We start from the raw sequence: 132,560 nt of genomic DNA, 5'->3' as shown, positions 1-132,560 counted from the left end.
ATAATTATCAAAGTAGAGAGCGCAATCAGTCTTAGGAGTCCCCATTAAATTTACTAGCAAAATATTGGAAGTCTTAATAGCTTAAAATATAGTAAATGTGCCTGTGAAGTGTCTTAAATTGTATTAATTAAAATAGTGAAGTATCCTTCCTTAATAATCAAAATTATTCTAGAAGGAATTTTATTCATTTAGTTTTATACTATTAATACTGTTTAGCTTTCACCAGAAAAAAAGCTAATAATAGAAAAATCTTTATTGCGCTGTAATTTTTAACCACATTTTCTTCAGATTTAGTAGCAGCTCACTTTGTGATTTAATAAGAGGGGGATTTTCTTAATATTTATATATTCATAATCACATATCAACCTATTGTATATTTCCAGTAAAAAGTGGATCTTTAAAATCCACACTTATTATTATTTTTGATTTATATGGTCACACAAGGAGCATGGGACAAAACAGAACACTATACAGGGCACTACAAAAACAGAAACAATGTGCAATAAAATCATTACAGCTGAGAACTGGTGCGTAGGGCAAAGATGTAAAAGTGATTTTGAGAGCACGGAGAGGAGGGGCGTGAACTAAAGTAGGCCGAACCTGTACCCAGCATTTTGGGTGTAACTAACAGGATCAGAGCAGTAAAGGAGATAGGAGGGCAGGGGAGAGGAGGAGAACCAAGGGCAGGGGGCTAGTGTGGAAGTGCAAAATGAGGCTGGGGAGCTGAAGGTAAACAAGAGAAGGAGGACATAAGTGTAAAAGGACTCTGCTCATGGGAGCTTACTACCTAAAGGGAGGAGCAGACTTGCAGGAAACACAAAGTGGGGAATCGGGAGGAGAGAACTCTTGAGGGGTGAGATGAACAAGATGGAAAAAAGAGGGAGTGTGGAACCATGATTGGAGAAGAAGAATCATGAAGAGGAGGGGCCAGAGAAGGTTATACAGAGGAAGGGCAGGCTTTTCTGAACAGGTGGGTTTTGAGGGATCTCTTGAAGATCTCCAGGCTAGGGGCTAGCCTGACAAGGAGGGAAATCGATCCAGAGAAGGGGGGCAGCACATGAGAAATCTTGAATGCGAGTGAGATTTGATAAATGGGAGTTTAGGCGGCGTTCGTTTTCTGCCCATATTGATTTTAAGTAAGTGTTGGGACATCCAGGCGCAGAGCAGGACACCTTAGGAAAGGGAGGGATCAGGAGATAAGCGGTAGATTTGGGTGCCATCGGCATAGAGGTGGTACTGGATGCCAAAGGAACTAATAAGTTCACCCAGTGAAGAGGTGTACAAAGAAAAGTGTAGAGGGCCAAGGGTGGAGCCCTGAGGTACTCCTATGGGGAGGAGAAGCCAGAGATAGAAACATACAGAGTGGTTAGAGAGGTAGGAGGTGATGTTACGAGCCGCAGCGGGGCGCAGCCGCCGCGACTCTCCTACCTGTGTCCCGGCCGTCGCTATGACCACCGGGACGTCACTTCTGGGGGCCAGCTGACTGTTGCCGTAGCAACGGTCGGACGCTTTTCTGATCAGCGCCGCGTCCCGGCACTATGGGGCAGCCGGGCGCGTGCGCAATCCTGAGGCAAGCCTGCAGGCTAATTTATTTAATTATGGGGCCAGCCTGAGGGTGATTAGAGAGCTAGGCTCTCATTGGTCCATTTCTGTATTTAAGGCAGGGAGGGCTTAGCCTCCCTGCCGGTTATAGCTTCCAGACCTCTGTGTTGCTGCCTGCTGTGTGCTGTTGGTGCTAAACCTTTGGACCTCTGTTTGCTGTGTATGACCCCTGCCTGTACTCTGGATTTGTCTTTTTGCCTGTGCCCTTGACCTTTTGGCTTGTACCATCGTTTCTGCTGATTTGCTCGTGATCCCGACCCCTGGCATGTTTTCTGACGATTCTATCTAGCAAGTGACCTCTGACCTCGGCCTGTTCTCTGGATTCGCTGTCTGCCATAACCCTCTGCTCCTGGGTTCTCCACAGCTGGTAGACTGCAGCCAAATCTGTCTCCACCACTAGGGGCTCCAGTGAACACCAGACTGTCAAAGCAGACTCCGGGTGTTGTTGTGCTGGCTGGAGGGAATCCTGACAGGTGAGCCATGAGCGGACATTATTCGTAAGTCCAATGCAGTGAAGGGTGTGCTGCAATAGCGGGTGATCAACTTTTTCAGAGTCAGCAGATAGGTCCAAGATGATGAGAGTAGTGGTCTTTAGATTTGGCAGATAGAAGGTCATTAGTGACTTTGGTCAGGGTGGTTTCTGTGGAATGGAGGGATCGGAAACCAGATTGGAGAGGATGGAGTTGTCGGAAAGGTAGTGAGTGAGACAGCTGTAGACCAGCCATTCGAGCAATTTAGAAGCAAAAGGGAGGAGGGAGATGGGTTGGTTATTGGGCAGGGTGGTGGGGGTCAAGATTTGTTTTTTTAGGAATGGGGGAGGCAATAACATTTTCGAAGGATGAGGGGAAGATACCGATATGTCCCTTTATTAGCCCTTGAAAAAGCAAGATATATGAAATGTACATAAGGTATAGTGAGGAAACCTGCAAGATTAGTTTGAATCAGTGATGTGTTTTAGTACCAGAGGACCTGTTGTATTAATCTTTGAATGCAATATAATGGTTAGTAAAGCTGGGTACACACTACAGAAATTTCAACCAACTTTTTATGCCGAGCGATTTTACATGCGATCGATGGTCCGATCGCTCGGTCCATGGACTGCATACACACTAGCCTTGTTTAGGAAGATAAAGGGAAGAGCATACGCCCCTTTAGCAACTTTTTACAGCCATGTTGTCGTAAGCAATGATTTTAATTTCGTACACACTGCAGCGACATTTGCGGGAAATGTAACGAGATACCAAAGACATTAGCATAAAGCATTACAAATATTAGTTAATAAAGGTTAATATGACTTTATAAAGTTTAAAAACTATTAAAGTTATAAAGGTTAAATGAGAAATGATTGCCAACATAGACGCAAAGGGTATTAACACACGTGCTTTATACACGTGTAATGGTCTGCAGCAGCCAGATAGGTGCAATACACATCTATACAAAACACAAGCCTGTGATGTGCGGATACCACACCATGTGGGACTGGGACAGACATTAAAAATTTACATACACGCTCCCCAGGTCGAGGAAGTATCGGAGGATTGTCGTGGATCGGTCGGAAGTTTATACACACTACACAGTGGAAACGAGATTGGAACGAAAATATTAAACGGTACGACCAACCAAATGAGGCAACAATCGTCCATTTGGGCAGACTTTCGACCATCGTGTCACTACACACACTGACCCGACTTTTGAACGAGCGGTCGTATGTCGGCTGTTTGAGCCGATTATTGGCCGAAAACAGTGTAGTGTGTACCCAGCTTAAGCCAGATAGGAGAATATAGACAGTAAATCAAATCAATGGAATTAAAAATGAGCAGTAAATAACTAGCAAACAGTGGACTAATTAGCAACCAATCGTGAGCAAGGTAAGAGAATATAGACAAAGTAAATCTCAGGTGTGGTCCATGGATGCTTAAACAATTCCATGAATTGAGGAAATGAGGGAAAAAAACATGTTTTCTTCTTAAAGAAATGTCCAGAACCTGTGGTTCCTCCGTATCCTGTAAGTTAAGTGTCACGTGGCTAAAATTAATTCACAACTCCCTGCCTTCTAGACTGGTCCTCCTCAAAGTCTGAATCTGTCAACAATCCACTTCCTACTGAGAGGACCACTCAGACCCAGAATCCTCATAGGGTTGAATCTGGGCAATATTTAAGCACTTGCAAGACTTCTGAGTAGAAATAGACTAAACTGATCCAATGAGGAAGAAATGTGACATCCTCTTGCCCAAATTTCACCAGAGTAGGAGCACAAGTTGGCTCCAACTGTGCCCCCGTTTTGGTGCTCAAACCCCCTGATTAACAGCCTCCTGAGGGAAAGAGTTATTCCCTAACGTGTCAGAGGAGGGACCTCACTTACATCCCTAGGACGATGTTGAAGTCGTATAATTGGATGAACGAAAGTATATTGGTTTGCCGTGCGTATTGCGAAGCGTACGCCACGTGTTACGTGACGTGGTGCGTTCGCACGGTAAAATACGCACGCACACACTCGCATTACAACAGTTAGTTATTTATATAATTTCATATTGGTTCTGTTACACTGTAATTCAGGAGCAGATAGTATTCGGTTTATTATTAGTCTATATATATATATATATATATATATATATATATATATATATATATTTATATATATATGTTGATTATATGTACATTGTAGTGTTATTAAAGGTTTAGGTAATAGGAAAGGTGTCATGCCTGATATCATATTGAAGCCCTAGTCATCAGCAGCTGTCCGGTGCAGTCGGCGAAGAGATCGCACATTGCATACTTTAGTTATTGATATTAGAGAGTAAAACCTTTGTATGATACTGGCTATGAAAAGGAGCAGACCCCCTGGAGAGAAGACCCCCACCTTTGGATTCCTTAGATTGAATCAACCTATTACCTGGCTGGCCTGGACCCACCCAACGTCTGGACCTATAGAAACAATCTACGTCATCTCTTTTGTTCACAATGAAACACTGACTGTATATATATTAGCTGCATCTCACTGGGGCCTCAGTCAACTCTGACACAATATTCTATACAGAATATTGTCCATCGGGTCCGGTGGGTGCGCAGCGTGCGCAAGCTATTACATTTGGTATGTACTTATTTTTGGTATTGGCTGTGCTGTACTGTACTTTATCATGATATAATAATGTATTGAATTGTTGACTATTTACATCTGTTAAAAATAAATCACTTTGTGCTTTGGACACACATTCAATTGATTGGGCAATGCTTATTTTAAAACGATAGAATTACTTTAATAACGAGCAGTGAGTTGTGTAAGGCCTGCAACCAGACTGCTTACCAGACTTTGCTCTGGAACTGCTCCTCTTAGCTGACGTGACAGAAGGGTAACAAGACAGAGGGACAGCTCTAGTCCTCAATCATAAAACAGTGTGTGGATTTACATAGAATAAATGGCGTAAAAGACCACTAAAGCACAATCTAATCGGAGAGTACAAATACAGTAATAAGACATCTATAATTAACCCCCTTAGATTGTACGCTCCTTTGAGCAGGGTCATCTCTCCTCCTGTCTTCACCACTTTTAACTCTGCTCTCCAGCTACCTTGCCCTCCTCCTCCCCGTTCCCTCTTGCTCCCTCCTCTCCACTCTGGGGGTTTCCCTGCCTTCCGTGCCCTCTTGGGCTCCGCCGTATGCGGGACCTTCCCCTCTCCCCTCCCCCCTCTAGCTGGGCTTTGAGATCACGGAGTTACTGTGCGTTTTGTTTACTGTATCGTGCTGTCTCACCTTTGTATTATAACTTTGTTTGTCCCTGTACGGCTCTATGGATACCTAGTGGTGCCCTATAAATAAAAATTAATAATAATATAATATGATTGTAGTAAACAATACAACAGTGATCTATTCAGTAAACTGAAGAATATCATTCAAAACAGACGTTTTTTCTCAGAAGTACTTCCTGTGAGGGAATACAACATAGGAGATCTGGCATAGGTAATGCCTGCCATGGAGGAGCTGCCAATTGGTGAGTAAAAACACTCCCCCCTAGGTCCAGTCCAGAAAATGGCTACTGTCCAACAGATCCACCTATGCCATTCTGTCACTAGTGGGGACTGCTGCACTCAATCATACAAAGAATTGATTAAAGCAATTTTGAATTCCACAAACATTTCCATCCAACCTCAAGAACTCAATCAATTTTGGAAAGGGTGAACAACAGTGCCAACATCTGGAAGAGACTTGGCAAAATAGGCTCACAGCTGTAATTGCACCTAAAGGTGTTTTTACCAAGTTTTAAAACAAGGTGGGTGAATACTTATGTAATCATATGGTCTGTTTTTATTTGCAAGTAAGAAAAACTACTTTATTTTGAAGTATTCCAAGTCAGGTATCCAGAAATGAATTCATGATTTTTTTAAGTAAAACTTCTCTAGTGGCATCTAATAAAAATCATTATTGGAAAAGAAAATGTGTAAAGGAAGTGATATCATGCACTTCCCACACGCACGCTGTTTGAATTCTCAGAGACATCTTAACTACCGCACTGTCCCTTTAGTGTAAAGATGCTGGCCTAGGATGGAACCCTCCCTACTCTGTCTCTGATGCTCAGTGGGCGTCACCAAGTGACATACTACTCAGTTGGATAACAGATTTGGACAAAGTTTCTGCCCATCTCTGCTCTCCAATATATGAGACCCCTGACAGTGACGAGAGTGATCAGAGATATGTGGACAGGAAAACAGTTAATGTTGATTGAAAACTTCAGCCAATAAGGGGCATCTCCTGGGCTGTGTGGGAATGTTGATTGGTCAAGGTGAGTGGAGTCTGATAGAAACTGAGTGGCTCTCTGAGGCTCAGATTTCCTGGCCAGGATGATCTATGGAGCTCTAGAATATTGTGGCCAACATTGTGCTGTTGAAAGCCAGGGAAGGTGTATATGCATAGGGTTGAGATACAGGGGGACTCAGCCCTCCCCCAGAAAAAGTTGCATTTGCCTTGAAAGGCTAGTCTAGGTATAGTTATGTGCATACAGACATTTATATGCATGATGATTGCATATATTAATTTAAATTTGTGTTTTAGTGTGCTCAGTCTGACTTGTGCACCCACACGCCTGTGCCCTCATATGCATTAGTGACATCTCTCAAAAAGATTTTTTAATTCTGTAAAAGACCATAATATTCTAGCAGTAAATGATTAAATACCTCTAACCAGAATAAGACTTTAATTTTATTAACTCATCGGTGCTATTTCTAGAAATATGCAATATTATTTATTATGCCATTTCATACAAAAGGAATTTCACACACATTTATTGGATTTCCTTTCATAACCTCGTTTTAAAGTTTTTACACATAAAAGTCCTATTAACTATTTTCTCACAAAGGGAATCTTACATGTTTTAAAACACTAGCTGATACTTCTGTAACCTCATCAGCTGCTATTATATTTAATACAATTAAAGAGGAAGTTCAGCATTCAATTCTCATGTTTGGCTCAGATACCAAAAATTCTCTTTGTTAATCAATGGGTTGGGTGACTGGGCTGTTCCCTTTTTCTGGTATCTGTCAAAAAACAGTTTTGAAATAAATCACTGGTATTACTTTATTGAATACACATGTTGTTGTAAATAGCATCAGAAACTGAACCATAAAATACTACCTATGAGGTGATGTCTACCTGCAGCTTAACAGTGAATACCTTTCAACTACCGTATCTCACATTTTTTTTTTATATCTCCCTATTTTTGGTTGGGTTTATCAATTTGTATAAGACATGTCTATGTGCAAGTATCTATGAACACAATGAATTATTTTAAGATTATCTTCTTGGTCAGAAGATAAATCTAAGTATAAGCCTAACTACTGTGTTGGAATCAGCGGCTATTGGGACTTACAGGTGAGGAGGTCGTTAGTTTGCTGGTCCTTGTGTAGCTGCCACTTGTGCTGCTCCCATCTGGCATCTCTTCTAAGTGCTGCAATTGCGGTTAGCAAGGAGCTTATGGTTGCGCCCTAAACATTGAAACACTGTATATATATTTTTTTTATGTGCTTGTTAAAGGTAAGAACTTTTGTATTCCGTAGTCTACACAAGCCAATTGTATGTTTTGGGATATATACAGCTTTCTTTTAAAAGTATTAGCACAAACATATTTATTTGAAGTGCTTACACAGGGACAAGAGGCAAATATACAGTTACTTTTTACACAAAGTTTGATACAGTTATAGTGACTAGAAACAAAAGAGAGCAGGAATCAATAAGGGTCATTTACCAGCTGCAAACAAATACAGACTTGTACTGCTGCTTTATATACACAATTACATCTACTTCTCTGTCTAGCATGTTTCAAGGTGAAGGCTTGGAACTGCCCCCCGGAAAATGAACATACCTCTAGCTTTGCAGATCCAGCTAAAAATACACATGGGGGGGAAGAATTTAAAACATCAGTTTAAACCTGCTGTCTCTTAATGTACCACATCATGCATTCATTTAAACTATTACAAAAAATCCTAAAATACTGTTTTGCTTTATTAAACTATTCATGAGTGAATACTGAACTGGCTTTATTGCTTGTCACATTTGTTTACTTGGTGCAACTAGAACATGCATCCTGTTGGAAGGTCGGTCCCATAGTGGGCTACCTGGGGCTGGGTCATCTGCATTTTTTTTTTCTTTTAATATGTTCCTAATAGGCTGCTGAGACAAGTCTTGCTCCCTGGGCTAAAATTTGCCAGCCCTCCCCTGATGCCCGCCGACAGAGACAACATTCCTCTCTCATTTAAGTAATCTTGTCTAGCCTAACAAAAAGAGGATTTTTACATTAAATCCATTTCTCTGATTCCATATGGGGGCGCAGTGTTACCTTGGGATATTAAGGGTACATGCTAGAATAAGAACTTAGTTTGCACTCTTGTAAACTTTAAAATCAAAGCTCCTCACTTTCTACACCTTCAACCAACAGCTTTTCATTTTTATTTTACTAACAAAGTGTTATGGCCACCAGTGCGGTTCGGGTCACTGTTGTCCATGGCAGAATTACCTCCAATCTTCACTGGCCGGTTATAATGTTATGGCCACCAGTGCGGCATAAACTCATAGAACAGGTAGAAGAGGTCTTCACCTTTAGCAGCCGCCTTTCCTGTAGAGACTGGTTATGCTCACAGGTACTCGGATGCCCCCAGGTCTTATGCTCAGAGTAGTATGAATTTATGCGAACACGGCAGCGCACAGGTACAGGAGGTAGCACACAGAGTAGCGGCAGGCCAGAGACCAGCGGACTGGACAGAGCACCAGAGAGAATGTCAGGTACAGGCAGAAGGGTCAAGGTCAGGATCCAGGGACAGGCGATAGGTCAGGGTCACAAGCAGAGGTTCAGAATCCAGGTACAGGCAATAGATCAGGGTCAGAAGCACAGGTTCAGAATCCAGGAACAGGCAAAGGTCATACACGGGTAATCAATCACAGGTTTCAACACCAAAGACAGAAACAGGAACAGGCAGCAGTACTGGAACAGAATGCTATAACGGGCGGTGAGGCTCAGACCTCACTGCCTTAAATAGTATTAAGAGCCAATCAGGACAGAGGAGGACAGGGCTGACAATCAGCCTCAGGGGGCAGCTAATTAATTACTAGCTAGAACTAGCATAGGTAATAACATAACCAGGAAGCATGTATAAAAATATAAATGAACCAGTTTAAATCATATGAGAGCTCCCCCTGGAGTTGGAGGATGTCCCTACACCCTCCTACATCTATGCCACAAGAATAATCCCAAAGAATAATAACAGAGCATAGAAACTAGAGCACGCGCCCGGCCGCTAAATCACGCCAGGATGCGGCGTACCGCCGCGGCTCATGACACAAAGCCCATTGGATAAACAGAACGAACCAAACGACTGAGTATGTCCCTTTGGAGAAAGTTTACTCTAATCTTATAACAGAATGTAAAATGGGTGGGAACGCAGTGTCCCCAAATGGAATCATAGAAATGGATTAAAGTATAATAATCCTCTATTTTCTTTCTTCCACTTTTGAGGACACTGCTATCTTTGGGACAGTCTAAAACTTCTCCTAGATGAGGGTATGTTGCCCAAATGTGTGTACCTTTGGACAACAATACTTGTTGTCCAAAGCTAGCTTGTTTGGATACAAATACATTAAACCAAGGTATGGACGGAGAACCAGGTTGCAGTCCTACACAACTGCAGGGCACTGTGCCACATGTCCAAGAAAGCACTTACCGATCTTGTAGAACAGCGGTCTCTCTTTTGTGCATCTTAAACAACCAGAAGGCTATCTGTCCCACACAATGTTGAAGTTCTATCGACATTAATCCTCAAACTTATGACCAGGGGCGAGTCTGGCCCCACGGGCTAAAATTTTCCAGCCCTCCCCTGGCTATGACATCTAATAATTGGAGAGACTTCACCCCCAAATCTTGTGCTAGGGCAGGAATAACAATGTCCTGATTCAGGCAAAATTTTGACACCACTTAGGGCTGGAAAGTTGGCTTGGTATGCTAGACAGCTCTGTCATTATTAAAGATAGGGCAGTCAATTCAGATACTCTTCTTGCTGAAGCAATAGCCAGTAAAAAATGTCACTATCCAAGTAAGGTGTTTGAAATCCACAGATTCTAAGGGCTCAAATGGCAGTTACTGTAGTGCCCAGAGGACCAACTCAAGGTCCCACGGAGCTATGATAATAAACATAAGGCAACTGTATGTATAGAACACCTTGGAAGAAGATCTGAATTTCAGGAATAAGGTATGGTTTCTTTTGAAAAAAGACTGACACTATCCGGACTATCTTGGAAGAAGGACAAGAGGTGTGCCAAATTAAAGATGATGTTTGTACTCCGTTTCCTTCACACCAGTTTATCGTCGAAACTGGCTTTTATAGCTTGAATTATTGTTTGAATGACCTCTCAGATAGATCCTTAACAGCCACGCTGTTAAACCCAAATGAGCTAAATCTTAGAGAAAAAGGGGCCCTGGCTTAGAAGGACTTTTTTGAGAGGAAGTATCATTGATGGTTCTGCCATGCTTAAGATGTCGGTGTACCCTGATCTTCTTGGGCAATCTGGTGCTACTGGAATTACTGGAACACCCTCTCTCTTCTTCTCTAGTACCCAAGGTAGCAAAGCTATGTGAGTGAAAATGATAAATTAGCTGATAGTTCCAGAAAACTATCATGGCATCCACCAACTTCGGATCCCTGATTCTCGCACAGTACTGGTACACCTTGTGGTTCAGCTGAAAGGCCATACTGACCTCTTGCTAACCCCACTTCAGCACAATCTGATGGAAGACCTCAGAGTGTACATATCAGTCCCCAGGATGAATGGCCTGTCTACTCTTGAACTCTGCCTCCCAATTATCCACTCTCGGGATGAATACAGAATAATACTGGTGGTCTCCATCACTAAGGGGGCTCTTGGTGCCTCCCTGATTATTTATATATGCCACATTTATGGCATTGTCCAACTGGATGTCAACAGTCCTGCCTCTTAGGAGAGATTGAGCTCAGAACAGTGAGTTTAACACTGCTCTGATCTTGAAAATATTTATGGGGAGATTTGCCTCTTCCAGGGACCAAATAAGATTCAGGGGTACATTTACTAAACTGTGGGATTGAAACTGTGGAGATGTTGCCTATAGCAACCAATCAGGTTCTAGGTATCATTTATTTAGTACATTCTACAAAATGACAGCTAGACTTTGATTGGTTGTTATCGGCAACATCTCCACCTTTTGAGACCTGCAGTTTAGTAAATATATCCCTCAGAGTCAATGCTCTCCACCCCACAATGCAGCCATTATGCTCACTATGGTCCAGTCCCAAATGGAAAAGTGACGACCCTTGTTGAAGTGTTCTTTCCTCTGCCACCAATAGAGGGACTGACAGGTCTGGGGAGACAGTCTGAGAAATTGTGTCACTAAATGAAGATTGGACCTGGATTACCTTGCTAGAATTTCCCTCAGCAAAGTCTTTGAATGAAAGCATGTGAACTATACCTCTTTAAAAGAGGATGCCATTTTCTCCATGATCATATGTGTCAAAAGAGATTTCACCTGTTTTTGAATGGCTAGGATCTTGTCTTGTCAAACACACTATGACTCCTGGCACCGAAGAGGAGACCCAGAAAAATTATATGCTGGGCTGAATGGGGTTCCAGCATCCCTGCTGTCCCTGCTGTTTTCTGCAATTGGGCCAGAAGAAGAGAAGTGAATCCTGTTTTTATCAGCAAGCCATTCAAGTATGGCCGAAAATTATCTTATTAATAATAATAATAATAACCGCCATAATTTAGTGAATACTCAGAGGTGCTGGGGCCAGATTGAAGGGCATAGCTCTGAAATGAAAGTAGAGATCTGCTGCTGCAAACCTGAGGAGACTGTGAGGCCCCTTCCAGATTGCAGACATATGCATCATTTACGTCCAGGGAAGTGAGAAATTTACCTTGACCTATGCCATTGATGACAGATCTTAAACCTGTTCAACCAGAGATGAGTGTTTATGGATTTCAGGTGCAAGATGGGCCAATAAGACAACTCTGGTTTTAGTACCAGAAATAGGTTCAATTAAAATCCCAAACCTTCTTGCTCCTTTGGGACTGTGGCAATCACTCCCAAATAAATAATGTACTGAATGGCCTCCTATTGCGCTAACCTTCTGGTCTCAGGGCTGTGGAGAGGTCTCAATATATCCAACATATAACCACTTTCTATTACGATGCACTGGTCCCTAAAAAGCAAAGGATGTGCTCCCACCAAAGATTTTGCTGATGAGGAAGAAACCCGTTGTGGTATGTTTTAAAGCAAACTTGGGGGCTAGACATTTGCCTAACATCTGCATCAAGCGGTGCTTGATTTTTTGGTGACCACGTGGAGCAGAAAACTAGCTCTTTGTGGACAATCCTCTTATTTTCTCTGAGAACCAAATAGACTGAAATCTTTGGCTCTCAGGTTTTGGAGCATTCACTGGGAGAAAGGAGCTCTTTTCCCCCTGTGGCTTGAGAGACAAACTTTCTCAATTCCAGACCAAAGCTAACACTCCCCTTAAAGGATAAAGATTCCAGAGTCCTCTTGGACTCCACATCTGCCTCCTAGAATCTTAGCCAGATTGTAAACAAGGCTGCAACAACCAAGGCCAAGACACTGAAAAGAATAATACCACCATAACTGCATTACACATATATTATGACATTTCTCATTGTCGACTGGGGAAACAATCCTGATTTTGACATACCAGATTGTAAGCCCTCACTAATCTGTGCAACCCACTTCTCTATCACCTTATTTACTCAATCAGCAGCAAAATGGGCATAAGTGTCGCAAAACAGATTTTAAAACCACTTCACATTTACTATCTGTACTAACTTTCAAAGAAGCAGCATTTGGAATTGGAACTGTAGTGGATTTGGTTTGGGGGCATCCATTTTGGTCAGAGAAGGGGTATTTAACTCAAATTCTTCAAAGTGACCTGAAATCTGCTATTAGGCTTCACTCAAAATCGCCGCCAATTGTGGAAAATAGAAAATAAATTTTCTCTATTTTTCATTTGAATAAGAAGATATCCAGAACCTCTGGTTCCTCAGTATTGAATATTGAGGGCATATCAACTAACACCAACTCATCGTCTCGCTGCCTATTAGAAGGGTTATCTTCCTAACCTGTTAGGTTCTCAAAATCTGACTACACTGGAATCTTAACCTCTTCCTGAGAGGTAAAATTGATCCTGGATGGACCGATGACACCTGTGAAGCTTCTGAGCTGAGGAAAAGTCCAGTAATCTCCACACGAGGTACACACTTGCACCAACCACTAAACATAAGTTTCTAAACTACTGGTCCAAGGGGTTCTTGGGCCACTGCTATGGCCTCTGGTAACCTCTGGAAAAACATTTCATGATAAGATTAATCAATTGCTGGAGTCTCTACGGGGGTTAGGAGGGTTTTTTTTGTCACTTACCTCATGAGGACATGCCACGAGCCGCTTTAGCTCCATGATGGATTGAGCTAGTGACCTAATTTAGACCGGTTCCATCATAATGGCCCCATATGTACATAGACTGTGATACTTAGCTTTGCAAGTCTCACATTGGACATCTGGTCCTGAACATCCATTTGGCAAGTTAGCTTGGCTTTTTTAGCGGTGAAATACATAACATATTTTTCCCCAGCATACTTAGATCTTGAACCAGTCCCCATATTTAAATACATATACTTCAATATGCAGCGAAAACAGCTTTCACTCTTCTTGGTAGGCTTTCCACAAGATGTTGGAGTGTTTCTGTGGGAATTTGTGCCCATTCACTCTGTAGAGCACTTATGAGGTAGGTCAGACACTGATGTTGGACGAGAAGGCCTGGCTCGCAATCTCTGTTCCAGTTCATCCCATAGGTGTTTGATGGGGTGGAGGTCAAGGCTCTGTGCGGCTCAGTCATGTTCTTCCACCACACTGAACTCATCAAATCATGTCTTTGTTGTCCTTGCTTTGTGCACTGGGGCACAGTAATTTTGTAATAGAAAAGGGCCTTCCCCAAACTGTTATTGCAAAGATGGCATCCTATCACAGTACCACGCTTGAAGTCACTGAGCTTTTCAGAATGACCCATTTTGTATAACAAATGTTTGCAAATGGAAACTGCGTGGCTAGGTGCTTGACTTTATACACCTCTAGCAACCGGTGGTAGTCAGTTTTCCGGCCGTGGAAAACTCGACAGTGCTTACCACGGCTGGAGGAAACCGAAGATCTGCTTGCCGACTGACTGAAATGAATGACAGCTTACAAGGATGACTTTTCTCAGCTGTGGCCCTTGAAGAAGCCGGCAGCGGTGGCTGACGTCACATTGAAGAGACTCAGTGTGATCCGACTTGTTCAGGTAATAATTTAAGAAGGCAACGCCTGTACAAGGTACATGCTATAGTAATGAACCTTGTATAGTAAATACCACGGGCACGTGTATAACTACCTGTGAGTATATACATTGCTATCAGCAAGATTATATACAATATAATATGTAATATAGAGCCATGTTATGGGTTCATATATAACATAGTGGTTATAGAGATGCAAACAGGCATTCTGCCCTCGTTGCCCCTTCTCTTGCTGATGGGCAACGTGATAGTGCAGAGACTTTTTGGATAATTTTGAAACTATGTTTTACACATGAACATACAAAGCCACTCACAAGAAATGTGCTCTACAAGACATTCAACTCTACTGAAATGGATTTACATTAGGTACACCCTTGTATATCCTATCAGAGACCAGCTCACCCATTAAAAATATATAGGCGAAAGAATAAAAACAATATGTAGTTCAGATTTTTATTATGGGATAACTAGCAGTCATGTAGGAGAGTATTAATCATCTAAACCATAGCTGGAAGTTGGTAACGCAACTCCTTATTGCCTGGATCTTTCTTACACTAGAAGCTGCAGGAGCTGCGATAAGAAGGACGATTAACCAAGTCTGCAGTCAGTTGTTGCACCATCCTCTCGGAAGTTCTCTGCATGTTCTTGGCTGTTCTTAAAGCTTGATCCAAAACAGAATTCAGGGTCTGTGCACAAAGTGTCAGAATACATTAATTACACAATTATTAAGCAATGCTATAGACTGAAGTCCTTTTTTCAATTTTAGAATGGTATAGCTTCAGTTTAACTACATTTAATGATCTGACCACCCCAAGACTCAATTATGGCATAACAGAAGAAGTAACTGATACAGGCATATAGGACAGGACACCACCCATTATTTGGGGGCTTATGTGATTCATAAAGGGGACTGCTGATGATTGTTTATTGGATGATTTTGGATACAAGATAGAACTGCTCTGTTGATACAACTGCTCAAACATACTACTTTATCTGTACTAAATATATATGGCTGGAAATTACAGGAAAAAGACAGAAACATAAAGCATTGTATTTATTATAAGCTGCAGAAGCACATACACCAACTAATACATTGACGTTGTCTGCAGCTAGAAACTCCTTTAATGTAAATAAAAGTAATCTTAATTTTTCTTTAGTCAGTTACAGCTGAAGGTGTACAAGACCTCCAAAATGGCAAATATCTAAATTTAAACCAACTAATTATTACCCAAACAACAAGGATGTATCTCAATTCCTCCAATCATTGACTCATAAATTTGATCCTGTCCTGGCCGTAACCACAACTCCAGAATCTACCTGACATTTTCAGTGACCCCCAATAGCATATTGTGTACGTAAAATCAAACTTCTAAACTCTAGTACAAACATTTTTGCGTTCGATCAATTCATCGATAATCTAACTAACTGTCCCTGATTTAAATTCAAATTCATACCAGACCTTGACCTTGAGTCTGCATAATTTCCTAAAACTCTGCAATACTCATGTAACCCTGTGCAAAAGCCACAGAGCCAGTGTGAGTGAGACTCAACTTCCCTGGATACTTCTGATCCTATTGAATTATACCATAATGCCTTGTGGAAGAGATGAAATCATTGCAGTTCTGAGAAAGATCTCCATGACTACAGGCACATATATTTTCACTAGACAAACAAGCAGCAAACGCAAAATTTTACTCATGACAATTTTTTTTTATCAAAACACTTCCAATCCTCTAAAATTCTGGAAGGTCATTAATACTTTATTTGAGCCCTCTTGCTACCAGGAATCTATGACACAATGCTGTCTGTCAACACTGCTATGCCAGCACTTTCAATGATGTGCCATTTCTTTATCGGTGATGCACAACTGTAACCAGTATTCAGATGCACTGTTTGAGCACAATTATACCATACCTTCCCCATCAAAATATAATTATAAATTCACGTTTACTCCAATATATGAAGAGGCTATTATTGATATATAAGTAACCAACCAACTGTCTCTAACTCAGCTTATATTGACATGTGTGCAATCTGATTTCTCTCGGATAACTCTAAGCAAACCATGCTAAGAGTTAAGGGATATGGTATCTAATCTAGGCTGGCTTTGTCTGGAGACTAGACAAAGTTGCCTGTTGTTCCTTCAAATACTTAAAAGTTGCTAGATTACTGAACAAACGCCTTACCAAAACCAACAGCACTTACCACCTAACGTCTGACTCCAGTGGGTAAATGTATCAAACTGTGAGTTTCCTGTGGGTTTGAAAAGTGGAAATGTTGCCTAATGCAACCAGTCAGATTCTAGCTATCAGTTTGTAGGATGTACTAAATAAATGGTAACTAAAATCTAATTGGTTGCTATAAGTTCTCTAACCCACCAGAAACTCGCAGCTTAATACATTTAACCCCAGGAGCCTGTTTTTGGTCCTCAATTCACTAGATTTCTGCAGCCTTCTCCTACCATGCTCACTTAACATTATTTAAATCTGCCACCTGTCTGTTTCAAAACTTACGACTGTATAAACAGCTAAGTAATTGTAATTAAATGGCATTTGTTTATATTAGGTCACAACTGCATGATGTATATAGGACATATTTAAAAATAAATTAATTTGGCACTAATATGTCCTTGAGAAAGGTCTAATAGAAAACAGATATATTGCAATATAAAGACTCTGGTTTAAACTTTTTGCCGAAGAGTGTCATTCAACATATTTGTATATTGCTATTCCCATCCTGAGGAACTTATTGTGCACTCCATTTGTAGACTATGAAATGGTGTACACTGCTGTGTACATGTATATATACACGTACACAGCAGTGATTCTCAAATATGTCATCATATAGCGCTAACAGAGCATGTTTTTCAGCTATTTTAGTAAAAGCCTATGGAGTATAGTTACTAAACTGCTGGTTTGAAAAAGTGGAGATGTTGCCTATAACAACCAATCAGATTCTAGCTATCATTTTGTAGAATGTACTAAATAAATGAGAACTAGAATCTGATTGGTTGCTATAGGCAACATCTCCACTTTTTCAAACCCACAGTTTAGTAAATATACCCCCAAATATATTCATCTGTGACTGACTCATTGTAAAAGAGCCACATTAGATTAGAGATGTTCACTGACCCCTGTGTTTTGGTTTTGAATCTGGATTAACTTCATGTTTTGGTTTTGGCAAAACCGCCCTCGCGTGTTTTGGTTTCGAATCGCTATTTTTTTCTAAAATCCCAATTTTTTGGCCTAAAATCACATAATTTGGTTCTTTTTTGTTCCTACATTATCAATAACATTAATTTAAAGTAATTTCCAGTCAATTTTTGTCAAGTGACAAGAACACTGCTACCCCTCCTGTTTCTGTATGAGCAATGGCACTGGAGACTTGAGAGTGATAAGAACACTGCTACCCCTGTTTCTGTGTGAGCAATAGCGCTGGATCTCCTGGTGACGGAGGTACTTATGGAATTCAAAATCCGCGAGATCCGACAATGCAACAATAACGTTTTTGCCTTGATTTAGATCCGAGGACGTACAAAAGTACCGAGCCGGCGTGCGAGTCTACTCGGATCCCAGAGTAGGGTGGGTTCAGTTTTCAGACAATTTACACTAGATGAATCAGTTACTATGGGTTACTGCATTTTATTAGTAAATAACACTGCGTGTACATATACAATGTATAGAGAGTAGCATTACTGTATCCAAGAGGGAAGAAAGGGTTGTGCTGCACTAACAAAGGGTATCCCTCCTTTAAAGTTTAACAATGGAAAAATAAATTAGGCGCTCATTGACTAATAGGGTTAAGCTTAAATCGGGCGTCAAATTGTAGTTAAGGACCTCAATGCAAGTGTGGTTTGCCAATAATACTGATTCATCTATAAATAAAAAAGGTTTTATTGCACATACTTATACCACTAAAACAGATCTTGTTGATTCTTGAAAAAGACCAATGGTCACTAACCTCAATCTCTAGTGGTATTATCAAATTGTCCAGTGAAACAATTAATACTCTATTGATCACAGATGGTATATGAATTAACTGCACATCAGATATAACATACCATATTTAACAAAAGTTAAAATAAAAAAAAATAAAAAAATGAATTCATTAATACATAATATATGGAGGGATCAAATATAGTGAAGAACAAAAAAATCTAGAAATATATATATATATATATATATATATATATATATATATATATATATATAATATCTCTCTCACACACACACACACACACACATACATATATGGAATAAAATATGTAAAAAAAACAGCAAAGTAACCAGCCAATCAGCAATTGAATATATTGTCCACTGTAAATCCTCCAGTAGAAAGCAATCCACTCAAGATAATCCCACACAGTAATAGTTATAAAAGTTGTGAATAAAAACCATAATGACATATGTAGTTATAACTCAGCACCAATTGCATAGGATACTTGATGTTATACAACATTGCAATTAACGTATAATAATGCCTCATATTGGTATATCAACTATGGAGATTCTTAAATTGATGAGGTTGTATTTTGTAATAGTACCAACCTAATTAATGCTTGCAAAAAGGGACCAGACTGATATTAATTTTACCTCATCTTGCTAGATATAAATCAATCTCAATAGTATATGCTTAGCCATGTTGACCTATATAAGGTCCAAATGAGTATGGGGGTGGGGTAATTGATAGTCTTACATTGACCCAATCCACACAATTAGTGTATTGGAATTAGAATATAATTATAACTCATGTTACATATTAATTAAAAGCACTAATGTTGCTCATTAAATGGTGTCATTAGTCTAGTAGATAAATTAGGCTCGTGACTCCCACTACTTTACATATATAGATATGTAGAGACCATGAATTAGAGGTGGAATAAATAAATTGGAAGCAGATTACCAGATGTTTTCTGGGTCACCGCCACCAATCAGTCCACCACAAGAGGTCTTCCTAGTGCACATAGGGGGGCGATGTCCCTACTGTACCAGGTGTTCTCAGGTAGTCCCCGATCCTGTTAATTACCTGGTTCACCCTGGTTGGCTTCCAAGATCAACTGCGTTTGGGCATAGTCAGGGGGATAAGACTGTAGATAGTATGTCCCACATGTGCATCCCTATGGAATTAGCGACCAGATGGGCGGAAAGTGGGTGCACGCGCCCAAGAAATGACAGCGGAATCTAAAAAGAGATATGTACAATAATTCCACCATATTCAGTAGATAGAGAGGTCAAATTCGACATTAAATCCTTTTGGTATCAATTTTTTACGGTTGTATATCGCTTTAGTCTCTTCCCTATTTAATTTTTGTACCAGGTTCCCTCCTCTCCAATTATTGGTGATCTTTTTAATTCCAATAAAAGAAACACCCGTATAATTGCAATTATGGGCTTATTTGAAATGTCTGGATAAATGATGGTTTTCACATCCTATCCTAATGTTCCTTAAATGTTCTCTAACTCACACCTTTAGTTTCCTGATAGTCCTACCAATGTATTGTTTCCCACAAGTACACTGAAGTAAATGTACCACGTTAGTGCTACTGCAGGTGATAAAATCCTGAATCTTAAATATCTGACCACTTGATGTTGATTGGTACCCCTAACAGGTCTTGTACTTCTGCACCCCAGTGCTAGACAATTGGCGCACAGACCACAATAGAAAAAAACACTCTTGGGAATTTTATCTTCAGCCAACTATGTTTATACATGGTTGTCTCACTGGGAATATGATTAGATGTCATTGCTCTTTTAAGATCAGGAGCTTTCCTGAATACCATTTTTAGATAGGATGGTAATTGGGGTCCTAGCAAATTGTCCCGTTTTAAAACATGCCAATGCTTGCGAATAATCCTTCTGATGAGGTTGGCTCCATGTGAGTAATCGGTCACAAAATAAATGGGTTCTGCTTGTGTTTTGGCTAATGGATGGGATATATCAATCTCTGATGTTTTGTCCTTGTATTACAAGAGACTATTCCTATCAGTATTCTTGAGCTTGGAGAACGCTTTGTTAACTTTCTAACTTTAAATCTTTGTCATATTTTTTCTACAGAAATTGTTGCTTCATACTCTCCCCTTGTGTGATATAATTTTGAATCTCAGTGCAGTTGCGTCTAACCAGTGTAAATTGGCTGAAGGGAATACTGTGCAGCCAATTGGGGCGATGATTACTCTCTGATAGAATGAAGCTATTGACATCCACAGTTTTTCTAAATATTCTGGTTGCTAATTTGTCCTCCCTGATGAATATTTCTAGATCCAAAAAATCAATGGAATTTTGGCTATATTGTGCTGTAAATTTAAGCCCATATTCATTGTTATTAATATGTTCCAGGAAATCTAACTAAGTTCTCTCAGGACTCTCCCAAATAATCAGCACATATACCAACTGTGATCAATAGGGTATGATTTGAATTAATTGTTTCACTTTACAATGTAAGAATACCGCTAGAGATACAAGTTAGTGACCATTGGTCTTTTTCAGAAATTAACAAGGTCTGTTTTAGTGGTATAAGTATGTGCAATAAAACCTTTTTTATTAATAGATGAATCAGTATTATTGGTGAGCCACTCCGGCATTAAGGCCCTTAACTACAATTTGACTCCCCGATTTAGGGTTAACTCTTTAAGTCAATGAGCGCCTAATTAATTTTTCTATTATTACTGTATCCAAGAAAGCCATTAATATGATGCTGAATTAAGGAGAAAGTAAAATACCACACAGGGCAGGAGGAAAAATAGCAATTAGGCCAGACCCTTACGGATTATATCAGCAGTGATTCCCACCCATGGTGATATAGGTGGTTTAGTCACACATTGAAAAGACGTACAGTGCTTCCATACATGATTACATAAGCAGTGTCCCGAAAAAAAATAACAGAAATGTAACGCAATACATATAAAACCTTTATATTAAGTCGGACAACAGCCTCATCTAGAATTTGTTCAATACCAGTATCCCGCCATCTCAAATCCTCCAGTAGCCATCTGCCTCTTTCTGCATCCATTATGGCTAATGAGGTGGAAACATATACAGGTGGCTGTGCTCAGTGTATGTCACAGATTTACATAGCGTTTTCCAAGTACTATAGGTTGGCGTGTTGTCTTGTCAGGGCTATTGTCCTGTTTGCTCTACAATCTGGAACGGAGTGGGGAGAAGAATGGAAAACAATCCACTTTTGTATAATAAATTCACTCTGAACCATGAAGGAAACAAAATGTGCTATGTGCTGCCCACACCTCTACTATCATTGTGCATCTTCTGTGCATACCCTTCATGCATGCACAGTAGATGCACAAACAGAAAAACATGCACAATTGTCCTTGGTATTTGCACTCACATGTTGACAATATAGGTATACATTTTAGGCATCATGTAATGAAGTGGTTACCTTGGTATCTATGTAATCTAGGCTGTTCCGCTTTGCACGTGGCCAAGATTTTCTTTGCATGGTTGATATAACTGGGACAGCAAACTGTGGATGATGTGAAACCAAACCTTTCATCTTAGATCTGAAAGACAAACAATACTATTGTCATACATACATTTTCGTGATCTAGCTTTGTTTCCACAGTATTAGTGAACTGGTGAACTATGAAAATAGATACATATATGGAAATGCAGCTAAGTATGTGGAATTGCTTCTTAACTTTACAAGTCTAGAAATATATATTTGTATTTCAGAAATATTGAAGTAGTATTGTTCTACAGCAAACAAGTCTGAAATATAGTTTGTTCCATTATGAAAAGTTACTCTGTCCCTTTTCACAGTTCTGTATGTAAAATGAGCATACAATATCTTGACAAAAGAGAGCTTAATAATTAAATAGCAAATTTTGAATTGAGTGCTCTGCCCTATTTTACCTGTCACGCGCTGGACCCTCAGGCTTGACTGCCGTGGTCTGATACACTTACCTCTGTGCCCACATCGCTCCCTCAGGCGCAGCATCTTGACCGTTGGTGTTTGCCTTCTTTTATCTATCTTTCAGCCATAGTCTGATTAATTATCCTTCCTACTCACCTCTCCCAGATATTTAAGGCACCCCCAATAGATATCCTTGTCCATCAGCCTGCAAAGTTGTGGATTACTTGGCTCTGTGTAGTTATCCTATTGTATCTGGTTACCTAGCATCTCCAGCTTCCCAGCTAAAACTGGTTAACCTGACAAGCTGTACCTGTAATTATCCTAATGTGTCTGGTACCCAGCCTCTCCAGCTTCCCAGGTAAACCTGGCTATCTTGACAACCTGTACCTGCAGTTACTCTACTTTGCCTGATATTCAGCAGCTCCAGCTCCCAGCTAAACCTGGTTATCTTGACAACCTGTACCTGCAATTATCCTATTGTGCTTGGTATCAAGCATCTCCATCTTCCAGCTGTACGTGGTTATCTTGACAACCTGTACCTGCAGTTGCCTTACTGTGCCTGGTATCCAGTACTCCTGCTCCTCAGCTAACCTGAAAATCCTGGTATCCTGTACCTGCAGTCTCTAACCGTATCTGATATCCATTATTTCTCCAACCAGTCTCACCTGGTGCCCGCCCTGGAAAACTGCAAACTGTGGGATGAAGCAGCTAAGGCCAAATCTCCTTGTGGGGCACCCTAATGAATACCTTCACCTTGTTAGACTCCACAACTTCGTGGTGGGCAGAGTCAAACCATGCAGACAGCGAAGGATCCAAAAGACCTGCTTTGTATCGTGATAATACCAATATAGGCTCTCAGTGGCTCTTTTCTTTAGTAGTCTTGCACACAAAAATGCTTCTGCACAATATCTTCAGGAAAATTGTGCATTTATTTGTGAATGTTTCTTGTAGCTTCTTTGTATAAAATACATTTAGTGGTCCCTAAAACAGACCAATGTATGCATCACAGTAAGGGGTTGTTTAAGCAATAGATAGTAGATTAGTTCTGTTCTCACAGCAGAAACCTCTTCATATTCTTGGTATGCTCTGTCGTTAGACCTTAAAATTGTGGGTTGCAGCAGGAAATTATGTTTTTTGACAAAATTTTATTTATTTTTGCTATTTTATATGCATGTGGTTTTATTCAAAGTACATGGAATTTGTACATAATGAATAACAGTGTCTATGGGGGTGCAAAATTTTGCATGTTCTGATGGGAAGATCTAGGCAGATCAGAGGCATTCCTAACTAGATGTGGGCTAGGTGCATTTATGTACCTCGCTTTAAGATCACATACAGAGCTTGATTAAGGCTTTGGGGGGCCCGGGACACATAGGACTGGAGACCAGTTGCCAGCAGGGAGAAAGTGTAGTAGGGGGAAGGTGGCTGGTCCCTCCTCCAGAACCAGCCACCTTCCTTTATGTTGCAGTGGATCTTATGATCCATCCCTCCTACCCCCTATGTGAGGCCTTCTCCAGTCCTGATAAGAGAAGGTGTCGTGAACATAGAGAGCTTGCAGTAATTTAAAAGGGATAATTCATAACTGCAGTGTAAATAGGTGATATCAAATGAATCCATTGATAAGTTAGTGTAACAGTTAAAGACGCAGAGTCTGATTGTGTTTGATGGCTTCACACACCCCAGTGTGAACAGATAGAAGTGTCACCTGGGGGCAGTTCAAAGGACTCCCGGGGTGAGATCTAGACTATTTGTGACAATTGAATAGAATTTTAGGTACCGCTCAGCATGTGGTCTGGCTCAATGAGGCCATGTGCTAACATAGCCTATATGTAATACTGTATGGACAAAAAAAATTCAGTTTTAAAATATGCCACTTAAAATCAATAAAAGTAGTGATCAACCACATATTCCTCAATAGCATGATGAAGGGCAGCTCATATGTTAAATTAAGAATTCTGCCCCACAGAGAAATGAAGAAAAGGAGTGTAAGCTCTGCGAATGCACTGTACTTAGGCATGTTTGATATGAAAAGATGGACAAAGTCATGGGGGACTTGTTAATGATAAAATTGGATTGATATAACGCTGTCCAGGAAAAATATATCACATAGTAGAATTGGTTAGTAAATCAGGCAACATGTAAATTTGTATGTATTATTAGATATAATAAATACTGGCGCTCATGTAAATTTGGTTTGAAAAAGTGTCCCAGGACACAACCCCCGATTAGCATGAACACTGCCCCTGTGAATGCCGTCCCATTTGAGTTTGCTTAAGAATCTGTGTTCTGAGGGGAAAAGCTGTCAGACTTCTGAGGAAATCAAGTTACATTGATAAGCTGTCCATCTTTTTAGCCAAATTCCTCTTGGCCAGATGCAATTCATGTAAGTGCAAATCTGAATGTAATCCTTTTTATTTTAAACTGTTTTTGCTTGTTATGTCAAATTTATTAATTGTTATTAATTATTTTTCTTTATATCTCTATGCCCTGTACTTTTTTTATATTAAATCCATAATTTAATAAGTTGCGTCCTTGATACTCTAAAGAATCCATTAGCCTTTTAGAAGAGAGATTGCTCGTCCAGGTTACCCTGTGTGTGATTTGTTGATACATTTGATTAACAAGCTGTGTGTGCTTGTATTTACATTTGTGTAACAGTCTGGAGGTGTGAAGAGTTAACCCTGTGTGTGCTGGTGTGAGTCTTGCTAGTTTGTGGAACTAGAAGCCTGTGTGCTAGTGTGGGACAGTATATTGGGGTCCTATTGCCCGTACCCAATAGGTGGTGGCTGAATCTTGAAGTGTCTGGGGGGTGTGCGAGCGCTGTGTTTGGGGGCGATTCTGTAGGTCTAGAACCTGTGTGAAAGGTGAGAGAGACTGCGGGCTGAAATCGTGTGTGTGACCTCATACAGCAAACACCCCAAAGTCACGGCAGCTGGGAGCGTGTTCGTGACAGAAGGTTTCACATGGGATGCACATTCCATGATTGGTGCCATCCCATATGTGCAAAGCTGCAAGAGAGGCAGACAGAGGAGTCTGCCTCTCCAAAACAGTTGAATGGAGTAAGGTAAGCGTGAAGAAAGGGAGGGGGGAATGTTAATATAATGTGTGAAGAAAGGGAGGGGGTATGTTAACATTATGTGTGAGAGAAGGGAGGGAGGTCTTAATATAATGTTTGAGGGAGGCCTTAATATAATATGTGAGAGAAGGAAGGGATGGTCTTCATATAATGTGTGATGGAAATGCATGGGGGGTATAATGTGGGTGAGAGGTAGACTATTAATTTAATGGTGAAGTGTAGATGGGGTTAATTATTTGTTGACAGCTATTTTATTTGTGAGGCGATGGTAGGGCAATATTCATTTATTGGTGGGGCTATTTTATTTAATAGAGGGGCCAATCAATTTAAGTTGAGGTGATGGGACCTTTAATTTAACTCTGGGATGGTTTGTGAGCTATTAATTGAATGTAGGACTGTTTGGGGAGAATTAAGGATATTTATTAAATGTGCATATTAATTATTTAATGCCGGGGATGGTTGTGGGAAATGGTTATATTTATTAAAACTAAATGATATTAAGTTATTGCTGGGGTTGTTTGGAGGGAGGGTTATAGGTTTATTTATTAAATGGGAATACTATTAAATTAATTTTGGGGCTGGTTGGAGGGAAATGCTATTAATTTAATGCCAGGGCTGGTTGGAGGGAAATAGATCTATTTATCTGTTTATCAAATGTGAATACTATTATTTTATTGAGCTGGTGGGGCCTAATTATTAAGCTTGGGTGCTATTGATTTAACCGTGGGGCTGGTTGGAGTTTTATAAATTTCATGTGCCCATTTTTTTGTTTTTTTGGTCCATATATGGCCTCCAACATTTTAGAACCCAGGCAAGCAGCAACTGAGCTAAAGATACCAGCAGTCACAGGTAGTAAAACTGACAAGAACAGGTAGGAGAGAGGAGGACAGTCTGCCAATTGTCCTGAATCTGGTGGAGCAGTCCCAAGTTTGGGTGATTGTCTCACTTCATTAGGATTTGGTCCGACTGCAAGGACAGTTGAGAGGTATATCCCACTTCACACTGAACTACTCGTGAAGGTAGAGCTGCGTTCACCTAACATTGCCTATATATTTGTCTAAAATTTGTCTAACAATGTTACATCATAGCCCCCCCATCTTACGTGTCTCAGGCCCCCCAGGGCCTGAGTTCTGGGGCCCCTATTGTCTAAAATTGAGGGCATATTGTTATCAGGTACACTATAGAAAAACTATGACCCTCTCATTGCTGTCCCCTTCATGCCTCGCTCATTACAGCTCCCTCCTTATAACTGGTGCAAATTCTCACCCTTTAGCTGTATTTCCTCTTAACTATAAATGAGGCTCATTGTGCAAAGCAAGACTTTGTGTGCAAGTATCTAAATATAATGACAGAATTAATGTTTGTGTCTATAGCAGGGTGAGCAACAAGTGGACTTCAAATGGAACAAATGACCATAATAATCTCTGTTCTCTGCACCTCTTCCTTGTGATTTTGTTGTCACTGGATAGTTCAGGATTAAACACTGAGGTCTTCTCACCAGTTTGATTAGCCACTCATAGGTTAATACACTATTTAATGATCTGTTTAGTTCATGTGGGTGCTCTGTTCTCAATGTGAATTGGAGCCTTTCACAAAGGTAAAGGTTATTATTATTATTATTATTATTATTATTATTATTAATTTTTATTTATAGGGCGCCACAAGGTGTCCGTGGTGCCGTACAGGGACAAAAACGAATTACAATACAAGGTGAGACAGCACAGTACAGTAAACATAAAGCACAGTAACTTAGTAAGCTCAATGCACAGCTAGTGAGGGCGGGGGGAGTATCCGCAAATTGCGGGGCCCAAAAGGAGGGTGCGGAAGACAGGGAGACCCCCAGAGGGGGGAGGAGGGCCCTCGAGGAGCAGGGCAAAGTAGCTGGAGAGCAGAGTTAGAAGTGGTGGAAACAGGAGGCGAGATGGCCCTGCTCAGAGGAGCGTACAATCTAAGGGGAGGGGTGGACAGACGGAGAAACACAGGGGAGAGAGGGAGAGTAGAGGGACGGAGGCAGGGAAGGGGAAAGAAGGGGGAGAGGCAGAGGATAAGGTAGGTAGTTAAGTGGGAGACTGGAAGGCTTTAAGAAAAAGGTGGGTTTTTAAAGCCTGTTTGAAACTGGACAGGTTAGGGGAAGTCCTGATGGAGGGAGGGGGCTTGTTCCAGTGGAGGGGAGCAGCGCGGGCAAAGTCTTGGATACGCGCGTGGGAGGAGGTGATGAGGGGGGAAGATAGGCGACGGTCATTGGCAGATCGGTGAGGACGGGATGGAGCATGAATAGATAGGAGTGTGGAGATGTAGGGTGCAGTGGCGTTGGCGAGGACCTTGTATGTAAGAGTGAGGAGCTTGAATAGAGTTCTGTAGGGGAAGGGGAGCCAGTGGAGGGATTGGTAGAGGGGGGAGACAGAAGAGGAGCGGCGAGAATGGAAGATAACAGCTGCGTTAAGTACAGATCGAAGGGGAGCGAGATGAGAGAGGGGAAGGCCAGTAAGGAGGAGGTTGCAGTAGTCCAAGCGGGAGATGATCAGAGAGTGAATAAGGCATTTAGTGGCATCTTGGGAGTGGAAGGGCCATATGCGAGCGATGTTACGCAGCTGAAAGCGGCAGGATTTAGCAAGAGAGAGGATATGGGGGCCAAAGGAGAGAGAGGAGTCGAGGGTGACACCAAGGCAGCAAAGTTGGGGGACAGAGGAGATAGAGGAGTTGTCGACAGTGATGGAGAGGTCGACAGGGGATGAGGTATGGGGGGGGAGGAAAAACTATCAGCAGCATATTCTGGTTAAAATTTCCAACAATTACTCCAACAGCTGCACACTCCAATAATGTTCTTATACACATTTCAATTTTATTTTCCCCAGCACAATATAAATAAATAGTATTTTCTTGTGCAGGGAAGTTACATTATTTACACAATGCATATTTTACTGCCTTTTTGTGCTACCAAACTTACTGTGATGGAGTTAGAAAAGCCATTAAGTATTAATTAGGACAGATCAGAGGGTTTCTTGACAATCTTGTGTTAGATAAAAATAATTTTTAAAATCTGTCCTAAAGAGCAAAAAATAATATAAACATAAAGTGCTTTAAAAAAGATCTATATTTATACAGTTGAAGCAATCATGCAGTGCAAATTTCTGTTTGAACAATATTGTGTTTCTAATGCAATCATTGCAGGCCCCCCTCCATAGGTCTCATTGCAGCCCCACCCACCTTATAGTTCTCATTATAACCCCCCCCCCCCTCTTGGTCTTATTGCAGCTCTAACCTTATTGGTCTCCTTGCAACCCCCCTTATAGGTCTCATTGCAGTCCCCCATGTATAGGTCTCATTGCAGGACCCCCTCTATAGCTCTCATTGCTGCCCCCCCATATAGATCTCATTGCAGACCTCCCATATAGGTCTCATTGTAGTCCCCCATATAGGTCACTGTAGCCCCATCATAGATCTCATTGTAGCCTCGCCTCCCATTGGTCTCACTGTAGCCTTCCCCCATAGGTCACATTGTAGCCCCCCCCCGCCCCATAGGTCTCATTGTAGCCTCATTCACATAGTTTGCCATTGCGTTTCACTTACATTTTATTGTAAGCACTGGCGCCTTCCTGCAGCTCTGCTGTGAGCACCTTCTGCTCAGACAGGAAGAGGCTACATTTCCTCACCGAGCACTGCATTGTGTGGCTGCTGGAGACAGTCATTGGTCTCATGCATTTTTAAATGCATGAGGCTAATCTTTTTGTACTGATTGGCTGGAGCCCTGTACAGAAAGATTAGCCTCATGCATTTAAAACTGCATGAGACTAATAACTTTCTCCAGCAGCGAGACTTAGGTGCCAGGAGGCCTCCTAAGAGAGGGGGGGTCCTGGGCACATTTCACCCTGTCCCACCCTTAATCTAGCTCTACTCACACGTAAACCATTTATATATATATATAACTCCTTTTCGCCACTTAGGCTTTTATTGCCCCTGTGCTGAGCCTATAATGGCACTTTTTGGGCTGGTAACATTCCAACATTAATATCACTAATTTGTTTATACAGTGCCCATACAAGTTACACCTTGTTACTTCAAATGAAGGTACCCCTGTGTTTATTGAAGCCAAAATTGAGGAGATCTGGGTATTAAAATCTCCCACTACTCCCATCTCTGGACTTCTTAGCACTTTCTGCAGTATAGGTGGCACATCATTTGAAAGAGGGGACAATCCTCTTTCAAATAAGGGGTCCCCATAGTTTGTAGTAGCCCGATGGGGGAAATCTGGGCATTTCAACACCCTTTCTTCATCCCTGGGCTTCTTAATGTTTCCTGTAGAGTAAGGTCCAGGGGCGGGCTGGCCTTGGGGGCAGGTGGGTAGCAGCCCGGGCCGCTCGGTCAGGCCGCTATTAGGGCCGGGGGGGTAGGCCGGCCAGCCCCTGGATGCAAAATACAAAACTTTCCCCCGCGGCCGCATCAGCGCACAGGCGGCCGCATCACATGACAGGGGACGCGGCCGGCTGTGTGCTCCCCGGCCATGCCTCTCCCAGCCCGCGCCTGGTAAGGTCACATGTGATCACCAAACAATAACTACTAAAAGGCCACAGTATTTGAAAGAGGGGACTCCTCTCTACAAGCACTAGTACTCGTAGGCTAGGCTGGTAGCATAAATTTCAAGAAGACACACAGCATGTGGCCAGTAAATGTTCCACTTGCTTCGACTGTCTTATCAGTATCTACAAGTCACTTCATACAAACTACCCTACAACAGGCGTAAAATTGTGCAATCTCATCATGCTCTATGTGCCAATGCCCCAACTATGACAGGTGCTATAACTCACATTTGTTACATAGTGTTGACTCCTAAGGGCAACTGGGAGGATATAAAAAAGAAAAAAAGAGAAAAAGGACAGCCCCCAATGGGTGTAGCTGTGGAAAGAGCCGGGTGCCGGGCAAAACTGAAATGAAGTTTAAGCATCCCCTCACGCCAGCCACTGCTAAATAGGTTTTTTGTTTTAAATATATATCCTTTATGTTACAATTACACTGATCTTAAATGTGGCCAGATGGGTTCTATAGGTATATATGTACCCCTACCATTGGTATGTACAAGAGAGTATTGATTTCTAATGTAGTATGTTAACATTAGGGGTGTGTAGAACTTAAATAGGGAAGCAAATGTTAATAAGCATCTGGTATGTGATTCAGAACGAGGGAAAAGATAGCAGCTTGAAAACTGCATTCCCTGAGTGTCCGTTTCTGTGTGTGTCAGAAGTCTCCCATAGAAATATGAGTGGCAATTCTCATAAATGAGGCTCCATCTAGCTACCAGATTGACTGTCCTGCTCAAACATCCCCTAGAATAGGCATAGTATTTCAAGAACTTGAGTATATGGCAGGGGTGAAGTCTTGTTTTGGTTCGATATAAAGAACACATGTTACTGCATTGGGGGGGTACCTTCTTTTACTTCAAGAAAGCACTGACTAGGACAGTGTTGGCTAACCTCAGTATATAGTGGCAATATTTGCCTAGTGTATTCCCCACATATAGAAATTCTATATGTGGGGAATACACTAGGCAAATATTGCCATCTGTAGCTTATACTATACACAACACTATATACTGAGGATTATATAAGTGACACGCTGTTACTAGGCAGGATATGCTCAATCCCTGCCATCCTATTCCGATACTTATGGACTAATTTGTGTTGTACATTCCCACAAGAGATTGTATATCAGTGATTTTCCTTTTGGAAATAGTACAAACTCTTATCGGCTCCACCACAGGGTCAACTTATTTTTAAATTCTATTCAACACTACAATCTTTTTTATATTTCGCTTTTTTATCTGTATGGTATATCTATACGTACCATTTTTAATGCATACCAATAAAAATACTATGTATTAATCTTCTACTCATATGTACCTGGAGTGCTTGTTTAGGTCACTATTCTTACTTTTCCTTCTCTGGATTGTATTGTATATAGATATAGCATATACACTGAATGATTTAAACTGTTATTATAAAATGTTTGGGAGCGCATAGGTAACTAATGTTGTGTTTTTCTATAAGAACTGTTAAATGCTCTTTTTGCTTGGTGATCTCAGATAATGCTTATAAGATTTACAGCAGATGGTATCTGGTGCTTTTAAAACTTCACCACATGTTCCCATCAACTTCTAATTTATGTTGGAAACAATTTGGTCAAGTGGTTAATTTTGAACACATCGGGTGATCATATATGAAAAAAATACAGTGCTTTTGCCATAATTATAAACCTAATTGTGAATACTTGAATGATTAGTTTTACTGGGATTGCTTACTTTTGTTTACTATATTGCCCTGGAAGGAAACCTTTATAATTTGTCCTTATACTGTACTTTCTCAAAATATACCTCATAAATTCACCCTGTTCTCATTCAATGTACTCTGAATACATATATCTGTATCTTTATGACATGTGCATATAATATAGAGATTTGAAAATGCTCTGACATTCAAATAGTCAGTTCAAAAATGCTCTACTGTGGGCTAACAGCACAAATGCTGTTTTACCTGAATGCACCTGTTTATACAAGGCAAAACATTTTTCCTCTTGTTTACATGTCATTGGATGTGATGTAACCTAAGCCATTGACTATAGTTTCATAGGAACACCTTTTCCAGGTGCATTTTACGGGTAAGCGCATTTCTACGCATACTTGCAAACACACAAATGTGACATAAGAAAAATAGTTTTTATGCCCCCTCACTCTCATGTGTTCCAAACCCCTGAAAGGGTGTGCTCTTTTATATGTGATAGGCAGACTTTTGGGTGTATTTGTATAAATAAAAATGTATTGTATATATTTTGCAGTTAGTAAATGACTTTACTGTGCTTAAATATATGCAATGCGTGTATGCCTTTACAATGGTTTAGTAAACATTCATTGAGGAAAAAATAATGAATAAGAAATGAGTGACTTATATAAAACAGTAATATTAAAACTTGATTAATAGATATATTCTTAGTTGGTAGTACACAAAAGGTTTGCAGAATATCATCATGCAGACCCATGCATGGTAACTTATGTTTTTCGTCTCGATCAATAGGTTACTGTTTATAATAAAATATATTTAGAGCTGCTTTAGTGCCTGTGATACAGTAAGATTCAGCTGCATTCAACCTTTTGCTGTCTACAGATTAAATATTATAGGGGGGATCTACTAAAGGTCCCGATTTTTCCAACGTTTCTTAAATCTAGTTGTTAGAAATTCCCCCCCCCAAAAAAACTGGGAATTCATTCAATTCATCAATAGAGACTTGAAAGTCTTTAGTTTCTACTAATGTGGGATCGAGTTTGAGAGTCCTCAAGACTAACCTTCACTGCCAATCAAAAGTGTGGCAAAATGCTTGTGATTGGCTGCCAGAGAAGGGATGTCACGGGGAGCCTTTGCAATGGTAATTTATTGGAGTGAGCAGGTGGATCAATTTTTTGGGGGGTTGATTTTTTTCCCCACATTGGACTACAATAGATCAAGAAAAGGTGGATGAAATTATTTTATTTCCCATTTGTAGTATTATGGATAAAGATAAAAAAATATATTTTATATCTAAGAAAATGGTGATTGAGGGTCTGTGGAGTTCTCCCATAAAGGCAGTAGCCCTGCTCTTACCAGACTGGGCTGGTCTTCAGTAGCGCAGGGGACCTTGCATATGGCTTTCGTTGTTACCATGAAAAACAGCACTTGCTGCAACCATCGCTTGGGCTGGTTGAGGATTTGGAGGGGGGAGAGACATTCATCCCTCTGAATAAGACTGAACTTTTACCATTCATTTTTATGGGCCAATTTATTTTAATACTTAAATAACATATATGTATTTTAAAAAAATCAAATTCACTGGTTTTGAAGCAATTTTGAGTGTCTAAAACCAGTAAAAACATTATTGGTGGTGATTTCCACAGCAATTTGCTTAATTGATCTTTCATAAATTACCCATGTCTTTTATTTGACACTGACTTAACAGCAGACCTGTGTTACACAGCCTTAGAATCCCTTGTTTCCTAAAATAACATTACAAATATATACATGAAGGGGTTGTTACCTATATTGTCACAAGTTTAAAGAAGATGTGTCACTTCTATAAATGTTTCTTTCTAATTGCGTATAAGTGTTGTGCCCAGTAATTCAACAATTTCAAAAGTAGACATTTATGTTTTGCTCTTTGTGTACTTAAATCAGTAGTATTTATCATTTACAAGTGAGCAAATTATATTCAGTACATGTGTTTTTTTTTATAAACATACCTGTCCTGAAATCTTAGAATAAGAAGACAATTCATGCTATTCTGCAACATATTAAAATATATCTCCCTGCAATCACAGATATGGAACTAATTGACAGCCATGTTTGCTATGATATAATTTGCTATCACCAAATGTTCTCAAGAAGTGCATGTAATATCAGTATATAGAGGAAATATGAGGTTTGAAAATTAAAAGTAAAGGTTTCCCACCCTATGCAGCCGGGTATTAAAATGACTGCTGGGTTCATATAAAGGCCAGTAGAGAAGATGAGAACTCACCTGCTTGATGGTATGTGTTGGCCGACCTTGGGGTGCTTGTTGGGACGCAGTTTGTTTGAAAGGCTACCATGGTTTTCTGCATAAACTGGAATTTTAGTTGCCCAAAATGACTTCTGTTTATGCAACTCTGTAGAAATATAAGCATATTCATTATAATTTCTGCAAGAAACTTCAATTATAGAGATTAGACACAGTGTACCAAATTACATGAAATAGATGTTTAAGCATAAAATGAATCTATGTTCCATTCATCACGTTATTTGGACTTGTGTATGAAAAACATAGTTTGTAATTCAATAGTAATAAAAAAAATGTAGAGAGAGTTTAGGAGGATAAAAGATCACTGCAAGAGTTAGACAAGGGAAAGGTGAAATGGAAGGTGAATAGGAATAGGAAAATTAAAGGAGTTTTTTTTTATGGTAAAACCAGTGGTTGAAGTAGGGTTGTATATGGTGGTATATCATACTGCCACTTTTCCTACTGCCATAATTGTAAATTATCATATTCCAGTCACTTGCATTTCAATTTCATTTTACATACCACCACTTCTAAATTTCCACTTCGACCACTGGCAGGGCCATCTTAACAACATTATGGGCCCCTGGGCAAAGCAGTGCACCGGGGCCCCTATATAGATATAGATATATATAGAGAGAGAGACAGAGACAGAGAGAGAGATAGATATAGATGTATAGAGATACAGATATAGATATATAGAGATAGAGATAGATAGATGTACTTGCTCAGTGACCCTTGAAGGTTTTTTTTGCAGGTTTTTTCTTTTGCAGGATTATTTATTCTAATTAAGAGTCGTGCCTATGGGGCCCCCTTGCCCTTGGGGCCCCCGGGCACCTGCCCATCGTGCCCAATGAAAAAGATGGCCCTGACCACTGGGTAAAACAATTTCACCACAATGAATGGTGTCTCATTCAAATGCCAGGGAAATCTGAATGTTACTTTAAATTTACATGTATTAAATCTTCAAAGAATTTCAGAATTCACCCTTCATAGATGTGTCAGCATTCAGTAATTTACTATGGCTTCTAGTATACAATCTTCCATTGCTGCATTTCTCCCAGGGTGAGCTTGATGATGCTGTAATGGTGGAGTAGAAAATGAGTTTTACATAAACAACAAAATGAAATAAACCACTGTACAACTCATACTGGCCCTGATTTAATAAGGCATATAAATGCCGATATGTGCCACATTTCGCGTAAAATCGCACTGCGCATGCCCAGAAATGAAATATACTCCATGTGCAATTCAACCTACGATTTCATGAGCGGTGCAGGGAAGGGAATAGGTGTATGCACTTAGTCAATTTATAGTAGGGACGTACCAAGCTTGAGCGCATGCAGCAACATCCGATTCAAGCTTTTGGCATCTCAAAGGTACGTATTATTCAGTCATAAAACTTGCACCACTTACTGGTCTGGTCTAAGTGATGATTATGGTTGCGTATGCATTCTGGAACATGTACTTGCAATCAGGTGCAACTGTAAAAATGCACTTTATATAACCAGACATTCATAATATCCTCATAAATGTATTTTATGTGGGGAAAAACAACAATTTTGAAAAAGATTTCATGTTTATTATTAATAGGTGACATTAAATGAAGGGTTGGGGGATTCTATGCATTCTTTTGGGACTTTATATACAACATATGTATTGGACTATCCTGCAGTGTATTGTCTGTAAGAGCAGATCGAACCTAGACCCGTATTCATTAACACACGTATTTTTACATCCGCTTCTTGTTAAATATGAATGTGCGTTTTAAATTACTAGATGAATCAGGCCCCCTATGTGCATACCTGTTAATTATCCCAGTATTTTCAGGAGTCTTGCAAACTACATTAAGGGGCAGATGCAATTCCCAGAGTTTTTCTTGAGAACCATGCAGGCCGCACATTATTACCCTTATTACGGTAATTTGAATGGCTCACAGAGCTGCAAGAAAAAATCAGCGTTGAAATTTCCATAGTAACAGTAATAATGCGCAGCTATTACCATAGTAATTGAATTCAATGGGGTATTGAATCTGCCCCATATGTCTCTTGATGTCAAGATTCTTCCAACAACAATGAAATCTGAGCGTTTTCTACCAATTCAAAACAAAGGAAAAGTTCAGTATGTAGTTCGAAGATTGTGTTGGTAGCTGTATGATCAGGACATTTAGGCTCTTATTTCCCTAACTAATGTACCGTACATTTATGGATATCTTGACTGAAACAAATATCAAGACATTTGTCCTTCAGAGCAGCTTCAAACTTGTCTGGCTACCAACATTAGTTACCAGCATCCAATGACAGAACACCACTTAATAACCTAATGTTTTTTACTTGTTCAATAGTTTGCTGAAGTTGGCCTATTAGCCAACCATAAAACTATATTGTTTTGTTTGTTTTGTAATTGTTTGTAAGCTAGATATTACTTTTCTCCACCTCTCTCCATTTTATTTGTGCCGTTTGACAGCGTGCATAAGGGGTTTTCTCACCGCAGCTGTCAGGCTGCATCAGAGAGTTCCCTCATAAGAAAATAAAAGATAGCCACTACAACGGAGCTGTGACTACTATCCCCCCACTCCCAGGGCAGTTCAGGAGGGGAGTAATATTGGCTTTTACTGAGGCAAAGCGACACCCTCCCACTACCCCATTGACGAGCTGAGGTCACTAGTTGATGGGAGCCGCCTGGGAACCTGTCCGGACAGGAGGCTCTTATTTCACTGGTTCTCTACACATGGGTTCTCGCTCCTGGAACGCTTTCCTGCTGGAGATTTTCACAGAGTTCTTCTCGGATAAAGGCTACAGCGCTGTTCCTGAAGCATTGGGCTAAGTACCTCCAATTTTCCTATGTTTAATATCTGTATTTGTTATTTTCTTTAAAAGAAAAAAAGAAAAATGTATTTTAATTTGTTTATTGTTAATGTCTTTTTCTGAGGTACTTAATTAAGAAATCTATACCAGAAATGTTTTTCTAGGTCTGATTCTGTTTCGCTTGTCTGGGTGCCTGGTGTGCGTCCTGCGAGGCTGAGGACCATGATTCGCGTCCGCCTGAAAGGGATGCATCTGATATGGCGGAACCTGCTTAGGCAAGATCCCTGGCTCTGTCCATTTCTGAGTGGACAAAGCTGACTACGCCTTCTAGGGAGGTCAGTGTAACTACTCCTTTGCCTAATTCTGTAACCGCGCCAGGAGCTGATTGTCTCCCAAGAGAATCTGCCTCTCATGTGGAAACAGGCTCTGAGTCTATGGTTCAGGAAGCACCAGCCTGGATGAGGGCTTTGGAGCTATTTGTTTTAATGCTGGTTAATGTGTATTGCTCTTTAGAGAAGCTTCTTGATGTTTCTAGGTCTCGGAGACCAAAAAAGTGCCAAATGTTTTCTCAGGCTCTCAGAGAGGAGAATTCAGATTCTGAATTCTCTTCTCTGGAAGAAAGAAAACTCAGCGCTGGGCTGGACAGAATGATCTTGCAGATTATGGGAGGAAAGAGCCCCTTTCTACCAGGCAACCCTTCGAAATCTAAGGAACCAAAGATCTGGTCCTTTGGTGCATCTCTTCACCCAAAACACTCTTCTTCCAGGGGTCACACAGTTCTAGCATGTGGAGGTCAATAGAAAGGAAGACAAAAATCCAGCTCCTAAGCCCGCTGACAAGCAGTCAGTATGATGGACCTTTATCTCTTCCAGTTCAGACTGGAATGGGAGCCTGTCTCTTGTTGCTCCAGGACATATGGAGAACCTCCACCTTGGATCAGTGGGTACCTGGTAACATAGAGAGGATACTGGGTATTCACGGGCATCCACCAAATAGATCTTATTTCACCGGCCTTCTAAAGAAAAAGGAAATGCGGTTGGCTCTCAGGACGGTTACCTCCTTTCTTCAGGAGTACAGAAACCAGACAGATCATTTCAACCAATCTTGTATGAAGTCACTCAGATCAGTCATTCAGGGCATTAGGACCAACTAATTCCAGGCATCAATAGACATCAGAGATGCGTATCTATAAAACCTGATCTGGAAAGGACACTACAGTCTTCTCAGTTTCGCAATTCAAGACTCTCATTTTCAGGTCAGGGCCCTTCCGTTCGATTTGGCAATTGCACCTTATGTTTTTACAAGGTTATGATCGTAATGGCAGAACTTTGGAGATCACAGGGAATTACCATTGTACTGTACCTGAATCAGTTCTAATGAAGGCAGAGTCAGCCCACAAATTGAAGATCCAGCCCCAGAGGACGATTCAGGTTTTGGAGTTACACAGCTGGATTTTGAATTTACAAACGTTCAGTCTGGTTCCATGCCAGAGGAAGATTTTTATGGGCCTGATCTTTGATACAAGGGAACAAAAGGTCTTCTGGAGGACATCAAATGTCCATCAATTCTACTATGTATGAAGTTGATGGGAGAAATGGTCTCCATCTTCAAGGTGAAACAGTATGCCAGGTTCTACTCTTGGATGTTTCAATTAAATATCTTGAGGAAGTGGTCGAGATCCAACCTCCACTTGAGTGTGCCTGTCTATGAGATTGTGGTTGAGAACAGACAATTTAATAAGAGGTCGTCTATTCACCATCCTCAACTGGAGGTGATCATGACGGATGCCAGTCTCTTGGGATGGGGTGCAGTAACATCAATGTTCTGGAGAAAATGTTGTCTTAGATTCTGTAGGTTCAGACCTTCTTACAGGGAATCTTACTTATCCAACCCCTAGTTGCCCCTCCTATGGACCCAGGGGGTCTTAATTTGGTCCTCTCGGCTCTTCAACTTTCTCCATTTGAGCCAGGGGAGACTATAGAATTGAAGCACTTGACGTGGAAGGTGACCTCTCTTTTAGCCATCTCTTTTGCCGGAAGGGTTCCTGAGTTAGGGGGTCTGTCTTGAAGGTCCACCTTTCTGGTAATTCATGATGACAGGGCAGTCTTATGTACTACTCTGTCTTTCCAACCGAAGGTGGTTTCTCAGTACCACCTTAATCAAGATATTCTCATTCCCTCCATCCAAGAGGCTAACTCACCTGATAACCATGATCAACTTGTCTTACTGGACATGGTTAAACTCTTAAGAGTTTAGTTGGATAGGACTCCAGCAGTTCATAAATTGGACTCCCTACTTGCGAAAAAGAGGGTTTGGCCAGTTTCTAAGCAGACTATAGCCAGATGGATCAGGTTCACTATTCAACAGGAATATTCTAGTTGTCGTCCACTGGTTCCTGAAAGTGCGTTGTACACTTGGGCGGCGTGTCACTGGGCTTCGGCGGAGCAGTTATGTCAAGCTGCTACATGGTCCTCTGTCCATGCGTTCACCAGATTTTACAGTTTTCATGTTTTTGTGTCCGCAGATTCTAGCTTTGGACAACCTGTTCTGTGTTTAGTTATGTCTGAGTGTACCCTCCCCTAGGGGCAATTTTGGAAAGTCCCCAATGTAACAGTGTTCCCCAGATAAGGATGTTGGTGAAAAATAGGATTTTTATACTTACCGTTAAATTCATTTCACCTAATCCATCTGGGAGTCACTGCACTCCCACTCTTTATGCTCAGTGTTCCGTTTTGTATGTTGTTTGAACTGTTTGTTTGTTTCTTGTAGTACCTTTACTATCTTTGCAGGTTGTAAACGGAGGTACACATGGGCCAAAAAAGAGGAGGAGCCTTTGTCTTCAGAGAATTAACTTGTGAGTGCCCTACTCCTGCACCCTCACCACAACCCCAATGTAGCAGTGTCCCCCACATGGATTAGGAGAAACAGATTTAATGGTAAGTACAAAAATCCTTTTGTTTGTTACTTTTCAATGATACACTGACAGGGTCCATCTTTTATTTTAATCTACTGAAATAATTATGTTTCATAGACAGTTGAGATGTAAAAAACTCAACCACTACTGTTCAAGGTGCCTATTTAATAATCCTAAAACTATATGGAAACAGCTGTTTGCATAGCTTAGGCAAATTTATGGTATTAGGGCTATTAATAAAAAAAATCCAATGCATGAAATATCAGAGATATCTCCTGCATTAGGAAAACTGAAAACCGCAGTCCTCATAATTATCGATAGGGACTGTGTTCTGGGGCAATTTACCACATTCTGAAAAGCTTAGCTTTTCAATTGCTAACACCATCTCAGGCATTGGAGTGGGAACTTCTGACCTTCCGGTGGGCTCGAGTGTGTGCACAATTGTCACACACCGACATGGGATCAGAACCCGGAAGTTCCTTCATTTGCTGTTAAGATACGCAAGCAGCAAAAGAAGTGTCAATGGGACATAGGGGCATATTTAAGAAAGCACGATAGTGCTTTTACCGGGTAATTAAGGTGCCTCTGTGTCCTCCGCAAATTTATTAAGGGTGCATCGCAGCAGATATCATGGATATCTGCTGCTTTGCACTCCTCTTCGTTTTTGGGAGCAGTCACCATTCAACAGTATGGTGACTGCTCCCAGCTGCAATCTAACAAGTTCCGAAAAAACATTTTTTTCGGAAACTTGTCTTGATAATGTACGCCAGCTGAAGCTGGCGTACATTATCAGAAATGAAAAAACCCAATGCTGTCAGCTCTGCTCCAAAGAGCAGAGCTGGACAGTGCATGTGTGGAGGGATCACATGATCCCTCCCTGTCACTCACCGCTCGCAGAATTGCAGACAGACCGGGATCTTTGTGGAACTGCACATGTGCAATGGAAAGAAGAAGAGGAATGAAGATGACATGGAGGAGATCCTAGAGACAGCGCTTCCCAAAGAGAGGGGTAAGTGTGATTTTTTTTATCACAGAAACAGCAGTTTTTCGGAACTGCTGTTTCTGTGTTCCATTTTTAATAAATTTGAGAAATAGATCAATCCTTATCCATGCGATAAGGATTGATAACTATTTCTCATTTCTGCCGATGAATGATAAATGTGCCCCATAGTCATTACCAGGATAACCTCTTCATTACAGTCATGCTGGGATGCACTGTTCCAGCATGACAATAATGATAAACTGCTTTGTTAAGTCATCCGTTGTCGCTGAGAATTGTGGTGATAACAGATGTTGCTTAAGCGGGCAAATATGCAGAGATTTTTCGATAGGCTATGAAATACATAGCAAAAACAGCTTGGGGACACGCAAACAATGTTAAATGCCTTTATGTCCCTATAGCCAGTCCCTACAGTAGTTATACCTTTATATACTTGTAGGGCATAACTGAACAACATTTCAGAGTTGATTGAGATTATAATTTTTAAATACTTACAGGTCGTGAAAGAGCGTCTTTTGAGTATGGAGGAGACAGTAAAGTCACTATAACCTTCAAGGTGAATGTACTTGTTTTCAGATGATTTGTAACTCTGCCCTGCATATAGAAAATATGACGTACAAGTTTATTTGCACTTATTACATAGCATAATGGCGAATGATTCAGTCATCTTTTTTTACAAATGTATTCTAGATGTTATTTTGATCATACCAGCACTGTGATTTTTTTAAACTGTTTAGTTTTTATTACATGCAATTGCTTTATATTTTGATAATGCGGAAAGCACTGCTTTGTTTCAGAGCAGACACTGCAGCTAACTGTTTATGGGTGAGAATTGAGGAGATTGACTCTTACAAATGGGTGGGGAGCTGTATGGGTAAGATTCTTGTGGAGACAGTGAAAGGCTGGCAACTTTTTGACCCAGAGAAGAAGCTGTTTTATGGTTATCAAGCAGCAGGTATATTTACTACCAACTGACAGATACACCTAACAGTAGCAATACCACAGAACCTGAAATCTCAAAAATATAGGACTATGTCTACGTCAGTGACAATGCTATTGATAAAAATAATGTCATACTGTTGTAAGGAAATCTGTGTGACTGAGCTACTATTGAGCAGGGCCGTCAACAGTGGGCATTATCTGGTCAAAGAAAGAGGAACCAATCTGTTAAAAATGATGTCTAGTTACACCCCTATTAAAATGCAAAGCTAAAATGTAAATTCATTAACAAAAATAGTAGGTGATTCAAATTATTATAATTTAATGCTGAAACTTCATAATGATCATATCATAATGTAAATATAATGATGTGCTTTACTTACAGAATATTGTTGTCGTGCTAAGGTCCATTGTCCAATAAAAAAAACCATAAATATCGGGGGAGAAATGAGTGTACCACTAATTGAAAAAGAGGTGAAAAAATTTAGCAAAACGTGAAAACCGTTACTAAATGGAATGTGTAAGAGACAATTGTGACATATACATGTGTACTGATAGGAGTATATAATCTAGGATTTGTCCATTACTAGGGCAAAGAAGATAAACCAGAAACTGAGCGAGTACATGGGAACAAGAAAACTTTCCCAGAGTATAGCCATGGTTACATTGTGTTGTCCATGCAACACTTTATTTGCACATGAATTCTCCACCGCCAAAAAATGTTGGACAGATTGCTAACGAGAGAGAAAAAAGATATAATATCTTGTCAAGATGATTTTGTACTGTGTGTATGAATTACACAATACCCTTGGTAATTTTGTAAATTTTTCTGCTTCTGAAATGTTGTATCCTTGCTATCCTTGCAAAAATAGTCACCATATTTCATGAGGTTTGCAACATCAACCCTCACCCAGTGCTTTCCTTATACAACTTTAAGACTCTGAAAATACTGTGCTACTAATTTATTTTTAGATGTGACTTTAAGGTAAGCATCCATCTTGCTGCCATGATCCCTGAAAGGAAAGCATTGAGAATTCACCAGCTTGAATTTGAACTATTGCCAACCAGTAAATGGTTACAAAGGTCATTGAGACTGTCGTTGAAAACATCAAATATGAAGCAGCAAACATTTTCTTCACTAATTCTAAAACTGACAAAAAATTCCATTGTGTGTGTGTGGTATGGTGGCATAGTGGTTAGCACTTCTGCCTCACAGCGCTGGAGTCATGAGTTCAAATCCCGACCATGGCCTTATCTGTGTGGAGTTTGTATGTTCCCCCCCTGTGTTTGCGTGGGTTTCCTCCGGGTGCTCAGTTTTCCTCCCACACTCCAGAAACATACTAGTAGGTTAATTGGCTGCTAACAAATTGACCCTAGTCTGTCTCTCTCTGTGTGTGTGTGTGTTAGGGAATTTAGACTGTAAGCTCCAATGGGGCAGGGACTGATGTGAGAGAGTTCTCTGTACAGCGCTGCAGAATTAGTGGCGCTATATAAATAAATGGTGATGATGATGATGTGTGTGTGTGTATATATATATATATATATATATATATATATATATATACACACATTTATATTGGAGATGCTCAGGCTCAGTTCCCCGAGAACAGAACACTCCCGAACTTAGCAGATCCTCTGTACTTTCGAGCACTCTCGGAATTAAAAATGAGGCAAAACATCATTGTTACGTCATCGGATCTCGCAAGTTTTGGATTCTATAAGTACCGACCTCCACGGCGATCCAGCGCCATTTCACAGAGGGACACAAAAGGGGTAGCACAGTTCTTGGCAGTCTCTAGAGCAGTTGGGCAGCATCATAGGTAAAAAAAAAAGAGGAGGGGTAGCAGCGTTCTTCAAAGTGACATTCTGGAGAGCTCCATTGCCCCATTGCTAATTGTCATTGCTGAAATAGAATCAATAAGTCTGGCCCGCTTGGTCTTCTAAATCTGCAGCCATATTATACTGTGTTACATAGGTAACACATAAAGAGGAGAGCGACCATTGCTCCATTGCGAATTGTCATTGCTGAAATACAAATAATAGGGCTGGCAGTCTTGGTGTAAATCTGCAATCACATTGTACTGTGTTATATAGGTAACACACAAAGAGGAGACCTCCATTGCTAATTGTCATTGCTGAAAATGAAATACCAGGGCTGGCAGGCTTGGTCTTCTGAATTTGCAGTCAAATTGAACAGTGTTATCAAAATGGATTCACAGCAGTAAACAGAAGAGCAGGAGCACCAAGCAGCTGCTGGCACCAGTCATGATGATAGCAATCCCTCTATGTCATCTGGTAAAGTCTATGTTAAAGTGCATAGCATTTGTAGGTCAGGGAAACAAAAATGGTCAAGAAAAAAAGACCTATAATCCAGGCAAAGTTATCTGCAGAAAAAAAAAATTGCCAACATGCCATTCTACACACACAGTGGCAAGGAAAGAATGAGGCCTTCATCTTTCTCTATGAGTGCTAGTTCTTCAACTGTCACTGAGGCATCTTCTTGTAAGGTCAGTCGTGACCAAGCAAGACCTTGTCATTTAGACTCCAAAAGTGGTGTCCAAATACTTTTACGTGTAAAAGCCGAGCTGGAAGAAAACAGTAAGGCATTAGAGGAAAATGTATGTTCAGATTCAGAAATTACACAAATCACTGAGAAGAGTCTATCCATGAGTGCTTTGTGTAATCCTGACCATTCTGATAGTGTACCCATAAAGAAGGCCCCTTTCAGCATTTCTGCAGATGTGTGCATGAACAGCCCAAGTGTGGCCGGTGATACACAAGTTGAGGATGCCACTTTGAAATTGCAACAGGATGAGGGGGATATTTGTGTAGCTGATAAGGGCGCTAATGAGGATGTTGATGAGGATTATGTTTGTGTAAGTCCTGCACCGATGGAAGCAGTTCTTGCACATGATAAGAAGAAGACCATTGTCATGCCTGGACATAAGACCAAAAAATCCACCTCTTATGTGTGGAATTATTTTTGCCCAAATCCTGACAACAGTTGTCTAGCCATTTGTAGCATATGTAAAGCCACAGTCAGTCGAGGTAGAGACCTTAACCATGTAGGAACCTCATCCATGTTACGCCATTTGAAGCGAGTTCATGGCAAGCTGTTGGAAAAATTGGAAACTTATGAGTTAGTACTGCATCCAAATTTCTAAGGCTAGATGACTCCTCCACTATCCTGTGTTCCTCAGAAGAATTCTTGAGCGTTAGTCTCACTGTCGCTGCTGCTGCTGCTGGGGGTGAATCTTCATCCCAGAAGCAGACCAAGAAGAAGACTACTAGTAGATTACAACAATTGACTGTTAAACAGCGTCGGACTGGCCCACAGGACTACCGGTAAAATTACCGGTAGGCCCGGCTACCTTACGGCCACACCCCCTTTTAGATGGGAGCGGAGCTAACCTGGAGGCCCGTTGTTCACACCAGGGTGCTCGCATTCCTCTCCGGCGTCCCCGCTGGCTAACTGTTATAGTGTGATTTTGTCACAGTCCTCCGGATGGGAAGTCTCCCTTTACAATGCAGTGCCGCTTTAAATTTAAGTGCTAAAGAGGCTGAACACGCCGAAGATGAAGAATCCGGAGATTCATACATTTACCCCCTGGTGTCCTTTCTCCATTCCTATTCTGCAGGTCTTGGTATCCAGTGCTATATGCTTCTCAGCTAATCCTGGTGGCCAGGTATACTGTATCCATTCCTATTAAGCAGATTCTGGTATTCAGCGCTATAGGCACCTCAGCTAATCCTGTTATCCTTTATCCATTCATATTCTGGTCTCTCTTTGTCAGCTAACACTGTTTCCTATCAGTCTCACCCGGTACCCATCCGGAGGACTGTGACAAAATCACACTATAACAGTTAGCCACAGACATTGCCCAATGTACATCAGGCAGTCATTTGTTAAACCTACACACTCCCGAAGCCCAATTTGCAACTAACCATGTTATCTGCCCTTTTGGGGACCGCCGTGAACTGGTAGAAATCACTTCCTAACTGGGTTGAAAGTTGCCTCCTCCTGAGGCTACCACAAACTGAGAGGACCCCACTGTAACCGTGCCCTGACAGTGCCGTGGGCTGATTTGAGGCTGTGTTTTGACATCTCATTTCCACCATTCTATACAAAAACTAATACTGATAATTGATATTGGAACCTGCTGGCAGATATTACAACAAGCTGACATATAACTTATCTGAACTGTAAATATCAACAGATTTCAACACATAGATCTTCCACTGGACATCCTTTAATTTTTCTCAGACTGCTGTCTTCTAAATTACCATATGAGGGCAGCAACCCTTCTCTCATGGATTGTTCATGCCTTAATAACATAACCTCTGGCTGGCAATATTTTGCATGGTTGTAACATAGAAACATAGAATTTGACGGTAGATAAGATAAGAACCACTTGGCCCAACTAGTTTGCCCATTTTTTAACCTATGGTAACCTCCAACCCTATTTAATCCGTAGTTCTTTTAAGGATATCCTTATATCTATCCCAAGAATGTTTAAATTAGTCTACTGTATTGCCCTCTACCACCTCTGATGTGAGACTATTCCACTTATCCACTTCCCTTTCTGTGAGATAATTTTTCCTCAAATTTCATCTGAACTTACTTCTTTAAAGTTTTAATGCATGTTCTTGTGTTCTAATACCTCTCTTCCTTTACAGAATGTTTCCCTCCTGTACCCTGTTGAAACCCTTTTTATCACCCTCCCACCCCCCCCCCCACCCCACCTCTTCTCTTCTCTGCTCCAAACTATACATATTAAGATCTTTGTCATTCCTGTGATGTAGGCCATGCACCATTTTAGTTGCCCTTCTTTGTACAGTCTCTAATGTATTTATATCCTTCTGGAGATACGGCCTCCAGAGCTGAACACAGTATTCTAGATGAGGCTGTACCAAGGACCTATACAGTTGCATTATTATTATTTCTTTCTTTCTGATACTGATTCCTCTCACCAACCATCTGAATTGCCTTTCTCAAGCACAACTAAATAACCCAATGAAAGAACAACTGTTCTCACGTATAATAAGAATAAAAATGTTGGCGTAACATCTGTCCCGGAAGTTTCTTTTATAACTCAATTCAATAGTAACACCAAAGCAGTGGAGGATATTATCCGAAAATATTGGTACATTTTAAAATTGGATGATGATGTAAAGGGATTTCTGTCTGAGTAACCGAAATTTATCTATAAGAAAGCAAAAAATTTGCGGAACATACTCACAAACCGCTTCATTCCACTTTCCATGACAGAACCAAATATAAAGGGGTCACATGGATTTCACTACTGTTTGAATTGTAAGGCATGTAAAAGTTGTAATTCAGACATAAGCTATTACCCGATTTAACTCTACGTATAATGGGAAAACATTCTATATTAAAAAAGCTATTAGTTGCAATACGGAAGGAGTTATTTACATGCTGGAGTGCACATGTGGCCTCCAATACATAGGCAGAACGAAACGTACCCTGAAAATAAGAATAGCGGAACATCTTTATAATATCAAAAGAGGACTTAAAACCCACAGCATTTCTAATCATTTTATTAATAATTCCCAATGTAATCCCAAAGAATTAAAATTTATAGGTATACAACTTGTTAAAAATTTTTGGAGAGGTGGCAATTATTTAGAAAATATCTCACGTCTGGATACCAAATGTATATATATGATGAAAACCTTTATGCCTCATGGTTTGAACAGCGATTTTGATTTAGGCTCATTTTGAAGTATTTAAACAATTCTTTTTTCCATACATTTATTCTCTTTTTTCTAAACACTGATTTTTTTTAACTAGTCAGTTTTCATACATTTTTATATATTTATATATATATATATATATATATATATATATATATATATATTTATTTATTTTTTAATAAAGATTTTATCCAATCAGGAGTAAGGAAGACCTATATTAGCCCTTCAGTTTTCTGTTCACCATATCCTTAAGAAAGTCCATAATTCGGATGAAACGTGTTGGATGAACTATTTTGAACCATATCAGCCTCTGTTCTTTTGCGGGTCAGTACTCACTTCCGCGTGTCACACGCGGCAACACGAGACACAAGCCAGCACGGGAAATTATCTCCGTTACTGTTTGACATAGTACCCCGGCAGGTCAGTGATAAGAGATCTATTCCTGACGCCTTAGACAAGAGAGGACGCTGAACTACAACCCGAACTGTAATGAAAGGGGACTTCTGAATGCTGGAGATGTCAATATCACATTAGGGATTTCTAGGGTAAGATCATTCTTTCATTTACTTGATTGATATAGCTGGAGCTGTGCATCGGTCTCTATGTTATCACAAAGAGCTACAAACATTCCCTGTTGTCTGTCAGTTTTTTGTTTTATTTTCACCTGCGCCCTTTTTTCTATATTACTAAATAACCTAATGATTCGTGTCCTGGGTTCACTCAACAGAATACACGCATCTGTAATTTTTATCTGGTTTCTAGGTATTTTGGACACATAGCAACTTTACATATTTATTCTATTTAATACCATTTAAAATAAAATGTAAAATGGATATTTTAAGTCTATCAAAAATGTTATTTATCAGCAAACATGCATAGACAATAACAACCATTTTTTACCCTCATGCAGGGGAGGGCTGTTAAATTTTAGCCTGGGGGTCTAGACTCAACCAGCCTATTAGGAACATTTTAAAGGAAAAAAAATGCAGATGACCCAGCCCAAGGTAGCCCGCTAAGGGTCCGGCCTGGGGAACAGATGCCCCCTGCCTCCAGGCCCAGCCAGCCACTCTCCCCTTGGCTCACTTGCTGGGATGAACCAGGAATTATGAGATGGAAATTAGCCAGCTACTGGCCAAGAAAAAAGTTGGTTGATTAATAACATGCAGGTTAATAACATGCAATTTCACACAGGTGTAGTTACAGCTTTTACTAAAACAGAAAAAATATGTCTTGGAATACAAAAGTAAATAAATGAGGCAAAACCATATTGCATTGGAGGGGGAGGTAATTTAAAATGTGATGGCAAATTTATATCTGGCATAGGGCATGTCCTAGAAGATCATCTTTACATTTCAGTGTACAAATAAGCTATCAAGTACTTGTGTGCTACATGAAAATACAATCAGTATTTTTCTGATGTGCAAAATAATTAACTAATTTGCACCCCTTGCATTGCAACATAGTTTTGCCCAGAAAACTTGAGTAAGAAAACTTACTTAAATTTTTGCTTAACTTTCCTTAATGAATCAGACTCATCATCCTTTGCAGGTAACAGACTCAATATCACCCAGAGCTGGACTAAAGCTATGGGGGACCAAAGGCACTTAAGACAGGGTGTCCGCTATGGTGTTAAACTTTTATATATAATTTTTTTTCTCGGGCATGGCCTGGAGGCTGAAGATAGTGGATAATTTTTGTAAAGCTCTGTCCATCGGTTGCTACATATCTTGCTCCATCGCAGGGAGAACACTTCTAATACCTACATACTACCAGGAAATTGATCACTGGCCTCTGTCCTACAATCTGAGCCAGTTATTTCGCCCCGGGGCTAGCCCTATCCCTCCCAGCATCAAACCCCGCCTTGGCTCCATTTTACCTGGGTGCAACACCACAGGCCCATATACTTCTGATGCCCAGACTCCCTCTGACTGCACTAGGGATTCTCCACACAGTGCACCGGCTCCTCTAAATCACAGGTGCTACCACCTTAAGCCGGTCCCTTCCACTCGGGGTGAGCTGCCAGCTAGCAGCGACCTAGATGCAGGGGGGAGAGAATCACCCAGTCTGCGGCGGACCCCAGCAGAACTGCGGCCACTAACATCCGTGACCGCATCCTGCTTCTCCCACCCTTTGCAGTTATGTATGGTGCCTGCTTGGCAGACTTGCCGTGCCATCTGCTGCCAACTCCTGCATTTGCTGACACAGCCATTGGGCTCCTCTCTCACACTTCTAGGACACCTACTACTAACCAGACATAACAGCTCAGCATCAGAGGGGTACTTGCACTCCCTGACTGTCTACACTACCCTACTCTTCCTGATTGTACCAGCCCCACAACATTTACTCCTTTCTGGAATATCACTATTTGCTCTCACTCATTCTCTGCAGCATATTCAGTCTCCCTCAGTGACATGCAAGTTTCTACTGCCACCTTGTGGCCGTCTCCTGAAGCACACTCTTGTAAATGTAATATTCACACCATTCTACCACTGAGTCCTGATATCTACCATTCGACCTGTCACTGTTATGGAGAAGAACACAGCCGCATCCAATGTGCAGTGGTAACGGACCTTTGCTTGTCCCTACATTCAGCTGTGTGCCCTCCATCTGTTGCTTGGTCTGTCTCAACATAGAGCGACCTCACATGGCCCTGCTGCTCAGAGACATGATGTGCAACAGTCACATGACTTCTTGCGTCACGGACACCTGAACCGTGCCGTTGAATCCACTCTGACTATGTAACCTATAACTAATATCTCTTATCGTATGTGGCAACTTCCTCTCTAAATCCAGCGTCTGTCGCCAATACTTTTCCTAGCTCTGTGACTTGTTAAATGGAGATATTCCTGAGTAAATCCCAATCTAAACAAGCAAAATCTTCATCCTCTGTCCCGCTGGAGGACTGTTCATGCTTTCCATCTAGTGGCTCTGATCACTCCACAGCAGACCCTGCCAAGAAAAAGATCTGTAAAACCCGCCAAACCCACAAAAATTAAACCGTCTGATATTGCCGCGGTTCTCTGTCCTTTGCTTGATCTGAAACTAACCAGCATCAATGAATCCGTAGATTCTGCTCTTACACAACTCAACCTTCACACTCACCGCCTTGATAAAGCTGGTGTCGCACATAGCATCAGTTAACCATTCATTCTGATCTCTGTTCATACCTGTTTCCTTTGGTTTTCACTATCTGCGTTCACTTTCTGGTCTGAACTGAGCATGCGCACACCTGGGGGTAAATGTATCATACCCCGGTTTTGTCAACTCCCGCGAGTTCGGCGTCTTCGCAGCTTAAATTTAAAACGACGCTGCCTTGTCAAGGGAAGTTTCTCTTTACAATGGGTATGACAAAACCGGGGTATGATACATTTACCCCCTGGTCTTTTCAAAACTTCCCGCATTCACATGATGGGCAAATTGCCTGTCAGCCCTGTCTATTTAAAGCATCTGCCTTCCTACTAAGGTGCCAGATATTCAGGTCTCCTTACCTGTTAGGACGTCTCCACCTCTGACTCCTGTTTATTGCTTTCACCTTTTTTTTTTGTTGGATTCAGCAACCACACTGCAAATTGTTGCGCATCAACTCTGACCCTGCTCCAGGGCTTCCAGCTCATCAGGACCTCAGTGCTTTACCATCCTGCAGCCTGTTGCTCCCTGAGGACTTCTGTATCACCTCCGCAGTCAAGAAACTGCTGCCACTCTGCAGATCGGTGCGCATCACCTCTGATCCTACTTCAGGGCTTCCAGCTCATCAGGACCTCCGCGCTTTACCATCCTGCAGCCTGTTGCTATCCTGTGTACTTCTGTATCACCTCTGCAGTCAAGATGCTGCTGCCACTCTGCAGATTGTTGCGCATCACCCCTGATCTGGCCCCAGGGCTTCCAGCTCATCAGGACCTCAGCGCTTCATCATCCTACAGCCTTGCTCTTTTGTGCATACCTGACTCGCGGTCTAGACGCTGCTGTCTTTCTGAAGACCGTTGTGCCTCTATTCTGTTCCTACTCCAGGGCCATCCTGTTCACCAGAACCTAGGGGAAGCAGCACTCCATATGCTGTTGCTCTCTCTTGTTATCTAGAACTACCACTTACCTATTGGACCTGCCTCAGCGCTCTGACATATCCGCATTGCCACCTTTATCTCCTGACCATCCATCTAGACTCGTTCATCGCCTCCTTAGCAGAAAGCTGCTAAGTCTATATCCCCTTACGGGGATCCCTGGTGAAAACCTCTCTTCCGTTAGACTCCGCGCCTCTCTGGGATTAGAACCTACCTAAACAGACTTTGAGGCCCATCCTGCTCATCCTGAGCATTTCAACCATTGAGGGTGGGCTTTGTGCTGTCAAGAGCACTATTGAATCGCAATCAAAATTGCTTCATTCTTTTCCTGACAAGGTCAACGATATAGAGAACCACAGCAGACATGGCCACCTCCAGACTCCTCTTTCTATTTTAAATGGACTGGCTAGAAACTATACCTAACAAGAAACTCCTAACACCTGCCCTCTTTCAATTTTGGGGGAAATTTAAATGCACACTCCCATCGCACACTAAACTTGCATTCGAGAAATGCTTTCAATACACCTCCTGCTACACCCTTCAACTTTTGTCAGACTGGGCCCTCGTCACTTTATAATGTCTGTTCCCCTTTCCCCCCACTACATCTGACCTCCATATACTATTACATTGGTTCCCTGCACTCTCTCCACATGCTCCTTTAGACATCCAACCTCAAACTCCCAGGATGGATCAGTGATTTCTGGACTCGAGTGAGCATTAGTTCTTAGATTTAGTTTGTAGTCTCATTCTTAGACTAGGCCTAATCTTTTAGTTTAGTGATCCTGATTAATGGCCGGTCTTTCTTAACCGCTCCAGCTCTCGCTGGCCAGTTTCAATATCTACGTTTAGGCTTTCTATGTAACTGAAAATGTGAATAACTGCTTATCTCCTGGGACTCTCATTGTTCATTTACTCATCTCATTATATGCCATGCTCAGTGAACCCCTCAGTGATTGGACAACATCCTATTCTATGCTGAATTTGTTTTTGTTTTGTATCATACCATACGATATGTTGCCATCGTTTGCAATTTTCAATGCCACAATAAAATATTTTGGAAAGAATATATATACAGTATATAGATTTTTTTTGTACGCATGTTGGGAAGTTCGGCCTCCCAGCACTGGGGTCATGAGTTCGATTCCCGACCATGGCCTTATCTGTGTGGCGTTTGTATGTTCTCCCTGTGTTTGCGTGGGTTTCCTCCGGGTGCTCCGGCTTCCTCCCACAGCCCAAAAACATATTGGTAAGTTAATTGGCTGCTATTAAAATTGACCCTAGTCTCTCTCTCTCCCTGTCTGTGTCTGTGGGTGAGTGTGTGTCTATATTAGGGAATTTAGACTGTAAGCTCCAATGGGGCAGGGACTGATGTGAATGAGTTCTCTGTACAGCGCTGCGGAATTAGTGGCGCTATATAAATTGATGATGATGATGATGAATTAACTAGGTTATATAAGTTTAAATGACATTTCATAGTAGTTACGTTCAGAACATATAAAATAAAGGTTTTTGCATGTTAGCAAATTGGACGTAAGTGTCTGTGAGGTGTTTCCATTGTCAAGTGGAAGTATCTGCTACTCATTCAGACCTGGATGCATCTTCAACTCTGACTACAGCGTACATACACTTGTGTGCGACCTTGTAACAACTTAAAGATCCATGGTTTTAATTAGGGATGCTCAGGCTCAGTTTTTTGAAAACCGAGCCTCCCCAAACTTAGGAAATCGGAAAGCAGAGCTGGCTCGGTACTTTTGCACATCCTCGGAACTGAAACTGAGGCAAAATGTCATTGACGCATCGTCGAATCTCACGAGTTTTTGGATTCCATAAGTACCGCCCGACACGGAGATCCAGGGCCATTTTACAGACAGACACAGAAGAGCTAGCAGCGTTCTAGGCAGTCTCCATGCTCAGCGTCATTGCTCACAAAGAAACAGGAGGAGAGGCAGTGTTTTTATCAGTCTTCAGTGCCATTGCTCACACAGAAACAGGAGGGCTGGCAGTGTTTTTATCAGTCTCAAGTGACATTACTCTGTGTCATTGCTCACACAGAAACAGGAGGAGTGGCAGTGTTCTTATCTGTCTCCAGTGCCATTGTTCTGTGCCATTGCTTATACAGAAACAGGAGGGGAGGCAGTGTTCTTATCAGTCTCTAGTGACATTGCTCATACAAAAACAGGAGAGGTGGCAGTGTTCCTATCAGTCTCCAGTGCCTTTGCTTTGTTGCATTGCTCATACAGAAACAGGAGGGGTGGCAGTATTCTTGTCACTCTCCAGTCTCAGTGCCATAGCTCACACAGAAACAGAAAGAGTAGCAGTGTTCTTCTCTGTCTCTAGTGCCATATCTCTATGCCATCGAAGTACAGAAACTTCTGTAATGGTGCATTCCAGTGGGGATGAATTAATATTGTCTGAGGATGATGTACACACAGATGAGGGTGAGGATGATGACAATGTAGATTGCAGGTGCTGGGATCTAGTTGAGAGAATGGAGCTAGCTGATGCTGCTATGCTTGTTAATATTTTGGGTAGAATGGCATGTTGTCAATTTTATGTTTTTCCACAGTAAATTTTCCCTTCATTAGAGAGTTGTTGTTTTTTTTTTACCAATGTAAAAGATTTTGTTTTAGATTTCAATTTCCCTGACTTAAACCCACTATGCTCTTGTTGAATAGGCTTTAGTAGATGACTTAGAAGGACTGGTATCATCATGACTGGTGCTAGCAGCTGCCTGCCATATCAATGGCTCAGAGCTATGACATTGGAGACTGAGAAGAACACTGCTACCCCTTTTGTTTCTGTGTGAGCAATGGCACAATATGATGTTCATCAAAATGAACTACAAATTCCATGAGGAAGGCCTTTACCGCCACTTACATCAAAATACAGAGACTTCTGTAATGATGGATTCCAATGAGGATGAATTAATATTGCATGAGGATGATGTACACACTGATGAGGGTGAGGATGATGACAACATCTTGCCACTGTAGAGTTCATTGACAGCACTGTTGGGCTAAAGGCAGCTAAGGTACTGGTAGCTTGTTTTGTGGGGGCCCAAACAAACCAAGCACTTCAGCCACAAAAGTGCCACTTCTTGTCGCTAAAGTGCTTGGTTTGTTAAACTGTACATGTCCTTTTTAATATCCAACATAAGGGTGGCTGGGAGGGCCCAAGGACAGTTCCATCTTTCAAAACATTTCTTTTCTGCAACTGCTTTGCTATGAACTGCCATGTGCTTGTGCTGTTGCTCTGTCGCTTCTTATCCAGCCAGCTCGCTGCAGTCTTTGGCTAAAAGTGGATGAAAACAGTATTGTGAACTGTAAGGTGGTCAAAATTGACTGGAAATGCCCGGAAATTAGTGTTATTGAGGTAGTAATAATAATATAGGAACAAAATTATATTTTAACATTTTTTTTAAAAAAAAAAATACAGATCCAAAACCAAAACACGTGAGGGCAGTTTTGCCAAAACCAAAACACGAACTTAATACAGATCCAAAATCAAAACCAAAACATGGGGGTCAGTGAGCATCTCTAATTTTAATATCCCTTAGATAAACATTATGATCCTGGTGAAGATTTGATTGCGATTACATCACAAATTGCAGACACAGATTGCGTTCACTAAAAAGGCAGCAACTGCTGGCATATGCAAAGCTGCAAGATAAATCTAATAGCATATGTACTGATGTGCACAGCAATGGAGGGGAGAGCAGGGCAGTCTAGCATGGCCTCTCCCACCACCCCTGCCTACCTAAATATTATCAAATGTTTCCCCTACATATCACCCATCACATGTCAACACTTTGTAATTTAATACTTACTGGCAATTCCACTAGAAATATTCATTTGACTACAATTATAGTGCTCCTAAACCCCAAAATGAACTGTAATTGGTACAATATTAGCAACCAATCCTTTTACTTAACCAAGATATAAATTTTTAACAAAACTCATTACTACCTGACAAAACATTATTCCAGACATTCAGTTCATAATATACTGTATGTCACGTGATAGCAGCTATTACCAGAGCTGAATACCCATATTCATTAAAAACATACTTGCCAACTCTCCCGGGATGTCCGGGAGACTCCCGCATTTTGCGAGAGTCTCCCGGACTCCCGGGCGAGTGTGGCAATCTCCCGAATTCTGCCCACTTCACTAGGAAGTGCCCCACTTCCTAGTGAAGTGGGGAGAATTAGATCCCAAATGCCGCGATTCCCGATGAATCGCGGCATTTGGCCCCGAAATTCCGAAATGACGCGATTTTGGCCGCCCCGCCCCCTCACGCCCACCTCCACTGGCTGGCTCCCGGAAGGGAGCTGAAGAAAGTAGGTAAGTATAATTAAAAATAGCAATTGTTATCTTACATTTAGACAAAAATTCTGATTGATCAAGGGAGGTAAACAGCAATTTTGTGCATACAATCAGCAGAATCACTCTGCGCATGCCGAGAACCGGACCATACGCCACAGAACGCAGCCACATTCAATTCATCTTTGAGTGCAAAGGACACTTACTACAGTCTATTTTTTCAGGGAGGGAACAGGGGGGGAAAGGGACGTTTGCCCATAGTCAATGTACAGTAAGGAGGTGCCAAGCTCGAGCGCACACAGCAGTGTCCCATTCAAGCTCTGGGTTCCTCTCAGGTTACTTGTTTTTCAGCCGCATCTCTTACTCCAGCTACATGTCTAATCTAAGTGCTGCTTACTATTGATGACGGCTGTGTATGTATGCTATCACTTGTGTGATAGCAACTGTAAAAATGTATTTTATGTACAGTAGACATTCATAAAATACATGTAAATGTATTTCATGGAAAAAAATAAAATAAAAAACCCCACTTTTTTTCTTTTTCAATGTTTTATCATTAATGCCTATATTATTAACAGGTGACATTAGTTGAATATTTTTTTTTCTGTGCGTTCTTTTGTGATTTTATCTTCCGCATATGTATTGGATGTATCCTGCAGTGTCTTGTTTAGTAGAGCAGAGCAGACCTACTCTGTATATATCACCATCATCATCATCATCATCATCAGTTATTTATATAGCGCCAACATATTCCGTAGCGCTTTACAATTGGGGACAAACGTAATAAACTAATAAACAAACTGGGTAAAACAGACAAAGAGGTGAGAAGGCCCTGCTCGCAAGCTTACAATCTATGGGACAATGGGAGATTGACACATGAGGTTAAGTATACATTTTGCATCTTGGCCCAGCCAGACTGCAAAGGTAGGGTGACTCATAAGCTAAATGATCCTGTCACACAATAATGTTGGTCCGGGGGTAGTTGTCTTGTGTGAAATTGTGTAACAGGCTAAAGGTAGTGAGGTTAAGATGGTGGTTGAGGAATATTATACGCTTGTCTGAATAGGTAGGTTTTCAGAGAACGCTTGAAAGTTTGTAGAACAGAGGAGAGTCTTATTGTGCGAGGGAGAAAGTTCCATAGAGTGGGTGCAGCCCGAAAAAAGTCCTGTAACCGGGAATGGGAGGATGTAATGAGGGTGGATGAGAGACGCAGATCTTTTGCAGAACGGAGTTGCCGAGTTGGGAGATATTTTGAGACAAGAGAGGAGATGTATGTTGGTGCAGCCTTGTTGATGGCCTTGTAGGTTAGTAAAAGTATTTTATATTGGATTCGGTAGAAGACAGGCAGCCAGTGTAGAGACATACAGAGTGATTCAACAGAGGAATAGCTATTTGCAAGAAAAATCAGTCTTGCCGAAGCATGCAAAATAGATTTTAGGGGTTTGAGTCTGTTTTTGGGAAGACCAGTAAGGAGGGAATTGCAATAGTCAATGCGGGAGATGATTAGTGCATGAATTAAGGTTTTAGCAGTGTCTTGTGTGAGATATGTGCGGATTCTGGAAATGTTCTTTAGATGTATGTAACATGATTTAGATATAGAGTCAATGTGGGGAACAAAGGATAGGCGTGAATCAAGGATTACACCTAGGCAGCGAGCTTGTGGGGTGGGATTTATGGTCATGTTATCAACAGAGATAGAAATGTCAGGTATGCTCTTGTTGGCGGGTGGGAATATTATTAACTCTGTTTTAGAAAGATTAAGTTTGAGTTGACGAGAGGACATCCAAGATGAAATGGCAGAAAGACAGTCAGTTACACGGGACAACACAGATGTCGAGATATCAGGAGAGGATAGATAGATTTGGGTATCATCCGCATAGAGATGATACTGAAAGCCAAAGGAACTTATTAGATTTCCAAGAGAAGCGGTATAGATAGAGAACAGCAGAGGACCTAGCACCGAGCCTTGTGGTACTCCAACTGATAGGGGAAGCGGAGCAGATGTGGCTCCAGAGAAATTAACAGTGAAAGAGCGATTAGAGAGGTAAGATGAGAACCAGGATAGAACTGTGTCTTGAAGACCTAGGGATTGCAGCGTTTGTATGAGAAGAGAGTGGTCAACTGTGTCAAATGCAGCCGAGAGATCAAGGAGAATTAGGAGAGAGTAATGGCGTTCAGTCTTAGCAGTGATCAGATCATTAACAACCTTGGTCAGCGCAGTCTCTGTGGAGTGTTGAGAACGAAAGCCTGACTGAAGAGGATCCAACAGGTTGTTTGCGGAAAGAAAGCGTGTGAGGCGAGTGTAGGCAAGTCTCTCTAGAAGCTTGGAGGGGCAAGGGAGCTGAGAGATGGGACGGTAATTTGAGAGAGAGTTTGGGTCGGAGTTTTGTTTTTTTAGAATAGGAGTAATCACTGCATGCTTGTATAGTGATGGAAAGATGCCAGTAGAGAGTGAGAGATTACAGATTTGAGTTAGAGGTGAAATGAGCACAGAAGACAGGGATCTACCAATTTGCGAGGGAATAGGATCAAGAGGACAGGAGGTAGAGTAGGAAGATAAGAAGAGCGTAGAAATTTCCTCTTCATTTGTGGGGTCAAATGAAGAGAGGGTGTCAGAGGGTAGTGGGAAGGAAATGAGCTGATGGCTTGTTGAGGAAGAGGATACCATTTCTAGTCTGATCTTATCAATCTTGTCCTTGAAGTAGGTAGCAAGATCCTGAGCACTGATAGTAGATGGAGGGTTCGGGGTGGGAGGATTGAGAAGATGATTAAATGTATTGAAAAGGCGTTTGGGGTTAGAAGCCTGAGCATAGATAAGAGATTGAAAGTATGTTTGTTTTGCAGTGTCCAGAGCATTTCGATAGGAGTGGTAGACAGAAGTATATGTGAAGAAGTCATTAGAGCTTCGAGATTTATGCCAGTGACGTTCTGCTTTACGGGACAGTTTTTGAAGATTTCGTGTTGCTTTGGTGTGCCACGGTTGACATCGAAGTCGACGTGTAGTATGAAGTGTCGCTGGAGCCACTTGATCAAGGGCCGTTGCTAAGGTTAGGTGAAAATGAGGTACTGCCATCTCAGGGGATGAGAATGTAGAGATAGGGGAGAGAAGGTGTTGGAGAGAGGTGGAAAACTGTTGAAGATTAATAGAATTAAGATTTCTACGAGTATGAGGAGGCTTGGTTGAGTTAGACAGTAGAAAGGTTAGAGCAGTGGGGGTGAGAGTGTAGCTGATAAGGTGATGATCCGAGAGGGGGAAGGGTGTATTAATAAAGTTAGAAACTGAGCATAGTCTAGAGAAAACAAGATCAAGGCAGTGGCCATCCTTATGAGTAGATGATTCAATCCACTGGGAGAGGTCAAGTGAGGATGTTAGAGAGAGTAGTTTGGAAGCAGCTTTGGAAGGTGGGTTATCAATGGGGATGTTGAAGTCACCCATGATGATGGTGGGGATGTCTGAAGATAAGAAGTGAGGGAGCCATGCAGAGAAATCCTCAATAAATTGTTGGTGTGCTCCAGGGGGACGATAGATCACCGCAACACGTAGGGAGAATGGATTAAAAATGCGAATAGCATGTACTTCAAAAGATGTGAACGTGAGTGATGGGACATTTGGTAGAACTGTGTATGTGCACTGTGGGGAGAGAAGTAGTCCAACCCCACCTCCTTGTCTGCCTTCAGGTCTGGAGGTGTGGGTGAGATGGAGGCCACCATGTGAAAGTGCTGCAGGTGAGGCAGTGTCTGATTGCATGAGCCATGTTTCTGTTATTGCCAGAAGGTTGAGGTTTTTTGAGAGGAAGAGATCATGAACGGAGGTAAGTTTGTTACAAACAGATCGTGCATTCCAAAGGGCACATTTAAAGGACTTGGGAAGAGAGGGTAGACAGGTGATGTGTTTGAGGTTTGCTATAGAACGGTAGTGTTCTGATGTATGTGTGTGTGAGGAGTGTGGGGGACCTGGATTAGGTGATATATCACCAGCTAATAGAAGCAGAGTGAGCGAAAGATAGGCAAGGGGATTGTAAGATGTGTGGCCTTTTATTTTCTGGCGACAGGTGGAGGCTGTACTTGTTAGAGATAATAAATAGGACAACAGTTCATGGGTGTTAAATAGAGGTGAGTGGAGTAATGCAGGTGCAATATGAACAAATTTGTGTGTTGGTGGAGGGGTGAAAGATGACACAGTCCTAAAGATCACATGTATCTTCACAACCGCTCCCTGTTGAATTTGGGGCTACATATATCTGATTTATGTGCGTTTTAAAACAAACGCACATTGCACTCAGTATGTGTGCGTTAGTGAATCAGGCCCTAAGACTTTAATCGTATTTCATGGTTACATTTAATCTGACTATTTAGGGCCAATGCAATTAAAAGCTATGTGTCTCAAAGTGCCTGGAATGGCCACGAAAGCACTACGTGGCTAAGCAACTTTGCATATTTTTCTTCGCACCCTGTAGATGAGCTCAGTAAAATCTGCGATATTACTCGGAAATGTGCGCATCAAAACATTGTGGTGATGTCTGGGGGCACATCGCCTTGAATTAAATCGCCCCTTTTAAATAATAACATTTTTTCTCTCCTTTTTACATTTATTTAGAACCATCAGTCTACAGAACTTTTAACAATTAATAGTTTAAACAATGCATATTATACGGAATATGTCTCATTAGCCAGAGGAACAAGAATGGATTTATTTATTTCTCCTACTAGTCTTTAATCCAGAATTTCAAAATGGTCAACAACCACCATCTTTCAGACATGGTGTGACCATGGACTACCAATTTTAGACCTTTGCTTATTTAGACCTCTTCACTATGAACATCTTCAAACTAATATCCCCAATATACTAATAACGAAATACCCATACCCATCTTTGCATATTTCTAAGTACAAAGCTAATTCGTAAAAGCCTTAAATACACTGAATTCCCCAGATAAACAATATATGCTTGATGATGTGTTATGACATCAAAACATTAACACCCGTTGAACCTCTCTAATATATGCACACACCAGGCGGAAAATTAACATGGATACTACCACTATGGCAAAACAGAAACCATTTTCCCGCACCCACATTTAACATTTTACAAACCGACAAATGAAATGAAAATGAACAAACACTTTGTGTTTAGGTTATATAGATAGATGACCTTTAAACTTTTACATACAGCTTGTCTCACTCTTAAGGTTCAACTTCTTAGTCATCCAGCTCTAAACACTTGACACAGAATCTTTCCATTGTTTGTAGCACTGCTCCAAAATCCAAAAATTTTGGGATGCCATATATATCTACATTGCCTCCACACTTAAAATACCATTTACTTTGCCAGCAGACTGGGCATTCAAACTGACTGACTGTAAGTAGCAACTTCTACTCAAGCAATGTTTCACTAGACACACCTTTACTGGGAATGATAACTAACAAGTTATTGTACCTGTTCAACATGGCCTGGACAAAAACAAATAGCAATAAAGAGAATCTGACAAGCAAAATTTAAAACCTTTGTCACGAACACGCTCCCAGCTTCCGTGACTTTGGTTGTTTACTAAATGAGGTTACACACGATTTCAGCCCGCAGTCTCTTTAAACCTATCACACAGGTTATAGACCTACTGAATCGCCCTCACACAGCGCTCTCACACCCCCAAACATTTCAGATTTGCCACCACCTATTGAATACGGGCAATAAGACCCCAATATACTGTTCCACACTGGCACATAAGGCTTCTGGCTACCCACAGCTTAGCAGGGCCCACCCCAGCAATTAAAAGGGTTAACTCTTCACACCTCCAGACTGTTACACAAATGTAAATACAAGCACACACTAGGCTTGTTAGTGAAATGTATTAACAAATCACACACCGGCATTCAAAGGGTGAACTTGGTCGAGCTATATTCTTCTTAACATGCTAATGGATTCGTTAGAGTATCAAGGACGCCACTTATTAAATTATAGATTTAATATACAAAGGTACAGGGCATACATACAGATATATATATATATATATATATATATATATATATATATATATATATATATATAATATATATACACAAAGGTAAGAATAGTGGAGCCAAATAGAGCAGTGTTAGCTGGTTTAAAACACCCAGACAGTCAATAAGTACTGTAGTATAACAGAAATGCAGACTTCAATATATGTCTAGCTGGTAAGATCAATATCGTCCAGTTTCCAATAGATTCCAACCATGTACCGAAACCGAGACAGAGAAAAGCAAGAGAAAGAATGTCAAAGGCACCCGTGAAATATAATAAAAAGTAATAGGTGGCAGCGTACCAAACAGGTATAAATGAACAGCTTATCTGTATCTGGAATGCCTGAACATGGCCTCCAAACAGCCTAGTAGGTCAGGAACAGATGTATAGATAGCTTGCGTGGATATAACTGGATCACCGGTCACAGCACAGTCACAGCTCACAAACTCCACTCAGCCAATGTATTATAAGAGGAAAGAGCCATATAGTGTAGTATTTATATACAAATAATTTATTCAGCATATAAAAAATGCACACTCACAATGTATATAAAGTTTAAAAGCTTATCTGTAATCATGGGATAAAGGGAATACTGCTTAACAGTGTAGATCTCTGGATATTTCATGAGGTAAACACCAATGGGCTCCACACAGAAGTTCTCAAAGGGATCACTCTCAAAGATCAGGAAGACAGTATAGCCTCAAATGTTCCAGGAGTGGGTGGTAGTGAACAGCCTCAACGCGTTTTGTTCAGTTTGAACTTCATCAGGAGGGATTAGGTGATATTAAAAACTCTGCCCCTTTATATAGGGATGTGTAATGCCATTTTGCGCTAAAATCGCGGGCAAATGATGTCACTGCGCATGTGCACAGCGCCGCCGGCCGCCATTTTTTCCTCTTTGTTTGTTTTTGTCAGTGATGGGAGAGGGCAAATACTTGTAATCATAATAGATAGCGACGGCCATCTTTAAAAAGGGCAAACAGTATTTCAAAGCAGAGTCCTTCTGACATGTAGCCCAAGGTGTGTGGAAAAAGTTAAGGGCTAGAAATGTATTATGCCCAATGAGGAAATAGTATAAAGGTCAGCATTAGGATAAGTAATAACAGATGTGTCCCAACCTAATAATATGTAAGCATACCACATGGGATAAATAATATAACATAAATAGAACCACAAAATATTGCAAGTAAAATCAGAGGTCTAACAAATATGAGCTATACATAAGGAAGTAAAACACTATACACAAGGTAATTATAGCTAAGAGATCTTCACAAATAAATATATATATATATATATATATATATATATATATATATAGATAAAAAATACAAACTGGACGTATAAGAATAATAAAAAGTATGTAAAATATAATAGAATAAAAGAGCATATAAGTATATAGGGCTAAGACCACTAAATGACATCAGAACACCAATTAAGATACACATAAAACTAAAATAACAGTATAGAGGGTTCATTAAAAAGGGACAACAACAACGAGTACACTCATAAATAAATAATGTATAAATTGTAGAATGAAATAAAGTATGGGACCTGGGGGTTTAAAGGAAGGGTGCAATCTCATAACCTTCGTTTAGCCCAAAGGGACTCAGTGTGTTGAGTTGGAAAATCCAAAACATTTCTCTTTGGGATAATTTACCTTGGATGTCCCCCCCTCTAGGTCCTAATTGGACGTGTTCAATAGCTTTAAAAGAAATACAACGTGGATCTGAGTTGTGTTTGTTAAGGAAGTGTCTAGATACTGAGTGACTTTCAATTCTGTTTTTTATATTCCGTATGTGTTCTTGTATTCTTAGTTTGAGTGGACGTTTAGTTTTACCTACATATTTCAGTCCACACGTGCATTCCAATAGGTAGATAACGGAAGTTGTGAGACAGTTTGTGAAATGTTTGATGTTAAATTTAGTACTGTTGTCATAATTATAGAAAATCTTACAATCTTTATGTGCAAACTGGCAGACATTATGTCACGGTCGTCTGAATTTCTTGATCCGATTCGGGACCCTTGGGACTAGCTGGAGCAGGAGTGAAACAGAACTTAGCAGCCTTGATGATCTTCTTGCTCATGTTCTTGCTGATTGTAGAATATAGCAGGGGAATGAGCAGTCTGGAAATGTAGACAGGAACAGTGCACTAGTAATGCAGACAGGAACACTGCACTTGTAATGCAGTCAGGAACACTGCACTTAGGAGTGCAGACAGGATTACTGCACTTGTAATGCAGTCAGGAACACTGCACTTGTAATGCAGTCAGGAACACTGCACTTAGGAATGCAGACAGGAAAACTGGAGCCAAGAACTATCCTCTGGAGAGAAGTGTGTTGTTCTGGCAATGAACAGATCACAGCAGCAGGTTTAAATAGGGTGTCCCAAACAACTATTGGCTGAACAGTTCATGTGAACACAGCTGCAGAATCTGGTTGGTCTGGAATGATCACCTGACTGCATCCAAGATGGCCGCGCCCATGCAGCAGAACAAACAGTATGTGTTTGTTTACAAACGGAGGTGTGGAGGATGGGAATGCTGCAGACGACCAGAAGGGACCCAGGTAGCCGTGATATGACAGCGGCGGATGAGGTAAGTGCGGCCAAGATCCCGATTTGTGACACATTACAATGATTACATTTGTTAAACCCACTTGGGGCGGGAAGAGTCGTTCTAATGGTTTCTTTATTATCTTTTAACATGCTAGGAGCTAGAATATCCTTAAGGCTTCTATTTTTCCTAAAGATGATTTCAGGTCTTTCAGGTAGAATATCCCTCAATACCGGGTTCATTCTAAGCATACCCCAATGTTTTGTAATAGATGTTTTAATTCTTTGTTCTCCACAATTATAATTAGTAATGAAAGGGATTTTGTCAGTCTTATCAGGCTTAGTCTTATATTGTAGTAGGCTATCTCTTTCTATCTGTTGAATTTTAACGCTAGCGTCATTGATTAATGAATCAGGATAGCCCCGGTTTTTAAATCTTTCAGCATAGATGGATAATTGTTCTTGACATTGGAGTTCGTTACTGCAGTTTCTTTTTATCCTGTAAAATTGCGAGTAAGGAATGTTGTTTTTCCATTTTTTAACGTGGCCGCTTTTATAGTGAAGGTAACTATTGGTATCGACAGTTTTAATATAATTCTCTGTTTCTACTTTAGTGTCTACACCTGATAATACTAGATCCAGGAATTCGATAGTCTTATTATGATAGTTCGCAGTGAATTTAAGATTATACTCATTTAAGCAAATGTCTGATAGGAAGTTTTGAATAGATGTCTCATCACCTTCCCATACTATTAGGATATCATCGATATATCTTTGTATACCCTGATATGTTTGGAAAAGGGATTTGGATTTAAAACAAATTCTGTCTCCCAACATCCCATAACTAGATTAGCAAAACTCGGCGCAAAAATTGTGCCCATCGCAGTCCCGCAGGTTTGTAGGTAGTATGTGTTCAGAAATTTGAAGTAATTATGTGTTAGAGTAAACAGAATTAGGTAGCAGATGAAATTATTATGTTCTAGAGTGAGAGTCGGGTCTAAATCAAGAAATTCTTTACATATATATATATATATATATATATATATATATATAGATAGATATATAGATATAGATATACATATATATAAAATTAATAAACATTTGACATAACATTCACAAGCACAACAGTTTAAAATAAAAGGGGTTGCAATCAGAGTATAACTTACATGAGTTGTATAATCTGTGCCATGGGAAGTTGGCTTGGACGATGGAGAGCTTATCAATGTGGATTGATTTTCCCAAAAGACTGACAATTTGTTGTAACTGGTCTCAAAAGACACCTTTACACCTTTCCCCACCTCCCGGGGGGTTGTGGTCTGTGACATTTTTTCCAATCACCATTTGCACGTTGCCTGATTTACTACCCAATACTACTATGTGCCTTAAATTTTCCGTGGAGAGTCACACAGACCCAAGCCTAGGTACATTGTGTCCGTTTGAGCTTATACTCATTTCCTCGACTTCTCTGTGTGGCAGAATTCAGAATTTGACATATGAGCTGCCCATCATCATGCTATTGAGGAATATGTGGTTGGTCAATAATTTTATTGATTTTAAGTGGCATATTTTAAAACTGAATTATTCTTGTCTATATAAAATATAGCCAAGTCAGCACATGGTCTCTTTGAGCCAGACACTATGCTGAGCAGTTCCTAAAAGTCTATGAAGGTGTCAATACTCCATCCCAGGCCAGGATATATCTCGCCACAGGGGCCTTTGAAGCTGCTACAGGTAAACACTGCTATCTTCTAACACTGGGATGTGCAGAGCCACTGAATACACACACAACAGACTCTCTGGCTTCACATTTCACACTTTAGTAACTCAACTTATCAATGCATATACCATACAAGTTAACCCGTGCATGATACTCATGCATTCTAGTCAAATCAAGCTACTTAAGGTGTTAAAAAGGTTCTGGTCATGCATTTGGGCCATAGCCCAGGCCTCCTCAGGGGAAGGGCATTACTTCCCGACGCAAGCGCCCTTTTTTAACGTGGTTTTGTCCACATGTCACCACCTCATCATTTTTCTCCATCACCTCATCCTTCATATTTATCGCCATATCTATCCAGATGTCTATCAAGACACAGGGATCTCTCTCAGCGGTCCTGAGTATCACACTCCTCTCGCTCTGTCACCCCCGGCAACCACCAACCACTCCCCACTGTCACCCCCGGCAACCACCAACCACTCCCAACTGTCACTTCTCCTTCAAGAAATATATATATATATATTTTAAATCTTCATAAACACTTTTAACAATTAACAAATTAAATTAACAAATTAAAAACATCATAGTATACCAAATTTCAGCCCTTTCTGAGTTTTTTTCCCCACACACACTAATAATTTAGTAGGTCAGTGTATAACTCCGCCCAGCAGGTGGCGCTGCAGCAAATTTCAGCCCTTTCTGAGTTTTTTTTCCCACACACACTAAGAATTTAGTAGGTCAGTGTATAACTTCGCCCAGCAGGTGGCGCTGCAGCTTGTTTGTTTTTTTTCACACACAGACACACGCCACTAGGCTTTTATATAGTAGATCATTTGATATACCATATTTACACTGCAGTTATGATTAGAGATGCTCAGGCTAGGTTCCCCGAGAACCGAACACACCCGAACTTAGCAGATCCGAATACTGAGCCGAGCCAGCTAATTGTCATTGCTGAAATAGAAATAATAGGGCTGGCAGGCTTGGTCTTCTAAATCTGCAGTCACACTGTACTGTGTTTATATAGGTAAAACACAAAGAGGAGAGCTTCCTTGCTAATTGTCATTGCTGAAATAGAAATAATAGGGCTGGCAGTGTCGGGCATTCTTAATCTGCAATCACATTGTACTGTGTTATACAGGTCAAACACAAAGAGGAGAGCTCCGTTGCTCCATTGCTAACTGTCATTGCTGAAATAGAAATAATAGGGCTGGCAGGCTTGGTATTCTAAATCTGCAGTCACATTGTATTGTGTTATATAGGTAACCCACAAAGAGGAGAGCTCCATTGCTAAATGTCATTGCTAAAATACAAATAATAGGGCTGGCAGTGTCGGGCATTCTTAATCTGCAGTCACATTGTACTGTGTTATCAAAATGGATTCACAGCAGTACACAAAAGACCAGGAGCACCAAGCAGCTGCTGGCACCAGTCATGATGATAGTAATCCCTCTACATCATCTGCTATAGCCTATGGTAAAGTGCATAGTGTTTTTAAGTAAGGGAAACAAAAATGTAAAAAACACCTTTTACCTTGGTCAAGAAAAAAAGGCCTAAAGTGGTGTCTAAATACTTTTATTATTTTATTATTCCTAATACCTCATGTTTTCATTTTGCTAGATACACACAGATATGCAGTGTAAAGGATAAGCGCTGACAATTGTCTTTTTGTTTGGGAAACAAAAATGGAAAAAACACCTTTTACCTTGGTCAATAAAAAAAACACCTGTAATCCAAGTTATCTGCAGAATAAAAAAAAATTGCCAACATGTCATTCTACACACACAGTGGCAAGGAAAGAATGAGGCCTTCGCCTTTCTCTATGAGTGCTAGTTCTGCAACTGTCACTGAGGCATCTTCTTGTAAGGTCAGTCATGACCAAGCAAGACTTTGTTATTCGGACTCCAAAAGTGATGTCCAAATACTTTTACGTATAAAAGCCGAGCTGGAAGAAAACAGTAAGGCATGATGGGAAAATGTATGTTCATATTCAAAAATGACACAAATCCCTGAGGAGAGTCTATCCACGAGTGCTATGTGTAATCCTGACCAGTCTGATAGTGTACCCATAAAGAAGGCCCCTTTCAGCATTTCTGCAGGTGTTTGCATGAACGGCCCAAGTGTAGGCGGTGATACACAAATTGAGAATGCCACTTTGGAATTGCCACAAGATAATGGGGATATTTGTGTAGCTGACGACGGCGCTAATGAGGATGTTGATGAGGATGATGCTGTTTGTGTACGTCCTGCCCCAGTGGAAGCAGTTCTTGCACGTGATAAGAAGAAGACCATTGTCATGCCTGGGCATAAGACGAAAAAATCCACCTCTTATGTGTGGAATTATTTTTACCCAAATCCTGACAACAGTTGTCTAGACATTTGTAACATTTGTAAAGCCACAGTCAAAAGAGGTAGGGACCTTAACCATTTAGGAACCTCATCCATGTTATGCCATTTGAAGCGAGTTCATGGCAAGCTGTTGAGAAAATTGGAAACCTATGCTAAAAAAATAACAACAAGCAGTCCATCATCAGCTAGGACCCTTCTCTCAGCTAGCTTCCAACACCTGCAATCTACACCCACAACACTTTCCTCATCAATATCCTCAGTAGCGATCGGAGTTAGTCCTGCATCCAAATTACTAAGGCTAGATAACTCCTTCACTATCCTGCGTCCAATATCCACTATTAAAGAAGCTGGTTTTAGACAATTACTTGAGGTTTTGTGTCCCTGTTACCAAATTCCATTACAACTACATTTTGCTAGAAAAGCTATTCCTCACCTTTACCACAAGGTTCATAAAAATGTAATTATTGGGCTACAAAATGCCATTCTACCCACTGTACACTTAACCACAGATATGTGGACAAGCGGAACTGGGCAAACTAAAGATTATATGACTGTGACAGGCCACTGGGTTGGTGATTCGCCTTCACCAGCAGGAACAGCATGTACACAAGTTCGTCACATTTTTCAGAGGCAGCCTACTCTGTGTATCACCGGCTTCACTAAGAGGCATACAGCTGACAATCTGTTACAAAAACTAAGGGATGTCATTGCAACATGGCTTATCCCGCTTGGACTTTCCTTAGGATACGTAATTTCTGATAACGCCACCAATATTGTGAGAATATTACAACTGGGTGAATTCCATCACATTCCCTGTTTTGCTCACACAATAAACTTGGTGGCGCAGCGCTTTAAAAAAAATGACAGGGACATGCAGGAGATGCTGTCTGTGGCCCGTAAAATATCTGAACATTTCCGGCATTTGGCAACAGCGTGTTGGAGATTGCAACAGCTACGAGAGCAATTTAATTTGCCCTGTCACCTACTGAAGCAAGAGGTGGTGACAATGTGGAATTCCACCCTGTATATGCTTCTGCGGATGGAGGAACAGCAAAATGCCATCCACGCTTACTCCACAAGCAATGACAAAATCTCTGAAAGTAGGCCCTAAGTAGTGGCAACTTGTCTTGTCAGTATAACATAGTATCACAGACTTGCTTATCCTCCAACATGACTCAATTTACTTAGCACAAAGTGTTTATCTCCCAATCTTCCTGCTCCCAATCTTCCTGTTTATTTTCCACTATCATGATGTCAGCTAAATACATTTATAAGGGTTGTTGTCTGCTTTATTTTCAGTTTACAATAACCGGGATTGAATTAATTAACTTAAATTAATCTCCAGTTACATCAATTAATTCAACTCAACTGGTGGCAATTTAAAAAAAAAAGTGGTAAAAGTAGAAGTACAACATTATAATGTGAAACACAGTCAGGTTGACAAGTATGCAGGAGGAATATAATACATTTTTTGTGACAGCAGCAATCTGAGTAAGAAAATGATGCAGCATGAAATGCGTGAAGGCTAGCTGAAGTTGTGTGAAAATAAGCAAAAGGTATTTTTATGCCAATATATTTTTATTTGGGACAAGAGGGATTGCATTTTGTGTAAAAGAACAAACCCACAAAACAGGTACTGCTGTTAGAATGTGTTTCGAAAATGCATGATAAAGATGGAAGGGGGTCCTGTTTGTCATGTAGTGGAGAACCTGTTGACAGCCCTCCCAATAAATCAAATAAACAGCTCCAAAGCACACAATAGGTGCTGTATACAGTGAATATTCACTTCTAAGTGCAATGAATGCAAATGTGAAGAAATATTATCTTCCTCTAAGTGCCAGGTTATGTGTCCAGTTGGGGGAACAATTTAGCTCCTGGCATTTTTTCCAGCCATCCACTGTATGGAGGACAGGAGAGTATATTGTAGCCAATGACAGGGCAGCATATTCTGGTAGAAAGTACTGCTTTACTTAATATATAATGGCCAAAAAAAAGGGTATGATCATGTCTTTGCAAATCTATTGTAAATTATCAACTAATATATTAATTAATTATCAGGATTTATTTATTTTTTAAGACATCACTATTCTACTAGTTATATTTTGATAACATTTAGACAACACTAAAGTGATGTATTGTACAGTACGTAACTGGAGAACCAGATGAAAGGGGTTAAGGAATTCTGCTATATACTTTATATGCAAAATTTTCTATTTAGTAAACCTGTTCAATACACACAGCAGCCATTTTTTTTCATATACTAGTGCACAGATGAAATGGTGACCCACTAAATGAAATAAATCAATAACTCTCTAATGCCTAATTTGGCAATAATATACTAAGTTTAATAAACAGTACTGAGGAGTCTGAAACTCTACCTTTGGACACATGAAGTTTATCATCTCTGGTGCTCCGATGTCTGTACTGTGATAACTCAGAATGTGAAGACACCAACCAGTCAGAGCTTAAGGAATCTGCTGTCTCATTACCTAGACCACAAAAATAAGACAAAATATGAGATAATTCAGAGCCAAGCATACAAATGTGAATCCCTACTTGCCTTTGCATTATTAAGAAGAGACATAAATACTTCTTGATATCCATCTCACTGAAGACTAGTAAAATGGTTTCAGATAATATTAGCGTGTGTCAGATGTTATAATACAGAGCCCTATGTCAGGAAACATATGCAGCCGGGTGGCTGTCTAATGTAAAGCTACTTCTATGTAATGAGGCATGACTTCCGAGCAACAGATTTTTAGCAAAGAGCCTCAGTGTGGTTAAATTGCTTTTAATTCAATTAACCCTTATGGAATACAGAAAGCGCTAGTGGTGGAACTCTTTCAGCACATCCAAATTTTGATTTGACTAATTTTTATGTCATGCATATTAGGCTATCTTACTATAGACTGAGATTTTGATGGCAGGACTGGGTTTGTGTCTAACTTAGGTCGAGTTAATAACTACTAAATACCAGACACCTATACCATCATTTTACTTGTTAATATAGATCACTGTTAAATTTATTGAAAGCTTTTTTAATAATACTTTTATTTTGTTAATTATACTCCTGTGTACATCAAGAAATAGTATATAAAAAAAATTACCACATCACATTTACCTATAAGGGGGTTACATACATTTTTAAGAAAAAACAAGAAGTTTAATTGTTCTTGACATATTTATTGCGAAATACAAAGAAGTGTAGATGATATCACTGTGTTTTGTCTTAATTAGATAATAAAATAACAATAAAATTAAACAATAATAGAAACAAAACCATAATTATTGAAAAAAATCATTAATATCTTGTTTTTTTGTCTTCAAACTTCATTTTGTCGCTTTTCGCTTATAAGTTTTTTCTGTGTCATCTCTGTGTATCATCCAGTAGTAGTCAGCCATCATGCTGACGTCCCAACGACCCTGGTATCATCTTTCTACATCTTTAACGTCTTGGTGGAACCGTTCACCCTGTTCTTCACTGTAGTCTTCCAGATTATTCGGGAAATGCTCAATAAACTCCTCACCACCAACTCTACTGCCCCTTATATCTCTAACCTTCTCTCCATTCACATTCCAGCCCGTTCCCTGCGCTCGGCCAACGACCGCCGCCTCTCCTCCACTCTTATCACCTCTTCCCACTGCAGAATCCAAGACTTTTCCCGTGCAGCCCCCCTTCTCTGGAACGACCTCCCTCGTTCCATCCGTCTCTCTCCTACTCTGTGCTCCTTCAAACGTGCACTCAAAACTCACCGCTTCCTCAAAGCCTACCAACCATCTACTTAACCCCCATCTCCTCCCTTTAGCTCGTCCTCCCTTCTCTCCTCTTGCCTCAACTGGCTCCTCTTGTGCCTGGTCTGTTTACCCTCCCTTAGGATGTAAGCTCGTATGAGCAGGGCCCCCTCCCCTCCTGTCTCTATACCTGTTCTTCCGCTCCGTCTTTACTGCATATGACTGGCCGTAGTTTCTGAAGTATTGGTACTTTTCGTTCATTGTTCTGTATGGTTTCACCCTGTATAGTCTACTGTTAGTACTGTGTGCGGCGCTGCGGACACCTTGTGGCGCCTAACAAATAAACTATAATAATAATAATAAAAATAATAATTAATAATAATAATAATATGGGAATTAAAAAAATATACCTTTAAACTCATATTGTAACCAAGGTTTCTGTAACTATTAAGCATTTCCCCTGACAATTTCTAGTTTGGATCCTTGACATTGCCTAAAAATTTTGAAATCACTTGTTGGAACGAAGTCCACACCGAAAGTTCACAATATTCATTACATGCCCGAAATGTTCATCTTTTATTAACTTTCTAATGTCAGGGCCTGTAAAATGGCTTCCTTCAGTTTAGCATCGGATATGTTCGAGAATTTGGTGCCAAGATATTAGAAAGTTTCTTCATCTTTAGGCAGTGCTTTTACAAATTGTTTCATCAGTCCTAATTTTATATGTAGAGGTGGAAGTATCTACTAAACTGGATTTGATGACATTATTTTTTCCAAATTCTAAACTTTTTCAAGCTGGCCAATTGTTTTTTTGCCAATGTAAATTTTTAGCTCTGCTATCCCATTCACAGAGAAAATATCGGAATTTGCTGTAACCTTGTTACTGGCCAAGTACCATGCATAAAATTTTAAGATCTCCACATATTAACCAGTTGTGTCTTGCATATCCAATCAGTTCCAAAACAGTTTTAAAATTTTCTTATGTTTCTTTAAGATAGACTGAATGTGCTAAAAGTATTGACGCGTATGTGTTGGCATTGTGCAATAAAACAGCTTTTAAACTTCTTTTTGAAGAATCTATGAATGTATATTGTAACAAAGGGAGGCATTTATCTGACAAGATGCAAAGAAAACATACAAGCAGAGTAAGACATTGGTGCAGTTATGCACTTGGATTCAGGTTAAACCAAGTAAAGTTATGTGTAGTTTAAAGTTGGTTAACTTACATGATTTGAAAGCTGCTTCCTCTCAGCAAACAGACAGGGTGTGTCTGTTAGTTCAAACAGAGCCAGTGATGGGCGTTTTCTCTTAAAGAGAAGGTGGGTGTATCACCTGTCCATCAAGCTAAGGCTGGGGGAGGAGTATCATGTATAAAAGCTTGTTTGGGTCATTTGTTCACTGAGACCAACGCTGGGGAAGCTGGCTGGTCTTGAGAGAGAGCTGGTCTATGTATAGCTAGCGTTTAGGGCCTCCATAATTGCTGCGAAAATATACGGTGTCAAAACATTTACTATCCTGACAATAAAGCTACATAAAAAGGAAGAAGTTGTTCACGTGTGCTTCAGCAGTAGTAGGCTCTTGCCACAATATGTACTGTGTGTGTAGTGTGTACTGTGTGTGTATGTGGTGGTAGGCAGAGGTTAAAATGAGCCAGCACAGGGCAAAACTGTGTTGCATCTGTTGTATTTGGTTCCACCTTCTCCAGCTCACCTTGTAGTTGTAGTTGTTGTGTGTGTGTGCAATGCTCCTTTAGACAGTATGGGGTTTAAGCCCTTTGTAAATTTCAGCTCCAGGCCCATGTGGACTTTAATCTGGCACTGGGCGGGGGGAAGTTTTATGAAGAGAACTGAATTGCAACGTTCTATACTATCGACTGAATTCATTTAAGACAATGTTTTATAATAAATGTAGGCAGAATACATTTATTATTTTAAAGAATATGAAAAAAATGACATTCATAAATACACGTTTTGCAGAAAACCCTGATGTGATATGCAAAATCAGGAGTCATTTTAGTGTTCAGAAGCCAAAAATGTATAAATATCACATAAATTCATTAAAAAAGCTTTTTCATCGCAGACCTGTGTTATTACAATATAACACCACAGGTAATAGTTGGTCAGCAGGAGAACCTCAGACTGGGCAAGCTTAGAAATATACAAAAACAGACAATGAGGGGCATCTTTATATCTTTCTCTCCTCCATTCTTGACAGGCAAACATACATGATTGATGTAAATACACAGAGATCATTGTTTTTTTCTATTTTACTGAATGAATGCAGCAAAATTGTTGGAATGAATTATTACTATTACATTCATGTTGCTTTAGTAATATTTATCATCATCCATCTCTTCTCCTTCCACCTGCCAAGAACCGAACAGATAAGAAATAGCTATACCTATGCCCATGTGCACATTCCCCAGTATGGGCAACATATTAGATAGCTCTCTATATACCACAACTTACAGTCTGGAATATCCAGGCTCATAGCCTTCTCTTGAATAAAAATAGATAATGATCCTGGTTTTGAAAACTTCCTTTGGATTTTTTCCATCTTCTTTTCCTGATATCTGTAGGAAACATAACACAATATACAATATACAATGACATCTGTTCAGCTTAAACTGTGGACATAGGAAAACAGTGGTGGAACAAGGTAATTTGGTACCCAAGTTGATAAACCTGTCCAGGGCCGCCGAGAGGGGGGGGGAGCGGGTACTAATTACCCGGGCCCGGCATGTCAGGGGGCCCGGCCCGGGCCCTTGCGCTGCTGATTTTTTTTAATTTTTTAATTTTTTTTTTCAAAACGTTTTTTTTTCCTTTCCTTTTTTTTTTTTTTTTTGGCGGGGGGGGGGGGGGGGGTGGAGGGGGGCTCGGTCGTTGGTGGGGGGAGCAGGCTAGTTTAAAAAAAAAAAAAAAACATACTCACCTGATCGCGGAGCCGGCATCCCTCCTCTCTGCTGCTCTGTGCTCTATTCAGACTGTCTGAATGCTGGGTGTGATGTCATCATGTCATGCCCAGCATTCAGTCAGTCTGGAGCAATGGAGCACAGAGCAGCAGAGAAGACCAAGAGAGGAGAAAAGGTAAGTGAAGGGAGGAAAACGAGGGGGGCACAGAGGGGTTAAAAAACGGGGGGGGGGGGGGGGCAGCATGACAGAGGGGTTAAAAAATGAGGGGGAGCACAAAGGGGTTAAAAAACGGGGGGGCAGCATGACAGAGGGGTTAAAAAATGAGGGGGCACAAAGGGGTTAAAAAACGGGGGGGCAGCATGACAGAGGGGTTAAAAAATAAGGGGGGGCACAGAGGGGTTAAAAAACGGGGAAGCAGCATGTCAGAGGAGTTAAAAACGGGGAAGCAGCATGTCAGAGGGGTTAAAAAATTAGGGGGAGCACAGAGGGGTTAAAAAACGGGGAAGCAGCATGTCAAAGGGGTTAAAAACGGGGAAGCAGCATGTCAGAGGGGTTAAAAAATGAGGGGGAGCACAGAGGGGTTAAAAAATGGGAAAGCAGCATGTCAGAGGGGTTAAAAAATGAGTGGGGGCACAGAGGGGTTAAAAAATGGGAAAGCAGCATGTCAGAGGGGTTAAAAATTGAGGGGGGAGCACAGAGGGGTTAAAAAACGGGAAAGCAGCATGTCAGAGGGGTTAAAAAATGAGAGGGGCACAGATGGGTTAAAAAATGGGAAAGCAGCATGTCAGAGGGGTTAAAAATTGAGGGGGGAGCACAGAGGGGTTAAAAAATGGGAAAGCAGCATGACAGAGGGGGTGAAAAAATGAGAGGGGCACAGATGGGTTAAAAAACGGGGCAGTATGGCACAGTGGGGTTAATAAACAGGGGTCAGCATGGCACAGTGGGGTTAAAAAATGGTGGGCAGCATGACACAGTGGGGTTACAAAGGGGGGGGGAGGCATGGCACAGTGGGATTGAAAAAGGGGGGGAGCAGCATAGTATAGTCTGATGAAGGGGAGCCAGATGAAGGGGGCAAAAACAGCATGGAGGGCACAGTGTGATCATAAGGCATGGCGATGATGAAGGGGCACATTATTGTAATATTGGAGCTGGAGGAAGGCCTAATTATTAATCGTGGGTGCTATTGATTTAACGCTGGGGCTGGCTGTAATTTTCTAAATGTAGCCATTTTTTTTTCAAAATAGGTCCTTCAACATTTCTGGATCCGGACAAGCCACAACTAAAGAAAGCAGCAGCCACAGGTGGAGAAAGTGAGAAGAACAGGTAGGAGAGAGCAGCACAGTGTGTGAAATGTTGTGATTCTAGTAGGGACAATACCAATTTTTGGTGAATGTTGTGTCCAATGTAAGGTGTAGGCCAAGACTGAACTGTTTGTGTACACACTGCATTGTTTGTATACTACCCTGTGGTGGTAGATGTCCTGAAAGTCAGGAGTGCTTAAACATATGTGACGCTCCGGCGAATTGAGAGCCTAGTGGTTTTTATGTTAGCCACGCCCCAATGGCACGTTTGCCACGCGCCCCAAATGCATGACCGCACCTCCCAAAATTTTTGCACTGCCGTTTGGCTAGCCACGCCCCTGAATATATGACCATATACCTAACTTTTTTTGCGCCGCCGTAAGGCGGCGCAAAAAAATTTTGGGGCTTACTTCACTATGAGGGGGGCCCCATGAATTTGTTGTACCCGGGCCCTGAATTCTTCTTGGCAGCCCTGAACCTGTCACATTTGGCCCAGGCCCATGCATGCTGTATTTTGCCTCTGTGCACAGTCAAACATCAATTAATACAATTTTCTCTAAATATTGTTGTTACACATTGTCTTCCCCTCTCATCTCTAGTAACGGTCTTGGGTTGCATGGTACCCTGTGCTAACAGAAATTAATCTCTTACCAATATAACAGACTATGGCAAACAGAAAATGCACCACTACCTGCAAAACAATATGATATCAGACACTGTGCAGTAACAGTATCAAATTCTGTGAGAGACAGGAAAGGACATTATAGTGAGATAAAATGGATGCATTTATCTATTCAGCATTAAAAGGAAAACAATTGTTCGAAAAAAAGAAAAATGTAAACATATGTGGTTATATTTTTCTGTCATGCTCTCATGTCTTGCAGTGCATCTATAGCCAGCCCGACTTATGTTAGTATACAATATTGCAGTAAAGAAGGGCACATGATACAATGAGAGATAACACTAATACTAATATATATTGCATACCAGTAGAGGGGGCACATACAGGACAAAACCCCTGTACAGCACTGCAGTGGACAAGATACATTATTAAATGACACTTCGGAGGAAGATCTGCAGTCTAACACGCAGCAAAGTGATCAACTTATATGGCACTACAGCAAAACAAATGCCATTACAGAGTTGTTTATTCATGACTTATGATCTATCACTAAGGACAAGAACATTATTTTCAAGCTGTCGCTTGTAAGCTGCTGACAGAAGTCAAATACAGTACATTGAGCAGGGTGGCCTGGGCTCATGGTATAGGTGGGGTTTTCTCACATAAAGCTGGTAGATGCTCATGGCAAATCATGCCACCTAGTCACAGGAGCCCGCCACAAAAACGTATTAGATTATATGTTCCCTCTCTGCCATTTCATTGTCAGCTGTCAATGCTACTACCAATACATGTAACATTGCTATTGGAGGTCACCATTTCCTTTGCTGCTTTGTTGTGATTCAAGTAGCGGTAAAGGTGAAGCTGAGGTAATGGTAACCTCTGAGGTAATGGAATTGTCATTACCTGGGGAAGATGGGCAGAGAACAGCAACATCACACAGAAACAAAATCAGAGATGAGCAGATATGCTGGAACTGACCACAGCCTGTTGTATTTAATAGGGCCCAGTGTCCACAAAACCCATTGTAAAATTATATACTGCCATCAAACTCAAATGCATCCCAACAAACCAAAGTTTCCAGTATACCCATTAATAACATCAAGGATTCCACAGACAAAGGTTACCTGCTAATTCTCCATGATCTAAAGGCAAAGACTTTATTGAGTCACCTGTTTCCTGTGCTGCCTAACTAACCAATATTGAGTAGGGTCCCACCTATCTCTCTCCACTTCAGCAAACAAGGCCATTTAACTAGCTTTTACAATAAGACACAGTAATACAATGATGCCCTGTCACTGCCATACAATAACAAATCCTTCTGTCTTTAAAGAAAAAAACCTGACTGACTCATACATTCCCTTAAAGCAAGACTTTGTATTTATGTCAGACCACCAATAATAGGGACTACCATTACAGTCACACCTCGATAAATTTTCAAATATCCCTTACTAATAGTAGCATTAGAAACCAAGAGTGACAGAATGCAGGAGATAACATGCAATCTAACATGTATTAAGGAATACTGGTAAATACATTGCTTTACACAGCCCTTTGAGGTACAGGGATCACTATTGCATGCAAGGCAAGTGTTTATGCTTGTCCTTTGTCCTAGCCCTGTAATCCAAAACCGGAAGGTTTGGAATGCAGTTGTCACTCACCGGAGTGTGAGTGCCTCCACTCTGGTACGTGGTTCTCCATCTTTCCCGCTCACACCTGTGTGGAACCGCGGCCGTCCGCCATCCTGTCGCACTGGGCATGCGCAGGTCCCTTTAACAACTACACCTGACCACTAATGTGATTGATGGATCAATCACCCCTCCCTACTTAAGGCACCTGCAGCCTTAGGTAGTGGCCTGATCTTGAAGTCTCACTCCCAGTGAACTTCTATAGGTGTGTGCAGTTTCCAAACTGCTTCCAGCTCTACTCCTGTGTGCAGTTTCCAAACTGCTTCCAGCTCTACTCCTGTGTGCAGTTTCCAAGCTGCTTCCAGCTCTACTCCTGTGTGCAGTTTCCAAGCTGCTTCCAGCTCTACTCCTGTGTGCAGTTTCCAAACTGCTTCCAGCTCTACTCGTGTGTACAGTTTCCAAACTGCTTCCAGCTCTACTCGTGCTTCAGCTTCCACGCTGCTCCCTGCTCAACTCAGCGGCGTTTCCCATACCGCTACAACGCTTCACTTCTCAGCTGATTCCGGGTCTACACAACTGGGTATGCTCTACTAACTATTGACTATTGCCTATTGCTCGCATACCAGTTGTATCCATTGTTGTTTGCTGCACAGGGTACAAGTACTCATATAGACTGTGTTCTGCATTGCTTCCTTTAGGACAAGCTTTCACTCAAGCTACGATATCTCCTCACGCTACTACTTATTGTGCATATCTGCTGTGACCAGCTTCTCCTCACTGCAAGGCATCTACTCCATACAGACTATTCATTGTGCCTTCCATCTCTGCCTCACAAGACATTGCTCTACTCACGCTGTTTCCATACAGCCACAGTTTGCCTTTCAACTTCACTCTCCTGCACCTGGACAAGTCCTCATTCCTTCTCACAGCAGTGGTACAACTTGCTGCACGCAGACCACTGACTTCCCTGCTACCTACCCGCACCTGGACAAGTCCTCCTATCACAGCGGTGGTACAACTTGCTATACGCAGACCACTGACTCTCCTATTACCTACCTACACCTGGACCAGACTCCTCACCATAGCGGTGGTACAACTTGCTGAACGCAGACCACCGACTACCCTGCTACCTACCTGCACCAGTACTATTCTTCCCATCACTGCAGTGGTACAACTTGCTGTACGCAGACCACTGACTCCTCCTCTACCTACCATCACCTATCCACGTCCACTCCTCGTGTCTACATTATCTTCAGCCTCCAGTTTACTGCTCCAAGTCGCTGACTTTCCTCTAACCATAGCTGCAAGTCGCTGACTTCCTCAGACTATCTCTACTCTCCTGCTGTTGTGTCGCTCCAATCATTCACCTGCCTGCTTTGAGGTGCATGCCATAACCCCGCCTCTCTAGCAGAGTTCCATCTGGTGAAACTCGGGTAAGCAACTCCTAGTGCCCGTGACAGTAAGATCAGGCCATAACCGTAAAAAATCGGTACCCGATTCCTCTTATCACCGAACTCTTTGATCCTATAAAAGGTGCTCGGATTTTTACCAAACTTGATCTCCGTGGCGCTTACAACCTAATCCGGATCAAGTCAGGCGACGAATGGAAGACAGCATTCAACACCAGGGATGGGCATTACGAATACCTAGTTATGCCCTTTGGACTGTGTAATGCCCAAGCTGTCTTCCAAGGATTCGTGAACAAGATCTTCCGGGACCTATTATACGTGTGCGTTGTAGTCTATCTGGACGACATTTTAATCTTCTCTCAAGATCTTGTCTCCCACCATCAACATGTGGCAGAAGTTCTCTCCAGACTGCGGAAGAACCTCCTATTCTGCAAATTAGAAAAATGCTCCTTCGAATTATCCCAAATTCCATTCTTGGGATACATCGTGTCCGGAGTAGGTCTGGAGATGGACCCAGACAAAGTTAATGCCGTTCTACTTTGGCCCCAGCCAACTACCCTCAGGGCTATACAACGCTTCCTGGGGTTTGCGAATTATTACAGACGTTTTATCCTGAACTTCTCATCTATTGTTTCTCCTATTGTGGCCCTGACCAAGAAGGGCGCCAATACTAAACACTGGTCCTCCGAGGCCCTTCACGCTTTCCAAAGCCTTAAAGAAGCATTTTCTACCGCCCCTGTTCTTCGGCAGCCTGACGTAAACCTTCCCTTCTTTCTCGAGGTGGACGCCTCCAATGTCGGACTAGGAGCTATTCTCTCCCAAAGATCTGAGCAACAGAAATTCCATCCTTGTGCCTTCTACTCCCGGGGTCTTCTACCCGCGGAAAAGAACTACACCATCGGTGACAAAGAACTGTTGGCAATAAAAGTCGCATTGGAGGAGTGGAGATATCTACTGGAGGGGGCTCATTATCCGATAACCATCTTCACCGACCACAAAAATCTCCTCTATTTACAAACAGCCCAATGTCTAAACCCTCGACAGGCGAGGTGGTCACTTTTCTTTTCTCGCTTCGAACTCATTATAACGTTCAAACCTGCTGCAAAGAACAGGAAAGCAGATGCTTTATCCCGGGCATTTGCTCCTCCTTCTGACATCTTGGATTCTTCCGATCATCCTATACTGGATCCCAAATGTATGACTTTGGTCACTTCGTCCACCAATGTGCTACCGTTTGGGAGAACTCTTGTTCCGCCATCTCTACGCAAGAAAATATTGTCATGGTACCATTCTTCACGCTTCTTTGGACATTCTGGTGAACGAAAGACTTTTGAGATCCTTTCCCGGAGTTATTGGTGGCCTTCTATCAGAAAGGATGTCAGAGATTTTGTGGCCGCTTGTGAGATCTGCTCTCAATTTAAGTCTTCCCGCAGAACACCAGTGGGATTGCTCCAACCACTACCTATCCCTACCAAACCTTGGACCCACATAAGTATGGACTTTGTCACCGAACTTCCTCTTAGCAAGAGATGTAATACCATCTGGGTAGTGGTGGATAGATTCTCCAAGATGGTTCACTTCGTCCCTCTCACCGGATTACCATCTTCTTCTACCTTGGCTGACCATTTTATTAAAGAGATTTTTCGAATTCATGGCTGTCCGTCCGAGATTGTGTCCGATAGAGGAGTGCAGTTCGTCTCCAGATTCTGGCGTGCCCTTTGTAAGAACTTGGGTATCCGACTCTCTCTATCATCGTCTTAACATCCCCAATCAAACGGCCAGACCGAAAGGGTCAATCAAGATCTCGAGACCTTCATAAGAATCTTTTCCTCAGCCAATCAAGATAATTGGGTAGATTTACTCCCGTGGGCTGAGTTTGCCCACAATAACATGTACCATGAGTCTTCAACAAAAACTCCTTTTTTCGTGGTTTACGGTGACCATCCATCTCTCCCAGAGTTTCCTGCCTTCCCTCCCACCCAAGTCCCTGCGGTGGAGAGACTTTGTCAAAACTTTAAAACCATCTGGACTCAGGTGAGATAATCCCTGAGGAAAGCATCAGCCAGATACAAATTCTTTGCAGATAAAAAGAGGCAAGCCATTCCACCACTCAAGCTTGGAGACCGTGTATGGCTTTCTGCAAAAAATATCCGCTTGAAGGTTCCGTCCATGAAGTTTGACCACGCTTCATCAGACCATACAAGATCACTCAAGTCATAAATCCAGTATGCTTCAAGCTACTATTACCAAAGAACCTCCGGATCTCCAATGCCTTCCATGTCTCTCTGCTCAAACCTCTTGTTATCAATCGTTTTTCTGCTCCTCCTTCTGTACCTAAATCAGTGCAGATTCATCAAGAAGAGGAGTTCGAGATCTCTCAGATCCTGGATGCTAAAATTTCGCGAGGAACTCTCCGATTCCTCGTTCATTGGAAGGGCTTCGGTCCAGAAGAACGCTCCTGGATTCGCACTGAGGACCTCAACGCTCCAGCTTTGCTTAAAAAATTCTACCAAAAATTTCCGGGCAAACCCGGTTCCAAGTGTTCTGTGCCCACCTTTAAAAGGGAAGGTACTGTCACTCACCGGAGTGTGAGTGCCTCCACTCTGGTACGTGGTTCTCCATCTTTCCCGCTCACACCTGTGTGGAACCGCGGCCGTCCGCCATCCTGTCGCACTGGGCATGCGCAGGTCCCTTTAACAACTACACCTGACCACTAATGTGATTGATGGATCAATCACCCCTCCCTACTTAAGGCACCTGCAGCCTTAGGTAGTGGCCTGATCTTGAAGTCTCACTCCCAGTGAACTTCTATAGGTGTGTGCAGTTTCCAAACTGCTTCCAGCTCTACTCCTGTGTGCAGTTTCCAAGCTGCTTCCAGCTCTACTCCTGTGTGCAGTTTCCAAGCTGCTTCCAGCTCTACTCCTGTGTGCAGTTTCCAAGCTGCTTCCAGCTCTACTCCTGTGTGCAGTTTCCAAGCTGCTTCCAGCTCTACTCCTGTGTGCAGTTTCCAAACTGCTTCCAGCTCTACTCGTGCTTCAGCTTCCACGCTGCTCCCTGCTCAACTCAGCGGCGGTTCCCATACCGCTACAACGCTTCACTTCTCAGCTGATTCCGGATCTACACAACTGGGTATGCTCTACTGACTATTGCCTATTGCTCGCATACCAGTTGTATCCATTGTTGTTTGCTGCACAGGGTACAAGTACCCATATAGACTGTGTTCTGCATTGCTTCATTTAGGACAAGCTTTCACTCAAGCTACGATATCTCCTCACGCTACTACTTAGCGTTATTGTGCATATCTGTTGTGACCAGCTTCTCCTCACTGCAAGGCATCTACTCCATACAGACTATTCATTGTGCCTTCCATCTCTGCCTCACAAGACATTGCTCTACTCGCGCTGTTTCCATACAGCCACAGTTTGCCTTTCAACTTCACTCTCCTGCACCTGGACAAGTCCTCATTCCTTCTCACAGCAGTGGTACAACTTGCTGCACGCAGACCACTGACTTCCCTGCTACCTACCCGCACCTGGACAAGTCCTCCTATCACAGCGGTGGTACAACTTGCTATACGCAGACCACTGACTCTCCTATTACCTACCTACACCTGGACCAGACTCCTCACCATAAACGGTGGTACAACTTGCTGAACGCAGACCACCGACTACCCTGCTACCTACCTGCACCAGTACTATTCTTCCCATCACTGCAGTGGTACAACTTGCTGTACGCAGACCACTGACTCCTCCTCTACCTACCATCACCTATCCACGTCCACTCCTCGTGTCTACATTATCTTCAGCCTCCAGTTTACTGCTCCAAGTCGCTGACTTTCCTCTAACCATAGCTGCAAGTCGCTGACTTCCCCAGACTATCTCTACTCTCCTGCTGTTGTGTCGCTCCAATCATTCACCTGCCTGCTTTGAGATGCGTGCCATAATCCCGCCTCTCTAGCAGAGTTCCATCTGGTGAAACTCGGGTAAGCAACTCCTAGTGCCCGTGACAGCAGTTGTTGAGTAGTTCCTTTCCAACTTGCAATACTTCAATACTTGGGAGCTGTTGTGTAGAAAACACACAACTAAGACACCACAAGGGGAAAACATAACTCCCAATAGAGTGACCCTGCTCAGAAGGATAAAGCGACCCTCACTCCTTCACTATTGCTTCCTGTCCTATGTTGATTGAGGGAGAATAACATCTAATGTTCTTGTTTGCAATAAAACAATTTGGGCGCTCAACATTCAATTAATTAAATTGCCTTCATCCATCAGAGACTAAGCTCTATATAGCCCTGCAGGATGGAATACTGTAATACAGAGAAAGTCCAGTGGTACTAGTATTTCATAATCACTGTACATCGAACTCATAGATGGAAGAGGTCTGTGTGCACAGTATCCAAGCAAATGAATGCCAAACATGTTCAGTATACAAATGACGTTCAAAAGTGTTCACTTTTAAGAATAAAGCAGAAATGAGAATATAGAATAAATTTGATGACTAAAGCAGCTAAGAGAGAAAAGTGCAGAAAACATGAATCTTCATGTAGGATGTTTGGTTCTTAGGCCTCATGGTGCAGAGTTGTTAGAGACTTTTAGTTATTTGGGGTCACCAAATTATGCATTAATCTGGGTGACTTCAACATAGACCTTCAACATGCAAAAATAATGGAATCTCTGTTTCAGATAGTTGTACAAAACACATATAGAAATCTTATAACAGTGTACATTGTATAGGATAGATAATATTTAATAGGTTATATTTGAGTTGTGCTTTCCAATGAAACCTCAGAGTTATCAATCATCAGCATAGTAGGAAGACCACATCACATACTAGGGAACCACTCTATTCCTTGTCCATACTGTAAAACACTGAATATGATGATAGGTAATATAGGAGTAATACCTGTTGGAGGACAATGGGTATTGTTCAACATCTTTCTTTAATTTGTCTGTAATTTGTTTTTCCTCAACATGAAATGACTTCTCAGCCAAATGCCAGTCTGCAGAAGACTCCAACTGGGAAAGATGATCTGAAATGTCAAACAGTTTTTTACATTCAACATTAAAACACATGCTGGGAAATATTTTGAGGACTGTTTTATAAGGCTCACTTTTTACACTGTTACCAAACCTGCTAGCAAATTTAAAGCTTATAGGGATTTCTTATCTTTTGGTCTATAGATATAGGTTTGTCTTTGGCAAAATGGTTGAATAAGGACCAAACCCCGCCTCAGGATAAAAATCCTGCACAGCATAAAAATCTCTTTGTTGTGCCTTGACTTTTGCAAAGACGCCGACATTTCCACCAAAGAGCATTGGTTGGTGGAGCAAGGTGGAGATTGCAGAGTAGCATAATTGGGCAGAGCAAGGGCATTACCTGCAAAATATGGTATGCTGCAGAGCAAAATGATTGAAATAAGATGACAGTGCAGTGGACACATATTTAAGGTGCAATTCTTGCTCTGCAGAGGGGGACACAGCCATTTCTACAACACAAAAAGACTTGATTTTTGCATCAGCTTTGAGCTGGTGGATACTGGGTCTCATCCTATTCTTTCAATAGAATGCATTTCTCACCTTCTAGTTACACTTTGGTGATGAAGTGCATTTCTAGGCAAACTTTGTCAAATGTAAAGCAAAGCTTCAAACTGACAAAAATTCCACATATAATAATGTCAATTCTTATGCGCCCTCAGTATCGTCGTACTTGTAAGCAATAAATTAGGCTAAACGGAGCAGTGTTTTAGCATAAATACTAACACATGGCATAATAAAAGGGATGGTTCTAAAGTTGTAGGTGGTCGGATTTGCATCTTTTGTTTGAAGAAGTGTCTCCTGAAAACAAAGGGTAGGTGTGCATCTTGATGTTTATTGGGCGGACCATCTGGGTGTACTGATGCAAAACCATAGATCCCAACATTTATAATCCAGAAAGCCTGCCATGTTCTGCCCAAACTCTGTCCATAAGTAGTTAAAATGGGCAAAACTCCACTCACCCATTTACGGTCTGCGAATCGGGATGTCCCACAAATTCTGGACGGTATGCAAAAGCAAGGAATTTTGCACCATGCATCCAGTGCAACCAGTGCACTTCGTAAATGAAGTCCAATGTAGAACATAAAAGTTCTTTAAATATATATGAACATTAAAATATACATTTGCAGATTATGTCAATGTTATTTGATTGAACCAACTTTCATTTTATGTGCATTGGCCAATAAAGTGGGAGGAGTCTGATCAGTTTTAACCCGAGCTATCACAGCTTAGTGTCACAGATCTCCTATTGTTCTGCTTTCTTCCTCTTTTTATGTAAAAGTCTTTATACACTCAGAGAAATTAAGATATTATCAATATCACGATTTTTCAGAGAACAATCGTCTTGTGTACGTCACATTCTCTGTACTCCCTATGTATTCCTCACTGCTTTCGGGTAGATGTAGAGGAGCGTTAAAAAAAAACATTTTATAAGAACTTGTTGCATGCTGTTAGTGTTTAATGTCATAATATAACGGTAGGTTGTATTTTGCTGACAGCTCTCCTGCCAGGGCAGTGGCACCTTTAGGCAGCTGCCTAGTGCGCCGGCCTCTGGGGGGGCGGTACTGTAGCCGAGAAGACATCAATAATGTCTCAGAATGAGACATTATTATTTAAATAATGTGGGCGGTGCAATCGTCCAGGGTGGTTCACCCGCCCGCAATATAGTTTTCCAGCAGACCTGCATCAAAAATCGTGGGGGTGGGGAGAGGAGAGAGTGAATGCTACAGAAAACAGGGTGGGTTGAGGAGAGAATGCTACAGAAAACCAGGGGGGATGATTGCTACAGAAAACGGGGGGAGAGGAGAGGGAGAATGCTACAGAAAACAGGGGGGGAGGAAGGGAGAGAATGTTACAGAAAAGGGGGGTAGAAGATGCTACAGAAAATAGGGGGAGGAGAGGATCCAATATAAAATGAATGGTGGGGTAGAGGAAGCTACAGAAAATGGAGGGGAGTAGAGGAGGCTACAAAAAATGTGGGGGTGGGGAGAGGAGGCTACAGAAAATGGGGTGGGGGCTGGAGAATCTGGGGAAGATGTGGCTGGAGGAAATGAAGGGAAGGCAGGGAGAATTACACTTAGAAATCCCCATGAGTTACAGACTATGAGGTCTGCGTATTAAAATAGTGCAGTGACAAACCTTATGTATCTAGCATATTGCAACGATGCATAATGAAACACTGCTGTTATTCAACATGCCAGGACTACTCTAAATGCCCTGGCGAAGTCCCCCCTCCAGCGCAAACTCTTTTCATTATTTACCGGCAAGGAATCACTATGCACATGTGCATAGCACTTTTATGGGTAAGGGATCCAGCAAAGCTGGAGAGACTTCAGATGGATCCCATAGAAAATGACAGGTAACGCCATCCTGGTGTTACCTTGCTGAGAAAAGCCGAGCTTTTCATAGCTTAAGGAATTGCAAAATTTCGCAGTCCTCATATTAATCTATGGGGACTGTGTTAAGAAACGTTAAATAGAATGTGGCAGGAGAAATCTTTGATTTCATAAATTGTGAGATGGCCGTTTTACGAAGAAATCTGCTGTTTTCTCTGTTTTAATAGCTGATCGCACTTTAATAAGTAGACCCTATTAATTTAAAAGAACTAGAGAGTTGAGGAACCATTCATGTTTTTTAGTATTTGCCAACTATTTGGCTCTCTTCTGTTGCTTTCTATTAGTTTAATAAATTTTACATCTCCAGATACATTAACAAATGCAACTTATACTGGCAACTTGTACCGGCAGGGTACAAGAGAACTCCTGTCTGGTAACCTTAGGAAAAACATCTTCCACTATGATCACAGCTTTGTCTCAGACATATTCAGTTCTGACAAGGCCCGGAAGTTTACCTGTATGTTTATAACATTTCTTAGTAACTTACAATTACATTTAATTTGGGAATTAACCAAAATCATACTATTATCTCTTGCATGTATCAGTATTGGTTCTTAAATGTGAGTATTCCAAATGCAAAATAAATGTATTCTTACCAGTGTTAATGATTACATGGCAAGTGCAGCCTCTATATCCACTAACAGTGTGCCATTTGTAATGCACTTTGTTTCACTGTGATACTTTTGAATGATTTTGAATTTATACATTTATACTTTTTAAATTTAAAACATTTTTTAAAAAATTATATTTATAAAAAAAATCACAAAGTTAGAGATTTTTAAACGAATACTATTTTATCGCCTTACTTTGCCCATTTTCATTAGAGGAATGATGATTCTGTACATGAGGAGCAGAGTCTTTGGATATCACAGAAGCGTCTTTTTCGACCAGCTGGTTTGAACTGCAAAACAGCATTTGTAGATACCTCGATAATTCCATATTATGCAAAAGAGGAGAAAATTCCATTTCCTTTCCATTTATTCTAAAATGAAATCCTCTTAAATATAATGTTTCTTTTCAGCAGCTTTTAGGGTAATTCTGCCATATGGAGCCTTTTTCTCACAGACATAAAAGAGTAGTAGAGTTTTGTGTATTTTTTGTTTTCTTTTTTTTATTAATTTAGTCATTTTCTCTAATTAAAGCCACAGATACTTTTGGGAACCAATAGAGGAGTTTATCCATATACATCTAGAGATCTGGAAGTATAGAGACAGGGATTTGGGTCCAAAAGAGGGAATATTCTAGTAGCAATTTATATAAAAAGGATACAAGGCACTAATGGGCCCTTATAGGTAGCAGATTAAACACATGCTGGTATACCCATCCTATCTATTTAGTCTGTCAGGATAAAGCATATGTTACATAATGAAGAGCACACATGGATCCCCAGTTTATCTACATCTAGTTGATACACCTCTCAGAAATTATCTAGCCCTGATCTTCTATAAATATTTGTTTAAGTTTATAAATGAATGGGGGAAGCACATGAAACACTATCAAGGTGTAAAGTAGAGACATTAAAGCAATTGCAAATGTTCTGTTTATTCTGACTAGGTAATATTTTAATAAACCTTTCCCACACCAGTTAAAAACATTTTGTGGTTGGTTCTTTTTGTCAACCCATCTCCTGAGTCCATTATACAGAAAAATTAAAAACCCACCATTTTTACTCTGCCTCTCCCACACCAGCTGCTATTCTCAAGCAAAGTACTGCCTAAGCTTGAGAACCACCTCCATCATGATCGACATGGCCTTGCATAAGCATCATAATTTCTACTCCTTCCTTGTAGGAAGAAGGAGTCGTTACACGCACACAAGTAAATTGTTGGTATTGTTTATATACTGACACGTGTCAACGAACAGCAGTTTTAGCATCTAACACTGGTAACAGAATAGTTTGCACCTCTCTCCCTACCTGCAACAAAGCAATGAAAAATAATCAATTCCCATTTGCAGGTTGTTTAATACAGTAGATTACCGTACATCTGTGTAGTGTGGCACGGAGGGTACCACTCCTTTGTGGACTCATTGTAGAGATAGAACAAAATGTTTCATAAAATGATTATATTCCCTGTTGTGCCTTTAGTAGCAGAGTTTGTTGGATGCACTCTCATATTTTTCTATATGTTGCCAAAATAAAAATAGTGGATGGTGTTTTATTTTCAAATCCATATACTTTTACATCACTGTATAACAAGGCAATACTTAAATAAGTTGTTTCCGTGTAAACCAAAATACATTTCCAATTCCTTTCCGGTGTCACTAATATCAGATGTCACAAACTACACATAGTTGGTTCTCATCTGTACCAATCTGAAAAATGATCAAAATACATTCTCCCCAGCTGTCCTTCATAGATCTGTATCTGGATAACTGAATATATTATTAAGGGACTCTTTAGTTCCAAAAGTTAGTATACTAGCATAATAGTGTATAATAGTATTTGTAACTGTTTATAGTAAGCACTACAGAAAAGGCAATTTCTTTTTGCTCTATTAATAGAAACATGACATGTCATTTAAAGTACATATTTAATTTCCATATTAATAAATTCTATTATTTGAAGCAGTTGCTGCTAGATAGTTGAAGCTATTACATCAATTTATAGAAACCCAATCACAACCAAAAATGTATTGGAAGAAAAGTGAGAGTACGTCCTTGATCAGCTACATAAAAAATAGTTAAAGTAAATACTAATGCTGCTTACCTATTTTTAATGTTCTGATCATTGAGTCCTGCTTCAGACTGTGTTGCGGTCTCTTTGATGCCAGCACAAGTATCAGGACTCAGATAAGACTGCTAATACCATAAAAATGTGGAATTAAACATTTTATTATACAACAATATACAGATTAAGCATGATATTGTAGAAAATGCTGGCTAATTGTGTCCATTTCAATTATCAGTATGTTGTAAAAAAAATATATAGAGAAAACGCTGTGTAAACCTATAATTGGTTGTGCTGTAGACAACTACACCTACACACAAAAATGGTTTACATCAACATGCTTTCAAGTGGGTTTCATGTGTGCACATTTCTATTTTCCATTACAATGGACAGCTGGATTACAAGGGTCATTACACTATAAGGGACACCCTGCTCATTTAAAATACATTTTTCCCCATACACATAAAAAAGCAAAACCCCAAGAAGAAAATTGAAAAATACTTGATTGCCATTAGCAAGTACAGATAGGAGATATCAGACCTCTTGTCCAGTGACCCATTAACCATACAGAAAAATAAATAATTTCTGGTAATTGTTGAGTAACATTATTATGAAGCATATTATTATCAAGCATATCCTCCTATAATCACATTGAGAATCACATCTAGCAATGCTGGGGGCAATGTTAGGGGCAGTGTCATAATTAAGTATTTTTTAGGCATGGTGATATTATGAAAAAATCCTATGCAGGAAAGCCCAACTCCCAAGCATAATAGACCCTGTAACTGTAATAACCTAACTAGAGCATATAACAGAGGAATATGAATTGTTTGTACTGCACCTTAGTTTTACTTACAGCAGAATGATGGGCCAAACAAAATATATTGTATTTTCAAAATAGCAAATATGTAACATATCTTGTTTAAAAGTCAAGTCCTACGATGTCATGGCGAAAATTTTGAGAATGACATAAATATTATTTTTCACAATGCCTGCTGCTTGAGTTTTTATGATGGCAATTTGCATATACTTCAGAATGTCATGAAGATTGATCAGATGAATTGCAATTAATTTCAAAGTCCCTCTTTGCCATGACAATGACTTTATCCCAAAAACAACATTTGCACTGTAATTCAGCCCTGCCACAAAAGGACCAGCTGACATCAGGTCTGTGATTCTCTCTTTAATACAGGTGAGAGTGTTAACGAGGACAGGGCTGGAGATCATTCTGTCATGCTGATTGAGTTAGAATAACAGACTGGAAGCTTTAAAAGGAGGGTGGTGCTTGAAATAATTGTTCTTCCTCTGTTAACCATGGTTACCTGCAAGGAAACACGTGCAGTAATCATTGCTTTGCACAAAAAGTGCTTCACAGGCAAAGATATTGCTACTAAGATTGCACCAATATCAACCATTTATTGGATGATCAAGAACTTCAAGGAGAGAGGTTCAATAGTTGAGAAGAAGGCTTCAAGGTGCCAAAGAACAACCAACAAGTGCCAGGACCGTCTCCTAAAGTTGATTCAGCTGCGGGATCGGGGCACCACCAGTGCAGAGCTTGCTCAGGAACGGCAGCAGGCAGGTGTCAGTGCATCTGCACGCACAGTGAGGGGAAGACTTTTGGAGGATAGACTTGTGACAAGAAGACCAGCAAAGAAGCCACTTATCTCCACGAAGAACATCAGGGACAGACTGATATTCTCCAAAAGGTACAGGGATTAGACTGTTGAGGACTGGGGTAAAGTCATTTTCTCTGATGCATCCTCTTTCAGATTGTTTGAGGCATCTAAAAAAACGCTTGTCTGGAGAAGGAAAGGTGAGCGCTACTATCAGTTCTGTGTCATGCCAACAATAAAGAATCCTGAGACCATTCATGTGTGGGGTTGCTTCTCAGCCAAGTGGGCTCACACACAACTTTGCCTAAGAACACAGCCATGAATAAAGAATGGTACCAAAACATCCTCCAAGAGCAACTTCTCCCAACCATCCAAGAACACTTTGGTGAAGAACAATGCCTTTTCCAGCATGATGAAGCACCTTGCCATAAGGCAAAAGTGATAACTAAGTGACTAGGGGATCAAAACATTGAAATTTTGGGTCCATGGCCAGGGAACTCCACAGACCTTAATCCCATTGAGAACTTGTGGTCAATCCTCAAGAGGCGGGTGGACAAACAAAAACCCACAAATTCTGACAAACTCCAAGCATTGATTAGGCAAGAATGGGCAGCCATCAGTCAGTATGTGGCCCAGAAGTTGATTGACAGCATGCCAGGGCAAATTGCAGAGGTCTTCAGAAAGAAGCGATAACACTGCAAATATTGACTCTTTGCACAAACTTAATGTAATTGTCAATAAAAGCCTTTGACTCTAATGAAATGCTTGTAATTTTACTACCATAGCAACATCTGACAAAAAGGTCTAAAAACACTGAAGCAGCAAACTTTGTGAAAAACAATATTTGTGTCATTCTCAAACCTTTTGGCCATGACTGTAGTTATGATAATTATCCACTATGGCTGTGTATGATTAATGTGTCTTTTGCTCAACATGCATAGTAATGTACTGTGAAAATAAATTATAAATAGACATCAATTAATTTCCATTCAAAAATAGCTTAATGGTCAGGATTTGTCAGTAGACATTCAGAATGACCCCTTATTCCATATGAACTAATCATTCGAATTGGAAAACAAACAAATCAATATGAGCACACTTAAAAAAATGCATTCTTGCAAGATCAATGAAAAGATGTGTTCAGTTTGTATAATGCTATTCATGTATTTGAAACTTAATTATATTTACCTGGAGATGTGAAATATCAGTTCCTTCCATTACCGCTGGAGAATCTTGCAGATACGACTGTGCTTCTAATGCTGCTGTACTATTCAGTGACCTACGTATAAATTTGCTGTGACTGTAAATGCTGGTATTTCAATATGCCTGGCACTGATAAAATACCAACATTGTGATTGCCGACAGTCACAATGCCGACATTAAATTAGCAATTCCTGCAGGTATAGCCGCTGGCAGTAAACAGTGTCAAAAATAAATCATTTAAAAAAATCTTAACCCTAGTGCTGTTAAGAGGAAAATCAGGGGGACAAACAACGTGGGGTCCCACCGATTTTTCTACAACCAGCCCTAGGCTTTGCCAGCCAGGGCTGGTGGCATTATAGCAGGGGAACCCACATCATGCAGGGTTTCCCCTGCCACAGCCCCAGGCTGAATTCCCCAGGTATTTGGGGTCCACACAAAAATGTGGGCTCCCTTCCTAGGGGTACCCAACTCATGCTGACAGCACTAGGGCTCTTCCCACACCCCTGGGTGGTGTGTGTTGGGTAATAAATGGTTAATAATAGAGGAAATGCTATTTTACATTGGTGAACTACAGTTCCCAGCAATCCCAGTCTGCCATTAACAGTCTGGACATGCTGGTGCTTGTAGTACTACAAGAACCAGAATACTTCATCAAAATACACTGATCAGCCACAACATTAAAATCACTGACAGGTGAAGTGAATAACATTGATTATCTCAATACAATGGCACCTGTCAAGAGGTGGGTATATTAGGCAGAAAGACAATAGTGAGTTCTTGAAGTTGATGTGTTGGAAGCAGGAAATACGGACAAGTGTAGGGATCTGAGCGACTTTGACAAGGGCCAAATTGTGATGGCTAGACGACTGGGTCAGAGCATCTCCAAAACACCAGGGGGTAAATGTATCAAAGTCCGTTTTTTTCATATCGCGGGAGATGGGCGATTTTTCAGCTAAAATTTAAAGCGGCGATGGCATGTAAAGGCAAGTTTGCCTCTACAAGCCATCACCGCTTTAAATTTTAGCTGAAAAATCGCCGATCTCCCGCAAGATGAAAAAAACGGACTTTGATACATTTACCCCCAGGTCTCATGGGGTGTTCCCAGTATGCAGTGGTTAGTACCTACCAAAGGTGGTCCAAGGAAAGACAACCGGAGCACCGGTGACATGTTCATGGGCACCCAATGCTCAATGATGCATGTGGGGAGCGAAGGTTAGCCTGTCTGGTCCAATCCCACAGAAAAGTTACTATAGCACAAATTTCTGAAAAAGATCATATTAGCTATGGTAGAAAGGTGTCAGAACATACAGCGGTTCGCTGCAGGAATGGTTTGAGGAACATGACAAAGAGTTCAAGGTGTTGACTTGGCCTTCAAATTCCTAAGATCTCAATCCAATAGAGCATCTGTGGTATGTGCTGGAAAAAGAAGCCAGAGTCATGGAGGCCTCATCTTGCAATTTACAGGACTTAAAGGATCTGTTTCCAATGTCTTGGTGCCAGATACCACAGGATATGTCAGAGTTCTTGTGGAGTCCATGCATCAGTGGGTCAGAACTGTTCTGACAGTACGAGGGAGACCTACACAATATTAGACAATTGGTTTTAATGTTTTGGCTGATCGGCGTATGTCAAGATGAATGGGTTTTATTTTTGCAGAGGAATTAACACAGGCACACAACTTGTATTTTTGAAAATACTAAAATTATCTTCAAATCTATAGTTTTCACCCCTTGACATTTATTAAAGTACCTCATCCTCAAAAATAAGAATGTTTCTTTACATTTGTGCTTATCAGAAAGCATGTTATTGCATTTGTTGCACACCTCACATTGCATACCTCATTTTTATCCCATGTTTGGCATGGTCTACTTATTATATTGAAAAAATATTTGCTCATTCCTCAATCAATGTAATTTTGTTGTGGTAACCCAAGTTGCAACTGCATAAAAACAGGTAAACTAACAAAAACGTTGCATGACATCCTAAAGCAGGAAGAAACATCTTTAGTGCTGCGGATTTCCATACAGAAATAGGCAAGTTGCTGTAATCTATGTGCATTTTTCTGTATAGGACAACCAATGATTCAGTAACTTATATAATAGGGTTTAAATTTGTTTCTACCCTACCAAAACTTATTTTTAAACATATTAGAAACCGTACAAAATCAATTGCAACTGTTGCTATGGTACAATATGGCTGTAGAAGAGGTTTATATGTGTCTACTGTAAATATTAAGATGATTTTATCTTCATTTCAGTGTTATTTAATATATAGACATAGTGACTGTAGGACCACATGAAATGAGGTCCCTTGACAAAGGATTAAGATTACATATTACATATTTTTCCCCAAATAGTTGATATATACAGGATACATATTTACAGTGCTGACAAGAACTGTTCTTAAAAAGTATGAAAACCCACAATGTGACATTAATATATATTAAAGGCTGTGTATTACAGAGCTAAATAATATACATGAAATAACTGTGTTTATGCCTAACTAAATATGTCCACCATGGTCTCGTTACACCTCTGCAGTATATTGCCAAGAGGGGTGTGATTCTCTAAGCAGAGCTTGTGTGGCAGCCTGGCAGACTTTCTGTGCAGAAATACAAGGACAGGGCCGCCGAGAAGGGGGGTACTAATTACCTGGGCCCGGGCATGCCAGGTGGCCCGGCCCGGTCCCTCACTGTTGACAATTGTTTTTTTTGTTGTCTGTTTTTTAAAACATTTTTTTTTCCTGCGGGGTGAGGGGGGTTGGCTCCACCCCCATCGTTGGTGGAGGAGCAGGCAACAGAAATATAAATAAATAAATAAAAATACTCACGTGATTGCGGCGCCGGCGTCCCTCTTCCCTCCTATCTGCTCCGTTTTGCACTGAATGTCTGGCGTGACGTCATCACGTCACGCCCGACATTCAGTGTGGAGCGGCGCAGAGAGGAGCAAGCAAGAAGACAGAAGAGAGAAGAGTAGAGATGAAAGAAGCCTATACAAAGGTAAGTAAAGGAACGGCGGCAAGGGGAGGAAAACAAAGGCACTGAGCGATGAAGGGGAGGGGGGTGCAAGATGGCGATGTGATGAACGAGAGGGGGGGGGAGGAGCAGCATGGCACAGTGATGGAGAGGGGGAGGCAGGATGGCACAGTGTAATGAAGGGGGGAGCAGCATGGCACAGTGATGAAGGAGAGGGGGGGCAGGATTGCACAGTGATAAAGGAGAGGGGGGAGCAGCATGACACAGTGATGAAGGAGAGGGGGGGCAGGATGGCACAGTGATGAAGGAGAGGGTGGAGCAGCATAGCACAGTGATGGAGAGGGGGGAGTCAGGATGGCACAGTCTAATGAAGGGGGGGGAGCAGCAGGGCACAGTGATGAAGGAGTTGGGGAAAGGATGGTACAGTAATGAAGGGGGGGCAGAATGGAACAGTGAAGGAGAGGGGGGGACAGGATGGCACAGAGTGATGAAGGGGGGGCAGCATGGCACAGTGTGATGAATGGGGGCCAGGTGAAGGGGGAAAAGCAGCATGAAAGGTGCAGTGTGAGCTTAAGGGCACACAGCGTGGTGATGATGATGAAGAGGCACAGTAATGTGTGTGTGATGGCACAGGAGGCTTGTGGTAATGTGTGTGTGTGTGTGGTGGCACAGGGGGCTTGTGACAATGTGTGTGTGTGATGGCACAGGGGGCTTGTGGAAATGTAGTAGGTAGGTGGTAGCTAATTATTCTGTGCTATTTTGTTTGTGGGGTGATGGTGGGGTAATATAATAGTGGAGACTATTAACTTAAGATGGGGTGGTTTGGGGGCTATTGAATGTGGGGGTGAGTTTGGGGAGAATGATGTCTCTTTATTAAATGTGACTATGAATTATTTAATGGCAGTGATGGCTGCGGGAAATAGGTATATTTATGAAATGTAAATACTATTAATTTATTGCTGGGGCTGTTTGGAGGGAAATAGGTTTATTTATTAAATGGGAATACTATTATGTTAATGTTGTGGCTGAAGAAAGGCCTAATTATTAATCGTGGGTGCTATTGATTTTCTAAATGTACCCATTTTTTTCCAGGACCTAGAGAAGCCGCAACTAAAGAAACCTGCAGCCACAGGTGGTGAAAGTGACAAGAACAGGTAGGAGAGAGTCTGTGAAATGTTGTGATTCTAGTGGGAATGTAATGTAAGGGGCAGGCCAAGACTGTGAACTCTTTATGTAAACACTGCATTCTTTATAAACTACAGTATGATGCTAGATGTCCTGAAAGTCAGGAGTGCTGGGACATATGTCACGCTCCAGTGAGTAAGCACTGCACTCTTGTGCCAAAGGTGTACACAACAAAGCAGAGTTTTTTCTGTAGGAGGGTGGCCTATCGCTTTTCACCGGCTAGCCACACCCCGATGATGCATAGCCACCCCACCAATTGTATGAACACACTCACTACCACGGCGACGCCAATTTTTTTAAAATTCTCAACTATAAGGGGGGCCCCATGAAGTTGTTGTACCGGGGCCCTGAGTTCCTCTTGCAGCCCTGTACAAGGGCAGTGTGGTCATGGTAACTCCATTGTGACCTCCATGATAACCATCAGGACAATGTCCTGAATGAAGAAGTGGGAAGATATTCAGTTGGCTGTAGTGGATTGGGGACTAGGGTAGGTAATACTTTACTTTTTAACAGAGTTGCAGTAGAATATCAGTGTTGTACTGAACAATGTATTTTATCTCAATGGTTCCTGTGTGCAAAATGTCAATGTTTGGGTTTAGTCATCCTTTAACACATAACATTCTTATCAGCAGAGTGTGAATGTATACATCCACATGAGACATCCACATATCTCTCTTGCAGGAGTCTTATTTATATTTTTAATTTGATTTGGCAACTTATGTTATAAAAGCTTGAATGTCTTTGATTGATCTGAAAAGGACAACATATTCTAGTAAATAAGTACAGTTTGTGCACCAAAACACGAGTCTGGGCTTACCATGAGCATGGCAATAAGATGACCCTCCCCTGTTCTTGAGTTGCTTGTTCCTTGTCAGCAATGTTGTTTATAATCAGGTCTGTAACATCTTCAGTTTTCTTCAGGTCATTAATAAAAGACATAACTATTGGTTACTATATTTCAACACAGGATCTTTGTTTTATATAATCTTTTATGGAGCATGTCATAGTGGATTAAGAATACTACTCAATTTGCAGTTATATTTTTCTTGTTTTACTGCAGCATAAAACATCACAAAAATCCTCTTTACTCTAGCATAGCCATTTGGGGGACACTGCTGACAATGGGGACGTTCAAAAGCTGGGTGGGTACGCTTAGACCGTCCTCCGTGCAAAACTCTTCGGCCAAAGCTAGCATTTTTGTAGACGAATACGTTGAAGAGAAAAAATCTGGTGAACTTGTGGACGGAAGACCAGGTAGCTGCTCAACACACTTGCTCGACCAAGGCTCCATTTTGTGGCACCCAGGAGGCGCTGACCTACCTGGTGGAGTGAGCCGTAATCTCCTCTGGAACTGGATAACCCTCTGAGAGATAAGTCTGACGAATGGTAGTTTTAATCTATCTGGCAACTGTGTCCTATCATGGCTTGTGAGCATCGTATAACACCAAGAGACTATCAGTTTTATGCACGGATGCTGTGCGATCCACATATATCTGCAAAGCCTGAACCACATGCGACAGAAGAAGCGAATCCTGAGATCCAGACTTCAAGTCCTAGGGCAACGCTGGTATAATAAAATCCTGGTCGATATGACATATGTACACCACCTTGGGTTGAAAAGAGGCCTTGGTGCATAAAACAGCTCTGTCCTCGTGAAAAATAAGAAAAGGTGACCTGCAGAACAGGCCCACCAACTCCGAGACCCATTGAGCAGATGATATAGCGACTGAAAAGGAAACCTTTTAGGTCAAAGTCGAGACCTGAACCTTAAAAGAAGCCAAATGCAGCCCTTGTCCAGGCCATCCTGAAGGAAAGACAAGAACCGAGTCAGATTGTTATGAACTTGCTTGTTATGAACCTGCCCTTAGAATTGCCCTCACTCAAGGTGGCCAGGATTGTCTCATAAAGATTCCATCTTGGATCTCTGTTATGAACTTGCCCTAACAATGGCCCATATCCAAGATGGCTAGGACTGTCTCATGAAGAATCCATCTTGGATCTCATTTCCTGTTTGGCCCTAGAAAAGGCACTTCCTGTTTTGAAGCCTTTGCTTGAGTATTGTGTTTGTTTCTGGACTAAATGCTTCCATAGAATCTTGCTCCCTCTTGTGATTTGGATTGCAATTGCATGATATTTCTACCAGACCTTTATCTGTCTTGAGACTTTGAGACTAGGTGGGCACACCTCACTGTACACATGTCTATGTAGAGCTTCCAGACCCGAAGATACTGCTTGGAAGATGCCGGTTTCCTGTCCTTAACCATTGTCTGAATAACCCTGTCAGAGGAAGTTTTTCTGCAGAGAATCAGGGCCTCTCAAAGCCAGCCGTACTAAGTCCCGATGAATGAATGGACCCTGGCTCAGAGGATCTTCCCTGAGAGGAAGTCTCCAGGGCAATTCTATAGCCATGCTGAGAACATCGACGTACCAGGATCTTCTCGGCCAGTCAGGTGTCAGCAGAATGACCAGCACCCCCTCTCTCTTGACCTTCTTTAGCACACGAGGTAATATAGGAATCGGAGGAAAGACATATATCAGCCGGTAGTTACAGGGAACTGTCATGCAATCCACTAGGTATGCCTGTGGATAATTGGTCCTGGCACAATACCTGGCTACTTTGTGGTTCAGCCGAGATACCATCATGTCGACCTCCCGCTGCCCCCACCTGTCTACAATCTGGGTGAACACCTCTGGGTGGAGGGACCATTCCCCTGGATGAATGGCATGGTGACTTAAGTAGTCGGCTTCCCAATAATCCACCCCTGGAATAAGACTGCTGAGAATACTGGGACATGATGTTCTGCCCATCACATGATCCTGGTCGCTTTCTTCATGGCTAGGGAACTTCTGGATTCCCCCTTGGTGGTTGAGATATGCCACCGCTGTGGCGGTGTCAGACTTGACTCAAATGGGTCTGATCCTCAGAAAGAACCGAGCTTTTACCAGAGCATTAAAGCATGCCCGTAGATCGAGAACATTGCCTCCTCCTGGGTCCAAAGCCCCTGTCACTGCACTCCAGCCATGGAGGCTGGCATCTATGGTTACTATGGTATAGTCACACACAGAGAAGGGATGGCCCCGACTTAGATTTCTCACTTGTAACCACCACAAGAAAGACTGACGGGTCATTGGACACAGATGGAAAAACTGTGTCACCAACTGAGGATCGGACCTCGACCACTTTGCTAGTATCTCGTTTTGAAAGGGTCATGAGTTGAGGTGAGCTAACTGTACCGCTTCAAAATAAGACACTGGTCACCCCATAAGTTTCATGCAATGAAGAATTGAAACATGCTCAAGGAATAACAAGTTTTTCACCTGTTTTTGAACAGCCAAAATTTTTTCCTGGGGCAAAAACACCTTCTGACACCTAGGGGTAAATGTATCAAGCTGAGAGTTTTCCGGCGGGTTTGAAAAACCAATCAGATTCTAGCTATAATTTATTTAGTACATTCTGCAAAATGATAACTAAAATCTGAATGGTTGCTATAGGCAACATCTCCACTTTTCAAACCTGCCGGAAAACTCTCAGTTTGATACATTTACCCTCTAGTGTCAAACAGGAGACCCAGGAAAACCATGCGCTGAGTAGGGACCAGGCTGGAGTTTTAGAAATTTATGACCCATCCTTGCACTAGCAGCATTTCTCCTGTCAAGAGGAAGTGGGACAGAAGATGAGAAGCAGAAATAACTTTGATCAGGAGATTGTCGAGGTCTGGCAGAATCATCACCCATTTCTGCCATAACTGCATTCACCTTTGTAAATACCTGCAGTGCTGTTGCCAGACCAAAGTATAGGGCTCAAAACTGGTAAAGGACATGTCCACTACAAACAGGAGAAGATTGTGCTGGTCTTGCCATATTGGGATGTGAAGGTATGCATACTTGATATCCAAGGATTCAAGAAACTCGTTCCGCTCCATGGAGTTGATCACGGAGGAAAATGACACCATCTGGAAGCAGGCTTCCCTCAAGCGTAAGTCAAGATACTTGAGGTTCAGGATAGGGCGAAAGGACATGTCTGGCTTTTGTGCAAGAAAATGGTTTGAGTAATAACCCAAACTTCTTTGCTCTCTCAGGACTTTGACACTCACACCTGATGATAACAAGGACTGAATTTCCCCCTGAAGGGCCATTAGCTTAATACCGTCTCGTGGAAGGGAAGTGGAAAGAAAATGCTTCTAAGGCATCTGCAGGAGATCCAGAACATAACCTCTTGTTACGATGCCCCTTATCCAGGCATCTTGCGAAGAATGTATCCACTGGTCCCGACTCTAATCCCTGGACTCAGGAATGAGCCAGATGCTTATGCCTCTAACATCTTCTCTAGGGAGGAATACACCCTAACCAGCTCCTGAAGCGACCTTTCTAGGTTTTGCATTCAGGGGAATTCTTGTGATGCCGCCAAGGCGTTAGGGACTCGCTGAGACGGATTCCCTAGAGAAGTAGTAATAAAAGCATTGTCACCTACCGTCCAAGGATAAAGATACTCAGATATAAAGATAAAGTGCCTGATTCATGAGGGCACGTATCTGCTGATTGGTGCCCTCATGAATTGGGGTTGGTGGCACTATAGCAGGCGGACACGGAGCAGGGGGTCCCCCTTCCATAATGACAAAACAACTCCAGGCTGTTTAGCACGGGACTGGACTCCATAGTGAGTGGGGTCTGCAAAAAAATGTGCATGTGGGGGGGCCACCATCTAGGGAGACCCAGGCCTGTGCTGAAAACACTAGGGGCTAGATTTACTAAGCTGCGGGTTTGAAAAAGTGGGTATGTTGCCTATAGCAACCAATCAGATTCTAGCTGTCATTTTGTATAATGTACTAAATAAATGAAAGCTAGAATCTGATTGGTTGCTATAGGCAACATCCCCACTTTTTCAAACCCACAGCTTAGTAAATCTAGCCCTAGGCCTCTTTCTACACCCCTGGGGCGGTGGAAATAGGGTAATAAAGTAAAGAAAGCAACAGTATAAAACACCATTTAACTTTGTGGAACTATAAGTCCCGGTCAGCCAGGACTGCCATTAACAGTCTGGGCATGTTGGTGCTTGTAGAACTACAAGCACCAGCATACCCATGGCAGCTAGGGCATGCTGGCACTTGGAGAACCATAAGTGCCAGCATGCCCTGACACCCAGGGTCACTGAGCCATGTAGTTCCACAAAGTAAAATTTAAATAAAACACACAACCCTTGTTTTAAACCATTTTAATAAAAATAATTAAACCCCTAAAATAAACCACACACCTCTTTAAAACCACATATTTATTAAAAATAATAAATCCCCATATATTTACCATCTGATGTCTTTATCTGTAGATGATTCAATCTTGTAAGCTTTTACTCTAATAATGCTTGAAACCAACTATAAAAAAACATAATATTCCACAGGTCCTGGAGTAGACCATAAAAGAAAATCCCCAAAAAATATTCCAAATGGTGTTGAAAATAATCTTCTTCACTTCAGTCTAAAAGACCCAAAATAATCCAAAGGATCCAGCTTGGCAACTTAAAAAACTATTAAGAGCGATTGCACTATGATCTTCCATAGAAGATCACCTGCCGCAGAATGAAATATCAACAACCGCGAGGTCTATGTATACAGCAGCGGGTTTTCCCACACTGTCATGGGAAACCCCCTACTGTATAAATGAACCTCGTGTCTGTTGATATTTCATTCTGCGGCATGTGTTCTGCCATAGAGGAACAAAATGCGGTCTTCCTCCCCTCTCTCGTTCACATTGCTCAGTTCCGTGAACGCTGCTAGTTGTAACAACAGAAATGAAATGAAAATAAAATAAAAATGATTAGAATAAAATTTAAAAAATGCCCTACTCCGTAAGCATTGTTAAGAAACTGACTGTCCATTGTCCAGGGGTCATAGAGGGGAGTTAACAGGGGGAGGCAGGGCTGGGGGGGCATCTGCTCCCCGGGCTGGTCCCATAGTGGGCTACCTTTGACTGGGTCATTGGGCCACCAGCATTTTTTTTTAAATGTTGCTAATAGGCTGCAGAGGCGAGTATCGCCTCTTGGGATAAACTTTGCCAGACCTCCCCTGGGAGGGAACAAGCCAGTCAGGTTGCTAGAATTTAGTGCCCCATAGTTAGCAGTGTCCCCCAAATGGCTGTAGAAGCAGAAGCAATTTTGCAGCTGTGGCTTTACGCCGGCACTCTAAATCAGACCCTTGTTCGGTATTAACATCAATTAACAAATCTTCATAAACCAAAATTTCCCATGCAAATTGTGGTATAGTGTATTATTTAAATCGTAGATAGAACTTTAATTACCTCAGGGTAAGGCAATAAATGAGCTTCCTGTGGAGTGGTGGGAGATGCAGATTCAGTTAGGCTCTCCTCATTTTGATTTATTTGTTCTTGCACATCTTCTAGTAGCATGCCAAGTCTAAAGATCTGTCCTTCTACCGCTCTGGAACAGATTGAGCAGATTACATGTGTCCAAGATAAACCAGTGCAGTTTTACCAGTACTACATTGACTGAATACTGGTTCTTCATCAGTTGAGATGTTATGCCTAATTTCACTAAGAACTGGTATAGTACCCCTGAAATATGTACTTAGTCCATAGTTGGGCAACATGATCCCTCTAGTTGTTGATAAACTACAATAACATGCTCAGCCAGCCATAGGATTGGCAATTTTGCAATTGTTAAAATGTTGAAGGTTATCTATTGTCAGTAACTGTGACAGAAAATCCGTTATTAGAAATTGCATGGCAAATACATTTCTGTCTATCCAGGAACAAGTGGCCAAACAGAAGACCTAGAATAAAGATTAACTACATTGCATGTTGCCTAATTACAGTAATTATGCTGGGTTCTATACCTTACTGGAATTACTCCTGTTACCTGAAATAGCACCTCTGCCTGAAATTACCTGTTGACAATTTAAAAACAAACTTTTGCTACCATTTGATAGAAAACATTGACTTGCTTAACAATATCTATAACCAGGGAAATAATCAGAGCAATCCATAGCTTGTTTCTATTTTACATATGTAAGCTAGGTCAGTTATTCACAACCTATCTGCCAGATGGCATCAACAGAATGTTTCTGAGTTTTAGACAATTTCAGGCAGAAGTGATATTTCAAGTAACAGTGGTCATACAAGTATTGTAGCACAAACCATAACTATTTTAATAAGACAAAATTATTTGAGTGTAGTTATTCTTTAATATAAATCATCTAGTTAACAATGTGTTGTAGAATAGAGACATTTTTTAGAGGATTAACAAGTGTAAAATGGATTAATGACTGCATTCTATGACCATTCATGAAATAGCCGACCAGAAAAATATCTATGAAATAAAAGAACTAGCTGCTGCCAAATACTGACACACTTCTTTGTCAGCTATTCGTATATGCTAGCCTAGCATGGCAAATGTTATCAAAGCCTGCGATATATGTTCATCACTTCACTCCACATTATAATACATTTTTTATGGTTTTATACTGGGTGAGAGATTGCTGATGCAGATCAGTGGGAAAGTGGTGGCACTAGTACCACAGTGGTTTGTGCATGACTGAACCTCAGTTTGTACTCTAACCCTACATGCTATGCCTTTAAAAAGTTATACAATTATCATGCTCCTTATTTTGAGCTGCTATCCTTGATGTCAGGTCAAAGCGTCAGTGGCATTAAGGATGCTTAAACCCTCCTATTAAAGCCCATCTTTTTCACCTACATGTGGTTCTTGCTTCTTCAAGCAGTTTTCTAAAGATCCCATTCACAAATCTGTATAAGTTTAGAATGGGACCATAACCAGGGTTTCTACTTTACAATACATTCTATTTAGTTTTCTCAAAGACTAACACTGCACTGTATATGACTGATTGATTGTGTAAACTTTGACCATACCTCTCTAAATCAAATTCTCCCACAGTTTGGGATCCTGTCCTGTATATCTGCAGCTGCAATTCACGATGCGTATCTTTGGCAGACAAGTAATTCAGTTCCAGGCTCTCCAAGCATGATTTCAAGTGTTGGAAAGTCTATTAAAAAAATGAAATGACATAACATTCTAATGAGAGCTTGGAATATATTTTATGGGTAAGTTTGTTGTCTGCTCTTTCCTTTTTGTGATGCCTCTGTATGTTTTACCAAATGCACAGCACAGCTTTAATTAGACAAGCAAACATCAAAATACATTGTCTAAACTGTAGTGTACCTAAAATGGATGGTGAGGTCCTGTCAATGAGATGTCCGGTATTCCTGGTCTCAGACCCCTGTTGACTGCATATAATAAAATATATCTCTATTGAAGTGGCAGTGGTCCCCTTAATAACAGAGGGCCTGATTCATTAAGGATCTTAACTTGAGAAACTTTGTATTTCAGTCAAAACCATGTTACAATGTTTTTTTCATGTAGCACACAAATACTTGATAGCTTATCTGTACACTGAAATTTAAAGTTGATATTTGTGTGCTACATGAAAAAACAGTCAGTATTTAATTTATATGCAAAACAGAATGCTAATTTACACCCCTTGCATTGTAACATGGTTTTGTCCAGGAGACTGAAATAAGAAGTTTCTCAAGTTAAGATCCTTAATGAATCAGGCCCAGAGATCCCTCCATGCCGCAGAATATTGCTTTAAATTTACTGAATTTACTTAAAATTACTTTAAACATGTCCTTCTGTTACAAGGGAGTTTAAAAGAACTTGAGTAACCGCTGTACATATTTTTATTTTCTCAAATATAAATGTACACAAGGGTTAGATTAAATGAAAACTTGTATTTTATGCTAATTAAAGAGAAAGGATCAAGTGTCCATGTCACAATTAATTTAGAATATTAACCTCTGTACACATGGGCATTGAAGAACAATGTCTGTTAAAAGCAATATCAAAATCTTATACTTTGCCCTCATTTTTTACAGAGCATGCTATTAAAGACTACCTGCAGCATAGTGTACTAAATACCAAGCATTAATGCTAGTGAACCAATATTACAATTGCCGCAAAGCAAACACTTGTCAGAATGTACATATGTACAGGTTTATATGCTTTCACTAGTTTTGGTTCTATCTGTGAAAGCATGTTTAACAGGTTTTAAGGACATGTATTGGACACCTGGGGGTATATTTACTAAACTGCGGGTTTGAAAAAGTGGAGATGTTGTCTATAGCAACCAATCAGATTCTAGCTGTCATTTTGTAGAATGCACTAAATAAATGAAAGCTAGAATCTGATTGGTTGCTATAGGCAACATCTCCACTTTTTCAATCCCGCAGTTTAGTAAATCTAGCCCCTGATTTTAACAGTCATGTAATTTAGTTTTTCCCCATCTTGAAGCATTTGAAGCAGCAACTTAGATAGAAGGGTTGATTGGGAACCAACACATGGTTTACATTAAAGCAAAATTAAAAAGTAAGGTGTCTGATAATGAAGAGTAAACATGTGCCTTTCATCTATTTATACACATCAAAAACAACTATATTCAACATGTAAAAAGCAAACAAATGACTACACATAGATGCCAACAGGAAAACATTTTGGAAAAATAAGTTTAACTTTTTCCACAGAGAACGTCTTGGAAAAGCACAAGAACACATTCTAGGTTATTCCGGCCACTAATTACAGTGTAAACACAACATAGTGGGCAAAAACGATACATAACACAGTGTTCTGGGAGAAGACATTGCATCTATCACTAAGGAAATGAAAACTGAACCATGTAAATTACAAGGTAAAGCAAACATAAAGTATAGGTTAAATGTACTATTAAATTCCCTTTTCTTTACAATATACTTGGTATGCTTTAAAAAGGTATTTACTTTGCAACCTTTATTTTCCCATAGTTGTTTAAGGAGAACTGCCACTTTACTTATGTTCTCATCATACATATATTGTAATGTCAATTAAATTTAATAGCTAATATGACTACCTCAGCATATAAAAAGTCATTAGATTGTGTGACGGGATGGGCTAATTCTGCCATCCTGATCCACCATGGTTTATGGGGTTTCACTGGATTGACACTGACTAGTCCTTTACTAATGCACCTTGGCCAAACCAGCCACTTATCGACTTGGTCAAATGTGTACCCACATTTATAGGAAGGTAATTGCTACCACCACCAGGCTCCTTCACTGGAACCACATGCTTCTGGGAAGTATGTAGCTGCTGCAGCACCGCTTTTTGGCTAAAGCCTACTGACTGCGTCTTTTGGCTCAGGATAGCAGGCAAAGCACTGGCGTAGGATGCTGGGCTCTGCACAGGACAAGCGGGAAATGGAATAAAGTATGTGCTTTAATCTGTTGGTAACAGGAACAAAAGAGGGGTAAACCCAGAAACAAAGCAGGATCTTCATACAGAGGAAGATAATTACTTATGTAGCTCTTATCAGAGCGATTTCATTAAACACACCACTTGAAGAATAGTGATGTTGCAAATTTTACATAGGCTACTAGCCGTTCTTTAAAATATTTTTTATACATAGTGGGGGGAAAATTACTACCCCAACCCTTTAAAATATTTAGATTGTTTTTCTTATCAGTGCATGCGGATCAGTTTGGCCATTTAACTTTCCATTCACTATAGCCAGAGCCAGGGGGCCACTGGTTCTGGGCTAGGGGATCTTATCTTTAGATCTCTCACCCAGATTGACTTCTAGGACTTTGTCACTTGGGTTTAGCACCACCTCCAAGCCAAATTCGACTCCAATAGGCTTGGCCACATCCCGGGGACACACCCTCGGCAGTATCAGTAGACGGAGCTCTCTTAGCTGAATTGCAACACTTTCCCTCCTTGGACTCCCATTCAGCAAAATCCATCCAGCACTACTGAAAAGCTTCTGGCATGCCCTCCTTCGGGTCACCAGGGAGAGGGTTTACAGGACTGTTGTGTCTGGTACCTGGACTCCGGATATTTTGTATATGTACAGTTTATGCCTATAGATACACAGGTGTTCAATACTGCAAAGTATAATATATGAGGAGGGGGAAGGAGACCCAGTTACAATCTGGGAAGAAAAAATAATGGTTGCTTATATGAAGCTATTGTCATTTTGGTTTCCTTGGCATTTCACCAGAGAATGTTTTAAAAATGAGACATAGATACATGTAAGAGAAGTTGGTGGGGCTTGTATATTAAGTACATATGGACAGAACTTTTTTTTTTTTTGAATGTCTAAGCACAGGGGTTGGGTATGCGATAATGAAGACCTAAATGCCCGCAACAGTTTCAAAAATATTTTAAAAGTGACAGATGTAAATTCCAGCATATGTAAATGTAGACTTTTTAAATAGTGAGAACCCTGAATTCAGATAAATAGACATCCCGACAGTGAGATTGACGTTACTTGAAAGAACTGATGCTATCAAGGGGGCAATGCGAGGACCCGCTGGCTGTATAATGTAGAACCCTTCCTAAAAAACATTATACAGCCCTCAGTATTCATGGGACTTTTGTATTATAAATTCATATTAACAATAAAAGTGGTGTTTTGCTTATAATATTCTCACTAGCCCCCAAATATTATGGGATGTGGTGTGATAGTTTTATTTATTGTTGCGCATGTGGGAATTATTATTATAATGGATTTTTACCTCAGTTTTAATGTTCATCATAATTTATACCACACAAGGCATCTAATTTCTGCATCTATGTTTTACTACCAAGCTCTTCTATTTTTATACATGCCCAATCGTGGCAATCCACTGACTTTATCGCACCTGCTATATTTAAAATACCCACTTATTAGCCTTTCTGAAACTTAACGTGTTGATCCTTTGAGGTCACCTCTATTTGATCTAACTGACCCCATATTACCCATGTTTAATACATGAATCATAATCTTATTATATATCTGAGGAATATTTACCCTTGTTGTTTTTACTTTTTATGCTGTATTTTGTGTTTCCTATTAATTACCAGCAAGATTACATTGCTGTGAGGTTTATATAACATATATTTTGACTAAATTGCAGACTGAGATCTGCAGGCTTGAGACAAAAAAGAGAACAAAGGTGCGTTTAGCAAGGTGCACTAAGTGTCCCTAAATTGTTGTGATAATCACATGAGTCATCCACTTAAAATATAATAAGTCTAAAAAAACAGCGAAATATAAAATAATATCAGACTAATAAAAACAAATTATATAAGTAAAATGACTGGGTGCACTAGATATTTGCTCTTGTATAAACGAAGTGGGGGATATGCAGCTAATAGGCTTTAAAAAGTGGACAGTATGCAAATTGATGTACTGAATCAATGTTCAATTGTCTGCCACTTGGGTATCCCTTAATAAGTCTCCAGCTGAGAATGGTAGGGAGGAGGTATGAATGTATTAGTATAGCTATTTTCTAATAGTATATCCAAATGCCTAAGGTCTATAGAAGATGTCAAATCGGGAGAGGTAAGATTCTATCTACCTTCTAAATGCTCCTAGCTAACTGAAGTATAATGGAGCTAGTAAACATGGAGATAATCTTATCTGCAATGGCTATTAGGTCTCAGTGCTGCTGTATTCAAAGTTCGTGATCCATAATGACAGGCTATGGACGGTGTATTGCTAACTGCCTCCTATGCTCCTTACTAACTCAGGACTTAAAGGGGCTTATGCTGCATATAGGATCCCCTCCATATAATAGAAAAACAGGAGCACCCAGTGCACCTGGCATTTTGGAGCACTTGCTCTATACAAAAATTTGTATCTTGTAAAAAAAATTGTTTCTTGCAAAAAAAAAAAAAGTACATCAAACTACTTACTTTTTGTTATTTATCACAGGTATTGATTATTACTTCACTATCTGATCAAGTAATTCACTATTCTATAAAGGATTTGGGAGGACTATACAATGATGCTGAGCATCTATGTTCCAATAGCTTCCTCCTTAGAAATAGGACAAGCTGTCCTCCTAAGCACAGTTTTATTGTCAGGTCAAGTGCGTGTTCAGTCCCTGACTTACCCTGCTCTCAATAATAGTGATAGTACCCTGCGCCCCCCCTTCAGCTTTGCTCTCTCTCTTACTGCCCTAGTTATGACCCTGAAGTACAATATGGGATTAACTATGTTTATTTCAGGCATGGTTAAAGCTCCATTCATTATGTAGTTAAGACTGCACATTACAAGACAGCTTGGAAAAATACAAAAGGGCTAGTGGGTGTGAGATCATACACCAGGATTGCTAACAGTAAGTACATTTTCAACCCTCAATAAGAAATAGGTAAATGTCAATAAATATTCTCCCTTTCCTGACAAAACAATAATACACATAGAAGTGTTACACCAATCATTATGATACTAGTTATGGTTGTCATTTACTATAACCAAAACCACTTTTTTGCAGACAGTGCTTCAGTTTGAGTTTTTGGCATATTTGGATATGGCATGATAATGCATTGATAAAAAATGTTATAAAGTATTTTTTTTAAAATTATTAGTAATAAAGTATTCTTAAAGCTTGGCAACCATATCTTGTGCAGTTTCTAGTTATAAAAGAAACTATAGAGAAACTGCCAAAGGGCTAAAGTTAAACCTGAAATAAGCTGTGTTCATTATCATGTCATTACGAATAGCACACTACACAAAAAAGATTATTTATGACTACAACAGAAAGTAAACCACGGCAAACCAAAGGAGAAAATAAAACTATGTTACCAGGAGCTCTTCTTTTCTAGACACTGACTTCTTAAAAAGACAACCTGAAAAGCTTTCAACCTGTGGAAATATAATGATTTTGTGTTTGTAATAATAAAGGATGAGAAATGATGAAACACTACATTTAATTAGTAGTTAAAGAAAACTAAATCACAATTATATTTTAATGATGTTTATAATTTAATATACCTGACCAATGCAATGTTGATTTCATAATATAATTGTTTTATTTTGGTCTGCTGCTTTTTTTGCTGTCTTTAGAGAGCATGCATTTTATGACTGAACTATCCTTTATTCATATAGCGACAACAAATTCCACAGTACACTGATATAACTTGACAGCTGCAGCTTATAAAAAGTAGACTGAGATAGGGTAGTGTTGCAAGCCAATTAAAACTCCTGCCTTTAAGCATGATGCTTAATTGCTGAAACGTGATACATAGTAATGAATATAGACTTGAACATTTATATATACATTTATACTACAATCGGTAGTCCCTAGACTCTATTCTAAATGCCAAGCGTCCCTAGACTCTATTCTGAATGCCAACCTTAACAGCCAGTGTTTTAAGGGCTGATGAGACAGTACAAAAGGAGGATCCATGTAATGACAAAACAATAATTACAATTAGTTATTGCAATTATTGTATTACATTAATAATTAATGCTATGTTTTTTTCCAGTAACATACATTTTTCAGTTAAATAAAGGGAAAAACATGGCAGCAGGGGCACAATAGCTAAACAATTAGGGCCTCTACCCTCTCACAAAATAACTGGCCACAGATATTGCAATATCACATCTGTAATCGTGATGCCCAATAAAAATCCAAAGTAAATCCACAAAAATGGATAAGATCAGGCATGACTGAAGAGGACTGCAGGACACTGTTATCGCTCTGTGTTCAGTCTTCTTTCAAAAGCACTAACAGGCCCCTATCATGTCAGAAGTGAACCCAAAAGGCCTAACTACCTGTGTGTCCTATGTGGTCATCTGAGGAAAGAGCAAGACATTTGCGCAAACATTCTCACAAGGCTTTTTACATATTGCCATTGAAGTGCATTACAAGTCCTCCTAATTTTATTCACATTCTCAGTGAGGTTTCAACTAAAAGGCAAATTAACAAGTTTCCAAAAGAACAAGATTACACCTATTAAACCTGTTAAGATGCATTAGGGGAAAAGCAGAGCTATATCATTATCTTCCCTCTGGCCTGGGGCATGTTGATATTTCTGCACTTAGTAATTCTTATCCCACTTTATTTCTTACCAGAAGTTTTCTCACTTTTATTTTTTACCTTAGTCTATGGCATTATAATGGGATGAAAAACTTTATTTCAAATGGACATTATATGGATAAATTATCAAAAATAGTAAATAGGCACTTATCCAAGGTTTAGTCTGTTATTATTGACACAATTAGTGGAAATCTTCCTCCCCAAAAATATATGTAAAATTATCTTACAACTTCTAAAACCAAATATTTGCAATACATTTGAGACTTGGGGGTATATTTACTAAACTGTGGGCTTGAAAAAGTGGAGATGTTGCATATAGCAACCAATCAGATTCTAGATGTCATGTTGTAGAATGTACTAAATAAATGACAGCTAGAATCTGATTGGTTGCTATAGGCAACATCTCCACTTTTTCAAACCTGCAGTTTAGTTAATATACCCCTGGGTCTACTAATAAGGGCCATAATAAAGTTTATATATAAATATTGTGTGTTTTTTACATATTACATTCTTTATTTATTTTTAGTTTTTAACATTTGTTACATTTTAACTAAGGAAGCATGCAATAAGATAAGCTTAGATGTCAGTGTCATCTGAGTGGGGAGATTCTCTATGTTTAAGTAAACCCAGGATCTCTCTCATGTATAGATTCAGTGATGATCACATTACGTAATTCAGAAAGTTGGGAGGGTGGGGAGCTTTATAGCATGGACATCGTTATGTAGAACACTGTGCAGGGGTAAGTGAACAGTTGGTATCTGCATGTAATAGTTAATGAATGGTGAGGAAGAACCAGTGACTTTAATGGCCATCCTTGAGGAGGAGTCATTTTAGCTTTGTAGGATACTTTTGCTTAAATAGCCACTTCACTCATGGGTAGGCAGCTGCCGTGATGCCAATAATGCACCTGATTAGCATCAATATTCAGATGTCCTGTTGAATTTAAATGTTGCTTCTCTTATATGAAGGGACCCAATGGTCTGCCATAATTCACACCCCACACTGTCACTACCAGCTTGTGTTGTTGACACCGTTAGTGTTTATGTTCCTTAGCCAATTTCAACCAGACAGTCCTATTTGTCAATGTTAATGAAATTTGGTGGGTTCCTCATATACCCACTATGACAAAGTATGACTAGTTGTGCATTCAAATACGCCTATATCGGCACCACTGCAGAATTCAGCTGTATAAATATATCCCATCTGTTACTCTGAAGTAGTCATGTCATCCCCTTTCTTGAATAGTCTGTTTCCAACCACAGGACTCACTACTAGCTACATGCTATTTAAGTGGCTGCCCCTTCTCAATACATATATTATATAGATATCCTTGATCCTGATTCACTCATGCTGGCACCTTTCCCAGCCCACTCATTGGCCTGGGAAAAGTGCCAGCATGAGTATATTGCCACTATATTGAGTTGCCTTTTCATTGGACAAAATATAGTAAATATATTCATAATTTTCATAAGACCAAAAATATTGCTTGCAAAAAAATTGAAATATGATGTCACACAACATAGATTAGAGTTTTCAGGCACAGTGTGGGTGAAACAATAGTCTGCATGGTTAGTAGATACTAAATATAGCAAATTCTTATTGCAGCAATATAATAAAAAAATAGCTCAAAATTAAAATCTTTTCTTTGATGACACATACATGGCTTCCTTTGACAAATGTGTGAGTATATCTATTATTAATTCCTTCTTTAGTGAAAATGCCAATAAAATCATCCAAATTAGTTTCTGAGACTGGGCAAAGGTGTCCAGCACAACTATTCTTAATGGCTAATCACATAAAATTTGAATTTAATGTTAATGGAAATGCACCATTAACTCAAATATCATAACTAGTAGAAGGTCTATGCCAGAGACAGCAATACAGGGAACCAATGCTGCAACTGTTCATAAAAAGCACTGAAAAGCCAGCTGTCTTGGTGTCACACTTGACTCCACCCTCTGCTTTATTCCTCACATCCAGACTCTCTCCCAGTCCTGTCAATTCCACATTAAAAACATACCCAGAATACACCCTTTTCTTACTCAACATGCTACCAAAACTCTTATCCATTCTCTCATCATCTCCAGTCTTGACCACTCTAACCTCCTGCTATCTGGCATTCCTGACACCCATATATCCACACTTCAATCCATCCCAAATGCTGCCTGCAAGGCTGATCTTCCTCTCTCACCGCTCCACATCTGCTGCAACACTTTGCAAATCCCTACACTGGCTCCCTGTGTCCTCCAGAATAAAATTCAAATTACTCATCCTTACCTACAAAGCCCTCAACAACACTACCCCTGCATACATCTTAAATGTCATATCAAAATACTCTCCTTCCTGCCCTCATAGATCTACCTCTGACATTCACATTGTCTCTTCTCTGGGAAGCACCTCTCACTCTTGCCTACAAGACTTCTCCTGTGCTGTTCCCCACTTATGGAATTTCCTACCACGATCAATTAGACTTTCCCACAGCCTTAAAATCTTTAGACGCTCTTTGAAACCCATCTCTTTTTTTAGAGGTGACATTATCCCTGATAACACTATTCACACTAATACACCCTCACAACTGTCTCAATCTCCACTCTGAGCAGCTCCTCTTGTGTCAGCTGTGCCCTCTTCCACTTAGAATGTAAGCTCTCTAATGAGCAGGGTCCTTTATACTCTGTTTTGATGTCTGCGTTTATTTTGTCTACATTGTATGTCACTGATTTATGTATGTACTGTATTCCCTACTGTATGGCGCTGCGGAGCACTGTGACGGCCTTACAAATCTACGATAATAATAATAATAACCAGAGCGTTGTCAGTTTCTAACACAGGCACTGAGCTGATGCTGTAACCAATCTGGGTTTGTGTCAGAAACTGACAAAGCAATGTTTGAACCTGATCTGGTCCCAGCTGTCATAACCGCATTGTGAAGCTTCTTGCCATGGTGCTGAGTCAGGTTTCCCAAACTGTGGTGATCCCTGGTAGGAGACCACCACAATTCTCCTGGTTGCAAAGAAGAGGAATGTTAGGTCTAAATTAAATTGTTATGTCCTTGCATCTCATATATAAATACATATGTATAAATACATATATAAAACGGTTACAGACATCAAATGGCTATTTTATCTGAACCATATTTATCTTCATCCAATCCTCAGTTCATCTTTGAACAGGTATACTCAAGCAGTTGTTTCAATAATTAAAGAATATTAAAATTAATAATGAAATGTAACAATTGGCCACTGCCTTAGACTAAAACACACTTTTGTTCAGCGCTAGTATTAAATATTTCTCTAGACATACAGCATTTGCTGTAATATATTTCCAAAATCTTTCTCTGCAGATCTCACAGCTACCATCTGTGTGTTCAGCAGGGATGTCTATTTTTGATAAGAAGCTAATCAACTTTGCAATAAATCCTCTATGGCTGGATTTTGGCAATAAATAGACACACAATGCCAGTCACTCGTAGCAAAATATGCAGTGCTATGTTAGCCTTATATTTAAGCAAGTTTGGAAAACACAGAAAAGAATACAAATTATCTATCAATGTCCCTCTAATTTAGTGGCTTGAAAATGAAAGAGTTGAAGAGTTGAATTTTTAAGTTCGCTATTAAGAAATACAATCCACTTGTCACTAAATGCAACCAACTTAATTGCATGACTATGATAATTCCTCTTGGTGGGTTCACCATCTTTGTTCGCTATACTTACCTCCTCTGGCGAATACTTTGAATGTTACATTTTTATATTTGAATGCTAAAGTTATGATTTTTTTTTTCTTGTATATGTTGCAGAGTTTAATAAAAAATTAAAAAGAAAAAGAACTACAATCCACTGTGCCAGTTTTTAAAAGCCCAGGTTGTGCGCCTTCATTTTACAGATTGCTTGCATTAGAAGGAGCATTATTAGAATTGCAGACATGTAGCATGCATCAGAACAAATTACGGTATAGCATTGAAAATTGCATGCTTCAAGTTTAGAATGGCTGACCTGACAACTCTACATGTGTGCATTAATGTTCATGTGAAAAGCTACAAAACATAAAACAGTCATATTACTTTCATTTTCAGCTTTTGAGCTTGTTCCATTAGTATTCTGGACATCTTTTCTCCCTCTGTTGGAATCTTTGCTATCTCCATACTTTGCGAATCCTTAATGTCTGTTGCTGACTTGAATGTTTGAAGAGCATCTTCTGCAAAGAATACATAATAAATAATTTGTGTATATGCTGAATAACTTCCATTTGTTTACCATTATCAAAAGTAACTAATAATATAAGTTATACAATGGAAGACACACTAAAGTCCAAATTTACAGCAGCTATGTAGTATAAAATAATATGGTCTACAGCAGGTCTCGCCAACCTGTGGCTCTCCAGGTGTTGTAAATCTACAAGTTCCAGCATTCTTTGCCAGTACATAACCAGCCAATAGCTGGCAAAGCATGATGGGACTTGTAGTTTCACAACATCTGAAGAGATACAGATTGGCCAGGCCTGGTCTACAGCCATATAAGCCATATACACACAATAAGGTCATGGATCTGCACAATATCATAAAAGACATGGACATATAACATGTGCATTATTTCTAACTAAGGCTTTTTGGGTGTGGTTTAAAAACCAACCCTTGTTACATGTTAACCTCCATGCATGAGATCTGAGTGCATTTGATCTTAACAGCATTTCAGTGTTGTTTAAAGCATATATGGTAGTGTACAGCTTGCAATAGTGAGGACCATTGACACTGGGTTGATAGAATAAATGTTTTGATCAAAATAAGAACTAATATCTCCTACTTTCATTTTACTAGATACATACACCTTTGCAATGAAAAGGTTAAGCACTGACAACAACTATATTTTTGTTTTTATCCATACAGGACATTTAGATTGATGCAACTGGTACACTGTAGAGTATGGGATCGACCAAGCACAAACTTATTTCTTTCTATTTCATTTTATTTGTTACTAAGCCGACTAAATGCATTTCTGCGACTGCAGCTTTTCTTTCTTACTGTATCTGTTTTCTAATACTTCCACATTTGGCTCCACCATTTATAACTTGATTATTTGCCAAGAAGGAGATCTGAATGATGGATATGTATTTGTAACAGAAAAATGAAAGTAATGAACAATACATAAATGCCCTGTTACCTTACTATAACAATATAAAATATTCACATAATAAGGCAATGTCCTATATGTAACATAGAATTAACTAGCGATACAGCACTAAATTATATGTAAAGCTCTAAAGTTCAGGAGCGCTACAATTCAAACACGAACATGATATTGCAGAGCTATTTAGGGCATCCAGAGATCTTACTGCAGTGACAATACCAAGTACAAAAACTGTAACATAAGCCGGATAGCATCTACCCAGTTGTTCTGCATTCATGGGTAAAAAATTAAAAAAATATTTTGCAATGAACCACTTTCTCCACATGTCTTCCAACATATAGGGTAAACATTTCAAGTACTATAGGATTAGTAATACCATCCCAGAAGAATGTTACATATATTTTCTTTATTACGTATTCAAATTTCTGAATTTTTAGAGTATTTTCTTAAAAAGAGGGCCACAACAGGATTCTCAATTCCTTTTGAAGTGCTTCTTCTCATCTAATCAAATCCTTATGTTTAAGAAAGTAGTCAATATGAAAACTGGAGCATATACCATACATAATAGAGATGGAATCTTTCTGGCCAAGTTATCTTCAGTAGAAATATGACTATATCTCATATCAATGCCTGTGGAACATCAAAACCCTCTGATTTTCAGCAGCCCCTGCTACAATATAAAAATAGTGGGCAGCACGGTGGCTAAGTGGTTAGCACTTCTGCCTCACAGCACTGGGGTCATGAGTTCAATTCCCAACCATGGCCTTATCTGTGTGGAGTTTGTATGTTCTCCCCGTGTTTGCATGGGTTTGCTCCAGTTTCCTCCCTAGTAGGTTAATTGGCTGCTATCAAAATTGAACCTAGTCTCTCTCTCTCTCTATGTCTGTGTGTGTGTGTGTGTGTGTGTGTGTGTGTGTATGTTCGGGAATTTAGACTGTAAGCTCCAATGGGGCGGGGACTGATGCGAATGAGTTCTCTGTACAGCGCTGCGAAAATCAGTGGCGCTATATAAATAAATGATGATGATGATGATGATGAAAAATACCTTACACTAATTTCTGCAGTTGACAACTCTCTAGCAAGTTGAAAGGGAGCAATGTGGTCAAAGAAAATACACCAGGACAGTAGCAGTACATGAACTGCACTTTTTAAAAAAACATGTTACACTTCTATACACAACCAGTATGAAAATGTTTATTCTTATTACCTATTTAATAAGTGTCCATCCACTGGGTGTACCAACAGTGAGTAGAATTCAGTATCTTATAGAAACCTACTATATAAAACATGGTTATGATATACAGTATGTTAGAATACAGTTATTTTCTGTTGGCCAATTGTTGCATGCTAAACCTTATAGTATATGTTCATATATGAACCATTGAACTGGATACAAAATGTTGTATCCTAATTATTGGTGCTTATTGTTTAACGGCAATAATCCGTACTTTATTAATTAAATTATAAAACACCCTTCATATCAATCAATACATTCAGTTCAGTTACTTGAATGGGAACATAGCTAGCAAGAATGGGAAAACAGCACTGTTTACCAGGGGAAATGGGTCATGTTGGAAACTATGCAAATGGCAGGGCTGAATTTATAATTAGATGTATAAAGCACATGTCTGCCAATTGCTGCAGGACAAAAATACCTTTCAAACCCCTCCGGCTTCCTCACAGGAAGAAACAAGCAAACACTGGGCCTATAGCAAAAAAAAATTTGGGAGGGGAGGGATGGGTGATACATGTAGATCCGCCCTGATGGTCCCCCTCTCCTCTTCTGTTTCGACTTTCAGTTCAGTTCTTCTTCTACATCTTGTAACATTTTTGTGTTAACTGTGTCACCAATTACATCCAGAACTTCACTGTCCTTCTGCTGAATGGCAATCACAATCAGCTTCACAACTGTGAACCGGAAAAAAAAACAGAACAGAAAAGAGGAAGAAAGGGCTTCTGTAGCCTCGCAGGGTTCCCCTTACCTCCAGGCAACAGAGCAGCTATATGGTTAAGTCACTGCTCACAGCTCCTCTTACTATAGTTACATCTGTTCATTGTAATTAAAATGTCATCCAATGTATTTATAACTGTTGTCATTTAAACAATTGCAATAATAATTTTCTATATCGCTAGATTTAATAGTGCTAGGGGCATGTAATGTACATAGCGGCACATTGTTTTGTATTAAGCTGTACATTTGGTCATCAGAAGACTAAATCCTAAGATCATTCTGTTAGTGCTAGCCATCTTTATCAATACTTTAACTGAAAATAGGTGATGGTAATAAGAAGTAAAATTATTGTACCTTTGTGTAGTCCAAGGAGAACAACTTCTGTTTGGTTCTCTGTATAGTTGAAAGACTGACATGAGTCTGGTGGAAAACATTCAGAAGCTGGAGGAGATATAGAGTTGACTTTGTTGAAATCAGAAGTACAAACTAAATCCTCTGAGACCTTAAAGAAAAAAATATTAGAGAGGATTAAAAACAGAATTTAGATGTATATAGAAACAATTTGACTATACTATAAACCTTATTCTATGCAATCTTTGTTTTATCATCATCGTCACCATTTATTTATATAGCGCCACTAATTCCAGAGCGCTGTACAGAGAACTCATTCACATCAGTCCCTGCACCATTGGAGCTTACAATCTAAATTTACTAACACACACACTCAGACAGACGGAAAGAGAGAATAGGGTCAATTAGACTAGCAGCCAATTAACCTACTAGTATGTTTTTGGAGTGTGGGAGGAAATCGGATCAGACCCATGCAAATACGGAAAGAACATACAAACTCCACACAGGCCATGGTCATGACCCCAGTGCTGTGAGGCAGAAGTGCTAACCACTTAGCCACCGTGCTGCCCAATGTTATCTATTTGCAGAATGTATTTATGCTTTCTCTTTGCAGTTTCTGGAGTTTGTTTAATTACTACTGTGTATAATCTGGCTGCAGGAAATCTATGCAGGCTAACAATATAATGATCTGAAATACTAGAGATTGTGATTAAGCCTGGAGGGAATTTTAAATTTTGTGAAGACAGTATTCTGCCTAAAACCCAGTGATGTCATCTGCAAGGAAGAAAAGAGGGTGAGGTTAGATTGAGACTAAAAAAATGGATGTTATTCCAAAAAAGAACACACAGTAGACAAGATTACATCATATTGCATTCCTATTGGTTACAGTTATGTCTACTTCTATTTTTGGTGTTTACATTCATTCCTGGTTACCACATAGGATTTTAACAATTTACCATATCCCAAATAGGAGCAGACATTATGTGAATGAATGTATAATACTTCGTAAGTTATTCTGTTGTATTCACCTGTACATGTAGATGGTCAGAAGAAAGTGTAGTTTCCTTCTTTTGTTCTTGCTGCATGGATGGTTGCATGGAATCCAGTATATCTTGAATAGCAAATGACTGCCCCATTAAAGTGGGAGAAGATGCAGTTCTCTTTAATGTAGGAAAAGGCTTAACACCACCAATATCACACTTTGGTATTTTTACTTTTGGTGGCACTTTTGAAAAATCAGGAAGTTTGTAGTGTACCTGTCCTTGGCCATATTTCATTTCGTATGAAGGTCTCCTTTCTGGGTCATACTTAGGATACTGTCTTTTATCATCCAAATTGTCAGGTAGCAACTCAACAAGTCTCATGTTCTCTTGCACAAGGCCAGTTCCATTTCCATTTTCAGTTGTTGAAGTATCATCTATATCAGAATTATTTTTGGTATTCAACATTTCTTCCTGGATGTCAATGTTTTCATTTTGGTACATTTCTAGATATTCATCCTCAAAATCCTCTTGTTGTTCTTTACTAAAAACATATTGCTTAAGCTTTGTGAAACTTTTTCGGCTAATTACTGTTTCGCTACTACTTTCAGCAATGGATATTTCTGGCATAGTTTCATAGTCAATGAACTCACACAGGTTCAGCAGACCATCATCTGTAAAATGGCGTAGGAGTACATCTGGTATTATTGTGGGAATGGTTATTAACTTCTCACTTTCATGTTCTGTGTCTTTGTTGGTCTCCATTGTATGCTTGGAAACAGTCTCAGACAAACTAAACACAATGTTGCTATCCTCAGAATAAAAAACTTCATCATCAGCAGTTTCAGACTCTATTTCACTGTTGATATTTTGACTTTCCTTAGGACTAATCAGTGCCTGTTGAGCATCAGAAAGGGTTCTAGATCTCTTTACCTGGTCGTGGTCTAAATTTGGAACTAAATAACATTCAAGGATCCCATCAAAAGGAAGGTCTTCTTGTTCATCATCAGTGTTGTCTCTTGCAGAATTACCCCATGATTCCTCAAGCTGATCTGACGGCTTTTGTGAAATATTAACATTGTCGTCTTTAGCAAACTCCATCTAGTGCTCATTAACAGCATGCAGGCAATTTGAATTGAGCTCTGTAAAAAATACCTCTGATAAATTACAATATAGTTATTATGGTAAAATATATTGATACACAAAGACATTAGTAAAATTATTTAACCTATAGCTCAAAATACAAATGCATATATATAAGCATTCTTATTTACTGGCATAAGCTCATTAAAAGCTTTCCCTTTCAAATAACTCCTCATTGTTTTATTATATAACCAGTTACTAAAAAAGAAAAACTTACTGAAGTATGTATTGTTTCCTTAATACATAGTAACCTATTTCCACAATCGCTTTGGACTAATCAAACGGAAATTGAAGGTTTGCAAATCATGCCTATTGCTGGGCATGAATGGGGTACTTTGTAGAAGTTTTATACATACTAGATATACAGAGCAATTCATGCTATCCAGAAAGGTGTGGGCCATAGAGATTAGTATAAAAGATAACACTTAAGTGATACAAAGAGTCTTAAGGAGCTTTGTTAATGGGCTTTTTAAAAAGGCACGCTTAAAATTATTTGCACCTTCCTGAGAACTAGGAAAAAAAGGTAGACTATTTAAGGATTGTACATATGAAGCTATAACCCACTAGTGATGTCTTACCAGTTATATGCTGCTCCTCTATTCTGTGCTTCTTTTACCTGCTCATTAAACTAGAAGAGGAATCAGGTAATGCCTGAGCTCTTTATTGGACAATACTTGCATCAGGTTACGTGTATTGTACTGTCTGCACTCTCCATCTCATATGGTTTGTTGGATTCGCTCTTGTTTGTAACTATACACCCTGTCATTTAGCATTCTGTTTCTACTTTGTTATTTTACACATTGCCAGGACGCTGTAGCCCAGCAACCAGCTAAGGGAAATTCTATATTCAGCAGTTTAACAGAAGGGGGGACATAAAATTCACAGCTATAGGAAGTTTTGACTTTACAAATTTCTAAAAAACAAATAAAAACATTTTGCTGCAAGAATGAAGGTTAGTAATCCCTGTGCTATCAGGAGCAGATTATTTATTCATACAAAAACGTCAGCAAAACAGATAGAAATGGTGTGCTACTTGGGAAACACTCTAGAGTCCTATGGATCTCAATGTGCAAAGAAATCCTTAAATCAATAAATGCAATTTAAAGGTCAAACTGAACAAACATCTATGTGGTACATTTATTGTCTTGTGATAACTCTGTTTGCTAACACTTGTATCCAGATAACAGTCATCTTGTTATGCACCGGTGTAGATTACTAAAATGATTACTGTATTAAGAAAATAGCATGTTAATCCTAAACATGTATTATCCTTCTCCACAAATATTTTATACTGAAAAACAAAACTTAAGTATATACATTTTATTTATATGAAATTAATCTTTTGAATTTATAAGCCTGCGTTCTATGAAAAGAACATGTTAGAACTTTTTGTTTATTAGAACATTTTTTATTGGAGTAACATAGCAAAACAGAGTATAGGACACAAAGTACAGCACAATAGTATGTATTGAATAGATAGATAGATAGATAGATCCTATAGGTGCGCAGCTGGCAATACTATACGGACAGAACTGAGGATGTCAAACGTGAGTTCCTTTACTTAATTACAGAGGATATAATTCACATTCTCACTTAATAAGGCAATCTCCACACCAGCGATATTGTGAGCCTCTTGATAAGTGGCTATAATCGACACAAGTAATGGAAAGCGACGCATTTCGTCTGCACCATGCAGACTTTGTCAAGCTATATGATTGGTAAATAAGGTGTTGTGTGGATTCTGGTAAACTATTAATAAAGCTTTCCCATATAATAAAGAGCATGTCAGTGTGGAATTCTTTGTGTAGCGATGCCTCCAGCTAATCTATATTGAAGAGAAAGAAAAATGTGTTTTTTAATGAAGATAGTGTAGGAGGCTGCTGAAATAATGAGCAACAGTTTTCTATCCCCTATAGAAATTTTCAAGAATCAGTCACTCCAAAAATAGACCATTCAGGTGAAAGTGGGACATAATTCAGGAGGTGAATGGAGGCATAAATCTGGATTTGTCTCCAAAAGTGTTTAATTTGGTGGCACTCCTACATACAATGTACAATTTAAAAATACATAATTTTCTGATAAGTCCATCACTTGTCGGTATTGAGGGGAAAGATAACCTTAATAAAAATATTGGGGTATATCTCCCTGCATGAACTAGCTAAAATTGTGTAGCATGTGTAGGATAAGGTTTTGAGAAGGCGGTCATTGGTAATACCCAGAAAAATCAACAAGATCATCCCGATGAAACTACATTGTGGTCAAATGGATTACGAAGGTAGTAGTCTAAAAGAACATTGGAATAAAAGGATATAGAATGGAGCCAGTCTCAAATAATTCATAGAATTCTGGAGTAATTATATAATTTTAGGTTACAGAGTTTAACTTCTCCATCAGATAAGCTTTGTTAAAGCTTAATAACACTAACACGTGGGTTTGTTGTGTCAGATAAATTTGTGGAATTAACCATTGAGAAGTGCCTCATCAGCTGGACCTAAAGTTATAATAGGGGATATCATAATTTTGGAAAACTGATCGCTGATTCGGACCAGATACGACGAGGGAAGATGCGACCAACTATGGATTTCTTCCAAGACCCATTTGATGAGTAGCCTCATAGAGTTTGCCCAAGACAATTTCAGTTACTTAAAACACTGAGGTATAGAAATATAGTTAATAACTATGACAATCGATTTATTTTGTTTAATGGTAAATCCAGAAACAATGCCAAACTGTGTAATAGTAGCCAGAATAGGAGCGAGCAAGTGTTTAGGATTGGATACATAGCGCATAGGATCATCAGCAAACGCCGTACTCTTTATTTCTGATGTACCAGTTTGGATACCTTTAAAATCAGGCATGGGATAATGGGCAACCCTGGCGAATCCCTCTAGTCATGGTGATTGAGGTGCTTTTATGACCATTGATGCTGAGAAAGGTAACCAGAGAATCGTGCAAGAATCAAACAAATTGTGAGAAAGTATGGGCAAAAGCCTGGTGTGCAAATACATTTTGGAGATGTGTTCAGGACACAGTTTCAAATGTTTTCTCGGCGTCAATGCTCAGAAGTATTTACACAAAGTTAGACGTTTTTCTTTGTGCAAGTGCAGCAGGCTCAGGTGCAACGAGTTGCAGAGGCACAGTAGGAAAACGCCAGGCTCTCACGGAAAAGCCCAGGTGAGGCATGACTGAAACATACCCCCTGGTCCAGCTCTGCAAAAATGTCACTATCTGATGACATAGAAGTGTATCTGGTGTCCTTCGAGAGAGCTGCAAAAAGGGCAATTTGGAGCCATATTTAATTGGCGAAGCTCAGCAAGCTTATATGGATCTGGATGAAGACCAGGGGGTAAATGTATCAAGCTGAGATTCTCCGGTGTATTTGATGAACCAATCAGATTGTAGCTATCATTTATTTAGTACATGCTACAAAATGATAGCTAGAATCTGATTGGTTGCGGTCAGGAACAACACTCACCTAAGCAAGCGTGACACGTGTGTGACACAGGTTAACCAAAAACAACCACCTGGTCTGTCTAAAATGATTAAATTGTTCCCTATCTATGCCACACACCAACTTTGCCGTACCAACTATGCCACCACCAGGGATTTTTATGAAGAGCTGACACTCTTATTTAGGAAGCCCTTGTTTCTCCCTTTGAACTAATTTAGCACAATTTACTTCAAACAGAGTTAACATAAACCACAATATTCTGCTCTTTTCAATTATGTACCGTTTTGACCAAACTGTCGCGTGAATTCGTAAGAACACAGAGACTTGAACTTATTAAGTGTAATTTAATACATCCACAATGCTTAAGATAACACATTTAGTAAACTGACATACAAATATAATGCAATTGTTTCTTATAAAATAAAAAGGATTAAACACAGAATTGATAACTCACATATAATCAAGTTTCTGGTGCTTGAAGAAGCAGGAAAATGGGACACACTTCAATATCAGATTGACTCCCAAAAGTGAACAATTTCTTAGAGTCACATTATAGTTTTAAAACCAAGCTGCAGGGCCTATAGCCTCCTTCCTGTAATGTCAGAACTAAGGTATGTGGGAATGCAAATTAGGTTTTTATGACCCCTGTGGACACAGCTTGTCAGGCGCCGCCCCAGCATCGCAATCAGGAAGCAGGGACGGCCGCCTGTCATTTCTGGCTGAGGAAGCTCTGTCGTCTAGTAACAGAGAAGCTCTCTCCCTTGGCAGACTGAAAGCGTCATTTGGGAAGGCAACGGGACGCTATGTTCTAGCGCTGGTCGGCGGTCTATGATGCCCTGATCGCCGACCAATCATTCTCTTGGTCCCTCTATATAAATCTGAATCTGGCACCATTAGGATGCCAGATTATCAGGTCCATTCCTATCTCCAGCATTCTCTGTATATTTGCTTCCTTTCCTGTATTGACCCGGCTTGCTTGACGTCTCTCCTGGATCCTGTTTTGGCTAACACCGGTTAGTAGCTCCATCCAGCTCGCAGCCCTCACAGCTCCTAAGTCAGGTTTTAAATACCGTCCCGACTAATTACCAGTATGGCGTACAAACATAGTTCCCCTTCATCTGCATACCACAATGCCCCTGGTAAATATGATATTGGAGAAAATTATATGATATTTTTCGGTAACCCTATTCGGCTTGAATTTGTCATTCACATATAAGCCTGTCTCTGCAGTCGGCATTTCTGAGGCTTCCCAGGGAGGTGTTAGATTTCACTGTCCTGAAAGAGATATTTTCAAAGGCTTTCAGGTTTGCAATCTGCCATAAATGATACAAGGGGCTATCATAGATCTAGGCTCTTATCTACCAGCATCCTCTGTGTAGTTTTACATTAACAAACACATTGGTTTAGTGGTGGTGTAGTGGTTAGCACTTCTGCCTTACAGCACTGGGGTCATGGGTTCAATTCCTGACCATGGCCTTATCTGTGAGGAGTTATATGTTCTCTCCATGTTTGCGTCGGTTTTCTCCGGGTGCTCTGGTGTCCTCCCACACTCTAAAAACATACTGGTAGGTTAATTGATTGACCCTAGTCTGTCTGTCTCTGTCTGTGTCTCTCTGTCTGTGTGTATGTTAGGGAATTTAGATTGTAAGCCCCAATGGGGCAGGGACTGATGTAAATGAGTTCTTTGTACAGCACTGCGGAATTAGTGGCGCTATATAAATAAATGGTGATGATGATGAGGCCAGGCCGAGCCCAGGCGCTATGACCTAGAAAAAGCAATCCAAGCAGAATTGTCCAAAGTTTCCAAAATTTTAAAAAAATGGCTGCAGGTGGAGGTAAATTCACCTGTTCAGATTAATGAAGTTTTGGCGATAGATCACTGTTTCCTAGGGATGGACCTTGGTCTGCAAAGATGGGTGCTGCAGTTGGACTCACAGTCTTATGAAGAACTTGCTACAGTAGTGGAGAGGTTTGGTGTTTTTGAACAAATGATCAAAGCACCTGCGCTTGTGCCAAAACCGATGCCATTTCAGAAGCCAAGTTTGACAATCCTTGCCCAATGGTAAAACTGCTATTGCAAGAGGACCGGTTACAAACGTGTCTAATCTGAAGAGATTTGAATGTGGTCACTTTTGGACAAATTGGCCTAAGCTACCAGAACCCATGGACTGTTTGGTTGTGCATGTTGTGTCTGCTTCTCCAAGTTGTTGTACTGTGGGTCCCACATCAGGATGTCCTTATTTGTTCTGAGTGACTGTGCTTATCAACCAAAATTTTTTCTAGCTTTGGTTGACTCAGGGAGTCAGCTTACATTGGTTTTCAGCTCTACCGTACCCTAAACTATAACTACTCAGTTGTCTAAGGTGAAGGTGCTTTGCATACATGGGACGACTGAGGAATATGAGAGAACTATTCTGCTCGTCACCCTTAAAAACCAAACTGTTAGGGTGGAGGAACAAATATACCACAAAATTCTCCTTAAATCTTGGTATGATAAGGACCCCTCTCCTCTGTAAGTACTGTCATTGAAAACTCTGAAGTTCCCATAGAGCCAGCCTTATCTGATAGGCAAAAACAGCAGACTGAGGAAATGGTACACAGGAAAAGGGATGTCTGCACTTTCATTCCTGGACGCACTACTTTAATTGAACAGTACATTGTCACTCTGCAGAAGCTGTACTGCATTCCTGAAGCCAGAAAAAGCCTGAAGCCTGTTAGAAAGGAGACTGAGAAGATGGTCCAGCTGGACATGACTGAGGAATCTACTAGTGAGTGGAACATTCCTATTGTGCTTGTCCCAAAGTTCAATGGAAGTATTCAGTTCTGCAATGAGTTTAAGCAGTTAAGCAGCGTATATAAGTTCGATACTAACCCTATGTCATGGGGAGATGAACTGATAGATATATCTGGTAGTAACTATTTGACTACTCTTGATTTAACAATGGGTTATTGGCAATTTCCCCTACTTCCTCAGCCAAGCAAACAACCACATTCTCCACCCCTGATTGTCTCTCCCAGTATAAGGTTCTACTGTTTGGGTTGCATGGGACATCTGCCACCTTCAAAAGGGCATGGTAAAATTGATAAGACCCCATACAGCCTATGCAGCCACTTATTAAGATGACATAGTCATTTATACCCCAGACTGGAAGTCACATTTGCTCAAAATGAAAGTGGTCTTAGCTTCATTGAGGTCTGCTGGAATAACATCTTATCCAGAAAAATGTGCCATAGCTATGAGAGAAGCCAAATATTTGGGGTACATTGTCGGGCAAGGGCAAGTGAAACTCAACTAGACAAGGTGGAAGCCGGCAAAAACTGGTCAAGACCAGAAAGAAAATCGAGGAGGCTGTTTGGTCAGTTCTTTGCTTAGCCTTTTGTTCCTCTCCAGTACTACAAGCACCTCGCTTTACCAGGGGTTTTTTTTCTTTCAAACCAATGCCTCTGGTGACGGCTATGGGGCAGTCTTGTCACAGGAAAAGGATGGAATAAAGAATCCAGTCCTATATCTGAGTGTGAAGTTACTTCCAAGGAAACAGAAATATGCTACCATGGAGAAAGAAAGTCTTGCCATAAAATGGGCCACGAAAGCACTGCATTATTATCTTTTAGGCAGACAATTTTCCTTAATTACAGATCATGCACCATAACAGTGGATGTAAAACAACCGGGAGGTAAATTCCAAGGTAACCCACTGGTTCCTCGCACTGCAAACTTTCAGGTTTACAGTAGGACATAGATGGGGATTTTTCACAAAAATACAGATGAATTATCACGGAAAGTTGCGCTCCTCATAAAATCTGTGCCTCCCTACTTGGTGACACAGGACGGAGGGATATGTGACAAAGGAAGTGGTTTGTTACAGGCCTCTAAGAGAGGTGTTCAGTTGACAATCTGCAAGGCAAAGCTGCAGGCAGAATTATATATTTGCATAATAGTGCACCTAGGTTAAAAATAAACAGGTGGAGGGTATATGTGTAACAAAATAATTGTATAGATTTTGATTTAACTTACATATTTGTAGTGGTTTAGAAGGATCTTTTTCCACAACTAACTACAATCTTTTTTAAAGGCAAGGTGCGAGTGTCGTCTGTCCGTCAAGTTATGGCTGTGGGAGGAGTGTAAGTATTTAAACCTGTATTTTTCATTTGTACAGTGTGACCGATTCCAGATAGTGGTTGGTGTCTAGGGAGTTAGTTTCTGTTAATTTAACATTAGGGTCACAAGAAAGTTTGTGGAACTTTGTGTTATCAGTTTCTTTGCCATCCTGACAATAAAGATCAAAGTACAAAGCATGAAGTTATTCGTGTGTAGATCACCAGAAGAGTGCCTATGTCACAATACATTTTCAAACTTTCTTCCAGACATTGCAAAGAAATGAGAATGTAATATGAGAACTTAAATAACAAAGAGTATTAGACGTATGGAGCCTTAACACCTAGTGTGAGAAAACATAATTACGTACAAATGTGGGAATAAAAATGAAAGTGGTGACCTAGTGAATCAGTCATCCCGGTTCAGATGTTGAATAAAATCTCTGGCTTTATCTACCCCATCAAACATAGAACTACTACCTGCATGGGTAATTTTAAGCTTTCCCGGAAACAATAGGGTAAAACGAATGTGATTGTCGAATAGGTATTTGCATATAAGGTGCACTTTCTACGCTTTTGGGAGACCTGTAGAGCGAAGTCCTGAAAAATCATGAGTTTGTGATTGTGAAGCAAGACATTTTTACACTTTCTATAGGCCCTTAGAATGTCTTCCTTGTCTTGAAAATTCAGGCAATGATCGCCCTCAGTCTGTCACCATCAGCTCTTCTATCAGGGTCTTACCTGTGGTGTAATTATGGTGTAATCCGCTTTTTTGATGATCAGGGTTTTAGGGATCTCATCCTGTAATAGATCAATAAGCTCTGGACCCTTACTGGATTCTGGAAGCCCAATAAATCGATGATTAGGGTGGCCGTCAGAGAGTGTATGGTTTTCTTTTGAGAGGGGATTATATTAAAAGATTCAGTGTGAGAGTCCTCAATGTCACTGTCTCGTTGTTCAAGGTCAGAAATTTGTTTATCATTAGAGTCCAAACGAGAAACTATTGAGGCTATAGATGCTTGCATAGATGCATTTCCCCAAGTTTTTTCCCCCCAAGTAATGGCATAATGATAAGGGACATTTCTCTAGCCACATAAGTGTCAGTCAGTATGGTAGGGCATAATGTCATCTCTATCAAGGGAGAGGGATGGAGAAGCTGTAAAGGACAGACTACTCTTTTGGGATTTGGTACCAGGTTGGATGTGTCTAGTTTTACCCATTTTGGTAGTAGCAGCCTTGTCTAAATAGCTCTCCCAATGGCTTCAGGGTTACAATAGTTTAGGATGCTGCGAGGTGAAAACAGGGCCGACAAACGGACCATGTGTCAGGTCCGTGTTGCTTCAAGGGTGGCCTCAACGTCGGATGCATCTTAGTCTCACTGACTGCATACTGCCATGACCTCCACATCCAAAATGGGCTGCGGCGAGTGCGTCAGACAGTGTGGGGCTCAAATCCAGCGGAAGTTATGGCAGGGAGCAATAGGAATACGTGACTACAAAGGGGATTGAATTATTGTTCAGCCTTTAAAAATGCCAATCTCCCTATTGAAGATGAAAGAGCTCAAGTATATATTCACGCTGAGACCAAGTGAGAGCTCCTCATCTGTTGCCTTTAGGAAACATTTTTAATTTGTGGGCTATTTTCACCAGTGATCATGTACACTGGATGTTTCCAGCCTTTTCGATGACACAAATTGTGACACATCTGCCATGTTATTTATTTTTGCATAACATACCAATGTCCAGTAGTGTAGAACCAGGGCTCATGGTAGCCACAATTGCAACTGGGCCCCTGGGAGAATTGTCTAAACATTGAGGTTCTGGGCATATTTGCCTCCAACTCCTGTCACATGGCAATATGCCAGTAGTCGGCCTAGTGAACAAAGTCTTGCAATTGCAAGTTTTCTGTGTGTGTCTGGGACCTCCACAGCACAAAGTAGAGGTTCTAGGTCCCTGCAGGCAGAGCTATGAGTGTCCTAGCCGTACAGTTTTGGCTTAATGTTTTGGGAGGCAGTGACATCACTGTACTCATTTAGTGTTTTTATTTTTCCATGCGGCACCCCCCACTGAGTTCAGGCTGACCTTGTATTTAAATTAAACACACCCCTTATTGGCGAACATTGGGAAGAACATGTTTCATTATTTAAATTAATTAGAGCACGCCCTGCACATATTCTACTATGTGCTGTGATCTGCTGACTCCTGTTCCTCTGTGTCAGGCTGGAATAATGACACCTGGCTTATGTTTTGCACTTTTGCCCACCCGGCGCTAACTGGTCAGCACAAAGGCAGCCTTATGTGCTTAATGAGGATAACTGGTACCTCTATAAATTTGGAATCACTTGAGCAAACAAATGGAAAAATAATGTACCTTATTTTTCTTTTATATAAATGGGAGAGCACACAGGATACAAATAAGACAAGTAGCAAAAGGAGCTATATTCACTGTTTCCCATGGGGCAATGATCCATCAGAGCCACACATTCAGACCTTCAACAGTAGGGTAGGGACATATTCTGTTTCAGCTTTTGGCAGGTGCACAAAGTGAAATTTTTTGTGGAGAGTTTGAAGATCCAAGTCTAGCAAGATTCCATACTAGCCCAACAGGAGCTGTAACTCCTAGTATGAACTGTTTCAAAGTGCAAGTTGGCATTCATCCCTGACAAAATTTCAAATAAGCACTTGAAATACTGTGCCAATCCTAGTGGATGTTTGAGCAGGCTCGCCAATCTGGATAGGAGTGAATTACACTGAGCCCACCAATAAGGACTAGATTTGACTTGACAAATGGGCAAATACTTGACATGTCCAGCTCATTACTTCCCTGGCTTTCAATGATTGCAGAGCTCTATCATGCCAACCAGAGAGCATACAGTACAGACATTTTACATACTAATGATTTTGAGCAGGGATTAGTTCTCATCACTGGTAGCAATGCACCATATAAGATTAGGATTCAAACATAATATACAGTAATCTATGATTTCCCAAATAACTGCTTCAACACATTAGCTTAACGTTGGGATATTTCTAAAGCACATAAATAACATTAAACCTGGTTATATAAATAGAAAAAGTGGTAAATGGCTTGGTGGAAATTAGTGTGCAAAGAAAATAAGCACAGAATGTTACAAAAGTATATTTATAATATAACTAGCGTTGCTGTCATTGCATAAAAGTTTAGAGGTTGATGGTGGTTTCACATATGAACATGAGGGTGAGATTGAAACAGCATAAATTGTATAGGGGCAGGGATTAATTTGGCACTTACAAAGAGTGGGACTTAGCAGGGAGGGTTTTTGATTTGAATACTGGAGAAAGAGGCAAGTGGAGAGAGGAAGCGGTGTATGTTGGTGATGAAGAATTACTTCCAAGTAATCCAAATATCTGGATGTAATTTGATATAAAACAGCAGCGATGCTAATGAAGTACTGTCAGCTGGAGAGGTCAATGTGCAACCAGCCAATCAGAGGCGGCTAGCTAGTGCTGCAGGTGTGATCATCTTTATACTAAGCCTCCAATACCCACAAAAGATAAACCTCCTAATAATGGTATCTGGGGATTCATTCAAGTCTCATTAGATCACACTTCCATGGTGTGTGCTACAATTATGTGAACAAGCCTTT

General features: G+C 40.5%; 1 protein-coding gene across 1 annotated transcript; it reads right to left on the bottom strand.

The window, feature by feature from the left end:
• Nucleotides 1–14,904: 14,904 nt before the first annotated feature.
• AKNAD1 (AKNA domain containing 1) lies at nt 14,905–121,012 on the bottom strand. The gene is made up of 18 exons (XM_075184173.1): nt 120,296–121,012; nt 119,271–119,418; nt 118,814–118,873; nt 115,903–116,036; nt 104,861–104,994; nt 103,274–103,412; nt 97,800–97,897; nt 92,809–92,899; nt 90,044–90,135; nt 88,143–88,237; nt 84,810–84,936; nt 74,504–74,607; nt 70,682–70,792; nt 41,154–41,252; nt 34,925–35,017; nt 33,923–34,049; nt 21,838–21,958; nt 14,905–15,131 (listed from the first exon to the last, which is right to left on the bottom strand). Exons 1-18 carry the CDS (start codon nt 121,010–121,012, stop codon nt 15,000–15,002), a joined length of 2,622 nt encoding a protein of 873 aa, XP_075040274.1. The 3' UTR covers nt 14,905–14,999.
• Nucleotides 121,013–132,560: the final 11,548 nt, after the last annotated feature.

Source organism: Mixophyes fleayi, chromosome 8 (genome assembly GCF_038048845.1).
Source record: "Mixophyes fleayi isolate aMixFle1 chromosome 8, aMixFle1.hap1, whole genome shotgun sequence".
Lineage (NCBI taxonomy): Eukaryota > Metazoa > Chordata > Amphibia > Anura > Limnodynastidae > Mixophyes > Mixophyes fleayi.
This window is presented reverse-complemented; position numbering and strand designations above follow the sequence as displayed.

Coding starts and splice junctions, on each gene's coding strand:
- AKNAD1 (XM_075184173.1), bottom strand. CDS start 121,012: ATGGAGACCAACAAAGACACAGAACATGAAAGTGAGAAGTTAATAACC. Junction 88,238..90,043: donor GATCAGAACATTAAAAATAG/GTAAGCAGCATT, acceptor GCTGTTTTGCAG/TTCAAACCAGCTGGTCGAAA. Junction 84,937..88,142: donor CTCTAATGAAAATGGGCAAA/GTAAGGCGATAA, acceptor TTGACATTTCAG/ATCATCTTTCCCAGTTGGAG.